This window comes from Ochlerotatus camptorhynchus, unplaced genomic scaffold, assembly GCF_037179485.1.
Source record: "Ochlerotatus camptorhynchus isolate MF236.1 unplaced genomic scaffold, CSIRO-AGI_Acam_v1.1 ptg000003l, whole genome shotgun sequence".
Lineage (NCBI taxonomy): Eukaryota > Metazoa > Arthropoda > Insecta > Diptera > Culicidae > Ochlerotatus > Ochlerotatus camptorhynchus.
In genome coordinates, this window is record NW_027040495.1 from 113,245 (window position 1) to 250,684 (window position 137,440).

Genomic DNA, 137,440 nt, shown 5'->3' on the forward strand with positions numbered 1-137,440 from the left:
AGTTTTGCGGTATATTTTACAAAGTTTTTCTAGCGATTTTTTTATATGAACCACTTTGTTCGTACACACACTTGTTAAACAAATGCGAATGCAAGCTTTGAACGAAAGCCGTCGTCAAATGTCATAACCACAAACTTTAGCTAGGGTGCTGAACGACTTTGTTTTCTTTATAAATATTCAGCAGAGATATTTTTACAATTTCATATAGGCTGGGTAAGCCAGTAGTGGAGGAACTAAGCAAATTTATTGATTAAAAAATAAATAAACGATGTACATACAATTTGTATGCGTAAATCTATAGCTTTCAATCTCTATTTTGCTAGAAAAATATTACATCGTAATTAAAGTATATACTTATATTATTTCGAAAATTTGTCCTCCATTAATAGGAACACTGTTCACAACTACCACTGATAACTTTAGTTCCTATAATAGTGGAACGCATTGGTTTCTTATAGGTTGTACTATTATAGGAACACTACAGCAACTTTAGGTGCAAAGAAGTCAGAATCTTAAGGAAAATCAATTGTTTTCCGCCATTTTTGGGCTCTATTTAAATACTATACAGAGTAAATTGTATCTTTCGGGGAACTAGTTCTATAGGGGAAATATTTTTCGAGAAAACGTGCCTTTCGGGGAACTGGTTCATTCGGCGAATAGTATTTCGGGGATAAAACTTTCGGGGAAAGTGTTTTCAGAGAATTAGTTTTCTTGGAAAAGTCGTATAATCGTTATACTGACATGCACTGCCGGTAAACGAAAGACAGCCCATGTGCATTTTTATCAATTTTGAGTAAGCATCATTATTCAGTTTATCTTTCAATATTTTTTTAGCTGTGCTATTGAAAAACGTGGTTTATTCCTCGGTTTATTCAAGAAAAAAGAAAAATACAATACCAAGTCAAATTGTCACACAGCGAAAAGTAACCGCAAGTCAATCCCCCAGCAGTAAGTCCCAAGGAGAGTAGCCAGGCGTTGGGCTAAGCCAGATATTCACAGCGATATCCAGCAGTAGCAAATTTCAAGAACTGCAGCTTGGGAGAACCAAAATGACGGAGGTCAGAAGGAAGATCGATGAACTCTATGTGTTTGTAAAGGATAAAAACAACGTGCACAAAGAGATCAAGCAACTTGTGACTGGAATCAAATCCGGCAGTCGCAGATCTGGAATTACACTTTAATGCAGAACTAGAATAAAATCGTTTGTCACGAGTAGGTTATATCGGTCTACAACTCTAGCGACAATATACAGTGAAAAGGAAGTGATACGCATAATGAGGGCCGTGATTGCCGTACAAATGAAATGGGAATCACTTAGTTGTGGCAACAAGTCTTCAAATTTTACATTTCCTTAAATTCCAGCAATTCGAGCAAATTTCCTCCCGATTAAAAAATGTTCGAATTTTAAGCCATGCTTGCAGCACAGTTCGACAGATGATGATATTAGCTTGTGCCTGAATTAACAGATTCAATGGAAGATGTATTTGCATTTGCATTAATTTTCTGATGTTACTCGTGGATTGTTCGATTATTTCAATATTTCTTTCAAACTTAATATTATTATACTAATAATAATTAACAGATTTAAGGCAGAGTTCATTAACAAAAAAAATTATAATCAGGTTTTGGTTGCAGCCACTAAAATGATTCAAACCAATTGTGTGCTTTTATTTGTATTATCGCCATTATATGATCACATCCATATTCAGAATTAACGCGATAGCACTTATGAAATGCGCCTCCTAATTATTCGTCTTTCCATGGGTCAATTAAACAATACTATGGGTAGAGCTCCAAACCGATAGGAAACGATGAGTCCCATGTGCACAGGACACGAAATGATCGTTACCGATCAACTTGACACACTCAAGTTATAGCTGCGATTTTTTCCCGGAAGTAGCGCAGCGTGTGAATGTCCAAAGTATTCACCAGCTCCAGTGTCCGTTCAGCTCTTTCTCTTAGGGGTTGTTCATAAACTACGTAGACAGTTTAGGGGGGGGGGGTTGACAATTATGCACGGCCCATACAAATTTAAACAATTTTGTATGGACAATTGTCTACGCAGGGGGACGGGGGTCAATAATCCAGTCAAACACAGACACATCGGTGACTGATGCTTACAAATACGATTGATTTCTATATTGCTAAAAAACATGCTTTTGAATTTAATTCAAAATACATATTTTAGTTTTAAACATGTTTTCAATTTACTTTGAATCATTCATATGTTTAGAGTATAAACAGATTTATTTTTGATTTGAATGAACAAAATTCGTATCCGTGGAGAAATAAATAATATTTGTACATGTAAATTTTGTTAATAATCTAAGAAAAAACTAATTTTCTTGTATTTTTGATAACTTTTCCCATTATTAAAAAACCGTGTCGAAAAAACTATATTTTCGGGCAGTAAACTCCCCCTTAACCATACATTTTGCGGTTAAATACAAAGAGGCAAAACGTGCTTAACATAATTTTCTATTGTAATTCTGTTTTCGTTCACATCCACTAAATTAAATCCGTTATTTCTTAGCTTGAACCAGTTAGCACAAACAAACATTCATTTCATTGTCGCATTCTTCGGCGCTATAACAGGGGCGTGATCCAGGGTATAGGTTTTTGCCCTGCCTACACCTCGGCAGTATTGAAATCCGACTACATTTCTAATCACGAACCAATCGTTGCATGTGATTTGGCACCAATCACCAACGTAGATTTCCTCGTAGGTCCCGGGAGATGTATGTTTATAGGGTCTATTCTGAAGTCATAACAGCGGTAGCGATACAATCTATCAGAGCTGACATTATCCCTAACGTAGCAAAAGGGCCTGTGAAATTTTTGTTTCACGGGCCAGTAACGAAAGGGTCTAACGGTACGCTGGGGGTAATTTAAGTACATTTCTCGCTGTACATTAATGGAGTTAATGTACTTAATTTATGCGACTTGTAATTAAAGCTGAAATTTGTACTTAAAAGTAATTAAATCAAAGAAATTCCGACGCTCGTAATTAAAGTAATTAATCATGTAGTTAACTGTAATTATTGTACTTAAAAAAGGCTTGCGTAGGAGTTAAAGGTTATTGCGTGCCCCTCGGTCGAGAAGGAGGAGAGAAGAAGAAGGAAGACAGGAAGAATAATGAGAAGCCTAGGCCTCGGAGGGAGAGAAGCAAGGGTGATTGTTGAGGCGAAGGACAAAACGTACTAAGCAGCACTCCACCGGAAAGTGAGAGAGGATCCGGAATTGAAACTATTAGGGAGAACGTGGTGAAAACCAGGCGAACCCAGAAAGGCGAGATGCTATTTGAGCTGAAAAGGGATCCTACGGTTAAGAGCGCAGCTTTTAAGGAGCTCGTTGAAAAATCTCTTGGCGGGACGGCGAACGTAAGAGCCTTATCCCAGGAGTCAGTGGTCGAGTGCAAGGATCTGGACGAGATCACAACGGAAGATGAGTTGAAAAGTGCGCTCAAGGTGCAATGCAACCTGGGAGACGTACCAATGGCAATTCGCTTGAGGAAGGCGTATGGTGGCACGCAGACGGCGTCGATACGACTTTCTTCGGAAGCAGCTAACGAGCTGCTGAAGACAGGCCGAATCAAGGTTGGGTGGTCAGTGTGTCCGTTGAAAACTTTTCCTCGGGTGTCTAAGAAAATGGAGAGATGCTACAAATGCATGGGCTTCGGTCACCAGGCGAAAAACTGCAAAGACCCTGACAGATCTGATCTGTGCAGGAAATGCGGAGAGAAGGGGCACGTTGCAAAAGACTGTACACAGCAACCGAGGTGCATGCTCTGCAAAAAGGAGGACGGAAATGGCCGTGTAACGGGAAGTTTCAGGTGCCCAGAGTTCAAGAAGGCGATGGTTGGCCAGCAATATAATGGAGGTAACTTAAATAAATCTCATTCATTGCAACACAGCACAGCAACTGTTGTGGCAGTCGACAACGGAAACAAAGTGCGACGTTGCAATACAAGTTATAGGCAGGTATCCCATTCAACAAGTGGTGGCGGACTCATACGAAGGTTTCGTGATCGCCAAAATCAATGGAATCTATGTATATAGTTGCTACTCACCCCCGAGATGGACAGTTGAGGTGGTTGAGCAGTTCCACCAGATGCTAGATGGGCTCACCGGAGAGCTCATTGGACGGAAACCAGTCATCATCGCAGGAGATTTCAGTGCTTGGGCACCCAGACAACCAGAATGCACGTATATTCAAAGTTGTTTTCGTGATATACAAACATATATACAAACAAACAATTCGTATAGAATGCAAAGAAATCGCTTATACGTACAAAAGTGGAGGCCATATACGTGCATATTTAATTTAATTTTAAACGAGTTGATTTAACATCATATACGATTTAATATGTAATAACAAATTCATTTTGAAAAGTCTTACGATGTAATCTGATTTAATTTGTGATACAGTACGACGAAAAAATGAGTCATCGCATATAAGTCGGAAATATGCATTCTATACGATTTAACTTAAACATAATGCGAAGTATGCCATTCTTAAATGCGATTTTGACTTAAACTGTAGCAATTTACGATACTGTCTGTACATTTTTATACGACTTCTGGTTGTATAGCAAGAGGGTATAGCCTGCTGGAAGCTCTGGCAAAGTTTAACGTCAGTCTGGCCAACTTAGGAACCATCAGCACCTTCCGCAAAGATGGTAGGGAATCCATTATTTACGTCACTTTCTGCAGTACGTCGCTAGTGGCAAATATGGACTGGAGAGTGTGCGGAGAGTACACCCATAGTGTCGATCAGGCGATCCGGTACAGTATTGGTGAACGGAACCGATGGAAATACGAAGGACAAAAGTAAGCAAGCGAAAGTGGAAGACGAAGGCATACAATAAGGATCTCTTCATTGAAACTCCTAGGGTTTTTTTTATTTTTTATTTAAGAGATTTTAAGCCTAAGGCTAGTTCATCTCTTTGAAGCTCTAAGGGTAGACAGCAGCGTCCCAGGTCTAAACGCAAACGAGTTGACCGAATCATTAGCAAGGGCATGTGACACAACTATGCCGAGAAAACTGGAACCAACGAAAAGACGGCGTCCAGCTTACTGGTGGAACTCCGTGCTAGTTGTCTTCTAGCCAAAAGGCACGTTCAGAGAGCAAGAACGGAAGCAGATAGAGAGGAGCACAGGGTGGTGTTGCGAGAGGCCAGGGCTGCACTAAAACGAAAGATAAAGCTGAGCAAGTCAAACAGTTTCAAGGAGCTGTGCCGCGATGAAGATGCCAACCCCTGGGGCAACGCATACCGAGTCGCGATGGCGAAGATCAGAGGTCCAACGATGCCGGTTGAAATGTGTCCCAACAAGCTGAAAGTCATCGTCGAGGGACTTTTCCCACAGCATGACCCAACGATCTGGCACCTACACCATATGGCGAGGAAGATGGAGACAACGTTGAACAAGTCTCCAACGAGGAACTCCTAGCATCAGCGAAAGGGTTGAAGGCGAATAAAGCTTCCGGCCCGGATGGAATTCCCAACGTGGCGTTAAAGGCGGCGATCCAGACGTTCCCGGACATGTTCAGGATAGTGCTGCAGAAATGTCTGGACGAGGATCAGTTCCCTGATAGGTGGACGGTACAAAAGCTTGTGCTGTTGCCAAAGCCCGGAAAACCGCCGGGGGGATCCTGCATCGTATAGGCCAATATGCTTGCTGGATACAGTCGGAAAGCTCTTGGAGAGGATCATCCTGAACAGGCTGACGAAATGCACGGAGAGTGAACACGGGTTGTCGGAGAGGCGGTTCGGATTCCGGAAAGGGAGATCGACGGTGGATGCAGTTCGGACAGTGATTGACAGAGCCGAGAAAGCTTCCAAACAGAAGCGGAGAGAAAATCGATACTGCACCGTGATTACGATTGATGCGAAGAATGCATTCAATAGCGCTAGCTGGGAGGCCATCGCCAAGGCGCTCCATAGAATGAGGGTTCCAGACTACCTCTGCAGGATTCTAAGTAGTTACATCCAGAACCGGGTCATGGTTTACGAGACAGACACGGGGCAGAAATCGCTTAGAATCACGGCGGGAGTTCCACAAGGCTCCATTCTAGGTCTCAAGCTGTGGAACGGAATGTACTATGGCGTGCTGACGCTCAAGCTGCTCAAAGGAGTTGAGATCGTTGGCTTTGCGGACGATGCCGTCTTGACGGTAACCGGTGAGACGCTGGAAGAAGTGGAAATGCTGGCGGCCGAGGCGATAGATACGATTGGTAACTGGATGCAAGGAGCTAAGCTGCAGATAGCCCACCACAAAACAGAAGTGATGTTGGTCAGTAGCTGCAAAGCAGTGCAGCGGGTAGAAATCACGGTTGGAGAGCACACCATTGTTTCGAAGCGCGTATCTGTTTTCCTTTATTTAACGTCGGTCTCTGTTCCGCAATCTAGTGCCAATCACCGACGGACATCGATTGCCATCCATTGACGGCAATCGAATGTGCAGGAAGGCAGCTTCCACACCTGCGTAGGATATCGCACCCATTCAACACACATGGGCCGGGACCAACGGCTTTACTTCCCTTCCGAAGGAAGACGTGACCAGAGATTTTTATGCCTCAGAAAAATCCCACCGACCTCGGCTGGGATTGAACCCAGACCTATTGGGGTGTTAGAAAGCAGTCACGCTTACCACTACACCACCGGCGCCGGCTCGAAGCGCGTATCGAAGTATCGACGACCGGCTAAACTTTAACAGCCACATCGAATATGCTTGCGAGAAGGCGGTGAAGGTCATGAACGCAATAGCCAGAATCATGCCGAACAATTCTGATCCAAGCAGCCGCAAGAGGCGTATTCTGGCTAGTGCGTCCTCATCGATACTAAGGTACGGAGGTCCAGCCTGGATTGAAGCGCTGAAAACGAAGCAGAACCAAAGGAAATTGAGCAGTACGTTCCGGTCCATGGCCATGCGAGTCGTGAGTGCATACAGAACCATTTCGATGGAGGCAGTATGCGTTATCGCCGGTATGATCCCAACCGGCATCACCTTGGCGGAGGACTACGAGTGCTATATGACGAGAGAAACCAGAGGAGTACGAAAAATGGTGAGAACGGTGTCGATGGCTGAGCGGCAGCAGGAGTGGGATGCAGCAGAGAACGGTAGATGGACACACAGGCTAATACCGATTCTTTCGAACTGGGTGAACAGGAAGCTTGGAGAAGTAAACTTCCACACTTGATGCAGTTCTTGTCTGGTCATGGCTGCTTCAGGAAGTACTTACATCGGTCCGGACACACAACGTCACCCTTCTGTCCGGAGTGTGGGAATGTGTAAGAATCACCAGCGCGGAGAACGTCGTCGAAGAAATGTGTCGAGAGGAGAGAACCTTTAACGCCGTCAGCAGAGCAGTAACGCAATCATATCAGCGCTGCAGCGAAAATGGCGAGAAGACCAGCTAGAAAGTATTAATAGAAGTGGTACATACATATTCTAGCAATGAACGAATACCACATGACCATGTCAATTAGTCAGAAACACTTCAAATTTAGGTAAGGCTTTCTCTAGGACGTTGATCGCGAATTTCTCGCGATGGAAAAAAATTAGCAACGAAATTCCTCCAAACAATTTTCGTCTTTTTTATTATCTATTGAATAAGCCAAAAAATCCGTGTGCACGAAAATACGTAATTTTATCATCAGAAAACGTGGCGTTTCCGTGTTGGGAAAGTGGTTTCCCTTATACAGTCGCCGAATATTGATACCGAGCACTGAACATGCCAGACGGTACCTATCTTTATGCCTTTTGATGCAAATTTTAAGCCCCTCCTATTAAGAGAATTATGCCAACCAAAAATCTTGTCGAATTCTCTTAATAGAAGGGACTTAAAATTTGCATCAAAAAGCATAAACTTAGGTACCGTCCGGTATGCTCAGTTTCTGTGATTGATGTGTTTTCCCTAATACATTTTTCTTTTCCGCACCGCTATCATCTCCAACAACATCGAGAAAAAAACCACAGCATTGTTCTAAAGGGTGTCCACGATGAAATTGCTACACTATGAAATTGCTCTAACTTTTTAACCGTTGGGTAGAATTTAATGAAAATTTGGGTGGATTTAGTTCATAGTGCATTATTTACATCCTGCAACTTTTAAAGTCCTGTGATCAAAACTCGCGGAAATGGAGTCGAAAGAACAGCTCGTGCGTGATAAAATCTTGCGCATTCATCACGAGAACAAGGATCTCTCGCATCGTTCCATCGCTAAAACGTTGGGAATCGTGAATTCCACGGTGTCGCGAGTGATTAAGCGGTTCGAGGAACGGTTGACCACCGATCGGAAGCCCAGAAGTGAAGGAAAAAGTATTCCGTACAACACCAAAAATCACAACCGCGTAGTTGGGGCCTTCAACCGAAATCCGAAAGCCTCCGTTAGGGATGTGGCTAAGAAGCTGCACCTAAGCCGAAGTTTTGTCCAGAAGGCCAAAACTAAGGCTGGGCTTCGAACATTCAAGGTACAAAAGGCCCCTAGTCGCGACGAGAAGCAGAACAAGTCCGCCAAAACCCGTGCCAGGAAGTTGTACCTCAACATGCTGACGAAAGTTGAATCCTGCATCATGGACGACGAAACATATGTGAAGGCCGACTTCAAACAGATCCCCGGCAACCTGTTTTTCACGGCCAAGGATAAGTTCAGCGTTCCGGACCATGTCCGCACTCAGAAGATGTCCAAATTTGCGAAGAAATTCCTGGTTTGGCAAGCCATCTGCACGTGCGGGAAGCGGAGTGCACCTTTCGTGACCCAGGACACGATGAACGGACAGGTGTACATAAAAGAGTGCCTCCAGAAGCGGCTGCTTCCTCTTCTGAAGGCCCACAACGTCCCAACAATCTTCTGGCTGGATTTGGCCTCATGCCACTACTCCAAGGACGTGCTGAAGTGGTATGCGGACAATAAGGTCAATTTCGTGCCGAAAATGTTCAACCCTCCCAACACTCCGGAGCTCCGCCCCATCGAGAAGTACTGGGCGATTATGAAGCAGCACCTTCTTAAACGACCTAAGGTAGTGAAGACAGTCGAGGAACTGAAGAAAGTATGGGTTTACATGCAAAAAACGGTTGATTCACAGGTTGTGCAGAATCTTATGGCCGGGGTTAAGGCCAAGGTGCGGGCATTTGCGTATGGACTGTAAATAAAATACGAGTAAAATGGTAAAATGAAGTTTAATAGTTATTTCTCAATCCCTGAAAATTTGATGGCAATCGGATGAAAACTCGAATTTTGCGAATCAATTTTGTGTGTGGCAATTTCATCGTGGACACCCTTTAAGCAGGCTTCCAAGTATCCAACCCATCGGTTCTTTTTAGGACCACAAATGACTGATAAAAGAGTTAACTAAAGAGTTCAAGTAAGAGCTTGTACCTATCCAAGACATATCGTCCAGGACACCGACAGAGCACCTCAAAAACAGAACTCTCAAATTGCTTCCGAATTTCAATCTATCGAACTTTTTCACTGATAACGAGTTAAGAAATAAATTTAATGTTTACTGTACTTTTGCTGCGACATCAAAACTACCTTTCGTGATCCTACGTCAAATCTACGGCCGTGTATTGCATAAAGAGTTAAAAAAAACTCCCTTTTTCCCTAAAATGCTACGACATTTATGTATGATCTTGCAGTAGGCGACGACTATCAGCTTACCTAAATATTTAGTAATGAAAAGCCAAAAACCTCTTATCAAATTAGCAGTTTTATTTATTGTAGCACTTTTATGAAGTCTTGAACATAAAATAAATATGAAAAGTACAACAAGATTACCATTCACTAAAATCCGAATTATTTCCATAATTCTCTAAGCAACATTGAAATTAATCGTGTCGGTAATAAATACACTCATTCTGAATCTGACATTCAATTTTGTCTAACACAGTCGGCAAGACTTTTTTTTTCTTTAACTAAGACATTGCACATGCGAAGTACCATTACAAATTATTCCGTTGATTTTAAAAACGCACATTTTTTTATAATTAGAAAATCTATGTACAAGGGCTTGTTTTGTGTGCAATTATAGAAAACGGTAAAAAATAACTGTCATAGGGGATCTGAATACATCTTATGAGGCGAATCTGAAACCTCCCCTCCATAACAGTTTCAGTGGAAAATGTTGCATTGCTCTAGACATTAATCTTTCAATTAACTACGTATTAGCTAGCGGTCGAAACCTTTTTGATCTGGATCACTTTTATACCGAGATGTTGATTGACGTGCACCTATAAAAAGATAAGCTTTGTAAAAACGGTTTCGAAAATCGATCTCCAGACAAATGTATAATACCTTCAAATCTGAAGCACTGTAAAACGATTTGTCACAGTGAGGACATTTGTGCGGCTTTTGTTTTCTATGTCGTTGCACATGGATGTTCAGTTGATAATTCGAACTAAACCGTTTGTCACACAGCGTACATGCAAAATTTTTCTGTAAGATAGATTGCGTAAATAACGAATTCGTAGTTTGGAATAACATAAAATCACTATTAAGGGGAAGTTCACCGCTCCGAAAAAAATAATTACGTTTTGATTTTTCTAAAAATATTGAAAAAAAAGGTATCAAAAATCTAAAATAAATACATTTTTTTTTTCTTATTTTTCAAAGAAAATTCACGTGCAAAAACATTTTTTATAAGTCATTATGGCATAAAGTTGGACTAAAAAAACCACAAAATATGATTTTTTTTTTCATGATAAGATAGAAAAAATATTTTTACATGTAATTTTTGACAAAAATCCAAGGAAGAAATTGATTTTCTTGGATTTTTGATAATTTTTCCCAACATTTTTAGAAAAATAAAAAGTACAGAAAATATTTCTTTTTTTATTTTCGGGCCGGTAAGTTTCCCCTTAAGGTATTAGGTACCTCAAAATGTGTTTGTCTATGTCGATAAAGAATTGACTTTGATTTGAACTCTTTGTGGCATATGGAACAGGTGGGCAGTTTGTCTTCTTTCTGAAAGAATTGGATTCAACATGAATTGATTGCGAAGCATTAAAATACATACGCCCAATCGCCTACCTCATGTGTTTTCATGTGCATTCGTAACATCCCGGGACCTCGGAAGCTTTTATGACATATGTCACATTCGGGTTGTTTCTTGCAATTAGCCTAAAACATAACATATGAAAAATGTCCATTAACCGGAACTGAATCCGAATCTTACCTTTAACCAATTTGAGTGAGACGACATATGCGTCTGTAACCACTTGGGTTGGCTGAATTCCTTACGGCACAAATTACACACATATCGACCTGGACTAGGGCAGGATGTTTGATAAGTCATAAACTCAGCTAAAAATAATCAACACGGTTGAACATACAATCTAAAGCAAGATAATCCATCGGATTTTGTCTTACCAAGTTGCTTTTCTTCATCATCCGATTCACAATCCGTTATACAATATTCCTCATCGACCTCTGTTTGCTCAAGTTGTTCCTCTTCTTCCTCTTCGTCATCCGGTTGGTCTTCTTCTAGGTATTCTTCATTGTCTATTTGGCTATCGTCATGCTCACCAGAATCCGAATCCTGGCCATCTTTTAAATGAGATTCTTCTGATTCATCTTCCTGCTGTTCTTCATGGTGTTGCTCGTGCTGCTCCTGTTGATGTTGATGGTGTTGTTGTTGATGATGATGGTGATGATGATGCTGTTGTTGTTGTTGCTGTTGAATAGCGTGTTGTGCAAGATGATGTTGTAACGTTGCGGTTGGCGCTGCCACCATTAATGGGACGGATTGAACGGGATTCACTGAGATAACTTCAAAGAGAAAAGTTTAAATAGAGCTGCATTGCCATATAAAATTTCACTGGGGTCATACCATTATTTTCATCATAATACTGTTGCTGCTCTGTCATTTCCGGTTGAACAATGATTTCACACCGGTCATCGGCAGTTCGCTGAATTTGTAGGATTTGGGGGTGTGGTGCTCCATGAGTGATCATCTGTATCGTATTGTTTGGCCCTTGAATAAATTGTCCTATTTGTGCAGCGTGATATTGTGGAGCATGAATGATTTGTTGTCCAGTTGCTGTCGTCAGTAAGTGGCCAGCATTAATTATGTGTGCCCCTGTATTCAATAACTGTGCGTTAGTCAGTATCATCGTGGGAGTAGGATTTTCGGCAATCGTAGGTATATCAGCTCGTTGAATATGAATCTCTTGAATTTGAGGAGCCTAAAACAAACAAAAGTGAGAAATCGATGCGGACAATACTAACAAAATTACGCTTTAGTTAACATACAGGTTGAATTTGCTGAATCTTTTGGGATGCAATTGATGGTGGCCTTTGAACGTCGAGGGTAAGTTCCTTGGGCATCTGTTCTTCCGTTACAATAGTTATACCTTTTATATACTGCCGCAGAGCAGTATCCGATTTCTCTACACGAGTTTTAAAGGCATGGCATCGACTAACCTGATGGATGCATTGGATGCAGATTTTGTCCGGCCAGCCGTCCAGTTGCTCAATCTAAAAAAAAAATCTAAGATTAATCCATAGAAACTAAATATTCTGACATGCCTGTATCTTGGCTATTTCCATCAACATTTCAGCCACCATTTCTCCGAAAAGAGGACGCATTTCCTTCTTGATTGCTAAACATATTCGGCAAATCTTATCCAGTTCCAAATTTTTCAGAGAACCCAACTCCATATCGATGATCCGTTTTTGCAAAGCTATTTGCCGCACAATAAATCGATCAGTGTTCGCTATTAATAGCTCAATATACGGCACTATTCAAACTACACACTTGAACTTCACAAAATTTAGAAATTATCGTTTGCTTTTGCATTAATTTTACGGTTTTCCTAGATGTAAACAAGTTTTACGCAAAACAATCAACACTAATAATATGGCGTCCACGAAGTGCCAAACTGTATCGCTACTAAATCCCAAATCTCAATGCGGTAATCAGAAATCGACAGGAGAAACATACCGCGACTTTCTTTGTATTTTATACGTACAGAACGGAAACGTCAAATTTCTTTATTAACTTCCAATGTTACACTGAAAGGATATTATTTAGTTTAAAAATCTTCCAGATATTGATAAATCTGTAATGAAATTTAATGTATTTATTATGGTTATTCTATGAATTCATTCAAATCTTTCGCATATAGAAAAAAATTATTGTTTTTTATCCATCTGAAATATTTTTTGTGTAAAAGTCACAATAAAGTTGACAGCTTGATTAATCCAGAGTCGATGTTATAATAACATCGACATTGCGGATTAATGATTAACGTCAGAAAAAGGAATTGAACTGCAACGTCGAAATAACTGCTAATCGCTGTTTTAATGAAAACATATCAAGCTGAACATTGCATTAGGTCCTAAGTAACATTGACAGATTCTCTTCGTCGACTTTTTCCTTGCATCCCCAAGACCATGAAAAGACATTCCCAGGTATTTTCAGCACACAGATCGATACAAGAAGCTTTTATCTAGCATCTAATACGAATTATTAACGTTAGGTTATTAAGTTATTTTATATTATTAAGTTCGACAGTGAGCATGCATAAGGGCGAATACGCGATGATCGATTCTCTTCATCGATTTTCTCTTTGCATTGCTACACACGGTAACCAGCGTTAACACATAAATGAGTAAAAAAATACACATTTTTTATATTTATATGCAGCTGTCAAAAAATGTGTAAATTTGGAGATCCTAAAAAATGTGTATTTTTATACTCATTAATGGGTAAAAAAAAACTTCAAACTTTGCTGCATCCTACTTTGTTGACGCACGCCATTTGCTAAATTTCAGTGAAGAACAGCAGGAAAATTGAGGAACTACGGTCCAAACTGGACAGTGCGCAACGATGGACATGCTAAAGGGTAGGTAATTTATACTTTTTTCATAGCTTTTAGTTTTAGTTTAGTTTATATACTTCATATACTGATTTTTGTTTTTCTTCCCTTGATTTATCCCGTGCTGAGCATCAATGCTACCGACGCCAGGGAGGAATCTCCCATACCTGGACCCTACCTATCGACCCATCAACTCATGAACCGGAGACCAATGGCTTCACTTCCCTTCCGAAGGAAGGTGTGATCCTCGGCGCGATCAGAGATGTTATGCGCCAGAACATCCCGGCAGCGTCGACTGGGATTGAGAGGAAATCACGAAGAAATCACGCTTACCAACACCTCCGGTGCCGCTACTTATTTTTGTTGATTACATTTCTGTTTTTAATAAAATATATACAATAATCGAGCAATCTTTATTTTACCATTGACACAAATAAGAAAATTCCGAAGTTAATAAAAAACCATTATATTTAAGTTCTAGAAATGATTACTTTTTACACATTTTGCTGTAAAAACCGTTCTTGAAAAATGTGTAAAAAATACACTTCTTTTGACGTTTGCTGGGTTTACACATAAATGTGTAAACGCAGCTTACACATTTTATGAGTAAGCCTCTTTTTTCACGAAATGTGTGAAATTTTACACATTAATGTGTTTACGCTGGTTACCGTGCAGCTAAGCGAAACAATTTTCTAGAATTTGTTCAATGCAGAGTAGTAACAGGTTGTATTGGCTATCAACAGCAACAGCACCGAGAAACGTTAAATCTAGCGAGTTATTAACAAAAGAGAAAATCGACGAAGAGAATCGATCATCGCGTATAGGCACAGAGAACAGACATGGAGGCTCGAACAAAATTTCTCTAAAAACTTGTGTAAAGATTCCTATTCGACTTAAGCGCCACTAACGGCGACTTCCCCACTTAAAAACCCACTTTGACAACATGATGGCGCTGGCGTTGCACAAATTACACTAGACACTAAGTGCTAATAGCGCCAAGTGGCAATTTTCAACAGAAAATGTATCGATACTAGCGCCAAATTGGTCGAAAGTGGAAAATTTATAGAGAAAATCAGGAGATGCTAACACCACGTAACGGCGACGTTCCCACTTATTTTACACAAGTTTCTGACCGAGCTTGAACGTCTGTTCTCTGTGGTATAGGCCCTTATGCATGCTCACTGTCGAGTTATTAACGAAAGAGAAAGTCGAGGAAGAGAATCGATCAATGTTACTTAGGACCTAATGCAATGTTCAACTTGATATCTAGATAAACATTTCATAAAGTCCTATCTGCATTGATCGATTTTCTTCATCGACTTTCTCTTTCATCAGCTGCAAAACCTTTCCCTGTTGTATTGCGTATTTCACACCAAATTGGAGCGCGTTTTCACTTATTAAAAGTGTGATAAAATCGCAAGTTTACGTCTAACCGTCTTGGTGTCTTGGGTGCACTTATTCTTTATGATGCAAGCAATAAGTGCTCCGAAGACATCAAAACGATTTGACAGAAACGTGCACTTTTAACACACTTTTTGCATTTTTGGGACAGTCCAGTTTCAGATGCAATCAGCAATATTGCAAGCTGATTATTTTTATGTGTATATATATATATATTATATAGGGGAAATGACGGCTTCGGCATGACAGACTATTTTCGGCAACCCAAATTGAAACACTATTTTCACTGGATTTTCTTACGAAAACACTTCGCTGAATGCATGCAAACGATTCTTTATGCTTTCAGCTTCAATTTGACTATATTTTTACCACTGAGAAAAAGCAATCTAGCAAGGTTTTCTTGAAATGCAACACACGCGCACTACAAATTGTAGCTGATTTCGAATTGCCGATAATAGAACAGCAGATTTACATGCAGTTCAAATGGAACGGTTGCCGAAGAAAAACTGGTTGCCGACAATACTCGCCCTCACTAGAGAAGTTGAGCTTTGTAAAAGCGTTTCAAAACAGTTTTTGACAATTCTTTCGACTGAAATTGTTAGAGCAGCTGGCAGCAAAAGATTGTAAACAAACCAATACTGCATATGTGTGCGTTCCTTAGAGAAAAAGGCTATAGAAAGAAGGTCGCTGCTTAGGTTGCCGAGAATACGTAAATTCCCCTATATGTATATATATATATATATATATATATATATATATATATATATATACGAGGGGAAATTCACTGCTCTCGAAAATGAATTGAAAATACGTGAATGAAAAAAATACACAAAAATTCATCATGACTCGTCATTACTCAAAAAAAATGCAAAAAATACAAAATTCGGAAAAAAAATACACAAATATTCGACGAATAATAAAAATACACGATAATTCGTCATTTGCACGAAAAATTCGAAATTTGTACAATCAAAATGCTGAATTCGGACAAAATGCGTAAATTTATTATATTATATTTTAATTCGCGCTCGAATCACAATACAATGCATTAATGAGTAGGATTTCACCCATTTTTAAGAAAAGTGCATTAAATAAAAAAACATTAATGAGTAGACCCAAAAATAAGTAACGAATGCGTAACAGCCTTGGTAACAGATGCTTATTAATGCGTAATGAGCGAGGTAAGGGGCTGTTCATGAACTACGGTGGGGGGGGGGGGAGGGGAGTTGGCAATTATCCACGGCCCATACAAATTTTTAAAATTCTGTATGGACAATTGTCTACGTAAGGGGGTGGGGGGGGGGGGGTCTCATAAATCCCAAAAATCTGTCTACGTAGTTAATGAACTGTCTCTAATGAGTTTCTTTCTTTTCTTTAAATTGGGTGAAATTCTACTCATCAGTGGGTATTTTAAAGTTAGCGTGTGCTGTGCACTTGTCAAACAAAACGTCAACATTGTGAGTTTGATCCGTTTGATTCTCGGTTCGAGCTGGGGGGGACGTGCTGTCAAATCAGCCTACTGATCGTCTTGTATGAAACTGGTTCCAAACGTAAACAAATGCTGTAGGTTTCTTATGGATTGTTTACGTTTGGAACCAGTTATGCGAGGTAGGCGACGATTGTTCGTATTTCACAGCTACCTCCCCCCTTGGGTTCGAGTGGTAAACATAAACACTGCAATGACAGAATACACTTATATCTGATTTTCAATACATTAATGCATAAAAATACACTTTCATTTTTCTAATACACAGAAAATTACATATATTCCAAAAGTGCAAAATAATACATTATTACCCAAAATACACGTTTATTCGATAAAAAATACTTCAATACGTTCATCAATACGTTGGCTTGAATCGAAAATACAGTACTGAATCGCCCCTCGTATATATATATATATATATATATATATATATATATATATATATATATATATATATATATTATGTATTCGTTATCTGCATTAAAAATGGAACCGACATCCAAATTTTCATCAATTTTGGTACGCTGGAACTTTTTTTAAATAAATATCATTACATTAGCAAAAAATTACCATCTTAGCGCCCCTTGGTAGGACTTTGTATGGGAGCTAGCTGTCAACGAATAGATCTAGTGTCAATGATCAAAAATTTAAATCTTGATTTTAAATCGAGATGAATGTCTACGGGATTTATAAAAATATCGTTGTGCTCAAAAAAACAAAGTTCTATCAGATGATGTATAAAAATTGGTATATTTTTCGAAGCTAAACAACCCAATTGCAATTGAATTAAAAAAAAACCGTTCTGAGGCATAAAATCTCTGATCACGCCTTCCTTTGGTCCTCGGTTCATGAGTTGATGGGTTGATAGAAGGTCTAGGTGTGGGAGCTGCCTTTCTGGTGTCGGGAGCAAGTACGGAAAACAAGATCAACGAAAAAAAAATCAAGAAAAAAAAAGAAAAATTACTTCTACTAAATTTACCGTAGATCTATAGAATTGATTGAATTCTGCAGAAATAATTATCCATACGAAAAATACACAGAAGCTAAGACTTTTTTTTAGGGATTTGTTTTGTTTGTTTAGTTTGCTTTTTCATTTGCTGGAAACAAGTTTTTAAACGAGGTAATGCATCACTAATTAGTGCCCTATCTACCACTGCGCATCACTTTAATATGTGTACAGCAAAAATATAATATGTATCAATCAATGAAATTCATGGTGAAGTCGAGGGGGGCGACTCTATCTACGATGCAAAACTGTGCAAAACACACTTCACCTTATTGAGTCCGAACCATGATTACCTCGGCAGTAGTCATACACAATTAACTTCAAAATAATCTTTCCAGTATTAAATTTTATTCTTTTTGAAAATTGATCAATCAGTGGCATTGGAATCGGTTTCTGTTTCTAGCAAAGCGGTACACCACAACTCGAGCCACCACTAATTTCAACAAATGTCAGGTGTCATAGCAACCAACGAAATAAGCTCAGTGCGCCTGAATGATCAGCGAGCAAGGATTCCGCAAGTGTGACGTCTGGCTCGAACAAACATGCATTCTGATCCTGACAATTGAAACTGCTTATGGATCAACGCCACAAAATTGCGTCTGGAAATGTTGAAAGCTGCAATAAGTAAGAATAGATTTGAAAACCCTCACCGTGAGTAAATAAAACAGTTTTTGTTGTATTTCTGCAGAAAAAACGAGCTTATTTCAACGGAAAAGGTAGGTTGTGAATCGGCTAACAAGCTGCTGATTCAGCCACGCTTGCGGCAGGAAGAAAATTCTCCGATGTACAACCCAATTGAAAAGCATACCAGGACGTTTATGCTAAAAAACGTAAGAAACTCGACTTCCTTAAGAAGCAAATCAGTCCGTAGAAAGAAAATCTTTGAAGGATTCCAAGGCCACTGCACCGACGCTTTCGGAAACCGGGTGGACGAAATGATCTCAATAGTGGGTGTCCGCAGCATCAGCTGACGAGATCAAAATCTTTCGGATAAATCAGACGGATGACAATACCAGAGCTGCTTAGTCCGGAACCAGATAACGGAATCCAGTTTTGATGTAAATAACATACACAGACAAACAGACATAACACATTGAATATGTCTCACTGTAAAACATATCCGCCATCTGCTGAGTACACTGTGGTGGGTAGTACCAACAATCAATACGAAACTAACGATTTTAAATTGGCTCATCACTTTAGTAGCCTATTGGTCCCAAGCAAACGATTAACGTACCCTATTCTAGTTGAAATTCTATTACTACACTATGTTTGTTTTGATTCGCTATGAAAGTTTGACAGATAACATCAGGGGTGTGTGGATTCATGCAGAACATGCAGGGGTGAGTGAAATAGCTTGGGTCTGCTTGGGACCGTTGTTCTGGTACTGAGTGAGCCAAAAATAATAATGATTTTCTTCGGGACCCAGTGGTCTTAGAGTTACCTCTATGGTAGTACGCTGAACAGATGGCGGTAGTGTGAAAACGTCAAACGGAAGGGAATTGACTATGCGCGCCACAGGTGGCGGTACTACCAACTAAAATACTTTTAAATTGACCCATAAATGCTTGTTCGATGAACATCTTGCGAGTGTTATGTCTGTTGTAACATATATTTAGTAATAAATCATTTGAATAGTAATAATATTCAATGTAATACAAATTAAGTCTTAAAATGAAAATTATACTGTAAAAATTAAAATACTTGTTTTTAAATAGAAAATATATATTTTTACGATCCGAAATACCATGCATACGCCAATCGATAGGATATTACACTACGAACCTGCTGAAATAAATATTTTCCCATTTCTTCTGTAATTAAACTATTGAAAATGTACAAATGATAATTTTATCACTGTTTTCATGAAATAAGCCTTTTTCCCAAACCCAGTCATCATAAACGAATACCACTTGGTTGCACATCATTCAGCTTGAACATGAAAAGATATAAATCAGCGCTGCTCTCCTGCCTCTGCTCATTCCCGCTTCGGACGGCGTGGCACTAGGTCCTGCAGCAAGCAGGACTAAGTCAGCGGCTAAAGGTGGATCACGGCGTGTCCACCGCAATGAGGAATGAGACATGAAAAAACGTGCATGTAAAACCCCATGCCCCTCCCCCCTTAATAATAATCCGAAAAAGACATGGACTTTGACGATCATTTTTTTCCGGGAAATAAATATTAAGCAAACCACAATTATGTACCTATAAACAATTAATTTTTTACATGCAGAGCCAACATTTTCAAAAAACAATTGCTTAACAGGAGACATACACTCGACGGATTACCAACAACTGACTGTAAAACATATCTGGTACCTCTATATATGCAATTATATTAACATGTTCTACATGTATTTTACATGTTCTGCACAAAAGAAACTTTCTGCTCCGCCTCATTCATAAGGTTTGGTTGCACATCGTTCTGCTTGAACCTGAAAAGATATAAAACAGCGCTGCTGTCGTGCTTTTGGTCATTGTCGCCTCGGACACTTGGCACACTTGGTCCTGCAGCAAGCAGAACCGAGTCAGTGGCTAAAGGTGGATCACGGCGTGAAACGAGGAATGCGACACAATGAGAAAAGCAATGTTTGGAAACCTACCACCCCCCCCCCCCCCCTCAATAATGACTCGAAAAAGACATGGACTTTGACGATCACTTTTTTCCGGGAAATACATCTTTAACAATCCACAATTATTAATAAAATCAGAAGTTTTTCCCTTAATTTTTTCCCACACAAAAACTTACAAATTTGAGAAAAAATTGCTTGAAAGACATATTCGATGATATTAAGTTGGTGAATTACACACCACTGACTCTAAAAGTAGTAGTAGTAGTAAAATTTCGTTTATTTCTGTTGATTATGGTGTATACATTGATTTTACATTTCAATTGATTAGCCTATCTGGCTCTTCATCTTTGTTCATTGGATATTCTAATTTAGTATTTGCGTATTTCATCTAGTTGACAGAATACCCCTTGGGGGGTGTGTTCTGTTTTAATTGAAAAATTTGATAACCTACCTAACTACGAGTCTAACTTAACTAACGTGCCAGATCACGTATGATCTGAAGATCTGATCTCAGACAGGTGTATCTGAACCTTTCCAAGGAGACCGTTCGTCGCTCTTCGAGAGGCTGAAGGTCAGCCAGGCGGTGAACCTCAAAATTTCGGGTCCTGGACTGTTTAGGATCATTCTAAGGATCTTGTTCTGGAGTTTTTATGTGTTCCACACATGAATTGTTGCAACGTGATCAACAAATCAATATCTATGTGTCGGCCACATACTTAATATATGTACATATAAAAACCATGCGTGACCACACATACTATTCATTTGCGTATAAATTTCATGTGTACTTCTGAGTGGATTCTGTTTATGTGTGGTCAAATGAAAATCATGTGGAATTTCACATTAATATATTTGTCAAGAAAAATGTTTAAATTGTTTTGAGTGAACCATTACCGAAACATTGAAAAACTTGAAAATTTTAAGATAAAGTATAATAGTCAAAAATGCATGAAAAACATCAATTTTGTGTGGTTCTACGTCATACTACGGTCGTGTCTAAGACCCAACCCTTTAATTTTTTTTTTAATTTTATTAACTATAATTTTTTGTCTGTAACTACACTCAAAAAGTTATCACATATCTAATAAATGAAAACCATAAGAATTCCACATAGCTTTCAGGTGATCACATAGTTAAAAATCCCACCACAAAATCACATAAATATTATGAGGCCAATGAAATTGATATGAAAAATCATATAAAATTAACGTGATCGCATAAATGCTATGTGAAATTCAGATGAATTCCATTAATTTTGTTTATGGATAAAAATCCTAGTGACACGCAATAACCTTAAACTCCAACGCAGGCTACGGCTCTAATTAAATTAATTCTATTAACTAACTAGATTAATTTTACAATGTAGAACATTAACTACTTTTTGACTCCATAAATTACAGTTGAAATTTCGTAATTAAAGTACAAAGTACACAGCAAAAAAAATGTAATATCGATTAATGCAATTCAAGCTGATGGACACAGCAAAAAAAAATGTAATATCGATCAATGTAATTCAAGCTGATGTATGAAATAATGATGTAATAGCAAAAAACAGATACAATATTACATCAATGGATGTAATTTTGTTCGCAAAATTGATGTACATCGTACAACGATATATTACACAACCGATGGATTGACCCGGTTGCAGCAGTTTCGATGTAATATTCAACAACGTTTTTCTGTGTATGAAATAATGATGTAATAGCAAAAAGCAGATACAATATTACATCAATGGATGTAATTTTGTTCGCAAAATCGATGTACATCGTACAACGTTATATTACACAACCGATGGATTGACCTGGTTGCAGCAGTTTGGATATAATATTCAACAACTTTTTTTTTCTGTGTACTACTTCAAACGCATTAATTACTTTGAGTACTTTTGATTTTCGTTTTTTACTTCAACGCACCGGTTCTTTGTTTTTATATATTATCTGAAAGAGCTTCGTTTTCTGAGCACAGCGATATTTTTTTCGAACTCACACACTTTCATCTCGATTTTTAAATCAAGATTTAAAGCAAAATAATAACTTCACTGTTTGACACTAACCTGGCAAACTGACAGCTCGCTCCCATACAAAGTGACACCGAGGGGTGCTAATAAAGTGATTTTTGCCAATGTAATCATTCTTATTTAAAATAGTTCCAGTGTACCAAAATTGATGAAATTTTGAGGTTGGGTTCCATTTTTAATGCAGATTACGAATATGCATTTACCTCAATACCCTTAAAGAACCCAATTGGGCCGTATGAATAAAAAGAGTTTACTTTACTTTCCCGTGCTTTTCTTACGGGAAAAGTAAAGTAAACGCTTTTATTCATACGACTTATTGTGTTCCCCTCGTGAAAATCATTTGCGTTTCCAATGAAAGCTACATGAAAACTATTTTCGGTGTATGGTTCCACTATTCAGTCTTTCGACCTCAAAAAAGGATCCCTTTTTATTTATTCGATTTTGATCAAGCGAGACCAGCGAGACTGATATGGGATTGGCTTTGACACTGGGTGTACAAATAGAAGTCTTCACGGTAAGAAAAAATTCCCAAAAGTAAGGTCTTTTCACTCATCTCGGCACTATATTGCAGGAACCCAAAAGTAGGTAAAGCGGGTCAAAGTAGTTTCATTTACTTGTGTGCAATTCGTATGGAATTTTTCACTAGCTTTCTACTCAAAAGTAAGTTAGTTGTACCCAAAAGTAGATAAATAATATAATTATATAGTCAAAAGTAGGTAAAAGTGAACTGGCCGTTGAGACTTTTTCTTACCGTGTTCTGTTTACACAGTGTTGCGACGCGCCAAAATAAAATTTAATTATATTTTGGCGCGTCGCGATTTTTATTTGCAATTGCATCCGTTGCAGATTGATATGGTGATTGCGCCTGTCAAGTTTTTTTAAATGTTATTGCGATAATTTAGTTTAAGATTTTTGGTACATAGGTTACACACAGACTGAATCGAACTTCCCGTATTAAATGGATAAGAAAAACGTGCTGAAACGTAATTTTGGAAATCTGGCTGATTCGGACGTGGAAAATATAGGCGATGAAGTTCCAACCTCGCAACCGATCTCCAAAAAAGTGCGATGCTTAAATGAACAAAATACAGATGAGGATAACGGCAAGAAAATCAACGGAATGAGTGGACTACCAGACGACTTGAATTGTTTTTTCGATGACGACGATAATTTTAATATTAACTTGGATGCGCTGAATGATGCAGAGGTAAATAATCTAGAATTAAGTTAAATCCGAAAGAATTCTAATAATAAAATGAACCCATTTAATAGCAATTAACTCTAGATCTAACAAGCTGGAAACGGTGCAGGATTGTTTCTGTGCAGAAAGATATTCGTACGGTCACATTAGTTGTACAACAAAAAACAAGTAACATGAAAGCGAAATGTGTTCTGGAACCACCTTGGTTGTCGCTTCAGCTGAAGGAAGGCGATGTAGTTTCAGTGAAAGGCGCTTTTGATAGAAGCAATCATTTGTACAGGATCAGCAATGAAGATGGAATGATTGTTACGGACCCAGACTATTTGGTATCAGGCACGTCCGTTGTTGGGGCACTCTACTGTCAGAGACGTGGAGTTCTGCAGGATCGATTTCGGGGCGTGGATGCGGACAATAGAATTGTAATCTTCATTGAGTTATTTGATTCAATTAGGTGTGACATGTCTCTTTGAACCAAACTGTTTCTAGATGACTATTGGAACGATCGTGCACGAATTGCTACAGAGAATACTAAGGAACAAGCTAATGGATATGGCTGATATTGTTGCTGCAGGACGGGAACTTCTCAACTCTAAGCATATGGCCCAAATGTTGTATGCATGTAAAATGAGTCGGGTAGAAGCTGCAAAAGAAGTTGAACAATTTTATCCGAGAATCTACGATTTTATCAAAAACCATGTGCACCATTCCAGCAAGGTAAATGACAATTACATTTACTGTCGCAGTCACCCGATAATTGCTGCCCTATTTTCAGAAATTTACTCCTACAAAGACGGATATACAAATTCTCGCGATAAATGACATTGAGGAGAACATTTGGTGTCATCAGTTGGGACTTAAGGGGAAAATCGATGTGACAGTTGAGGCGAAATGTGGAAGCGATCAACAAAAGCAGTTAATGCCCCTTGAATTGAAAACAGGTCGTGCCAGTTTCTCAGCGGAACACAAGGGACAGGTCGTTCTATATGAAATGATGATGAACACGATTGGTCATCACGTTGACAAAGGTATCTTGCTTTATCTTCGTGACGGAAAATTTTCCACAGTGTCCGCCAATCGCAACATGAAACGTGACTTGATCATGCTACGAAACGAAGTTGCATACTATTTATCACGGGGGCTACCAAATACTGACAGTTCAAAGTTTAATCTGGCTAGGGATATTTTGCAGCTACCGGAGCCACTGAATAATCAGCATATCTGTTCGCGATGTCCATTCAGCGTAATCTGTACGGCCTATTTGAAACACGAGAAACGAGATTTTCCAGATAGCCACTCCATCAAACTTATTGCTGAAGAATCATTGAATCATTTGAACGATAGACATATCGATTATTTTATCCGATGGGCTGGACTGATTTTTCTTGAAGATGAAGAAGCTAGGAAGGGTTAGCTAGGAAACGCATTCTTAAAGTTTGAAACTGGACAACTGATCTATGTTTTCAGGTTTCCACATAAAACACCTATGGACCAAGAGCCCAGAGATAAGACATAAAATTGGACGTGCAGCTATTAATTTGCGATTGTCTGGTCGTGTCTTCAAGGCGGAAGACGAGTATTTCCATACATTTACATTTGATAGCAATCTGAACGACTCCCAGTGTATGACTCAATTACCAGGTAAAGGTTTATAACAATAAAATATATTTATTTCTAGGCAGTATGTACTTTGATAGAATCATATCTTTTCAGCTAACGAATACATGTCTGCATTTTTCGAGATAAAGGAATATTTAATCTGTAGTACTTCAAAACGAATAGCAGTAGCCGCTGGCCGTGTGGTAGGCATAGGCAAGCGAGAAGTTACTTTGAGCTTAGAACGAGATCTTAGCCAACATTACGCTCAAGAGATGTTCCATTTGGACAAGTACGAGTCGCAAACGTTGATGACCTTCAATTTGACGAACGTTGGGGTCCTGCTTGATAACACGGAACGTTCGGACAGCTTACGACGCATTATCATTGACCGTGAAAAGCCAACATTTACCCGGACCGTACCGGCTGCGATATCTGCTGAAGCAAAGCAGATTCTACAGAACCTCAACAAACACCAAAAAATAGCGGTACTCACTGCCGTTGGAACCAAGAGCTACTGTTTGTTCAAAGGTCTCCCAGGGACGGGGAAAACTCAAACCGTAATAGCGTTGATTCGACTACTGGTAGCTATGAAAAAATCCATCCTGATTACGAGCAATACCCATTCTGCCGTGGACAACGTACTGCGACGGTTGCTGCCATACAACATTAAATTTATGCGATTAGGTTCCACATCGCGTATCGATCCTGTGCTGAAAGATTTCAGCGAGGCTAGCTTGATAGAGAATTGTTCGACCCCGGAAGAACTCGCAGCGGTGTACAGTTCATATGTAAGTGGTAGAATGTATTTTACCTATTGATCGGACCAAGTATTGCGGATCTCTGAATTGGTCTTCTCTCAACTTACCGCTAAACTGCCACTGGAAGCATAACTGTCCCATGTGTATATTAAACTTCATAGCACATGGGACAATTATGCGTCCACGGGTAGTAAACCTCCTTTCGCCTTTCATGAATGTTAAGGTCATTAATACAAGGTGATGATGATGATGATGGTCCCACCTCTTACCTCTACAGAGGTTTGAGCTGGACGATTTATCTCTAAGATAATTAAATATGACAATTTAACCAGGTTTGCAAACAAAGACATCCACCTCTTAGTTCGCCTTTTTGTCCGCCTAAAATATTCATAAATATTACAAGCAATCAAGAGTTAATGAACAATCAACAAAGCATCCTATTACACTAGCAACCACGCAATCTGATGCTATCATAATTTTCAGCAATGTCAGGAATGCTCACGAACCCCCAACATTTGCCAGAAAACTTACTAACTCAAGGTATCTTCCAAATAAGCTTCAAAATTGCATTTTTTTTTATCAAATGTTAAATTCAGTCCTCTATATCCGTAATACGCGCGCGAGGCCCAAACCTTTGTAGACTACTTTTTTTTAAATTAATCTACTATTAAATCAAACATTAAAAATCCATCATCACCATCGTGGCGAACAGAAATAGTTTTTGCAGTGCTACAATAATTATTAAAAAAAGTCGTTATGACAGCTATCCATATAAAATAATAATCTGCGAAAATCGAGTTATTTTTAATGATTTTTCTCGATTATGCGATTGTTAGTAGCTATCAAGCCGTGCTAAAGAATGGTATCAAAACCCGATTTGTTTACGTTTTGGACATAGGCCCATTTCAAATGTTACTCTAGACTTCTTTCGTTGATTTCTCGGAATTCAAGACACGCCTACACAAACCAACATAACCATCGGGTAGAGATTATAGAGATTCGCGGAAGCGGCCATCTTGAGCCAATCGAGCAGCCTGAACTGTCAAAATGTGAGTCAAACGAGCATTCTGATTAGAAAATGTTCAGAGGTTTCTTATTGGGTTGAAAAGTATTGTAATCGGGGTGAAATAAGTTCAAACAAAACAGCATACAGTAAACTGCGTATGTTAACATAAGAAAGCAAACACACTTATTTGTTGCGGGTGGGCGGGCTTAATTTCATGCTTTATAGTGGAGTGTTGGAGACGGAGAATAGCGCCATGGGTATTATGGGGCGATGGGGATTACTAAGCTTACCCTCTTTGATGAACCACTGCATGAGAGAACCAAACATCTAGTCTAGCAGTGATAGTATCACACTTGTTACTCCTTTGTCTGAAAGCCGCGTTGTAGTACGCTGACGTATAGGCACGCTTACGCAAATCACTCTTATTTTATTTATATTTACACAGCTAGATTTATTTGGATTTGCAAGGAAATTAAACTATGGAAATATTTCAGAAAGTGCCCAACAGTGCTCCTTTTATTTGCGTGACAAGCTTTTATTGTTGTTTTAATTGAAGTATTACTCAGGGAACAATGTTAAACATGTTAAGTGTTTGAACTATGGCTCGGAATTTCCACTGTGGCGTGCTTGTGACATACCCATACGTATATTTTTGGTGCGACATAGTGGAAGCATGTGAGCATAGTTGGCGCATATACCCTATATAATGTAAAAATCAGCTAGGAAACTAACTTCAAAGTGAAGCATTTTAGTCACTTGAAGGTATCACCTGGGTCGAACGTTGCTGGCTCATGTCGCGATAGAATGGCGCAATGAGAAAACCAAAGATCTAGTCTAGCAGTGATAGTATCACACTTGTTACTCCTTTGTTTGAGAGCCGCGTTGTAGTACGCTTACGGGTTCTATAACATTCCCCAGAAAACCATTCCCCAGAATGCACCATTCCCCAAAAAGCATTGCCCAGAATGAACCATTCCCCAGAAAAGTATGACATGTATAAGATCGACTATTTTTGTTTATTGTAGTCACTCCTGGAATCTTCTTTCGCGTATATAAAAAGAATAGAAAAACTTCTTAATGGATCAAGGCGTTTTCCTTTCTTTGAAAATAAAAGAAAATGAAATAATTAATTCTTTGGATATACAATAAAGAAGAGAATATTCCCTTCTTTTAATATATGAAAGAGAACATAATTAATTCGTTAAATATATGATAAAGAAGGGAATATTCCCTTCTTTGAAAATGTAGCAAAAGAAAAAAATTAATTCTTTGGATATACAATAAAGAAGGGAATATTCCCTTCTTTGAATATATAAAAGAGAACATCATTAATTCGTTAAATATATAACAAATATGGAAATATTCTGTTCTTTGAAAATTTAAGAAAAGGAAATCATTAATTCTTTGGATATATGATAAAGAATGGAATATTCCCTACTTTAAATATGAAAATAATAATAAAAAGAAGGGAATATTCCCTCCCCTTGGCTAGTTTTTGCACCTTGCTGTTGGTGGGCGGGCTTAATTTCATGATTTTATAGTGGAGTGTTGGAGACGGTATGTTTATGGTCGGCGTTGCTGGCTCATGCCGCGATAGAATGGCGACATGGGCAGGCGATGGGGATTACTAAGCTTCCCCTCTCTGATAAACCGCTGCATGAGAGAACCAAAGATCTAGTATAGCAGTGATAGTATCACACTTGTTACTCCTTTTATTGAGAGCCGCGTCGTAGTACGCTTACGTATAGGCACTGACGTTGGGTGTGATACTGGCGGGTTTTGCCGCAAATCACTCTTATTTTATTTATTTTTTACGCAGATAGATTTATTTGGGTTTGCAAGGGAATTATACTATTGAAATATTTCAGAAAGTGCCCAACAGTGCTCCTTCTATTTGCGTGACAAGCTTTCATTGTTGTTTTCATTGAAGTATTACTCAGAAAACAATTTTAAACATCATTTTTGTACATGGTATTGTAACTAATCTTATATGTGCTTCATTTTGATTTGGGATAAGTGTTTAAACTATGGCTCGGGATAAGTGTTTAAACTATGGCTCGGGAAAATATACAATTTAAAATTAGCTAGGAAACTAACTTCAAAGTGAAGCATTTTAGTCACTTGAAGGTGTCATCTGGGACGAACAAAGATATAAGATAAGATATGTAAATGCCAGAAGTACTTGAAACACGTTAAATTGTAGTTTAAAAGCATGGGTTATGTAGGTAGATTAGAGATTTCAGTTATTTATTAAATAAACTTCAATTATAGAATTCAGAAAGTTATTTAACATAAGAGATAAGACGCGGGGAGTCCGCTTAGGGAGGCGACTAGCCTATGAAGTTGTATAATAAATCTTCCTATTTAGTGTATTTGTTAATTACAGACAATGTCAATAGCGAAAGTCATATCTTCAACCAGGCGCTTACGAACAAGTGAAATTTTAGGAAAGATGTGTTAAATATGTTGATAGGTTTGAAATAAGAATTAGGATTGTTGTGCTTTAGTTTTCGGTAAGGTATGATGTGTCAACAAAGCCCTTTTGAGCAAATTTTCAAACATTAAATTGATTGAGTGATTTATTGAAAGACATTGCGTTGCGAAAATTGACAAGTCATACATCTAACATAGTAGTAGTAGCAGGGTCGCATAATCTTATCACAATTGCTGCAAATAGTGCTTGAGGGGCCAGCAGGGCTGAATACGGATCAAAACTAACATAACTACTAACACTAAAATGATCCCGGAACTAACACTTATCCATTGCACTTTTAGTTATTTATTAGTTTTATTTTTCTACTAAGTCATCTATGCTTCTTTCTATTGTTTGGATCAAGTACAACTATTACTAATCTACCTTTATGTATGTTTTACTCCCTTTTAACCCATTATCTTTATGAATGGCGAATCATATGATGTGAGACACGTACAAGCTGGAACTCAAAGAATTACTTCGAACAGGATGTCAAACAAATTCAGGACCAATCCAAATGAGACCAGAAACCAACAAGGCATCGGGGAGTTATATTTTCTGGGAGAGGTATTTGATAAATAATCAAAAAGTGGTAAGTTAAAATCAGAGCCAAGGATCATGAGAGGTAATTGTCAATAATTCATTAATTAGTAGAAATCTCGATAACTTTTTCAAGGGAGCTTATTGGCTTTTGTAGGTGGTGCGTTTGGTCGTTGATTTGGCTTAACTGGTGGCTCGCCCACGCGGGCTGGCACTATCATCAGATAGGGGAAATTTTTCTCTACCTGCTGGTGGTGTTGATAAGCGTGTGCGGGCTGCCGGTTGCGCCGGATCGACGATCGGATGCATTGTTTGCAGGAGCTGGTGCTTCCCTTTGAAAAAGTAATCGAGAAATAAAATAGACACAAGTTGACACAATAAACAAGACAAGTGGGGGTTAATACACAAGACAAAATGACAAAATAAGTGACGACAGAAGACAAGACTGGGACGAAAATCAACCTTTTAAAAAAACAAGAATGCGCAATTATATTATCAAAACTATTTGGATCAGCACAAAAACAACAGTGACCAAACGGGCACCATAGCCTAGGAACGTCTGTGTGTTGATTTAAAATAGAGGCTCATAAAGGGTGTCCACGATGAAATTGCCACATACAAAATTGATTCGCAAAATTCGAGTTTTCATCCGATTGCCATCAAATTTTCAGGGATTGACAAATAACTATTAAACTTCATTTTACCATTTTACTCGTATTTTATTTACAGTCCATACGCAAATGCCCGCACCTTGGCCTTAACCCCGGCCATAAGATTCTGCACAACCTGTGAATCAACCGTTTTTTGCATGTAAACCCATACTTTCTTCAGTTCCTCGACTGTCTTCACTACCTTAGGTCGTTTAAGAAGGTGCTGCTTCATAATCGCCCAGTACTTCTCGATGGCCTTCTGGACAAAACTTCGGCTTAGGTGCAGCTTCTTAGCCACATCCCTAACGGAGGCGTTCGGATTTCGGTTGAAGGCCCCAACTACGCGGTTGTGATTTTTGGTGTTGTACGGAATACTTTTTCCTTCACTTCTGGGCTTCCGATCGGTGGTCAACCGTTCCTCGAACCGCTTAATCACTCGCGACACCGTGGAATTCGCGATTCCCAACGTTTTAGCGATGGAACGATGCGAGAGATCCTTGTTCTCGTGATGAATGCGCAAGATTTTATCACGCACGAGCTGTTCTTTCGACTCCATTTCCGCGAGTTTTGATCACAGGACTTTAAAACTTGCAGGATGTAAATAATGCACTATGAACTAAATCCACCCAAATTTTCATTAAATTCTACCCAACGGTTAAAAAGTTAGAGCAATTTCATAGTGTGGCAATTGCATCGTGGACACCCTTTAGAAGCAAAATTTATCAATAAAAGGGGTCCAGTGTAGAGTTTTAGCAAGTTGCTGCCACTGGATCACTACAAAAAAAAAAAAAAATAAAAAAAAAGAAGGGAATATTCCCTTCTTTGAAAATATATCAAAAGGAAATAATTAATTCTTTGGATCTACGATAAAGAAGGGAATATTCTCTTCTTTGAATATATAAAAGAAAACATCATTAATTCGCTAAATATATGATAAAGGAGGGAATATTCCCTTCTTTGAAAATATAAGAAAAGAAAATAATTAATTCTTTGGATAAACGATAAAGAAGGGAATATTCCCTTCTTGAATATATAAAAGAGAAAATAATTAATTCTTTGGATGTATGATAAAGAAGGGAATATTCCCTTCTTTTAATATATAATGAAAATATATAATCAATAGCTTTTCGCAAGGGATTCGGGGTAATGACCATTTGGGATAATAACGAGTGGAATATCACAATTTTATCACCAATCGATCAGAAATATGTCTACGCATCAAGTGCAATTCCGACTGATGATTTTCAACAACAAACTATTGAAAAGGTGGTAATAACATAGAGGTAACTCTAAGACTAGAAGGTCCCGAAGAAACGTGCTCACCTTTTTGGCTCTGGTACTTTTTTCGGTCCCAAGCTAATCGATTCACCCCTCGAAACATAGGAAAATCCACTAACCCCTCATTTTATCTGTCAAACTTTCATAGGGAATCATATAACAAACATAGTGTAGTACTAGAATTTCGACTAGAATGGGGCACGTTAATCGTTTGCTTGGGACCAATAGGCTAGTCGAGTAGTGAGCCAATTTAAAATCGTTAGTTTCGTATTGATTGTTGGTAATAATGTCAAGCATTGTCCAATGCTCGGTCCAATGTACAAATAAAAAGTGATAATGTTATCACTGTTTTCATGAAATAAACGGTCTTCCTAAACCCAGTCGTCATAATCGAGTACCACTTGATTGCACATCATTCTGCTTTAACCGAGGCTTAAACCTGAAAAGATTTAAAAGAGCGCTGCTGTCTAGCTTCACGAAACAAATGGTGCGTAAACGTGCCAATGAGACAGCAGCGGGCCCTTCAAAGAAGGTGCTAATTAAGCCCAGCGCGTCGCAGGATGACGCCAGAAAACGGGTACTGCAAGCCAACCAGTATGCAGTACTCCTGGAAGAAAATGGCAATGGTGCCGCCGTTGCCATTGGTAGAAGAGAGCGGATTTTCCCCGCTTTTTACGCTGGTGAAGGATGTTGCCAAGCTGTGTGCCGAACTGGCAAAACACAAGCTGCTGCCTCGCTTCAAGCTTGGCAGCATTGGTACCAAAATCATGTGCTCCAGCCTGGAGGAGTACAAACAAATAGGATGTTTCCTGATGGACAACAACGTGGACTTCTTCACGCATGATCTGCCATCGAGCAAGTCACTGAAGGTGGTTTTGCGTGGATTACCGTCGTTCGAGGCGGCTGTGGTGAAATCCGAGCTGGAGCGGCTTGGGCTCAAGCCTGAGGCAGTGTACCTGATGAACCGGCGTTCCAACTACAACACCAGCTTCCGTGATCAGTTGTTCCTGGTGCACTTCACGAAGGAATCCACCAGTCTTGCGGCTCTGAGATCCAAAATCCGAGGCCTGTTTCAGGTCATCATCAGTTGGGAGCATTACAAACCCCAACATCTTGATGTAACGCAGTGTATGAACTGCCTCTCCTATGGCCATGGCACCAAAAACTGCCATATGAAGACCAACTGCGGCAAGTGTGTTGGAACTCACTCAACTGCGTCCTGTGGGAGGGGGAGTGGCCATCGCTGCGAGACGGAACATCAGCTGCCGGCTACTGCCAAGCTTCCAGCTGAAAACTATCGAAGCCATCGGAGTTCAGGTGAGCACATCGCTTGGTCCAATCACCATCATCGCGGTCTACTGCCCCAAGCAAACCAACATTAGGGCATCATCAAGCTAACACGACGGCGACACAATTTCATCATCATGTGATGAACTAGCCTACGGCTAAAAATCACAAAAATAAAGAAAAAAAAAAAAAAAACAATTTCATCATCGCTAGCGACCTGAACGCCAAGCATCAAGCCTGGGGCAATAGTCGGCGAAACCAGAACGGCACAATCTTGTACAACAGGAAACCCACTACAACATACTGTGTCGGGACACTCCCACCCGGTTGAGTCGATCCGGAGCTCATGCCACCTTCGACATCTTCATCATCATCTTCTACCCAAAAAGCAACAACGACTGGTCGTGCAAAGGAGGAAAAGGTCTTGGTAAAGGAGGCGCCAAGCGTCATCGCAAGGTTCTTCGTGATAACCGCCATCCATCGTTTTGCTCGCCGTGGCGGTGTCAAATGTACCTCCGGTCTGATCTACGAGAAAACACGAGGTGTGCTGAAGGTGTTCCTGGGAAATGTGAACCGTGATGCTGTCACCTACTCTGAACCCGCCAAGCGTAAGCGGCCATGGATGTCGTCTACGCTTTGTACGGTTTCGGAGGTTAAATCATCACCAACTATGCCAACAAAACGACCCTTTTCGTCGACTTTCTCTTTGTATTCCTACGGCCATGTAAAGACATTACCATGTATTTTCAGCACACATATCGATAAAAGAAGCTTTTATCTAGCATCTAGAAACGGTTATGTGCTCAAGTTATTAACGAAAGAGAAAGTCGACGAACAGAATCGATCGATGTTACTTAGGACCTAATGCAATGTTCAGCTTGAAATGTCTTCATATTTATTTTGTTTACAGTTGACAATGTATATTTTGATGCCCTGGAAAGAATTCAATTAATAATTTAAATGTGTACTTATACCAACCCATGATTTTTTTTACCGAATTTCTTATATCTTCTTTTTCTTCTTCTTCGCATTTCAAGTTTATTGCATATCGCATATTAGCTTATTGCGTGCTCTCAACTTAGTGTTCTAGATGCACTTCCACAGTTATTAATTGAGAGCTTTCGATCGAGCTTTCGATGCCTGTACCATTTTTGCATTGGTATAATTGTGTGGCAAGTCCAATCATACTTCTATGCCCAGGGAAGTCGAGAAATTTTCCAACCCGAAAAATTCCTATACCGGACCGGGAATTGAACCCAGCCACCTCCAGTATGGTCTTGCTTTGTAGCTGCGCCTTTACCGACTGAGCTAAGGGAGGCCCCAAGGCGAGGCGAATTTCTTATATGTATCCCCTTAAGGGAAGGTCCATTAATTACATTCATAAAATAAATCACATAACCAGTGGAAAATATCCATGTGAATTTCGCATAACTTTTATGTGATCCCATAATTGGAAACTGCACCACTAAATCACATGAACGTTATGTGTACAATGAAATCTATATGATTACTTACTTATACATTCTGATGTTATGTGATATTGAGATAAAAATCATAATTTTTGTTTTTAGAAAAATATTTGTGCGCTAATAGAAACTAAGTGAAAACTTTTTTCAGTGTATGTCACGTCACCGTCTTCAACCAGAGGTTGCACTTGTTGCACAGACTGAATATTTAACACTAGACAAGGGACAACACACCACACCCAGTAGACAAGTAGGGAAATTTTCAGGTTGCCAAAATTTGCACCGGCTGGAGCGGGAATCGAACTCTCACTTCGTGGCACTCACAATACACCTAAACAACACGCCGCACGGCCACGAAGCCCGAAAAATATGGATGGAACTCTACTCAGAATTAGCTTGAAGTTCTTCTTTTGATTTCACAAGGAATTCGCCTCACACTTCACTGTGGACTATTTTCAGAATTACCTTAAAAATTCCAATAATGTCCAACGTTGATGGCCTTTAATAATTAAAGTAGAAAATTTTGATTTTTATTTTTTTATTAGATGGTAAATCAATTGCAGTGATATTTTTAAAGCACCCCAGCAGGCCTGGGATCAATACCAGTCGGCGTCGCCGGGATGTTCTGAGGCATAACATCTCTGATCATGGTCCCCGGTTCATGAGTTGATGGGTCGATAGGTAGGGTCCAGGTGCGGGAGCTGCCTTCCTTTCGTCGGTAGCATTGGTGCTCAGCACGGAAAACAAGATCGACGGAAAACAAATCAAGGAAAAAATATTTTTAAAGCAACTGATTAAAAAATTTGGGAAAATCTGGAACATGTTCAAAAAATCTGAAAATATACATGGTCTGTCTGTGTATCTGGCAAGACGACTAAAAATCTGGAAAATCCGGATAAATCTGGAATACTGGCAACGCTGAACCCTACCTATCGCCCCATCAACTCATGGACCGGGGACCGACGGCTTTACTTCCCTTCCGAAGGAAGGCGTGATCAGAGATGTTATGCCTAGGGGGGCGCCCTTCCAGATATAAGTGCGTGATATTTAAAATACATCGTAGTAACACAAGTCAATTATGCGTTTGGTAAGATTCTTTAGTTCAAAAGTTAGGGGCTGTTCATTAACTACGTAGACAGTTTTTTGGGAATCTTGACACCCCCCCCCCCCCCCTTCCCACTGCGTAGACAATTGCCATACAATTTTTTTTTAAATTTGTATGGTCCGTGGATAATAGTCAACCCCCCCCCCCCTACATTGTCTACGTGGTTTATGAACAGCCCCTTTATTCTCATTCGCTCCAAACGAATCAATTTTTATCTTTTTCCGATAGGTCGAAGTGAATTCAATGTCGATTCAATGGCGTTTTAATAAGTTATAGTACGTTCAGACTACAGAGTTATAACATGTTATAGCGCTATCTTGATGGTGGTCTCTGTGTTGCAATTATTTGACAACCGTTATAACATGTTATAACTCTATAGTCTGAACAAGGCATTAGGCCGAATTTAGAATCCACAGGCCGAGTTTGGGGTAAAAAAGCAGTGTTATTTTTAGCACCCTGCGCTTTGGTCAGATAGCTTAGGGTAGATAGGGGCAATATGGTCCCCCTAAGAAAAACACATGAACAACATTCATAAATGTAAGATAGCTGTGATCATGTTCATGCTTTCGAATATGTTTGATAATATACAATGTTCAAAATATGGATAAAACATGATAGACTCAACAAATTATTATGTTTGAAAAATTTCAGCTTTTGCTCCGATCAACAACGATACGGGGCAATATGAGCACCCTAGTAAAAGTTAACGTTTTTACAGATTTTGACTAGAAAATAACATTAAGGAATCATGTGAAATAGAAACATAAATTCTTTTAGCAACAGTTACGTGTATTGCTCGCTGTAGAACCAGCGGATCAGTACAATGTAATATAGTGAATGCAATGCTTGTTTTCTTGACTGCATATCTTATAATATTCTAGAGATTTTGAGCTAATGCTACATTACCATTATTATCTTAGACATGTAATTGAATTTTGATACGGTTTTCATGCAGATGCATATTAGAAGCATTTTCAACAAGGTTGTAAAAAAATTAGATTGGGTTAATAGGTATTATGCCCAAACGAACGGTGGCCCATCTCGCCCCGTATGGTCTTCTTGCCCCCATCCCCCCTATAGGGCGTCGATGTGCCAATTTGGTCGTGGCACATTTCGAGTATGAGAGGGTGATTGCAGTTTGCTCAAAAGTGCCTGAGTGGAATGCAAGTGTTTTCGATGGTTACCCGTAGTTGTTACAGTGTTACACCCATATTCTCGTTTATGTCTGGGCGTATTTGCCATACAAAAACATTTTTATTTGATTTTGAGTGGTGTATGGGTTTCGGGCGTGGACGGGCATATGGGTGTTAATATTAAGTTTACGTTAGGATAACGTTGAAAAATTGAGAAATGTATCGCTTCAGTTTGAGAAGCACTTCACTTCGCAACCGATGAACCATTCTGACGGCCCACATAACCGTGCAAGTGCCTTGTGTTGGCAGTGTTTATAAAGTACAATCAGTTAAAACTGTATTTTTGAGCTTTATCTCCTATACATTTTTAGGTGTTTCTTAGTAGATTATCATGTTGGTGTACGCTGATTCAAAGAGTAAATTGTATTAACATTGAGCTGTCCATAGTTGGGCATTGTTGAACTTGTAGTACTTGCACAACATTTCATGTGAGTACCAAAGTAACCATATATCAAAGTAACCATATGGTCAGTTGGGTATTCAGATGAAAATATGACTTTTAAAAAATAAAGCCTGGTTGTATCTCTTTTTCGTTTGCATGTAACACTGTTTGATATTACTAACCGCACTGAGCCTTCATTCCGGGTGGTTAACGAACCTGAAGAAGAAGATGACCACGAGCCCCTTCTCGGAACGAGTGTTTTGTTAGTGGACCTGGTCTGCGATTCAAGGTTGGATTCCGTGATGATGGGTATCACGTAAAATTTAAAATAGGTAGCATCATCTTTATCGAAATGTTTCACCATAAGTGTACCTCGCAGAACTTTTTTAACCCCCATGGGTAAAGATGCTGTGTTGCTCACTCCTTTCCCCTTCCTTGGTGAATTATGGATGGTGTGAATACATACTGACCCCCTTTTACATCATAAAATGAAAGCAATATTTCAACAATTAGTTACTCTTCATCAAATCTTACGGTACGAACGGAAAGGTAAATACATGTAGAAGTTATCTGCAGCGAAAACATTCAAAAAAAAATCCGGTCGAAATAGAGGTAAAGCGCGGGTTGTGATTAGTAGGCCCAAAATTGGATCTAAGATCTTCTACGAGAGGTTCCTAATAATTATGTCCTTAGCTTTCTGCACCAAATTAAATAAGTCTGGGGTTTAATTAACCAACATTAATCAATTAACGGTATACCTACTGATTTGAAATAAATGTTGCACATGAAAGCTGATAAAATATTTAAATATACTTGCAGCAAATTGTCGGTGTAACATGCCTCGGGGCTGCCCATTCGATGCTCGTTCAAAAAACTTTCGACTTTTGTATCGTGGACGAAGCGACCCAGGTATTCCAAAGTGCTGTAATCAGACCGTTGCTGTTTTCGGACAAGTTCGTTTTGATCGGTGACCCAGATCAGTTGCCTCCGGTTATAAAATCGCGTAAAGCCAAGTAAAATTAGTTCAAACTTTCCACTAAGTAGCTATACACAATATAACACAACTTCTATTGCAGAGATCTGGGGGCTGATGAGAGTTTGTTCTTCCGGTTAGATGTGGAACAATCTTGCTGTGTGCTGCCTACACAGTATCGCATGAATAGAATCATTACCAAGTTGGCCAACGATTTTTCCTACAAAGGGAAATTGCTGTGCGCAAACGAGGAAGTCGCCAATTCTGCGATGAAACTTTCACAGGCACAGAGTATGCAACAGAAGCATAAGCTGGAAAAGTGGCTTCTACGAACGACGGCGTCACAACTTGAGCTATCGGTTGTGCTAATTAACACGCTGAACACATTCAAAAGCAGCCTGTCATACAATACGAACAGGAAGCGTGAATACTCATATGTTGCAATGGATAGTAACCCAGAGGAAGATCCGAAGGCGATCTACGAAAACTATTGCGAAGCTGCCATCGTATTCTACACTATCATGGCGCTGGTTGAAGTGAGTTGGCATTACAATATTGTCAAAAGTTTCTACTTTTGATATAAAATCATAATTTGAAACATTGGCCATTTTAGTCCGGTATTGACGGTAGTTCAATTGGAGTGATAGCCCCATTCAGGGCACAAGTGGATCTTCTACGATATTATCTTGAACTGCTCAACAAACTGTATGAAAATCAGGACGAAACAAATACCGGCAAGAAGTTGGACATCGAAATCAACACCGTAGATCAATATCAGGGCAAAGACAAGGATGTAAGTTACATAAGAAGACTTTGTGAATACCTCACCTATTGATTTTCTTCATTCTAGATCATATTTTACTCCTGTACAAAATCGAGCAACCCCAATTTGGTCGGTACCGAGAATGCAACCGCAAGCGAATATGCAATTCTCGAAGATCACAGAAGACTGACGGTGGCGATAACAAGAGCTAAGAAGAAGTTGATAATCCTGGGTGATACTCAGTGTCTCGAAAGATACACTCCATTCCAGAATCTGTTCGAATGTATTCCATCTACGGGCAAGATTACTCTCCAGGACCATTCTTTCGGTTTCGAATGGAGTTGTGTTTTCAACACTCTAGATTCATTACATGACTGTGAGGAATAAGCCAATAAAGTTAAACGCAGATACTAGACTACTTTTATTTTGCTAATATCCCGTTTCTCAATCTGCCTTAGTTGCTTCTTGCGCATTCGTTTCAGCTTGGCCGGGTTCTTGATGATTTGAACAATTTCCGATTTTCGTTCATTTTCCAACCTTCGAAGTTTGTTCTCTTCGCGACGTTGCGCTTTCTCTATTTCTTGTTGTTTCCGTTCTTCCTTGATCGATCGCGAAAGTGCCTTGATGTTTTTGATTTCTTCACGATACGCGAAATGCTTCACTGGGGGCTTTCCTTTTACTGATTTTCGAACAACAGCAAATCTGAAGTGACATGACATAATAAATTAAAATAGTTGCTCAGGGGCTGTGAGTGATATACCATCAGTTACCTCTCTTTTTGAGTTTTCCAGATCCGTCCAGACTTGGGTTGACCTCTCGGTATGCTGTGTTCCGGTTTGGATGGCTTCTGATTTTTCTTTGATGTTACTTTGGAAGGTTTGCATTTTTCAGATTTATCATCACTGATGCCTCTTTTTTTGGATGCTACTTCTTCCGTCTTGCTATCGCTGCCTATTTTTGCTAAAATTTTGGAAATATCCGGCGCTTGATCCATTTTTTTATCGTCAGAAATCTCAAAACTACAATATCGCCCTCGCACTAAACAAAACACATGTGCATGTGCGTTCGCATCGATGCGCGTGTCAAACCGTCAAATAAACAGGATTCCGTTCTTGGAGTCGAACGAAAATTAAATCCCGCCGCTAAAAGTAGCGCAACAAAGTAGCACATTTGGAAGTTGGTAAAATCATCTATCTCTATTTTTCCAAATGTCAAATCATCAAAAATAGTTTTTTTTCAGAAGCTACGTCCAAAATGGCAGCCACACGAAGACTTCAAAAGGTAATTTCACAAAAATGATTAATATTTAAATATAATACGCCAAATAACTTGTTCTAAACTATACAGAACGATAGTTCTAAAGCTTTCCAATCAACTTATATTGAAAACTAGCATTTGTTTGTACCTATTCCCAACTAACTTGGTTTGGCTGGCCCTTGGATACTCTTTTCATATCTTCCAATTTCAATGTCTTGTCTACATAAAATATCACCTTGAACCATTGCAGGAACTGGCAGATATCCGTGCATCCGGGTTGAAGTCATTCAGAGACATAATCGTGGACGAAGGAAATCTATTGTTATGGTCTGGTCTGATCGTTCCGGTAAGTAACTCAGTGTTTTAGTAATGATTTGCTTCCATTCGCTTCTTCCAATTTTTTTTCCCTCAAGTGTATGTGAACAGTGGCGAAAACTGCTGTAATCAAAGAAGGCTCTAGTGGACACGAAGAAACTTGTGTTTCGCGAGTTTTAAAAGTCAGTAGTTATGAAACGCAAGTGGGTGACTCATTTTCGATGGGTTGATTACGGAAATGATAATTTTAATCCCATTACTTCAGGTGCACGTATAAGCTGAAGTGCCGGCACTACCATATCAGATGGTTGAAAGTTGAAGGTTAACCTATTTCAGTATACCAATGTCAGTGATGCACATAAATAGGTGCGTTTGTGTATGTTTTTGGGGTTTTCAGCCCAGGTGCTGTAGACGCACCAGCTTTCAAACATGTTTTGTTAAATAGTGCTTGCAAAAAATATTGCACGAGATTATTTCAACATTTCGCATAAGCAAAACTGCTTTTCAAACAGTATGAACATTATTCTTAAATTTTCTATGTAAAACTGTTGTAGGTGGTCTATACAATAATAACTAAGCTTTCCGTGAGATATTCTTCATCACAATATTGTATTTTGCAGCTGAAACTGGCCTCTTCAAAAATACAGGATTTCTAATAAAAGTGCGTATTGTCTTGGGTCTTCTGCGAACTTTTTCGCATATGAACCAAAGAATAAGTGCGCCAAACGATTTAACTTAAAGGTGCACTTTTAAGTCGTATCAATAAGGATAGATGGGGCAGGATGGCCCCCTAAGGTTGACATAATTTTTATAAGTAATAATTTCAATTAATATATTGATTAAAAATCTACCCTAGTTCTTTACCGGTAAGCTTACTGCTCCGAAAAAAAAACACGTTCCGATTTTTCTAAAATATATTTGAAAAAGATATCGAAATACTAAACAATTAATCCGTTTTTGTTTTCTTCTATTCTTAAGACAATTTACGTGTAAAAACATTTTTTCTAAGTAATCAAAAAATTAACTTGGTTTTGTTGAGTAACTTTGTTTACGAAGAGAATCTCTATATCTTTAACTGATAGAAAAAATAAGGTTCACATGTAAATTTTCTCAGGAATCTACGAGGAGGACGGACTCTATCTACGATGCAGGAAATATTGTGTTTTGCTGTGGCTAGCTGCGCGTACGCTGAGTAGATAGAAAGAAGATTTACACGATTTTGAAGATTTCCTACAAAAAGATGATGCGTGATGCAAGTAGATGCGAGAAATGAAAGAAGATTTATTCGTTAGTGTGAGATTTTTTGAGCATCTAGAATTGAGATTTAGATGTGTCGCCCCCCTCGGGAATCTAAGGAAAAAACCTGATTTTCTTTATACCTACCATTTTCCATTATTTTTAGAAAAAGACAAAACGTGTCTTTAATAAATAATGTTTGACCGGTAAACTTTCCATTAATTTCTGTATAGGACATGCGCATAGATTCAAGTCAATGTACCTCTTAAATTTTGGTTTCTTTAAAATAAAATAAAAAAGTAACATTTTTTTACAACGTTCTTACCCGGGGCAAGATGAGCACCCTTACGGGACAAGACGTGCACCTATATCAGAAGTTGTTTCTAAATGATACTAGCTGAACCCCGTGCGAGCGTTGTTGTCTGGTCCTTATAGACTTGGAAACTACTGAACCGATCGGCTTGAAAATTTGTATGCAGAGGTTTTTGGGGCCGGGAAAGGTTCTTATTATGGTTTGAGACCCCTCCCCCTCTGTAAAGGGGGGAGGCTCCCATACAAATTAAACATAAATTTTTGTTCATATGTTCGATATGGGTGCACGTCTTGTCCCGTAAGATTGCTTATCTTGCCCCAGGGTAAGAATGGTGTAGAAAAGTTTGGTTTTCAAAAGTGTTTGTGCCGATTTCAAATATTACGCCTGCTATTATTGGGGCCTCCCTTAGTTTGGCCTCCCACGGACTAGCGTTTTTTTCCTCTGTTTGGGACCTAACACCACAGCGACCAGTAATTTGATCTATTGTAGTATATCCCGTGTCCTTAGTTTAGTGCATGTCCTATTACTCCATCACTGTAGAGAAATGATGAAGTTTTCGATTTTTTTTACAGTTGTCATCCTTGCATTTATCGCAAGGATTCGAGTCTAATTGAAAAGTCCCGCTATTTATACCCTTCGGAGTGTTGAAGCACCCTCCAAAGGCGCGTCCCTTTGTCTGTCAAAAATGGATTCCTTAGCAACAAAATTAAACAATGACACCAATAATGGCCACTTGTGAGCGCTCGATGTACAACTGGTAAAATTTTAATCATTACTGAATAAAGACGGTTTTCTCAAAATATGTTAAATTGTATACACACCCGAATGATTTCAAATTATTGTCTTTTATTTTCGATATCATATAGGGTCATTTTCTTCACCTCTACTTTAACCCCAAACAAGGTTAATCCTTCGTCGGACTTTTGTTGCCTAAAAGAAGATTGATGGGGAAAAGCCTATTTGGCAAATAAGCGTGAAAACCCCATATCTTTTCGAAATACAAGGAACAATAAAAAATGACACAAAAACATATAAAACATAAAAGACATAAAAAAAAATCTCGTCCTACGGCATGGAGTTGTCCTTGGATCAGTCAAGTCGAGGCCGTCATCGCAGATTTGATCGGGAACAACAAAAAAGGAAACAGTTAACGAAATTCATCAAATTTACATTAAATGGACAGCTACTTACCGTCTTGCAACAATTTACTGATTGAAAGCAGTTGCATGTGTCGAACTGTTTCGTCACCTGTCCAGCAAACTACGTTGAATCCAGTGATGAAAGGTTTCCTCCACTGTGCAGTTGAAGTCGAAAAAATTCATTGAAACGTGCAGACATGAACCGTATTGGATCATGTAATCCGTAATTAGCTGCTCGGGGTTCGAGATGCAGGAAACTCCTCGATCGTAGAACTTGCACAGATTTCGAACGACAGCCGGGGAGTCGGGAGAGTCGATTTCGCTTATTAACAATTTGGCTGCAAAAACTTCCTGGTTAATGTCCGCCTACGTTCAAGAGTTTCAATACCCAGGAATAAGCAACGATCTTCTTGAGGTGGAAGGTTCGTTGGATTATTCCATGGAACGTGAACGAATTTTCTCTGAACATACTCGATCCTCGCTATCGAAACTGTTTCGTACGGACACTATACTACTACATCAAATTCCAAGATCGATCGCACTAGAGAACAATATAGAGCAGTCAGGCAGGTTCCCATCAGAGATCTTAAAGATGAATCCGAGTTGCCTGTTAGCTTTGGCTATGATATCCGCGTAATGTAGCTTGAATGTCAAAGCAGAATCAAGTGTAGTTCCTAGATCACGAACGTTGTCCACACGCTACAGAGGTTGGTTATCGATCGTATAATTGAATTTTTAGCTTGCGATGGAAAGTGATGATATTGCATTTTTTAACACTCAACGTGAGAAAAATTCTAGAGATTGCAACCACAAGCAATCAGTGAAGCATCGCACAATCACGTACATCTTGACATCGTCTGCATAGAAAGACCGGCAGCCAGTTGGAAGTATCAAACCGATTTCGTTAATGAATATCGAGAATAGCAGCGGTTCCAAATTGCTGCCTTTTGGGACGCCAGAGTTGTTTAAAAAATATTCCGATTGATCAGAGCTGATTTTCACACTAAGCTCTCGATTGGTAAGATACGATTCAAACGAACGAGTGGGTCCTTGAGAGACACCGAGCTTCTCGAGTTTGGCAAGTAGAATGACATGTTCAACCCAGTCGAAAGCAGCCTTCAGATCCGTGTATACGACGTCCACCTGTGCTCCTGTCTCAATATTCGGTAGGTATAGATAGGGACATGAAAGGACCGAACGTTTGGGATGGAAATCATGTTGGTCAGGAGAACTGTAGTTTCTACAGCTGGCAGATAAAGCGTCGTTGATGATTATCTCGATTACTTTGAGTAAGCACAAAGTGAAGTAATTCCTCGGTCATTCTCGAAATTTCGCTTATCTCCTTCCTTGGAAACATGAACGAAGATTTCCAACGAGAAGGAAATACACCTAGTTGTAATGAAATATTGATCAGCTTTGAAAGCGGAGAGAAAAGTTCTGTTGAGCATTTTTTGAGTATAGACGATGGAATGCTGTCAGGTCCAACAGCGTCCGAGAATTTCTAATCCTGGATGGCAGAATCGACGAGGTCCAATGTAACCGTGAAAACATCAAAGCTGAATGCGTCACTGGGTGTATCTCTGATCCCTTCAGCAACTTGGCTTAACCATGCCGTTGAGTCGTTGAAAACACTCTTGAAATGCTCGGCCAGGAGGTTACATTTTTCTAAAGAAGTGTTGGCTTAGATGAATCTCAACCGGTAGTCCATCCTTCTTCTTCTTTTCTTTATTTAACGTCTGTCTCGCAATCTAGTGCCAATCACCGACGGACATCGATTGCCATCCATTGACGGCAATCGAATCTGCAGGAAGGCAGCTTCCACACCTGCGTAGGATATCGCACCCATTCAACACAACAACATGGGCCGGGTCCAACGGCTTTACTTCCCTTCCGAAGGAAGACGTGACCAGAGATGTTTATGCCTCAGCAAAATCCCACCGACCTCGGCTGGGATTGAACCCAGACCCATTGGGGTGTTAGAAAGCAGTCACGCTTACCACTACACCACCGGCGCCGGCCCATCCTCTTTCCTTTTTGGCCTCACAAACGTCAATAATAACATAGGATTACGCCGGAGATTGGTCTGCATACGTCTTTAGTACTTCTTGTATAGAAAACGGTTGTACATTCAATAGCCATTACTTGCTAACGAAAATAATCACTTGGTGAATGAATTACGAAACTGGATGTATTTGCTCAGAACCTTCGATCTCACACGCTTCATGTTGGAATCGAGCATTAGACCATGCAGGTTTTGGAGCAGGCCTCCTCAAAGGCACACAATCCATTATTAATCGGCTCACAACTTCGTCGAAGTAGCTAACGGCTTCATCAATGGACGAACACAAGTCAAGCGATTGCCAATCTACCTGGGCCAATGAGTGATTCAATGCAATGCAGCCAGTTCTACGAAAGTCCAGGGTTTGTACGATGTATGCATAAAGAACAGGAGCTGATCGATTCATGAATGCTTCCAACGCTGGATGATCGGCTCTGAAACACAATGCATCCACATGCCAGAATTGAGCTCTCAAGGACTTTGTTTACTCCCTGACGATAATAGGTTAAGGTATTGCCGAAGCCAACTTTTCCCCTATCTACTTTTCGTTGAGTTAACTGAACATTCAACTGGAATTTACGTCAATATTCTATAATAAAAAGTAATGAAAAAGCTCCAAAAGAGCGATCTATCACTGGTTACAACCAATCGTCCCCAAATGGAACCAAAAAAAGGGTTGTTTTCGCTTGATGACGTCAAGTTTGCGTTTTTCCATATAACGATGATCCACCCTACTAACAAGCATAGGGGAAATGGATGTAATTTCGGTCTGAATGCCCCTAATTTGGGCGGAAACATAAATTCAGCAATCGACAAAATTTTCAGTAGCGACCAAAAATATCCATTAGTACCGTCCCAATGACGCGTTCATCTTGATTAAATTGATAAATAGCAGCATTTTTCCATAGGCCAACATTAGAGCTGCTGGAGATAGAACCATTACTTTTATTAATTTTTTTTATATGTTTGACTTTATGTAATCCAATCTAACCATCATTAAGGCCACGTGCCTGTCGTGATAAAGACAGCGAAACTAAAACAGGTATTATTGAAAAATAATGTAAATCGTATATTTCTTATCCTCAGGAAAATGCTCCTTACAACAAAGGTGCGTTCAGAATCGAGATAACGTTCCCCGCAGAATACCCATTCAAACCACCAAAAATTTGCTTCAAAACCAAAATCTACCACCCTAACATAGACGAGAAGGGTCAAGTGTGCTTGCCAATTATTAGCGCCGAAAACTGGAAACCAGCAACGAAGACTGATCAAGGTAGCCAAAGATGAAACTTTCTTGATGCATAATATTCAAATTAACACATGATCTACTTTCTGTTTGCAGTAATCCAAGCTCTCATAGCACTGGTTAATGACCCGGAACCGGAGCATCCACTCAGAGCAGACCTAGCGGAGGAATATTTGAAGGACCGTAAAAAGTTCACCAAAAACGCCGAAGAGTACACCCGGAAGCACAGTGAAAAGCGACCGGAATAAATTCTCAGCGTTCGAAAAGCAAATCCAAATCACAACACACACGCATGAGCTCGTTGTGTATACTTAAATTCATCTAGTATTTTCTTTCCTTTAAATTCCTTATTTAAAACAAAGGCGTAAAGCTGTATTGTTGCAAAGTCAACGAAAAAAAAAAAGATAATAAATGCAAATTGATGAAGTGCTTCTCTTTTATTTGATCAATTCGCAATTTTGCTTCTATCATTTACGCTGTGAGGGTGCATCAGATCATTACAGTCGTTCCTTTAGTTTTGCGCATTATGGAAATTGTTGAGCTTGGAAATAGCAACTTTTTTTTCTATCATTGAACTCGATTATTAACAAAAATAAAAGTAAAACATGCTTTAACAAACGAAGTGAAATAACTAAAGCAACATAAGTTATAAGAATTAATGTAATAACTTAAAACTCACACTGAAGTGAAGAGAAAGAAAATGTGTAATGCATTTAATTTAGATCTAAACAATATGTACTATGTAACACGTCTGTGACAGCAAAACTGCGTTCTAACTATAATTAGACAAAAGGAAATATGTTCAATAAAAGTAATGAACAAATGTTGAATCGATGGTGTTCTACATTGTACATAAAACTACATCAACGTTGACTAAATGACTGTTGTCCGTATAACAGCATCGAATCGATTTACTTCAATGTGAGCGCAAGTAGGTTTATCATCATGTTAACAGGTAAGTAACAATACGTTTGCAAGTTTTGTTTAACTACCGTAACCGTATTTTTAGCACAGCAGAAATGAGAGCAAACTAATGTTGCCTTCGATGACATCAATTTGATAACTGATTTTGCATTCATAATATTTAACCTAAGGCCTGGCGTATTACGAGAAATTTGAAATAACATTCGCGTCCTAGGGGCATCCCATTATTATTATTATTATTATCTCTATTTAGGAGATTTTCAGCCGCAGGCTGGTTCATCTCCGGGAGCCCCAGAAGGGGGCTTCCCTAATTACATAGTTGAGATTTTGGAGAACCCAGAAGGGGTTCTCCTAGAGGTTGGTGGAGCTCCAGAAGGGAGTCCCCTTAGTACAGAGTATTTTTAAACAGAGTTCATTATAGTTCCTGTCTTGGTTCTTAGCGTGGTTGGCGGATCATGGTGTGAATGGCGGTGGTCGTTGTCGATGGCAGTCAGGTAATCGTCATGTGATATCCAGGCTTACTCCAGTGGTGTCCATGTTCGAAGTGTAGTCATTTTGAATAGGTTGATTATATTTTATCGAACAGTCCAGCATCTTTTAGGAAAACTATTAGGGCTGCTTCCGTGGACGGGTCGTTAGAGAGGGCGTTACGTATGCTGTTCGGTATTCCATAGAGGAGCCGGATGTTATGAAAGCAGGGACAGTTAACAATCAGGTGTTCGACTGTCATAATCGTGTTGCAGGAGTCGCAAAACTTCCGAAAAGAGGCAGCACTACCCATGTTGTGGGTCACTCGGGTGTGTCCGGATCGAAGCCGGGATAAGACCTGTTGTTCCCATCGGCTCGTAATGTCATTCCATTTGGAGGTGTCGTCCTTTATTTTTCTCAGGAACGGTCCCCTTTTTGCGAACCACTCCCGGGCCCAGGCGTCTCGGAGGGATGCTTTCACCCATTTTTTTACGTCCTGACTGGGTACAACTGTGGTGGCCATCCGGCCGGAGCGACCTGTGGCAGCGAGATGATCTGCTTCACAGTTGCCCCGGATACCGCAATGGCCGGGTACCCAAACAAATGAGGTGTTTGGCGGCGCGGCCTTTTGGATCCCTTGTATCCAGGGGTGTCTGGATGTTGCTGAATTCAAGGCGTATAAAACGCTGGCGGAGTCTGTTAGGACACATATGGGTTTATTGGCGGGTGTCGTGGTGGCGAAGTGGATGGCCGCAGCCTCCGCCGAGAAGACGGAGCACTGATCGGGTAGTCGAAAGAAGTAGCTATTGGATACATCCGCTACTCCGAATCCAACCTTCCCCACGGCCTTAGAGCCGTCCGTGTAACGGTGTTGAAAATTTGGATATTTAGTTCTCAGCAGCTCCGCTACGTGGGCCTGCATGGCACGGGAGTTGTTACCTGCCTTGAAGCGCTTGGCAATTGAAAGGTCAACGCGTATGGTTGGTTCTGTCCATCCTCTGGCTCCGTTCCAGTGTACCCTGGACACGGGTGGGAGCTCCTGATGGACCAAGTTTCCGAGAACTCTGTTCCCCTCCCTGAGGAGAAAGACCTCGTGATTCCCGGTGGTCTTTTCCAGGTAGCTGGTCGTTCTGCAGCTCAGCGTTTCGGCGACTTGGTATTGAAACGGTAGTACACCGAGTTCGACGCATGCCGATTCAGCCGGTGTTGAAGGCAGAAGTCCTGCGACGATTCTGATTGCCTGGTTATACGTTGGGGCTAGTCGTGTGGTAAGAGAGTCGTTGGAAAGGCAGAACAGTTCGATCCCGTAGAATAATCGACTGTTTACAGTGGCTTTGGCCACTTTTAGTAGAATCTCTCTGTTACTGCTCCGGTGTGGTTTGGAAAGTGTCCGGAGGAGGTTTAGCCGCGTGCGGCAGTTGGCTTTGATTTCGTTGAAATGTGCGTCGAACCTCAGCTCCCGGTCCAAGCGTACACCGAGAACCTGGATGGTCTTCTTGTTGGGTATTGGAATATTGTTCGCAACGATGGCTGTTGGTAGCGGGCGATGACGGAAGTGGCATAGGTGGGAAACCACGCTCTTTTCTGCGGATAATTCAAAGCCGACCCTACTGGCCCATCTTGTGGTGGCTGATACAGCAGCTTGTAATTTCCTTCGCAGAGCCTTGAGGGTGCGTCCTAAAGCCAGCAGGACGATGTCGTCTGCATATACAAATATGTATATTCCTTTTGGTAGGATCCCAAAGACTCCATTCATGGCGACCAAGAAGATGGTGACCGCTAGGACGGATCCCTGTGGGACTCCAGTTTCTTCCGCCCGAGTTGAGGAGCGGTGGTTCCCGATCATCACCTGAAAGCTTCTACCGCAAAGGAAATTTTTTAAAAAGTGTAGAATGTGGCCACCCAGACCCCAGTCAGCCAACTGTTTGATGACTTGGGGGGTCCAGGCGCGGTTATACGCCTTAGCTAAATCCAGGGCCGCTATGTCGACATGGAGTTCTTCATCCATCGCCTCTTGGAGTACATCGCCCAGGCCAGTAAAGTACGTTCCGGTGCCGTGACCGGATCTGAACGCATGCTGTCGGTGATCGAGATGGTCGTTGTCCTCGAGAAAGCGAATTAGACGGCGATTGACCATCCGTTCCATGACTTTACTAATGCAGCAAGTCAGAGAGATCGGACGGAAGTTTTCTGGAGTAGAGGCCACTTGCCCCTGCTTTGGGATGGGGACTACCAGACTGTGGGACCATTCGTTTGGCAGGGTGTTCTCTATCCAGATTTTATTTATTAGGTCTAGCAGTTCGACTTTGGTGCTGGACGGGAGATGTTGCAGCATGGGGTATCCTATATCATCCGGACCGGCGGATTTCCCTTTGCTGCGGGATAGTGCAAGGGTTAGTTCATCGAACCGAAAGGGCGCGTTGATGGGCGTAGGTACAGAGTCCTCCGGAATGACAATGTTGCCAAGGCTCTGTGTGGATGCGTGGTTTTTTTGTATGAATTTCCTGTCATAGCGGTCAATGGCAGAGAGTGAGGCGAAATAGTCAGCCAATTCGTTGGCGATGGTGAGCGGGTCTCGTGTGAGGCCGCTTTGGAGGCGGAGGGCCATCCCCCTGGCCTTTCTTTTTCCGTTGAGGGCGTTGACCCGGCTCCACAACTCGGACGCCGTTTGGTTGGAGTTGATCCCCTCCAAAAATTCCTCCCAGCTACTTTTCTTGGCATCCCTGATGATTTGCCGGCACTCGTTTCGCTTGGAGCGGTAAAGCTCGGTGGCTCGTTCCTTGTCTGGGTGGTCTTTAGGGAGGCGCTTCGCAGCACGAAGAGCTTTCCTTCTGGCTTTGATTGCAGATTTCGCTTCGGGACACCACCAGTGCAGGGGTTTTCGGCCGGGGTTGGGGCTGGTCTTCGGGATGGCGATATTGGCGGCCTCAGTGATGATCCCCATGAATTCTTCCATGCTCGTCGCTGGGTGGTCAATGTATGCCTGCGTCACATTATCGTTGAAGAGTTTCCAGTCAGCTTGATCGTAAAGCCACCTGGGTCGCCTTGAGGTCTCTGGAGGATCATCCCCTAGCGAGATGATGATGGGGTAGTGGTCGCTCCCTGCTGGATCCTCGAGAGTTTTCCATAGGAGCCGCCCAGTAATCGCTGGACTAGCCGCGGAGATGTCGATCGTTGTTTCGTACTGGCCGCGAACGAAGGTGCTCGAGCCATCGTTGAGGGTCACTAGGTCGAGGGACTCTATGAGTTCCGCTATAGTAGAGCCACGGGGGTTTGCTTTGGGGCTCCCCCAGGAGGGGTGGTGCCCGTTGACGTCACCGAGGAGTAGAAGAGGGCCGTCGATTAAGGCTAAAGCTCGTTGGAGCTTGTTCAGTAGGTCTGGGATTTTCCCGTGAGGCAGGTAGATGTTAATGACTGATAATGGAAAAGGGGATTCGACTTTAGCTCCCACGATTGGGAGATCGGTGTTAAGGTTGATGGGAGTGAATGGGATGCCATCAGCGATCCCGACGGCGACCGAGTGGTAAATGTTGCTTTGGCTGCAATTGTTGATCCAATGGAATTTGCTCGCAAGTGTGCGATTCATCTGTCCTATGTTGGCTCTGTGGGTCTCCTGGAGGGCCAGGAACATGGGTGAGTTGTTCTGAACTAGAATTTCCAAGTCCCCGAGATTGTTAAAAAATCCGTTCATGTTCCATTGGATCGCTAAAGTGGTGCTGCGAGGTCTTCCAGGAACGCTAGGACTTTTGGTTGGAGAGGGCATTTGGGTATATCTGGTGGTGGAGTTGGAGCAAGTCGAGGTTGGAGAGCTGGGGGTAGATCCCAGCAAGGCTCCACCGGCCGAAGGTGTCAGGATTGAACCCACTGCCTGCAGAGTTGTATGAGCCACCGAAGCAGATGCAGGTCTAGGCGACAGACCGATGGTTGGAGAAAGGTATTCTCCAGTAATGTCCCGGGACGACTGTCCAGTAACTGACTTGATATGGCATCGTTTGAGGCCGGGCGTTTTGGTGTTTGTTAGTGATGAGCAGAAGGGAGTGGACCCCAGCAGAGCTCCACCGGCAGAAGGTGTCAAAACTGGCCCCGCAACCGGCAAAGTTGTCTGGGCCACCGATCCAAAGGCCGGACTCGACGAGGATCCAACGAATGGGTTGGGAACCCCTCCGATCTTGGCCTGCCATCGATCGTACTCGCGAGCATTTGATAGTGCGTGAACAGGAACAGCTCTCCTGTCACACAATTTACGCAATGGTGTTTGAGGTGTCCGGGACGTGACGTTGTCACTCGACCTGACGAAGCGAGGTTTCACGGCTTCCGCGTGGGGGAGAGTGAAGTTATCACGCGACCCACCGACTCTTTCCTCTTCCTTATCGTTCTCGTTAAGATATTCGTTCCTAGATCGTTGGGGGAATGTGATGTCATCACTCGACCCATTATTTCCACATTCTTTGTCGTCCTTATACGGCTTATCCTTCTTGAATTCCTCGTCGTCCTGATTCATTGTAGTTGGTTTCGATCCCTCGTTGTCCACAGGGGGATAGGAGTGTACTCCCTTTTCCGTCCCTCTTCCGGCAGCCATAGAGTGACGGGGGTTGTCCGTTGGTTCCGGTGGAGGAATGACTTCCGCACCTACGGGGCCTCGACTGCTCCGTGGCTTAACCGGGATGATGAAGTTTCGGTGTTCTTCGGAGTTTGCCAACAAGCGTCGGGGGGTGTCTACCAGTTCCGGTTGGTCCATAGCGTCCGCACTGATAGGGCCCCGACTACCCGAGGCCTTATCCGGTATGTTGGAGGTTGTTGTGATACTAGTGGATGTCATGGTATTGGTAGTTGAGCTAGATCCAGTCCGTTCTGCTTCTTGATTGGTTCCAGCCTCAGTAGAGGATGGATTTGATGTACGGTGCATTTTGATGGATAGGTTGTGGAAATTCGATTACGCTGGGTCAGATAAGACGGACTGGGCTGCTGAGGTCTAGTTTTCCATTGGGGTAGGGTTGCCCTCCACGGACATCCCCTCGTCTTCCGAGGAAATCAGCCCGTCGACGACAATCTCTTCTCCGGAGGGGGAGCCCTCGGGATCGATTTCGGTATCAGAAATGTATGCTGGCATGTGATAATTTTTTGATCGTTTAGAGTCTACTGCGTCGCTTGTCGGCTTAGTTTGCTTCTTCTTCGTTCCAGTGAGTTTTTCTGGTTGCTGATGCTGAGGTTGGGTTTGTTGTTGTTGCTGCTCCTGTTTTTTATTTTCTCTTACTCCAAATGGTTTCGGGCATTTTGACTGTGACTTGGTTTGTGTGATGAGTTCTTTGTACTGCTGGTTCACTAGGCGGAGATTAGCGACCTCCTTATCTTTGTTGGTAACGGTGGCCTCGAGGAACTTAACTCTGACGAGTAAATCCTCAATGGTCCCGTGTTTACGTACGGTGTCCAATCGGTTTACCGGTTTCATGGCTGATTCCAGGGCTTGGATACGCTCGTCTTTACGCAGTACTTCCGTTTGCAGGTCCAGAATCATCTGTCGAAGTTCACCAATTTCCGTGGAGCTGGTGGTCGTAGGACTTTGTTTCAGCTTTTCCTCCAGTGCTGCAATTTTGCGATCCTTTTCCACCATTTGGCTGGAGAGATGGTCGAACTTTGCTGAGAGGTCTGCGAACGCTTGGTCTTTGCTCATGTTGGTGACTCCAGCAAAAGATTTTTCTCCGGTGGCCATCTCAAATATCCTTTTGGCTGCTGGGTATGGGATCCCCTTATCAACACGGATACGCTGTATTGCGTCTTCCGTTTTATACACCGGACAGTTCCGACTAGATATGGGATGGTCATTTGTGTTACACCTGGGGCAGAACGGGGTGGCAGAACAGCGTTCCCCCTGCTTCATGCTGTGCTTTTTAGCGCATTGACCACATGTCTGATCTGCTTGCTGGCATCGCTTGCTTGTGTGTCCGAATGCAAAACATTGGAAGCAGAGCATCGGTCCCGGGTAATAGGGCCGGGTTCTACATCTTAGATACCCAACGTCAACGTGCTCTGGAATGCGGGTCCCATCGATCGTCAGAATAACTGTGGCCGTGTTCTCTCTTTCGGTTCCCGTAGTTGATTTCCTAGTTATTCGGCGGATCTGTGTAACTTTCTGCTCCTTGAGATACGACAGAACATCGTCATCGGTAACCTTCGCCATGCTTGGGCAATTGATTACGCAACGGACGGAGTTGAGGTTGACATGCTTGGTGATCTTGATCTTGGTTCCATCGGTAAGCTGATCCATGGCGAGGAGGCGTTCCATTTGATTCTTTGAGCGGACCTTGAGCGCGTATGTTTTACCCCTGGCCTCGGGGATAGCACCATCGATTTTGCCATTTATCCACTTTTCGATGGAAGTGCGAATCAAGAAAGGATGCTCTGGCAGCTTTCCCGATTCGGTATCAGCAGATTCCATTCTTAATACCACAATTTCACCATGCAGCCCTTGTGGATCCATGTATGTTGGCAGCGTCGCACCCGTGTATGACCCGTCAATTTTATTACATGCCCCACCTCCACCGGGGTCTGGGAGGGGGGGGAAGTCCCACGCCAGCGACATGGCTGGGGGGAATCGGTGATGAAAATCGTTAATCGGAGCCGCTTGGTCCGCGATCACACTCGAGGGGAGATCAAACTACACTCGATCAATCGCGCCCTCGCCTGGCTCGGAGCTACTTAATTGTCTTTCTATCTACCACACCACCGAACGTAAGTTTATGATCGAAACCGACGACGACGAGACGAGTACAACCGTCAGTTCAAATCACGTAAAAGCTTCGACGGTAAGCTTGCATGCAAGAATTCTACCTAACACGGCGTGAGTCCACAGACAGCGATGGCTGTCGTCACTTTAGCGTCTATATGCGGTTTGTCCAGTAATAATAGTTCACTTTTTATTACAATTTCCCTCACCGGAATAGTTTTTCAGGGAGACCTCCACTGTGGGACGACTTCCTGTCAGCCCCCAAAACTGTTCAAATTCACTGAGGTGATAAATTTGCTACTAATCACTCGCGATCTCTCGAAAAAAATAATTGAGCCGAAACAACACGACCGATCGTAGCGTAGACGCAATGACATTTTTTGGGGGGCATCCCATTGTTAACTTTAGTTCCAATATTTATTAAATATTTTTAAATATCTCGTAATTATCGCTAAGTATTTTTAAGTATTTCAATTCTAGGTTTTATTTTCATCGTAGTAACGTTTGTGTTATGACCGGTTGCTAGTGCTATGTTTGTTGTTTTTTTTTTGCCGCATCAGTCCGATAATTTTAGTCGCGTGATCTGATCATTTTCTAGAGTATAAAATGAATTTATTTGAAATGAAGTGTGCATTCATTGTAAGGGCTACGTATTTCAAATCGATTGTGTACAGTCCCCTACAATTAAAGAACATTAAATGTTCTTAAATTGTGTTCATTAAATGTTCATTAAATTTTAATAACTGTACTACAGACAAACAGACATAACACATTGAATATTTCTCCTTGTAAAACATCGTCGCTAAAACATTACCGCCATCTGTTGAGTACACTGTGGTGGGCACTGCGCTGAACAGATGGCGGTAGTGTGTAAACGTCAAACGCAAGGGAATTGCCTATGCGCGCCACAGGTGGCGGTACTACCAACTACGATACTTTTATATTGTCCGTTAAATGCTTGTTCGATGAACTATTTGCGAGAGTTTGTCTGTTTGTCTGTGACTGTACAGTCAGTCTAGTGTGTTCATCATATGGAAGTGTTCCATATTTGTGGAAGAATGTATTGACGAGTGCACGGATGGATTTGAGTTCACTCACTCGACAAAAAGTGACACAACAGCGGGGCCCTGTTTACTAAAAATGAACACATATGTGTTCATTTTTAGTAAACAGGGCCCCGCTGTTGTGTCACTTTTTGTCGAGTGAGTGAACTCAAATCCATCCGTGCACTCGTCAATGTTGTTGTTGACTGTACTGCCGTTCTACGCATATCTGTCCCATGTAACTTTTGGGCGTTTTTTTTTTGTTCATAAAACAGTACTTTTTTATGTAGACTTTGGATTGAAAATATAAAAACATATCGTTTGTTTTGGGTTTGTATAAAAACAACATCAAGCCTAATTGTCCCATGTTGAAATTCTACGCATAAATGTCCTACACAGCTTTACTCGACTCAATTTATCATTAACGAATCGATTTGTGTACACAAATTATTGCAACAGGATTTATACAATCAAAAGAAACAGTATGAACCATTTTAGGAAGTGGCAGTTTTATTTAATGTTGATAAATATTAAGAAAAACGGGATTTCATATTAAAACGCCAGTTTATAATTTGAAACAATGCAATATTAAACCATTAAACACCACCACACTCCCCCTATATAGTGTCTACTAGAGAGGCACCCCTATTCTGTATTTCGTTTCGAACGAAATTCTCATACAAAAAAATATTTTTTTGTATGAGAATTTCGTTCGAAACGAAATACAGAATAGGGGTGAGGGTCTAGTATAAAAGAGAAGCGGATTCAAAACAAACTGCCTGGGTAGTTTCTAGCAACACTTTAAATGTAATCCAGATAGGCGCTGCTTGATTGACTCTGGCTTTGCTTTGACAGTTCGTTTAGCTCAAAACCAACTAGTCCGCTCCTCTCTTATACTAAATCCTCTCTAGTGTCTATGTGTTTCATGAAAAGTTCCTTATATAATATAATAACACGTAGTATAAAGGTCAACTCCGTACGGAAGAAATTTGCATGTGCATGTCAACTCTTCAAAAGTATTTCTTGAAATCATCGAAGCCCACGTTCATCTATCGTGTGACGTATTGATCTTTTGTCCACAGCATGTCAGCCTTAAATCTATGGTCGGACTCAAAATGATTCAGCACAATCTCCTTTAGGACTACGTTGATCTTGCTATAAGGAAGAGAAAAAGATGCTAAGAGGTTTATGTTCTAAATAGTGCATTCATCATTAGTTTCTTGAGATGCCATACTTTTAATGGTTTTATAGAAGTGTCAACAAATTTATTGTTGGTATAATTTAATGATGGAAAGCTATACAAACTATCCAGGATTTTCCAAAACTGCGGAGAACGCTCATGTAATCACAAGAGTAACACTGACAGTAACAGTTCCTACGCTCATGTAATCACAAGAGTAACACTGACAGTAACAGTTCCTAGTGGGACTAACATGCGTAGAATTTCCTAGTTCAGTGCCATTACATATTGTTCGTATAAAAATAGGCTTAACAGATTTCATTGAAGGTAATTTCTGTAGTTTTCACTAAAACATTTTGATTATGAAGTAATGAAATTGGGTTGTTAGCGGAATGCTTTAATAAAACAGCAAAAAAAGGTTATCTTCCATTTAATTCCACTTAATTAATTTTGGTATCCATGACAGATACGTATTTCGACTACAATGTGCAGTCTTCATCAGTGTCATTCCCACTAAAGAACTTATCAAAATCTAACCCCCTTAAGTACTCATCCCCTAGGTATAAAAGTCAAGATCACAGGTATATAAATGAAACTACAATGTGTTGAATCGGAACCTACCTAACTAATTAAAACCAAAGATTTAAGTAAGCTAAAGGAGAAAAATCTATTCAACTCTCTAATAAGGAAAATCCCAAAGGCTTGGTAGCCATCATAATGAAGTAATGAAATTGGGTTGTTAGCGGAATGCTTTAATAAAACAGCAAAAAAAGGTTATCTTCCATTTAATTCCACTTAATTAATTTTGGTATCCATGACAGATACGTATTTCGACTACAATGTGCAGTCTTCATCAGTGTCATTCCCACTAAAGAACTTATCAAAATCTAACCCCCTTAAGTACTCATCCCCTAGGTATAAAAGTCAAGATCACAGGTATATAAATGAAACTACAATGTGTTGAATCGGAACCTACCTAACTAATTAAAACCAAAGATTTAAGTAAGCTAAAGGAGAAAAATCTATTCAACTCTCTAATAAGGAAAATCCCAAAGGCTTGGTAGCCATCATAATGAAGTAATGAAATTGGGTTGTTAGCGGAATGCTTTAATAAAACAGCAAAAAAAGGTTATCTTCCATTTAATTCCACTTAATTAATTTTGGTATCCATGACAGATACGTATTTCGACTACAATGTGCAGTCTTCATCAGTGTCATTCCCACTAAAGAACTTATCAAAATCTAACCCCCTTAAGTACTCATCCCCTAGGTATAAAAGTCAAGATCACAGGTATATAAATGAAACTACAATGTGTTGAATCGGAACCTACCTAACTAATTAAAACCAAAGATTTAAGTAAGCTAAAGGAGAAAAATCTATTCAACTCTCTAATAAGGAAAATCCCAAAGGCTTGGTAGCCATCATAATGAAGTAATGAAATTGGGTTGTTAGCGGAATGCTTTAATAAAACAGCAAAAAAAGGTTATCTTCCATTTAATTCCACTTAATTAATTTTGGTATCCATGACAGATACGTATTTCGACTACAATGTGCAGTCTTCATCAGTGTCATTCCCACTAAAGAACTTATCAAAATCTAACCCCCTTAAGTACTCATCCCCTAGGTATAAAAGTCAAGATCACAGGTATATAAATGAAACTACAATGTGTTGAATCGGAACCTACCTAACTAATTAAAACCAAAGATTTAAGTAAGCTAAAGGAGAAAAATCTATTCAACTCTCTAATAAGGAAAATCCCAAAGGCTTGGTAGCCATCATAATGAAGTAATGAAATTGGGTTGTTAGCGGAATGCTTTAATAAAACAGCAAAAAAAGGTTATCTTCCATTTAATTCCACTTAATTAATTTTGGTATCCATGACAGATACGTATTTCGACTACAATGTGCAGTCTTCATCAGTGTCATTCCCACTAAAGAACTTATCAAAATCTAACCCCCTTAAGTACTCATCCCCTAGGTATAAAAGTCAAGATCACAGGTATATAAATGAAACTACAATGTGTTGAATCGGAACCTACCTAACTAATTAAAACCAAAGATTTAAGTAAGCTAAAGGAGAAAAATCTATTCAACTCTCTAATAAGGAAAATCCCAAAGGCTTGGTAGCCATCATAATGAAGTAATGAAATTGGGTTGTTAGCGGAATGCTTTAATAAAACAGCAAAAAAAGGGTTATCTTCCATTTAATTCCACTTAATTAATTTTGGTATCCATGACAGATACGTATTTCGACTACAATGTGCAGTCTTCATCAGTGTCATTCCCACTAAAGAACTTATCAAAATCTAACCCCCTTAAGTACTCATCCCCTAGGTATAAAAGTCAAGATCACAGGTATATAAATGAAACTACAATGTGTTGAATCGGAACCTACCTAACTAATTAAAACCAAAGATTTAAGTAAGCTAAAGGAGAAAAATCTATTCAACTCTCTAATAAGGAAAATCCCAAAGGCTTGGTAGCCATCATAATGAAGTAATGAAATTGGGTTGTTAGCGGAATGCTTTAATAAAACAGCAAAAAAAGGTTATCTTCCATTTAATTCCACTTAATTAATTTTGGTATCCATGACAGATACGTATTTCGACTACAATGTGCAGTCTTCATCAGTGTCATTCCCACTAAAGAACTTATCAAAATCTAACCCCCTTAAGTACTCATCCCCTAGGTATAAAAGTCAAGATCACAGGTATATAAATGAAACTACAATGTGTTGAATCGGAACCTACCTAACTAATTAAAACCAAAGATTTAAGTAAGCTAAAGGAGAAAAATCTATTCAACTCTCTAATAAGGAAAATCCCAAAGGCTTGGTAGCCATCATAATGAAGTAATGAAATTGGGTTGTTAGCGGAATGCTTTAATAAAACAGCAAAAAAAGGTTATCTTCCATTTAATTCCACTTAATTAATTTTGGTATCCATGACAGATACGTATTTCGACTACAATGTGCAGTCTTCATCAGTGTCATTCCCACTAAAGAACTTATCAAAATCTAACCCCCTTAAGTACTCATCCCCTAGGTATAAAAGTCAAGATCACAGGTATATAAATGAAACTACAATGTGTTGAATCGGAACCTACCTAACTAATTAAAACCAAAGATTTAAGTAAGCTAAAGGAGAAAAATCTATTCAACTCTCTAATAAGGAAAATCCCAAAGGCTTGGTAGCCATCATAATGAAGTAATGAAATTGGGTTGTTAGCGGAATGCTTTAATAAAACAGCAAAAAAAGGTTATCTTCCATTTAATTCCACTTAATTAATTTTGGTATCCATGACAGATACGTATTTCGACTACAATGTGCAGTCTTCATCAGTGCACATTGTAGTCGAAATACGTATCTGTCATGGATACCAAAATTAATTAAGTGGAATTAAATGGAAGATAACCTTTTTTTGCTGTTTTATTTTGATTATGTTGAAATGTGAACAATGCGTTAACTTATTTTAACGTATATTTCTTCCAATGAGCAGAAATGATTCGAAACATTATTCGCGATTTTCTCAGAAGCAACTTTTGAAACATGGGACTGATATGCGTGTAACGGCAGTGTATGTATTATGAAATAAAAGCTGAACACAATGAAACTGTTTATTCTCATGACTACTAAAAATTTAACAGACTAATAATACCGAACCATCGAATCTATAAATAACAATAATTTGAAAATTACAATATGGTTTTTTAAACGATAAAATTAAAAATGGAAAATGGAGCATTTTTGTAAGGTTATCGTTTAGCCCATTAACCCATTTAATAAGCCATGCCCCCAATATCGACACATTTTTATAATCTGTGACGTAAAATCATTGTAACTATCCACTAGAAGCTAGTTCAAGTCTCTAAGGGAGCATCCATTAAGTACGTCACGCTCTTAGGGGGAGGGGGATTTACAAATATGTGACAAACAATGCATTAGGTATTGGAACAACGTGACGAATGAGAAGGGGGGTACATTTTCTCTAATTTTTGCGAGAAGTACTAGTACCAACAATCAATACAAAACTAACGATTTTAAATTGATTCACTACTTGACTAGCCTATTTGTCCCAAGCAAATCGATTAACGTACCCAAATCTAGTGTAAATTCCAGTACTACAGTATGTTTGTTTTGATTCGCGATGAAAGTTTGACAGATAAAATGAGAGGTTAGTGGATTTTCATATGTTTCGAGGGGTGAATCGATTAGCTTGGGACCGAAACTAGTACCAGAGCTGAGCCAAAAAGTTGAGCTCTTTTCTTCGGGACCTTCTGGTCTTAGAGTTACCTCTATGCTAGTACTGCATGCTTTCCAACTCTATTGGTTTCTTTAGGGTAAAATAATAGATTTTCTCCAAACTAAACCATGTGGACCATAATGTCCACATGGGAATGTTCAAAGTAAGCGTCTGTAAGAAAAATATCAGGTGAATTGAATGTTATGATAGTCAATTTAATAACCGTTTTAAGTTTTGTTCTGAACCGATTTTTCGATTTGAACTTGTCCAACTTGGCGACTTTTATGAGCTTCAAGTAGAAGGGCATCGTATGGGAGGAAATCCATGGGAATGTTGTTCATTTCTGCAGCCAAAAATGCTACCGAAGCTATGAGACTCGGCTCTCCGGATGCCACAGGTTCCGAATCAGCTCCGTAGTCATTTTCACAGGATCAAGATCCTAGTGGATTAAAACCTCGATGAAAACCTCCGTGAAAACTATACTTATAACACAGACAAACAGACATAACAGATTGAATATTTCTCGCTGTAAAACATCGTCGCTGAAACATTAGCGCCATCTGTTGAGCACACTGTGGTGGGTAGTACGCTGAACAGATGGCGGTAGTGTGTAAACGTCAAATGCAAGGAAAATGACTATGCGCGCCGCAGGTGGCGGTACTACCAACTACGATACTTTTAAATTGACCGTTAAATGCTTATTCGATGAACAACTTGAGAGTGTTATGTCTGTTTGTCTGTGCTTATAACACGATAGTCATTTCCAGATCTGTATTTTGAACGAGCAATAATCGAAATGTTCCAATGGCCATCAGTATAGCTTCCTCTTGAGACTGGATCAACGAGTCACCCGAGGGGGACGACTCTATCTACGATGCAGGAAATATTGTGTTTTGCTGTGGCTAGCTGCGCGTACGCTGAGTAGATAGAAAGAAGATTTATCACGATTTTGAAGATTTCCTGCAAAAAAATGATGCGCGATGCAAGTAGATGCGAGAAATGAAAGAAGATTTTTCGAAGATTTATTCGCTAGTGTGAGTATTGAGCATCTAAAATTGAGATTTACATGTGTCGCCCCTCTCGGAGGGGCGTTGACGAGGTAGTGAGAGTTTTCGGAATTATGAGAAGCTTGACAAAAAGGGTTAATTTAGGCTTTAATTTAATGGTTTTATTGATCCAAATCTGGCCGCTGTCGATGTCAAGCTACCGATCCTCGTGGCTATCGGCGGCTGTAGCAACAATCAATACGAAACTAACGATTTTAAATTGGCTCACCACTTTAGTAGCCTATTGGTCCCAAGCAAACGATTAACGTACCCTATTCTAGTTGAAATTCTATTACTACACTATGTTTGTTTTGATTCGCTATGAAAGTTTGACAGATAACATCAGGGGTGTGTGGATTCATGCAGAACATGCAGGGGTGAGTGAAATAGCTTGGGACTGCTTGGGACCGTTGTTCTGGTACTGAGTGAGCCAAAAATAATAATGATTTTCTTCGGGACCCAGTGGTCTTAGAGTTACCTCTATGGCTGTAGTGTGGACTGATCCCAGATCCTGGGAGCTGTCTCAAAGGTTGAAATCTCGGTCTCCGAAAGACACAATATGACCGCTCTTCACACACTACCTTGCAAAAGTGCACTCTGTCAGGGACGAAACTTTCAAGAGGCCATCATGCCATCGCTTGACGACCGGGCGCACGGTCGCGGTGATACGGTGTGTGGGATTCTTACCGCACTAAAACCTCCTTGGACGCCTTGCCCTTTTTCCCCCGGAACCACTTGTCGTATTACGTATTACCATAGAGGTAACTCTAAGACCACTGGGTCCCGAAGAAAATCATTATTATTTTTGGCTCACTCAGTACCAGAACAACGGTCCCAAGCAGTCCCAAGCTATTTCACTCACCCCTGCATGTTCTGCATGAATCCACACACCCCTGATGTTAACTGTCAAACTTTCATAGCGAATCAAAACAAACATAGTGTAGTAATAGAATTTCAACTAGAATAGGGTACGTTAATCGTTTGCTTGGGACCAATAGGCTACTAAAGTGGTGAGCCAATTTAAAATCGTTAGTTTCGTATTGATTGTTGTTACTACATTCTAGTTGGTCTTCTCGCCATTTTCGCTGCAGAGCTGACATGATCTGCGTTACTGCTCTGCTGACGGCGTTAAAGGAGCCCTCATCTCGATACATTTCTTCGACGACGTCCCTCTCGCACAGCATCAAATCTAGGACATTCGAAGACCACGTGCTCTGATGATTCTTCCACATTCCCACACTCCGGACAGAAGGGTGACGTTGTGTGTCCGAACCGATGTAAGTACTTCCTGAAGCAGCCATAACCAGACAAGAACTGCGTCAAGTGGAAGTTGACTTCTCCATGCTTCCTGTTCACCCAGGTCGAAAGAATCGATATTAGCCTGTGTGTCCATCTACCGTTCTCTGCTGCATCCCACTCCTGCTGCCACTTAGGCATCGACACCGTTCTCACAATTTTTCGTACTCTTCTGGACGTACTAACACGTGTAGCATTATGCCACGTGTGAAAATGTAGTCCATAGGTCATCAATAGTGTCCAAAGGCTACATTAGTTCCGTTTTCGTGAGATGTCCAGTTTTGCCTGTTATTGATAGGAGATATATGGTTTCGTCATGTAAGAGCGTCATCCACATCATCGTTAGTATTGTTTTTCAACATAGGTAATCGTCGATTTTGTTGTGATTCCGATTTGTGAAGTCGTCTCTCAATGTAGATAGTACTCGTGAGTGTTCATGTACGTCTTCATCAGAAAGGATGAATTTTATTGCATCTTATCATCAACGTCATCTCAACAGTCCGGTGGGGTCATCGCTGATGAAGATGGGATGCTGAAAAAGAGAGAGAGAAAAATATATAATTATTGTTACCGATATTTTCAGTCCAAATTGAAAAGGTACCGATAGGCTTTTGTTAGTGCACAAACAAAAGCCAAAGATATATAAACAGACTAGTGCCTCTCAGTAGCAGAGTTGGGAATGAGTTAGGGTCGAGGTAGAGAAACATTCACCTACGGGAATCGATCTAGATAGAGCTAGAATTAGGGCGTAACAGCCTTTGTAAATAATGACTTCTCTCGATGAGCTCTATCTAGAGATTCCGACTTACTTGAATACATAATTAGATGACATGATATACCGAAATAAGATTGTTGCTTGGGTTATTCCTTCAAACCAGGCGGCCTACTGGCGAATAAACCTAGAAAGAAACTGTTTCGTCAGCCTAACATAGTAAGGCACGGAAATAAATTCACTCATCTTTTAAATCGAGATTATCACCAACTATATCAATAGCAAACGTGAAAATCTCACAGCTTCACTGTATCCACTATGCATCAGTAATACAATACGCGGGCGATCAAAGACGTAGGTAAACTGAATCGTCTTCTGCTATAGTAAACCCGAGAACCCGAAAACCGATAACCCGAATAAAATCGTAAACGGCTTAAAAAAGAAGTAGTAGATCCTGATAAGTGATAACACACTCACATGTTTTTTTTTTTCCTTTGGTTTGTTTTTTCCGTCGATCTTGTTTTCCGTGCTGAGCACCGATGCTACCGACGTGCCAGGAAGGCAGCTCCCACATCTGGACCCTACCTATCGACCCATCAACTCATGAACCGGGGACCAACAGCTTTACTTCCCATCCGAAGGAAGGCGTGATCAGAGATGTTATGCCTCAGAACATCCCGGCGGCGTCGACTGGGATTGAACCCAGGCCTGCTGGGGTGAGAGGTAATCACGCTTACCACTACACCACCGGCGCCGTTAACACACTCACATGTACACTAAACAAAATCACTCCTGGCATATTATGGCAAATTTTAATTGAAATTTAGCTTTTAGTTGCTCATGATTTTAATGTGTTAATGTAATGGTCTAAAACAACTAATGTAAATTTAAATGCTGCGCGAAATTGTAATTATTTAAACGCTGATTAGGGCTCATGCATTAATTATGTCACGCTAAATCGAGAATAAATTTACACACCCCCTATCGTGACGTTTTTCCTATACCTAATGCATTGCTTGTCACAAAATCTTAGAACCCCAACCCCCAACCCCCCTAGAGCGTGACATAATATATACATCAACCCTTATTTGAAAACTTTACCGGTAAATATCTAATTGTTTGTACTGAGTGTTAGTTAGTTTCTAAGTGAATTAAATGTTAACTTTTAGTTAATAATTTATTTCGCCGAAGTGCGGGATAGAGTAACCGACCGTTTTTTTTCCTCTGTTCGGGACCTAACACTACTGCGACCAGTAAATTTATCTATTGTAATATATCCCGTGTCCTTAGTTTAGTGCATGTCGTATTAAAGGGTGATACGGTCAAAATTTGGTCAATATCAACTTGACGTATTTCTTTCAATTTTGCATTTAAAAAACCTGAACACCCCTCATTTTGAAGGTGTGTGTGTGTAGAATGTTGCTCCTATTTTGATTTTGGAATTCACTCTTCAGTTGTCAAAATGCCGTCCAAGCAAGAAGAGCAGCGTATCAAAATTTTGCTCGCGCATCGCGAAAATCCGAGCTACTCGCACGCAAAGTTGGCAAAATCGCTAAAAGTTGCCAAATCAACCGTTACAAATGTAATTAAAGTGTTTGGGGAACGTTTGTCGACAGCCAGGAAGTCTGGATCGGGGGGAAATCGAAAACCGGAAGCCGCTGAGACGACAAAGAGAGTTGCCGGTAGTTTCAAGCGAAACCCTAACCTCTCTCTCCGAGATGCCGCAAATAAGCTGGGTGTATCGTCTACAACCGTGCATCGAGCCAAAAAACGAGCCGGACTATCGACTTACAAGAAGGTAGTGACTCCAAATCGCGATGATAAACAAAATACGACGGCCAAAGCGCGATCCCGGAGGCTGTTCACGACGATGCTGACGAAGTTTGACTGCGTGGTAATGGACGACGAAACCTACGTCAAAGCCGACTACAAGCAGCTTCCGGGACAGGAGTTTTATACGGCAAAAGGAAGGGGAAAGGTAGCAGATGTTTTCAAGCACATGAAACTGTCAAAGTTCGCAAAGAAATATCTGGTTTGGCAAGCCATCTGTACCTGTGGCTTGAAAAGCAGCATTTTCATAGCTTCCGGGACTGTCAACCAAGAAATTTACGTGAAAGAGTGTTTGAATAAACGTCTGCTGCCTTTCCTGAAGAAACACGGTTGTTCCGTACTGTTTTGGCTGGATTTGGCATCTTGCCATTACGGTAAAAAGGCCATGGAGTGGTACGCAGCCAACAACGTGTAGGTGGTTCCCAAGGACAAGAACCCTCCCAACACGCCAGAGCTCCGCCCAATTGAGAAATACTGGGCTATTGTCAAGCGGAACCTAAAGAAGACCAAAAAAACTGCTAAGGGCGAGCAGCAGTTCAAGGCAAACTGGCTTTCTGCGGCGAAGAAGGTGGACAAGGTGGCTGTACAAAATCTGATGGCAGGGGTCAAGCGTAAGGCCCGGCAATTCGGATTTGGAAAAACGGAAGCCTAACTGAATATTTTTCCTGAATTGTATACTAATTGAACTTGAAAAAGAAATTTAATTTGATTTTTTAAATAAACGATTTCACCGATTTACACGCGTTTTCCCTTGACCAAATTTTGACCGTATCACCCTTTACTCCATTACTATTGAGAAATGATGAAGTACATATTCGATTTTTTTTACAGTTGCCACTCTTGCATTTATCGCAAGGATCCGGATCCGATTCTAATTGAAAGGTCCCGCTTTTTATACCCTGAAATACCCGCCCCTTTGTCAGTCAAAATTGGATTCCTTAGCAACAAAATTAAGGAACGACACCGATAGTGACCATGCATCAGAACCCTAGTCTTAACCACTTCAAACTAGGAAACAACGAATAGAAGATTAAGAATCACATAGATGAAGACTAACTAACTCATTTTTTCCTTGTTTCAAGATCATCCTCGGTACAGGCAACCCGAGGACTTATCACTATCAACAAGGCATAAAAAGTAACAAGGACTAAGGTGTGTTCCTTTCATTACTGAAAAATCCTGTTCCCCAAATTTGAAGTAGTCAAGACTAGGAATCGGTGGTAGATCTTACAACCCGTAACGTACCACGAAAAGGTGATCTACCCGACTGTTACAAATTGTTAGTATTTTTTAAACCGTGCTTTTATATTGTGTAAGTCACATCTCTAGAGTTAAGTGGTGTTGGATTAAAATAAGAATTAGTATTAGTTACCTCTATGGTATTAGGATCAGTAAAATGTTAGCAAAAATTTACGAATTTTCACAGGCAGCAACAAAGAAGTTACAAAGGGGTTGAAAAGAATAAGGAGGAGCGCCATTGCTCATAAAGTTACAGGCGTTCGTGTGCACAAGAGCCAAATTATAAAGTGTCCTCCAAAATGTAAAGTGAGTGGTATCCAGCTAAAAAGAGAGAGAGAGAGGACCACGGATTCGTCAGGTACGCTAATGACCTATCCTACGCTTTGAATCTAACTAAATTTAGCTCACTACTAATCACTAGAAGATTAGTACCTCTAATACCTCCCATTACCCTCACAGGACCTTTTGTATACTGTTAATTAAGCTGAAAGTCGCCATTTTGTCTGGTCAGAAGCTCGACCAGGTGCATACGATCCGGCGTAGTAGACCTCGGTTTGCAACGTCTAACCGCAAAGGACCATTTCCAACCTCAGGGCCAGCCGCTCGTTAAGGAGGTTTTCAAGCTCGGGGTTGAAACCCATAACCGTTTAGGAGCAATCCCCTCTTGACACGGTCACTCCGGTCCGAGAGGACGCCTGAAAAGCTAACACAGCCACACACGATCGACAAACTCCTCCAAACCATCGTGCGGTTAAATGACCATTCGTCATCGTTTCGAGAACCATCAGCCACTATTCGTCAGCAGCAGCTGCAGCGAGTGCTCGCAGGGTGTCGCCAGATCGTCGGCATAAGCAGCAAGGAGCAGTGGTACTCGGTAAAAAAAAGTACCCAAAAGTAAGTTCTTTTCACTCATCTCGGCACTATAGTGCAGGAACCCAAAAGTAGGTAAAGCGGGTCAAAGTAGTTTTCATTTACTTGTGTGCAATTCGTATGGAATTTTCCACTAGCTTTCTACCCAAAAGTGGGTTAGTTGTACCCAAAAGTAGGTAAACATGATTATACGCAACGTTGGGTTCCCACACTTTACTACCCCTGTTGGGTGGTTTTGCTCCTCCGTTTTTGACAACATTAGAAGGAGAAAAGGAGACAAACTAATCAAAAGTAGGTAAAAGTGAACTGGCCGTTGGGTACTTTCTTCTAACCGTGTACGTACCGGAGAAAAAAAAAATACAATCACCCACAAGCAGAACAATAAACTGCAATAGGACAATTAGTTTAATAAAAACCCTTGTTTATCGTCAAAGTAATTCTTTCAATGCACACTACACAGTATCTCTAGTCAGGTGACCGTACGCTGCCCATATTGTCCACGAAGCTCCTCGTGATTACCAAGTAGTAAGCCGATCTTGAGACCCAGCTCGAAGGGTCTCTTGCTACTGAACTTGCCGGGACAAACGAACAGTTACAAAGGTTTCCTTCAATCGTATCATTAACGGTATATGTCTGTGGTATATGTATAATAGCATTCACCATAAAATTCTACATTCTAGTGGAAATGAGATAAAGTTTATAAGGTTTGCCTCACTTAGCTCCAGGTCCACTTTTCGCAGTATAACATATCTTAAAACTATATCAGTTTCTAAATTATATGGATTGTTCCTTTTTGGTATACATAGAAAATGCAAATATTGTTCAAATGATGAATCTACGCATTTATATTTGTAGACATTCAAACAATATATAAAAAACATATTCGCAGAAGTCGAGCATAATCAATTCGTCATGTTTGTTTTTCGTTATTGCAATCTCACACCACCGCCTCCAGGACATTCACCTTGAGATAATACGGCCAAACCTGTAAACCAGAAATTTATTTTAGCTGCGTTTCACCGAACAATGCATCGCATAAATGGAGATCTTACTCTTCTTATTATCGCAGTTGTAGTTCTCCATAACGCAAACGTTACCGAAGCTGATTGGTTTATCCTTGCTATCCTTGGCTCCAGCACAAACCGGTGTATAATCAAAAGAGCACGCCTTGGTACATTTACTGGTTGGTTTTTCTTTAGCTGGACCTGCCTGAACCGCAACAATAGCCAGCAGTACTATTTAAGGTAGAAAATTCGTTTTTATGACACTTCATCATAAAATTTTAAATTATTTAAATTACCTGCTGAGAGGGCAATCAACAGACGCATGTTGACTTTGATATTTCCGCGATGGAGAGCTTGAAAAGAAACACGACCAGTTGAGAAGAACATCAGCACAACACTGTAAACTCAGATGAATGTGCGAGAGAATGATCGTTAAATTAGAGATCAACAGTACCGTGCAAGACACGATTACCGGAAAAGTAACAGATTTTCCTTAAATAAAAAAAAAACAACAGGTAACTACTATAATACAAATATTAATTTATTTCACTTGCTGAAAGCATTCAAGTAAGAAGACAGCAACACAAAACCAATGTGACTGAAGTAGGTGCAGTTATTGTATATATTTGAGTAATGTCCCGATCTCAAAGAAAATTTTCAATATATTGAAAGCCAAACTAAGTTGTATGGATTTACGTTTCAAATTTGTTTTATATAGTTGATTTTAATTAACCAAAACCTCTCCACTTTAAACATGAATAACACCATAATAAAACAATATTAGCAATGCAAATTAAATCAATGAGTTTTTTTTCTAGTCGGGGTTCCTGTACCGGTTGCGTTAAATCCAAGGTTAAATGCATGATAGTGGTTGAGTGCCATGCCACTTTTCGTACTCAATTTTGCTTCGCCATAAAATTAAAAATTCTACGGTCCAGTGCGTGAAATTGATCATTCAACAGCCCAGTGTATTTTTCACATCAATCTTAATTTGATTAACAGAACAGTTGATGAGTAGGTAAAAGTTTGCGAAAGCGGTTTGTTGATTTTAATGCATGAATCATGTAACCCTAACCAAGTTTTTGTCGAGAGCAAATTATTATTTCAAATATCATCGTGACTTGTTGACTTAATTTAGCACAATTTAAGGCTAGTCGTCATCTTCAATCGCCCAGAAAACCAGAATGCACAAACAAATCGTATAGAATGCAAACACATGTCTTATACGTTCAAAAGTGGAGGCCATATAGGGAAGCGCTCCTATAGTTGCGGTACGTTAGAAGCGTTAGGTTCCTATACTACCCATAATCGCATGTCAGTCCCATCTTTGCTTGATTTCCTATCCATATGGGACTGATATGCGATTATGTTTCAATACACAACTATATGAACCTAACGCTTCTAACGTACCGCAACTATAGGAGCGTTTACCCTACCGGCACATTTTTTTAAACGAGTTGATTTGATATCATATACGATTTATACTGTAATAAAAAATCAATTTGAAAAGTCTTATGACCTAATCCGATTTAATTTGTGATACAATACGTAAATTTGCACTTTAACATATTGCGATGAATGGCATTATTATATGCGATTTTCGACTTAAACTGTTGAAATTTACGATACTTTCTGTAAATTGTTATACGTCTTCTAGAAGCACTTAAAATACACGACAGGAAGAGGTTCTAGGGAAGACAATGTTAGCTACGGTGACGAAATCGAGGTGGTTTGTCGTGTATTTGGGCTCATTGCTCGAGCAAAGTCGGTTACCACAATGAAAGCAACTCGACATCACAGACTGTGTCGATATTAAAGTTAGCAGTTCGTATCATAATGAAAACACATCTTGATTTTATTTGTCGTGAAATAAGTCTGATTACATATTGTGCTTTCAGTCTTTTAAATGTAAGCAGCTTAACTTCTACTGTGAACGTGTTGTTGGATCTTACGATTATTGTTTAATTGTGTTTGTTGTACACATTTCAGGTCATTCGTGACTACTCCGGAGTATGATTTGAACTCAAGTCTTTCAGCGTGAGAAGCATGAATGCTAACTGCATTATAACACACCATCGACTGGAAATGCTCTCGCAAACGTGGGGCTTTAGGTAGTGATGAAAACGTCGCTAGAACTATTCCACAGCCGCAGTCAGTTTATGAGCAACAAGAGGGACGCACATTTTTGCCTGTGGACTTGGAGACATACTTCAAGTCCCCGCGTACATCGTACGGGCTAGGCAAAAATGTGCGTCTATCTTGAAAACTGTCGCTTTAATGGCCCTTCGCTCATTTTCAACTTCTATTCAATTTTCATACTGCCGTACTCTAACGGAACTATCCACCTACCCTCTTCTAAAGATCATTCTCTAGCTAATAAATCATCACACTAAAGCTTCATGTTAGCATTTCCAACCAACTCAGATACCTACTGCCCGACTAGATCGTTAGAGTATTGCTAGAGAGGCACCATAGCGCTCCCAGCGGTCCCTCCCATGAAGTAATGCCTTCGGGCGGTTCCGGGGAGGTCAAGGGCCAAGCGCACAGGGTAAGGTTTAGTGGGTCGGGAGTGAAATTCTCCCATCCCCACACCCTGAGTTCCTTCTCAGGTGTCTGTGAGCAGATTCCCCCGTGTATAAAAAAAAAAACACCACAAAATTCGGGCGGTTACGTTGGGCTGGGCACGTCGTAAGAATGTTGGAAGACGAACCGGTGAACATTGTTCTTGATAGCGACCCGACTGGAGTAATAGAAAAAAAAAAAGACACGCAGCGGGCAAGATGGAGCGATCAGGGGCCACAGTGCGCAACTTGAAACGAAAAACTTTTTCATACAAGCGTTCGTACAAAAAGTCTTTCGTTTCGAGATTCGCAATGTGACCCCAGGTGAAAGGCGACCGAGATGACGTGGCTTGCAACATGCAGCGATGGATATAGTGGAATGGAGACGACTTCTTCTTACATCAGAAGACACCACGTCTTTATCCTGAATATAGTAGTAGTAGTGATATATTTTCTAAATTTACATTTTTCCCATACACAAGTGGGAGAGTGGACACACTCCATACCCAGTTTTTATTTTGGATATATTATTGCGCAGGCTCGCAGAAAAATATATTTTTAAGCTTATAAATACTCAAAAGGCTCCAAAATTATGTATAAATTCCCAAAACTAGTTTTTTTTTTCTGAAAGATGCCTAATAACACCCCCAATTGGGGGAGACTTTTTTTTATTATAGTCACTTTAACACTCTTGGGTCATTCGTGACTTGTCCGGGGGTGAGATTTGAACTCGTGACTTTGGCGTGAGAGGTATGGATGTTAACCACTACGCCGGGGTCGCCCCCTAGGGGGGAGACTTGATCCCCTTTGATGACGTACATTTTTTGTAAAAAATAGTGGACTCAGGCTTTTTTTCTACATCTCTACATTTTATATATATGAGCATGAGCATTGACCATCCGAGGATGCAACTCCGTTATTGCAAGATCAGCTGTAATTACACCGAGAATTAATAGACGATGCTTGGGACTATCTCTCAATGTGTAAATACTGGTAACTAATACTAGGCAATACCAGCGCCGGCCACGTCCGAATGCTGGTTAAGAAAGGAATGGCCAGGAATATGTTGTTGTAATACTCGCTTTAATGTAAGTCGAGAACACCTCTGCACTTCCACGAGAAATCACTGGAATGTTGCATAAAAGGGTTAGGATTGCAGTAGAATTCGTTTTGGTGAACGACATGCTGAATTGATGTCCTAGCGATGTAATAGCGCGAAGGAGCTTGGGTTTGAACCCACGGTCTTCTGCTCAGTAAGCAAAATCGGTCGCCACTAGACCACCGAGCTCGTTATACCACGAAACAATTTCGATCAAGTTCCCATTCAACTTGTTGTTACTGGTTGATTCCAGCGGCGACCAACGACGACAACAAATGTTTTAACTTTTACCTTGTTTTGTTTTCAATCGATCTTATTTAATGCACCCACACCTATACCCTATATATCGACTCATCAACTCATGGACCGGGGGACCAACGGCTGTACTTCTCTTCCGAAGGAAGGCGTGATAATAAATTTTATGCCTCAGAAAATCCCGACGGCGCCGACTGGGATTGACTGGGATTTGGAGTAAGATTTTATATGCAATTCCGATATATCAGCCGTAACATTTGTAAACGGCACAAAAACTTTTGTAAACCAAAGTTGTAAGGCCCTTTACATGCGAACCGAACTACGCCCACGCAAACCAATACAACTATAGGAAAGGGGAAAATTTTCCCCACCCGATGATGTTGTTGGTTTACGTGTGCGTACTTGGGTTCGCGTGTAAAGGGCCTTACAACTTTTGTTTACAAAAGCTTTTGTGCCGTTATCAAATGTTACGCCTGATATTACTTCTTTTACGTACCCGTCCCTCCAAATTTTATAACCCTTTTTATCATATCATGACAGTAAGCCGATTTTAAGTCCAACTCTATAATGTGAAGGAGCTTGGGATTGAACCTTTGATTTTCTGCTCAGTAAGCAAAATCGGTCGGCACAAGGCTACCGAGTTCCTTATTTAACAACACAATTTACGACCAAGTTCATCTTGCTGTTACTAAATTTCGATCCTGTCGGCGACTTCCCCGACGATAAAAAAAAAACTACTCTTGAGAAGGATTTGTTATAGATTTCAGAGACAGACGTCCAAGTTAGATCAGAAACTTGTGTAAAGTTAAGTGGAAACGTCGCCGTTACGTACCGCTAGCATCTTCTGATTTCCTCTTTAAATTTATCACTTTCGACCAATTGGGCGCTAGTATCGATAAATTATCTGTTGAAAATTGCCACTTGGCGCTACCAGCACTTAGTGTCTAGTGTAAGTTTTGCAACGCCAGCGCCATCATGTTGTCAAAGATGATTTTTAAGTGGGGAAGTCGCCGTTAGTGGCACTTAAGTCAAATAGGAATCTTTACACAAGTTTTTAGACAAATTTTGTTCGAGCCTCAATGTCTGTTCTCTGTGACTAAACTCTGTAATGTGAAGGAGCTTGAGATAGAACCCAAAATTTTCTGCTCAGTAAGCAAAATCGGTCGCCTCTAAGCCACCAAGTTCCTTATTTCACAAAACAATACTATCATAGAGGTAACTCTAAGACCACTGGGTCCCGAAGAAAATCATTATTATTTTTGGCTCACTCAGTACCAGAACAACGGTCCCAAGCAGTCCCAAGCTATTTCACTCACCCCTGCATGTTCTGCATGAATCCACACACCCCTTATGTTATCTGTCAAACTTTCATAGCGAATCAAAACAAACATAGTGTAGTAATAGAATTTCAACTAGAATAGGGTACGTTAATCGTTTGCTTGGGACCAATAGGCTAGTCAAGTAGTGAGACAATTTAAAATCGTTAGTTTCGTATTGATTGTTGGTACTCTCATTTTCTCTCTCCTCCCGGTGTTGGCCTACCTATTTGTTTCTCCAGGTTAGATAAACACTATATGGCCAGCCGTGACTAAAGCCCTCTGGTTAAAGTATGGACGACAACACAAAACTGAAAAAGCTGTTCCAATCCTCGGTTGATATGAAGGTCAAAGTCTTGCCGAACGTTGAGCTGTTGAAAGATCTGTAAAAAATTACCGAAGTCGGTAATAATTTTTTAGTGTGTACGTGTAAACTTCCTTTTTCTATTGAAACAATTAGTGATGTGATATCAGCCACGGAAGGCATAAGCAATCACCCATATTCCCGTTTTCGTTCAAAACGTTTTTCGATTAAAAATAAAATAAAAATACGTGTTGAACGAAAACATGAGTGAATAATACTTCATTCGAAATTTTTATTCAATAAAGTGTATAAATATACATCGATATTGTTATAATGTGTTTAATTGATGTTGATATTCAATCTCTACATACTAAACATGTTTCGCATTCTTCAAATCAGTTTCCATAACAATGTATATTTCCTTCACTTCAACAAAAGACTTTCTAACAATTATTTCTCTCAGCGAATACCGACCCACCAGAGGCACGCAGACTCCAGTTTGACGTTAGCTTTTGTTTATTTTATTTTTAGAACTTGATTCTTTGTTCCGCTTTTCTGATTTACCCGATTTAATGGTAGGTAGGTATGTTATGTTAGCTTTGCAGCCTCCATCGACTTATTATTATGCCAATGGCTCATCAACCAAATTCACCCTTCTGCGACCTATCGTCTTCTAGCTTCAATCATAGTACACACATCAGGCAGTTTATTTGCGCATATCCGTATTCTCGCTTTGTAATCTAATTTATAGTTTCGTAAAGAAATACTAACTACTGAGGCGGTTTCATTCAAACGCGAGATGTTTCCCTCGATAATATAATAAACATAGTTTACTGTGTATATTTCACAAAGAGTCGACCAGAGTACGACCTGTGCTTCTGGATGACCAAAGAGACACTACCAATACGGAGCATTTTGTGGGGAAGGAAGGAAAACGTTTGATCTAACAAATTTATTCACTAAATACGTGTGTGTGTGTGTGTGTTAGTACTATCGGTGTTTTGCATTTAAGTATATCTGAGTGTTTGTTGTATACACTTAACTGGTTTATCGTTATAAATAGTATCTGTTACACATAATAAATCTGTTTTATTCCAAATTCCTTATAAACGGGGGTGTACTCGAAGAACCACAAATAGAATTAAAATCAGACGAACAAAATCACTCAACCTAATAGCTACATTTAGTTTGGTATTGAATTTATAATTTTTACACAATTGTTTCAAACGGTGTGCGGCTAAACTTAAGCAGCTTTCCTTACATCAGAAACGAATATCATATCTTAATTAACTATGGGAACTAAAGCATTTAAAAATATTCATCAACTTCGAAAAACTTGACCTATGGGTTAAACTAAGACTTCCTTCGAATAAATTATGTGGATGCATTGAACGGCATGATTCACAAGATATCATCTCCGCAATAATTAAATAAATTATAATAATTATTAATTTCTTACTATTGTACTGTTATCGTTCCGCTTCAATAATCGTATGATGGTGGAACATAATCAACACCCTAAATAACCCTCGAAATAACCTAAAATTGCATAATCACGGAGCTGTGTCACGTGCCGTATGATTTTGTTGCTTTCTCTAAATCAGTCATTTGCTGCTAGCTATCAAAAATAAGCACTAAACTCAATTTCACAACATTTCCGTAATATATGCGATAAACTCCAGTTTAAAATTTATAAATAATTCGGGAACAAAATGGCAGTTTATTTCGGTACATTACTATTTACTTTGTTACTGTCTGTTTAACGAACCCTCTAACGGGTCGGTTCTAGATTATATTAAATCATTAATCATTTGCATATAATCTACTTACTCTTAATCTATTGTTGCATACAAGTTAGGCTTTGCGGTGTCGGGGTGTGTCCTGTGATACTGAGATATGTTGAAAATAATGCAAACACAACAGTTACTGTCAATAATAACAAATCATCAATAAATTGACAGGAAGAAAATATTTATAACACGACACAAATTGACAGAACCAAAGCATTAAAACTGTGGTGGATGCACTGGAGACGATACCTCCTCATGCCTTTCCCAACTCAATTCCCCTAATTCTAATCCAATCCCAAACATCCCTTTTCTATCCTTACGTATCCCTCACATTTTCCTACACCGAAAAAAGTTTTCATATAGTTTCCATTGGGAACGCACATGATATTTTTCCAATAACAAAATTAATGATTCGTACCTGAAATTCACATAAAATTCATATGATCACATGAATTCTATGTGATAAATCACATAAATTTCTTTGGACACATAAGGTTCATGTGATTTTGTAGTGCGATTCCCAATTATGAGATCACATGAAAGTTGTGTGGAATTCTAATGGATATTTTCCATTGGAAATGTGATTTATTTTTTGAGTGTAGCTTTACACGGCCGATGAGAGTAACTTAAAATTGAATTGGATTCGACCGAAGACATCATATCAAGAAGACTGGAAACTTTTCCAGAATCCAAGCGACAGATATAGTAGCGCTGCACTTGAGCGAAGGTGGAAGCAACGCATAGAAAAATGAGTAAATACACAAACCTTTCTTCTGAGGATGTAATCCTTGCTATCAAGTTCGTTCGCAGCATTCACCTTTGAACGGCAGATGACACGATTGTACCAACCGGTGAACACTCGTGTTTATTTCAGTAACCATGGAGACGTAATTTGTGATTAGCCCCGGTCCCTTTCATATTGTATCATTATTTATGAACGGCCTTATATTTGAAATGACGTTTCACATTCATCTAGTGATGTCCGATTTTCATTCGAATAATCGTTTAATCGATTTACGAACCGAAAAGTAGACTATTTATAATCGGTTAGATCATACCGATATAAGCTCTAACATCTCCACAGGATCATCACCGATCGTTTCAAACATGTGCTGCACTCTCATTCGTGGAAAAATGGCAGCACAGCGAGCAAAAAATCAATTAGTTGTTAATCGAGTAATTAAAAAATGGGAAATCTCTGATTTTGGTGTGATTGTTTTGATAAAAATGAGCGCAAAATTTCATATCTTCCGAGGGGGCAGCAAAACCACAAAATTACCTTGAATACGGGGGGTTCTCATTGGATGAAAGGGACCTTGAAAGAAGACACTAAAATAGAAAGTTTTTCTTCCGACAGTTTCATCTTAGGCTCTGAACCATTTGGTGGATTTTTTTAACTTTTGGTTAAAATTTGACAGATGGAAAGTTATTGATTAACCCTGCTATCCGAGCATGGTTATTTCTGACAGACAAGAAGTTAAATTTTGACAACCGTGGGTCGATTACCGGTCGATCGATAGCACGGGGATTTTCGAACATAGAAAATAACTTTCGAAATGTCACTTTTAACCACGAGTTAAATTTAACTCGGCAAATGGTTCACAGCCTTAGTATTCATCTTTGATTGTACCTGCCTCATTGCGGTCGTACGAGAAAATGGAAGAGTTGCCAGTTTTCTTGATAAGATGTCTTCGATTCGACTCAAAATTCTAAAAAATTGGGGTGAGTGGTGAGTAAAATTTTCCTCGTTCTCGACTCGAAAATTAGACAAATCGATGAACATTTTCTCAGTGTATGAGTATACAGTAACCCCATAGAGGTAACTCTAAGACCAGAAGGTCCCGAAGATACGTGCTCAACTTTTTGGCTCAGCTCTGGTACTATCTTCGGTCCCAAGCTAATCGATGCACCCCTCGAAACATAAGAAAATCCATGAACCCCTCATTTTATCTGTCAAACTTTCATAGCAAATCGAAACAAACATAGTGTAGTACTAGAATTTCGACTAGAATGGGGAACGTTAATCGTTTGCTTGGGACCAATAGGCTAGTCAAATAGTGAACCAATTTAAAATCGTTTGTTTCGAATTGATTGTTGGTAACCCCCGAGGGGGGCGACACATCTAAATCTCAAGTCTAGATGCTCAACAAATCTCACACTAGCGAATCAATCTTCGAAATTTTTTCGAAAAATCTTCTTTCATTTCTCGCATCTACTTGCATCGCGCATCATCTTTTTGCAGGAAATCTGCAGAATCATCGTCAATCTTCTTTCTATCTACTCAGCGTGCGCGCAGCTAGCCACACCATACACAATCTTTTCTGCATCGTAGATAGAGTCGTCCCCCTCGGTAACCCCTGCTGTCCACCCACCGCTGTTTCTCGACTGTCCTTCAACCAATTGCGCTGATTTTTTATATGTGATTAGTGTCATCCATACCTACATAAAATTAGCTCAATTGGTCAAGGACAGCCGATAAATAGCAGTGAGTGGACATAAACTGAGTAAAATGTTCATCAATTTTCTTCTTATTTAAGCCAACTTGTGAGGAAACACGAGGAAATTTTATTCATTCACTTTACCCCCCACTTTTTGCAATTTCGAGTCGAATCCAATTCAATTTTGTAATACTGACATCGGCCGTGTAAAGCAAAAAAAATGTGAGTGATACGTAAGGATAGGAAAGGGATGTTGGCGATTGGAATGTAACCCCACTTTTGGCAATATTGAATCGAATCCGGCTCAACTTAGAGCTACTCTCATCGGCCGTTTATCAGTTCCATGGATATTGAGAAAATTGCAATCGAAAGTACATTTCGTAAACATTGGAAATATCCAAGTAGGGTCCATGACAGCTTCGGCATTACCTTTACCCTTCTTTACCTACTATCGTCAATTCGTCAGGGAGGTAAGGTAATTAAAGTCCTTGCCCGAGCAAATCGATATTAAAGTTTACAGTTCCTATCATAATGAAAACTAACATTGATTTCAACTGTCGCGACAGAAGTCTGATATCATATTGTGCTTTCATTATGCAGCCAAGACTTTTTATATGAAAGCAACTTAACTTGAAGTTCTGCTGCTAACGTCTTGTTCAAAATTTAATTTAAGTTCATCTGTCGTTGAATCCCCGGGGTGAGATTTGAGCTCAAGTCTTTCAGCGTGAGAAGCATGAATGCTAAGCATTTACGCCAGGCTCGTATTCAGTTAAACATTATGAATGCAGAATTAGTAATCAAATTGATTTCATTGAAAGCAGGATTAGTTTTCCGTTTGATTCAACAGTGTAACATTTTGCTCTCATTTTTGCTGTGTTAACCGTTAAGTCAACCAGAGATCAACTGGAGCGGAGATGAACTAGCCATAGGCTAAAAATCTCCTTAATAAAGAATTAAAAAAAAAAGATCAACTGGAGTATTCAAAATAAGTTACATCATAACAGCAAATTTTGATTTCAATTTGATCTTCAGCTTTGTTCGTGTGAGCGCTCATTTTTTGCATGAGGATACATCATGTTTCCATCCATTGGACAAAATTGAGCGCTCAAGGACATTTTTTATACTTCTGAGCTAATAGATAAAGGTATTGCCGACATTTCCCCTAAAATGATTCAAGATAAAATCAGTATTTATGAAGCTGGTATGTTTTGATATATCAGCGTAAAATATACAGCTCAAAAAGTAACGGGATAAGACGGCCACTCTAAGCTTAACGTCAAATTTAAACAAACAAACAAAAATAAATCGCGTCTGAAGTAACATAAGAACACTTTGAAAAAAAAAAAAAAAAATCCACGATACATTAAGTGAACCTCGAAGTAAACATTGATTTTTAGAGAACTTTCCCTAGTTACATTGATTTTAAAGAAATTTTCTTTTGAATTGATAATGTTTTATCACGAACCAAAAAAAAGTACGCAATGCGAGATAAGGTTGGCCAGCCCCTAGGGGTAAGACGGTCACATGGTATATCACCTGATACTGGTTATACAGAAGGCTATCGTCTTCGGCAAAATTGTACAGTGGGTCAATGCTGATTGGTTAATGAACAGTAGTTCAGAATTTTCTCACTATACGGCGCCAATGTGCATTACCTTTATAAAATATATCTTGAGATCTTGACTTTATAGAAAGTTTCCGTCTTTCCCAAAGTTGTTCAGCCATCCAAGGTAATAAAAAAATCTAGAAGTTGGTGTCTTCGGAAAATTTGTTCAGGGGTTTTCCCGGTGTATCCAAGATGAGTTTCCCGGTACAAAAAAAAATAAAATTTTGTAGAGGGAGTTATAAAAACTCCGTTTTCGGAATATGTCCTTTTCTAATGCAGATCAATGGTCACTAGTTTGCTACAATTATTAATTTCATTTTATGTCGGTCATCATTTTTTTTTTCAAGCTTTATCTGTTTCAATAATCCAAAGGGTGACCGTCTGCCACCGTTGTTCCTGTAACTGTAACTTGATCTCAGTATGATTACATTTTGGGTTGAGACTTATAGACTAAATTCATGAGTTTTACAGGTTTTTTCAGGACTTCAACGAAAAATTTCCAGGTTTTTGAAGAAACATAAAAAACGTGAATTATTTCAAATGGGCATAAGAATTCCCTAGGATCTCTTCTTTGAGTTTTTTAAAGATGATTGCAGGAATAATCTTGAAAATCTCTACAATATTCATTTGAAATTTACCTCAAAACTTCGTTGAAAAATTATTTTAAAAGATTCCTCAAATCTTCTTTGAAATACTCCTATGAGTACACACTTAGAAAAAATAATGTAAATTTAGGTGCTCTGAGACTGCATATACGAGCGTTAATTTTGACATAACATTGAGTCATATCAGACGCAAAATTCAGCACTATCAAACGTACTTTTCGTCAAGTAACGAACTTTTCAGTCTCGGAGCACTTAATTTAACATGACATGTTTGTTTACGTTTCATTTATCATTTTAAAGGATTATTCCGTCACAAGTAAAATTAGTTATTTCTAAGTGTGTGCTGTTCGAATCAATCCAAAATGTTCATTGAAAGTGATTTGTGATTTGTGAAAGTGATTTGTCTCTGGAAAAATGTACTGTATAACACATTTAAATCAAAATGATTATCATTAGAATTGGCACTGTTTTCATCCATTGAATTTGAATAGTTTTGCTTTTTTTGGGGGCGACCCCGGTGTAGTGGTTAACATCCATACCTCTCACGCCAAAGTCACGAGTTCAAATCTCACGCCCGGACAAGTCACGAATGACCCAAGAGTGTTAAAGTGACTGTAATAAAAAAAAAAAAAATGCTTTTGGAAGCAAATGTCAAAAAAGCACATACAGAACATTACTCGCAAGTCAACAAAAATTAATTAAGATCAAGAAAGCGATAATTCTCCATTTCCACCCGAAATAATTTGCATTCTAGAGCGCGAGTATTACGAAATTGTTGCTGTATTCAATGATAGTGTATTATTCAGATAAGTTCTATTACAAAACATTGTCAAACTTATCAAACCTTGTAATGTTGTTCAGTATCATTTGGACACATGTGATCTGGATAGTAATATGATATATGTTTTATGGTCATATTCTAAATAACATATAACAAGGCTTGCAGTACGAACAAGTCGATATATTATTTAAATCCATATTCAGCAAACATGAAATCCAAGGATAAATTAGTTAAATTTAAAGTGATAGATTTTTAATATCAGTATGCCTAAAAATTTCGAGTTCAAAGCACAGAACATCAACAATGATGTGCAATACAATCTAAAATAAAGTGATTTGCTGTTGATTTCATCGTGCTTCGATATGATCTCTTCCAAGGGATTTGCACATCGATTTACAATGTTTGGCAAGCAGTGCAAATTCAACAGCTAATCACTTTACATTAACATGATGTTTTTTTCCGTGTAGCAATCGTGTGGAAGTATCATTGAATTATCTCATAGCGTGGCCTGGAAATAAGAATGTTTTGTATATAATATCCTTATGTACTAGGTAGTGTAACGTCACATTTGCTGTTGTATTGAAATAAAGGAAGAAAAGAGATGGACAGTTTTGGCGTGGTGACATGTACTGGACTGAATTTTACCACTACATTTAGAAAATGATGATCAAAGAATATTTCAAAAAGTAGACGAAAACAAATTATTCACTCTTTGTAGAACCTTAATTTAATTGAAGTCTCGGTTCTTAAAGTTTATTCTACGTTCGTACCAAGTTCCGATCGGGAGAACGAGAACGGCCATATATTATGTATGGCTAAACACCTTTAGGGGGTGGGGGTGGTGGAGGTTTCTAATATTGATCAACAATATACTATGTCATTTATGGATGACCCCTTACTTGCTTTACATGATGGGATCAGCTGACTTGAAGATCAAGAACTTTTTTCACAAAGTTCTTTATTTTATCACACAAAGCGTCAAGGACATTGGGCTTTATCTTCTGGATTGCAAAGAATTTCTCGAACACCTATTGCCTCAAGTCACTGTACTATTCCCTGGTGCGATTCATTCTGAAATACTGAAAGAGTTGAGTCCGTGCAACGACGTTTTCTTCGATTCGCAAAAAGGAAGCTACCTTGGAGAGACCCGTGTTACTTTCCTAGCTATGAAATTCGCTGCCTGTTGATCGATATGGAGCCTCTTCGAAGTAGAAGAGATCTTCAATGGCCTTGGCTCGTCACGGACACATTACTGGGTAGAATCGATTGCAACGCAATCTTGGAGCAATTTAACATCAACGTCCAAGCCCGAGCGCTGCGTGACTACGTACGTTATGCTAGGTGGGCTGCGCCGATTGTACAATCAAGTCTCTTCGTTATTTGATTTCCACCTGCCACGAAAGATGCTACGGAGACTTTTCTCTTCATTTGTTTTTGGCTATGTAAACCATGAATAATTGAACGCATCAATGTTTAATTTATGATTTTTAATTTGTGACCTACACTTTTAATTTTAAGTTAATCCATCAAAATAAATACAATATGAAAGTACCTATGTGCCAATTGAATAAATCCACTGCCTATCCTTCTTATGGTAGCATAGGCAAAAAATGAAGTAATGCAATTGGGTTGTTAGCGGAATGCTTCAATAAAACAGCAAAAAAGTTATCTTCCATTTAATTCCTCTTAATTAATTTTGGTACCTATATATGCCAGATACGTATTTCGACTACAATGTGCAGTCTTCATCAGTGTCATTCGCAATAAAGAACTTATCAAATGAATGAAATTGATGACTGGCATAGTGAACATGTGGGGCATAGTGAGCATCCCGTGCACCAGCTTGGACTTCCGGCCGTTCGGAACAAATTGGTTGGTAGTATGATCAATATCGTAATGATATTGAACCTACTACCAGTTGATTTGTTTCATGCAGCTGGAGATTCAGAGCCAAACTGCGGGATGCTCACTATGCCCCTCCTCCCCCTAGGTACCAACATTGATAAAGAGAATCACTTGCTGTTTTATTTAAGCATTCCGCTAACAAGCCAATTTCATTACATCAACCTGTTTGCTTATTCGATACGAATTTTCTACGTTTGTCCCCTGGTAGAGCAAGATAAGTCGCGGGGCAAGATGGGCCAGTTATTATATTAGATTTATTAATGTATTTGTTTGTCAATATCAACAGATTCAATGCAACACCCCAATAATTGTTTGCTTTTTCAAACCAGCACTGGGGCTGCATTAAGGTTGATGTTGACGAATAAACAAATTAAGAAATCAAGTAGATTGCCCTGTGTCCCATCTTACCCCTCCTTACCCTACATCGTCGTTAGTTGCTAGAATAATTATCTTCAGGAGATGACCTTAGGCGCTCATTTTTTGACGAAGATACATTATGAGGACAAGAACTTTATTTCACCCCTTGACGAAAAAAGCCCATTTTCCCATTTTCAAACGAAACGGATTTTCCACGCACAAACTAAGACTGTGTTCCATTTGGTTTACATGAGCGTGTAGATAATCTAACAAGATTGGATCTTTTGCAATGCTTTTTAGAATAGGTAATACCTGTTAGGTATAGAAGACGAAGAAATGAAACACTCTTCTTGAACAAGACATTTTAACTATTGACGATCAAACGATAACATAAAGCGCCGCTTGTGACAAATAGGAGAGCTATTAAAATGATGATGGCTTCATAATTTTGCACGGCGAGGTATGGGAGAATAAGTTTAACTTGATTTTATTTTATATTTATTTCTTTTTTTTGGTTGGTTGGGTTGGTTGGAATCAATAGATCTAAACGAAAACTAAGAAAAAAAAAAAACAATTACGCCTCTCGAGTGCCTTTTAGGTTTCTTCCTGCTAGTAGCAATAAAAAAATTAACAATTTTTTTTTCTGATAGCAAATGCTTCTTAAGTGTTCTCTCCTATACCTCGCCGTGCAAAATTTTGAAACCATCGTAATTTTTCTATTTCTCCTAGCGCTATCGTTAGATTGCCAATTGGATAGGCAAGAGTTTTGAAGTTTTCATCGTCAAAGCCAATGTTGATTGTTATCGGTTTCCTCGACCACAATTTAAGCAGCAATTAAACATCAATGATAATTTTAGTAAATTGTTCCAACTAAATGCAGAAATAAAATGAAAAAAAAAAACGGTAATTTGCAGCACCATACACTCACTAATGCAATAAATAAAAATAGGATCTTTGTGTTTGCATTTCAACAATCTTGTCTCTTTAGTAGGAAGTAAACTGTATGTTAATCAGTTATCGTTATAGCATTACTTTTTTCTTTTTTTTCTTACCGGTTTTACTACACAGTGCACAGCATATAAACTATAAGAAAATAGTAAATAAACAATACATAACTAGTTGTGTTCCTGATACGCTGCCGTTTTGTTTGGTGTGTTAGTTTACTCTGGCCACAAGATATGTGGTGAAAAATTGTAGTGTAGGTATTTTGTTCACTCCGGTACGGTACAAGAGAGTATCTCTTGATATTTGATGATTACCACTGCAAGATGTAGACTATTGTTTTCATGCTAAAATTGGGAATTGAAAATGAACATCAAAATGCTTGTACTCCGCTGTTTCCTGCTCCCTCCAGCACAAACAATATGGCGGTACTTGGCTGTGAAACGCTTGCTCCGTGCTGTAGCCGAAGTGATGTAAAAGCATCATCATTAGGACAGCGCGCAAATTTTGGTTGCATTAAATTTAATAAACTTTGTTTTTGATTTCCGTGCAATGAAATCATCTCTAGAACGCTAGCCAAGGGTAGTGCTGTAATGCTTCCTTAGAACGGTCTCCATAGTCATATGTGACTTCCACTCCCTCGAAAATGTCTTCTTTGGCTATTAGCACCAGATGAGGCCGATTGTTAAGAGTCACTGTCTTGGTCATAAGATTTCCGTTGCGCGAGTGGTTTACTAACCGTCCCAGCTTTCCGCTTTCGGCTGTCGCGTCGATGCTGAAATAGAAAAATGTCGTTAGAAGAAAGTAACTATTAAATAAAGTTGTACTTCTATGCCCCAACACACTTACCAATGCTGTACATTTTTGTGTTTAAAATAGTACATATAACAGCCAGTACTATCATCTTCAGCGTATATCTGTTCGCGTTCCTTAGCTTCGGCAACGGCGATAAGATCTCCTACATATTCGACCACGAATTCACCTTTCATGAAGGGTCTTGTAGTTAATATTCCACGTCCTTTACCCTCGAAGTGAGCGATCTGAAGTAGGGTTAGTTAGCACAAATTTAGTATTAAAAATGATCTTGAACACTGCAAACAACCTGTAAGACCCTACCTTCAATCCCGTTTCACGTTCTTCACGAATAGCTTTTTCAATATCTCGTTCACGCTCCCATTGGACTTCTTTTTTGGTTTTCCTTACGCTCCTCCTTACTTGGAAGAAATCGGTAAGCTTCTTGTTGGTCCCAGCTTCGCCGTGTTTAGCAGCATTTGTCGGCACGGCCGTAGGAACCTCACACTGTTTACTACTTTGGTTATTGTTGTTGGTGTTTTGCTGCGCAGTTGGATTGACAGAATCGTTCAAAACCGGTTTCTTCTTGTCCAACTCTGGTTTTAGTAGCGCTCCTGTACTGGAAGTTGTCACGTTTGGTAAATTGTTGACACCGGTAGAGTTTATTACTTCTGTTTCCTCCAGTGCATTTTCTGATTCTTTCGTGTGAAGTCTGGTGTAAACAAATATCTAATTAAACTTTTATCTTTTATTTTTACCTTGGACCCACATGTCTTTCGTGTTACTTCAGTGATCGGAAAAAAAAATCAAAAATTCAAGTTTACATGAATTCTTGAGAATTCAGCTGCGCATCAATTGGAAACAATTAAAATACTATTAATTATAAACAAAAACTTGTTTCAATGGGTTCGATCATTTAGTATGAAATGGAACATCTTTTGTTTTAGCACTTTTATCAAAACAGTATTTTTGCATCTCAAAACAATGAAAAACCTTATGGGAAGGAAAGGGTAAAAGAATGCAGTGCTTTGTATTTTGGCGTTATTCATTGTTAATAGTGTTGTTTTATCATTAGTGGATGATAAACCTAACAAGACATTATTGAGCGTACTATCAATTAACGTTTGAGCCGTTTTTGAGTTTTAAGTTGGTTATTTTTTGGCATTGTGAGTGTGTGTGCCTGAAAATGTATGAGAATCTTAAGCGTGAAATTTGTTTGCCAGATTCGTATACGAGTTTATTGTCTCAGGGAGGCTCAATTAATAAGATTTTCCGAACACTGGTTACGTGTTACTATTAGTGGTTGGTTAAATACACGTTGTACTATATGCTATTTTAGCACTACAAAGCATAAAAGCCTTCTTTTAATGGGGGTGTTCATAAATCACGTAGATACTTTAGAGGGTTGGGAGGGTAGGTGAACGGATTGGCAAATGTCTACGGACCATACAATTTCCGAATAATTTGTATGGATGATCGTCTACGCGAGGGGATGGGGGGGAGGGGTGTTTATGAACAGCTCCAATGTAGACTAATAGATGTGCAACTCTGGGTTCATAGCAAACGGTGTGCTTACCTTCGTTTTGATTTGACATTTCTTCTCGTAGTACGTTTGCTCTGGATGTTCAAATGTGCCAGTGCCGTTGAAGGACTAGCAACGATGGGATTCTTCACAGGAGACGGACACAAAATGCGATGCGGAGTAGCTGGTTTCCGCCGTTTCCGATCGGCTGAAGCCACTAGATCGAGTGCACCGGAAGATAGGATAAATACTCCGCTGTCGCCGCTATCACATGAATTACTGTCCTGGCTTAGGAACGTTGTCGAATCTATTTCCGTAACCTGTGTTGGCTTTGAGAGATCAAGTGCATACTCTGATGGTTCCATTTTAATTGAAATTGAAGCCGCTGCACTACCCCACATCGGATCACATTTTGGCGGTGAAAATTTAGTTTGCATTTCAGTTGAAAGGAAAGAGTTTTTAATGATCATTCGAGATTTGTCCGTGGGCGTTTTGTCAAAGTTCAAACTAAGCACTGGCTCCTGAAGGAAAATGTTGCTCGCTGGATTGCTCTGAATCATGTTGAAACCAATAGTTGTCATAACTGGAGGATTACCACTTCCACTGGCAACATTTTCAAACGAATCACACGTGTTTTCGTCCGTGAGATCGATGAAGGTCTGTATTGTTTCAGTAGCTTTATTGTCATTGGCTATCGGTGCTGAAGGTTTGCCAGTCGTCAAATATTTAGCAATTCCATTCAATTTGGATCGACCTCCACGTAAAACCATTGGCGCTGCTGAATCCACTGTTGCACTTGTTTTGGCCTGGCTATTGTCATTATTTATATGATTGTTTGTAAAGTTAGAAATGTTGTTGTCGTATTTGAAATCTTTGCGTTTAGGACTCGCCGTGTCGTCGATAGCAGTGGATCCAGAAAGTAATTGACCGACTGTATTGGTCTGACGTGTCCGGCGTCCTGGAGACAAAAATAAAAGCAATACATTGAGTTAAGAAGGTTTGTTTAATATAAATATTTTTCTGTAATTAAATCTTGTAGGTAGCATAGGAAAAAACAGGTTTAAACGAACTAGTTTATTGGAGTATTGACAGTTTGATTGAGTAATTGCTAGTACAAAAATGAATAAAATTTATGCATTTATGAGTAACAGATATTGGTGTAAAAAAAATACACACGTTTTAGCCGAATATGTATACTTTATAGTCTAAATTCAAAATTTCCCAGCAGCTTGCTACAAATATTGGACGGTAATTTGATTTGTTTAAATTAATTTATTTATGATTATATGTAGCATTTTTTCTAGTTTTATAATTAAAACTTTGCAAAAAGATATTAATATTTTGACGGAAATAAAAAATCTCATAAACATTTCTACCTACCAAGTAGTCAATAATTTGCAATTTTATGAGTAGATATAAGTATCAATTTAAACACGTGAAATTTATATCTGCCCGATGAAATTGCATAATATTGACTGCTTCTACATATAAGTTCCATTATTCTCATTCAAAATTCACGTAAAAATTACGTAAAAAACATTTCAAACGAAACGGAATATCACGTAAAAGTTACCAGTTTTCCAGTAGTATTCACCGCGATTTCACGTAAGCAGTACGTGAAAATCAGGTCTTATTTACCTGAATAATTACGTAGAAAATCGAAGCTGAGTTTTGATCGGCTACGTGCAATTCCGGTAAAAGTTGCGTGAAAAATAGGGTGGACGAAAACCACCTACACGAAACGAAAATCAATTATTTTAGTCATGTTTTTCACTTATACATTTTAGCCAAAACCTAAACCTTATACATTCCATAAGACATACCACATAGGTCATATAAGAATGCATTAAAGGTATGTGTGACCACTTATACATTTCATTTGACACATGATCTTCATTAACTTTTTGCAAGGCGTCTGCTTATTACTTGACTTATACATTTTATGAATAATGCCAAAAGGTATAAGGAGATTTCTATCCGTGTATGTTTTCACGTAAATCGGACGTGACGATCTTTCAGAGTGTAGTGGTGCAAAATGCGCAATAAGGATAAACAGAACTACGGCGTTCTAAAGCGCAACCAACAAAGCTGATTCATCGTCAGCGTCAGTGTAAAATTTGATTCTGATCAACCCTAATAATCAAATACCATGATACCCCTAACACGTCGTTAAACTCTCTTTTATGGTTATTTTTATTAGGGTACATATAGTTCAAGAGCAAATTTTCATTATTTCGAAAGTAACATTCGCACCGATCTGAGAAAAATAAAGTTTTGTATTGGTGACCGAAAAGTTATTCCTATTTCCAATTTAACACATATAATCTCATAGTGATAGCAATGTTTATCATAATAAGTATGGTTTTAATCATACAAAGCAGATCGCTAGCTTTCATGCTTAAAATTACTAGTTTATTATACGTTATTATACGTCGTTTGGTGGCCCCCTAATGTTACTTAAGTCAAAGTGTATTTACCAGGATATTCGGGAGAATTATCAATCACGTCCCCTTAGGTGCAGCCCATTCATCATTTTAGGACCACCGAAATCATCTTAGCAACAAACAGTTTTATTTATTCACTTTAATAATGAGAAATCGAAACGCCGAACGTACACTTTTCACTGGTTTCTCTGCGCTGTTACTTAAGGCAAACGGCATCTCCATAGAAATCGGGTGACTTAAGTAACATCGAAAAATATTTTGATCAGAAGGTACACGGACAGAAAATTGTTTGCATTTAACCAAAAAAACTTTAGTTGTATTTAAACAAACAATTCCGGTTGAAATTATATTGCATTTTGTTGTTTCAATAAAACTTATTCATATAAATTCAAAACAGGATTCTTTTTGTTTTAATAAGTCACTTTTCAACTGCAACTAGTTGGAGGCGAACCAGCCCAAGGCTGAAAGCCTCCCTAATAAAGATAAATAATAATAATAATAACTGCAACTATGGTAAAAACAACAATATTCTTTTATTAAGTCAACAATAATAAGTTTTAATTTAGCATTTATTTGTTGTGTACACTACCCGGTGCAACGCATGAATGCAAAAATAACTACCGGCCATTCCTCGTTTTCACCAGGGCAAAAATGTAAACAATAACACAAAACTGAATTCAGCTCTTCACGCGTTTCACAATATTTAATTGTTTTCAATTGTGAATTTCGAGAACTAAGTGTAAAATTTCCAAAAATATTGATATTTGAGGTAAATAAGTATGCTGCAGTTGCTAAATATAAACAGCTTTTCTTTTTTCTTTGATTTGTTTTTCCGTCGATCTTGTTTTCCGTACTAATGCTACCGACGCAAGACAGGCAGCTCCCACACCTGGACCCTACTTATCGACCTATCAACTTATGAACTAAGGACCAACGGCTTTACTTCCCTTCTGAAGGATGGCGAGATCAGTGATTTAATGCCTCAGATAGTCGATCTTGAAAATCCTGAAATTCAATTGCAATTCTGTTTGTTGCAACAAAAAAAAAAAACATAAAATGCGTGAATTGTCAGACTTATAAAATAAATATGATTGAATCAACGAGAAATCTCTTTTAAAAAACAAACATATTTTGTTGTTGACCCAGCTGCCAAATTTGACAGCTTACGTCAAAACCATGATAGCTCTTGTAAATTCGAAAAGATTTTCTTTTTGATTTAACAATCCATGGATTTTAAGGGACAAAAATACTGCATTGTTGAAACAATAATAATTTCTTTTTGCAGCCTAAACAAAATGAAATTCTTATTGATTTTACGTCAAATATTATTACGTTTAAAATATTTTTTTCTGCGTGTAATTACGTCAAAAAGCAATTTGACTGGTACATAAAATTAAAAATGGGATGTGATCCTCTATTCGGACAGTATATCAAGAACAAACTTTCATTATGTCGTAAGTAACATTCGCACCGATCCGAGAAAAATAAAGTTTTGTTTTGATGACCGAAAAGTTATTCCTATTTCCAATTAAACAAATATAATCTCATAGTGATAGCAATGTTTAACATATTAAGCCGGGGTTAAATCAAACAAATGCAAATCGCTAGCTTTCATGCTAAAAAATACTGGTTTTTGAGTCAAAAGTTATTATACGTCGTTTGGTGGCCCCTATTGTTACTTAAGTCAAAGTGTATTTACCAGGATATTCGGGAGAATTATCAATTACGTCTCCTTACTTGCAGCCCATTTATCATTTTAGGACCACCGAAATCATCTTAGCAACAAACAGTTTTATTTATTCACTTTAATAATGAGAAATCGAAACGCCGAACGTACACTTTTCACTGGTTTCTCTGCGCTGTTACTTAAGGCAAACGGCATCTCCATAGAAATCGGGTGACTTAAGTAACATCGAAAACTATTTTGATCGGAAGGTGATTACGTCGAAAAGCAATTTGACTGGTAAATAATTTTAAAAATGGGATGTGATCCTATATTCAGACAGTATGTAGTGTAATAGCAGGAGCATCGATTGACACTGATAGCTCGACTTTGTTTACCTTTGTTACATTCGACGTAATGAAAATTTGCTCTTGATATAGTGTAATAGCAATGAATAGCAATAATAGCGACGTAATGAAAATTTGCTCTTGAGTTGTTCTAATGTGTCAAATTCATAATTCAGCCATTTTGGATTTTTGTATGGGACAGCGACCGAGTTTGTTTACAATTTGCTCTAAAACAGCACTTTTCCCCCTGTATCACCATGTATATACCCACTAAAGAGCCTAAATTTATAAAGAGGCGACATGTCAAAATTGGAACAATCGATAGTGTGTCAACCCGCATAAACGCGAACCATCACATGACCTTACCGATAATGGTTATAAATTGTTTATAATCCCTGCTAAACTTCAACTGAAATGGTTATGGAACTTTACATGAACGTTTGTGTGATAAAGTTTTAACCTTATCTATTATGGTTTTTTGGAAGCGGACCTTACAAATAATGGGTTGTTAAGAACCATTATCATTCCAAATTCTTGTTTTCTCCATACATTATCGGAAAGAGAACTATATTAGAACGTTTTTACTTATGGTTTGAGAACATTAATGGTTATGGTTATGGTAGTCAGTAAGGTCCATTAATGGTTTTGTATTATCGCTCAACTTTACGTGAAATATATCGTGAATTGGTAATCAGTAATTTACAGGCAACCAATTCGCGATATATTCCACATAAAGTTGATCGATGTTACAAAACCATTCATGGACCTTACTGGTTACCATAACCATTACCATTAATGTTCTCAAACCATAAGTTAAAAGGTTTTAGTATAGTTTTCTTTCCGAAAATGTATGGAGAAAACAAGAATTTTGAATGGTAATGGTTCTTAACAACCCATTATTTGTAAGGTCCACTTCCAAAAAACTATAATACTTAAGGTTAAAACTTTATCATTAAACGTTCATGTAAAGTTCCATAACCATTTCAGTTGAAGTTTAGCAGGGATTATAAACAATTTATAACCATTTTAGGTAAGGTCAATTTATGGTTCGCGCTTATGCGGGAAAGTCATAGGAAAAGTCATTCCAATCGAGCAGAAGACCTGTCAAATGGATAAGATGTCGTCTCTTTATAAATTCAGGCTCTTTAATACCCACCATGATCGGTGGAAAAGCAACTTGACATGCGTTGCATCTGTCATTCGACGGACGAACCCCTTCATCAACGCTGACGGTGACACAGTATTGATGAATTTAAGCAAAGGTAAAACTGACCATGCGACACCTAGTTTTCATATTTGCAATTATAAAACTGATGATGTACTTAAAAAATATTCCATACGATTTGACAGGTAGCAAAACGTCATTATCATTTTTCACATCATTTCCATCTGCTGGTCGACCGTCACATAAATTCATCATTGGGTTCTTTATTTTAAAAAAATATATCGGTTTTTATATATCATCTGAAAGAGCTTCCACACACTTTCATCTCGATTTTTAAATCAAGATTTAAAGCTAAATAATAACTTCACTGTTTGACACTAAACTGACAAACTGACAGCTCGCTCCCATACAAAGTGACACCGAGGAGCGCTAATAAGGTGATTTTTGCTAATGTAATCGTACTTATTTAAAATAGTTCCAGTGTACCAAAATTGATAAAACATTTTGGGTTTGGATTCAATTTTTAATGCAGATTACGATTATGCATTATGCATGCACCTCAATACCTTTAAAGAATCTAATTGTGGGTCGAGCTTTACACCGACACCGTACGAGGGCCGACGATGCCGTGCACATAAAAAATGTTACTAAGGGTCCCGCAAAGAGAAAATCTTAAGGCCGGCGCACAATAGATACGTTTTCGGGTTTTTTGTGATTGATTTTTCATCAGTGTTAGCGGCAAACAATTTTTTGCGTTAGCATCGATAAATTTTTTGCGTTAACATCGAATGGCTTTGATTCAGGAATGAAAACAAAATGCATATCGGTAACGAAGCGTCGAGAGAAAATAGGCCATATCACCAACAATTAATACGAAACTAACGATTTTAAATTGGCTCACTACTTGACTAGTCTATTGGTCCCAAGCAAACGATTAACGTATCCCATTCAAGTCGAAATTCCAGTACTACACTATGTTTGTTTTGATTCGCTATAAAAATTTGACAGATAAAATGAGGGGTTAGTGGATTTTCCTATGTTTCGAGGTGTGAATCGATTAGCTTGGGACCGAAGAGAGTACCAGAGCTGAGCCAAAAAGTTAGCACGTTTCTTCGGGACCTTCTAGTCTTAGAGTTACCTCTATGATATCACCAAATCATTTAACCTAACACTTTTGACAGGTAGTGGCGCCTTTTTTACGGTTTGGACTTAGTCTTTTTATATCTCGAATGGAGTGAACATAATATGTTTGGATAACAATGCTGCTCAATTCTTCATCCTGGATCAAGAGTGATCTCATTCACGGAATACCCGATGATGTTAAACAGAGATCCGAAGAGAAAATAAGTGCGATCAATGCAATAGATGCATAGTCCATTAAGACAAACGAGGTGGACCTTCCATCAACGGTTACTACCAGCCATGTAATTCAGTACTTACTTAACCACCTATCACCATTTTGCGAAAACCCAGTCAATGACAGGAAGCGTCTAAAAGCCTACAAACAATTTGAATCAGTATATGTTATTTCCATGGAATGAATTCTTGTTAGTGCTGTTTGTTGTCCGAGGTTCCCTAATAAATAAATACCATAAACGAATGAAAACCCAAATGGAAAACTAATCATGCTTTCATTTAAATTCAATCAAATCAATTTGATCAATTTCGTATTCTCTCTCTTTATACCGAGCTATATGCGTCAACCAGGCAAATAGTGATTTAGTTAACTTCTAAATTAGTTAGTTTAGATTTTTTCCTGAGTGTACCCACCATAGACACCTCTGCTGTTCGAAGTATGGAATGTTGTGATAACGGGACGTCATCAACATTTTTGCTCCAAGTATCCTTCACTGTGGTTTTTGACACTAACTGGAGGGCATATGTTGTTCCATTTTCCTCTGTTCCTGGGAGAAGAAAAGAGAGGGCTGAAAATCTGAACCTCCAGTTAGTGTCAAAAAGTAAAGTTCGACAATGACCATGCATAAGGGCGACAACACGATGACTCGCTAGATTTAACGTTTCTCGGTGCGTTTGCTGTTGCTTTTGATAGCCAATACAACCTGTTACAAGTTGTAACTTACAACTCTGTATTGAACAAATTCTAGAAAATTGTTTCGCTTAGCTGTAGCATTGCAAAGAGAAAATTGATGAAGAGAATCGATCATCGCGAATACGCCCTTATGCACGCTCACTGCCGTGTTAAGGATACATTAAATCAAGCTGAACATTGCATTAGGTCCTAAGTAACATTGATCGATTCTCTTCATCGACTTTCTCTTTCGTTAATAATAATAACAACTTTACACGGCGATGCACCCTTTAGTGTGCGTGCGTTTAACGTCACTAATCTATGCATTGAAACAAATCGGCATGTACTGTTTTATCGTTTATCGGATCCATCTTATAATATAGAAGGTTTGTTCATTCTTTGTGATGATTCATAGACTCAAATGAATTATCAATTATAAACTGCGACTGCGATATGGAATGCTTTCTATCGTAATTTCACATACTTAGTGCATGACATTCCTTTGCTTTAAAAGTGGTTAGCGATGGGTAAGATTAGAAGGGGTATACACTTAAAAAAGTTTTCACTTTTTTTATCAGGAACGCACATAGTATGTTTCCAATAACAAAAATAATGATTTTGATCTGAATATCACATAGCATAAGATAGATATAGATTTTATTGGACACATAACGTTCATGTGGTATTTCCAATTATGGAATCACATGAAAGTTATCTGAAATTCACATGGATATTTTCTATAACCAGTAATTTATTTTATGAGTGTACACTAGACCCTCTCTAGGTAAGATTTATATGAATATTGTCCGATATATTTTATAGTGCAGAACTGTTGACATAAGCGGCACCGGTGATGTAGTGGTAAGCTTGATTACCACTCACCCCAGCAGGCCTGGGTTCAATCCCAGTCGACACCGCCGGGATGTTCTGAGGCATAGCATCTCTGATCAGTAAAGCCTTTGGTACGCGGCTAGGGGCACGCAATATTTCAATAGTATAATACCCTTGCGAACCCAAATAAATCTACCTGTGTAAAAAAGAGTAATTTGCGGCAAAACCTGCCAGTATCGCACCTAACGTCAGTGCCTATACGTAAGCGTACTACAACGCGGCTCTCAAACAAAGGAGTACCAAGTGTGATACTATCACTGCTAGACTAGATCTTTGGTTTTCTCATGCAGTGGTTCATCAGAGAGGGGAAGCTGGTGATGAGTACCGTTCCACCGCTCATCGTATAGGTTCGGATTCTTGCACATGTTAACAGGTTTATTTCCGAAGATATCCGGTAACCTGAAACGGGAAACATTTTTTAAATAACGTAACCTCAAATCAAACCTCGGTTTACTTGTGAATTTCTTACCTCTACGACATAATGAATCTTCCGTCCACTGCACTATTTCACAGTGTTCACTGGCCTGGTAATACAATCACAGGTGTGTAGAGTAGTTTTTTTTTTATCGTAAACTTGAATGATAATTTACTTCACTTCTTATGCACTTAAACAATCAAACTAATTCAATGTATGTGACACGATTCTATAACATTCCCCCGAAAACCATTCCTCAGAAAAGCATTTCCCAGAATGAACCATTCCCCGGAAAAGTATGCCATGTATTAGATTATAGTCACTCCTGGAATCTTCTTTCGCGTATATAAAAAGAAGAGAAATCTTCTTAATGGGTCAAGAGGTTAGGAGACCTTAATGGATCAAGGGGTTTTCCCTTCTTTGAAAATATAAGAAAAGAAAATAATTAATTCTTCTGATGTATGAAAAAGAAGGTAATATTCCCTTCTTTTAATATATAAGGAAAATATATAATCAATAGCTTTTCGCAAGGGATTCGGGATAATGACCATTTGGGATAATAACGTGTGGAATAATGTTATAAAATTATAAATGATTATATGATTTGAGTAGTAGCTATACTGAAGATCCGAGAGATGTCGCCCCTTCAGTGGTAGGAAAATCATTTTTGCAGTATGGAGAATATCAGAAAATCCTCAGAAAATGACTAAACATGTTTTTGCAGAAGGACACAAATAAACGAGTGTTTACCTTATCACCATAGTAATGTACACACTTAAACAGAGATCCTGAGTTCGGTAAAAAAAATTACCGTTTTAGTTCGGTAATACTAAACATTACAGATGTTTCGGTATTTTCTCGCTCTATTGTTGAAAACGGTAAAAAAAATTACCGGCAGATCTGTAAACCAGCTTCATCACTGACTTCGGTGAAATATTTTACTGAAGTTTCGGTAAACAACCCGTTCAATTACCGAGTTCGGTAGTTTTCACAGCGAGAAACGTCAATCGAGCCAAGACCAGCGAATCCAAACACATAAAGCAACAAACGATACAGACAAAACGGTTGCTACGACTACCATGACAAACTCGCTCTGTAACAAAGCTCGATCCGAGTGGTAGAAGGATAATGATATATTGCTTGCCTGCTTTGTTGCAATATACACGTATGAGGACATAGCTTGATATGAATCGGGAAAAGACATAACAAAAAAATTCCCATTAACACACGTGTATCATCTTCGGCTTTACTTCGTGAAGCAGCTTGCCAACAATTTGCTCGTTTCCTTCTACCGCCCCGAATGAGTTGTGTCGCACGGGCTGCTTGTCATGAAAAAGAACGGTGAAGATTATATCATTATTGCTTTCCACTTCTGACATAGCGTTATTATTCGGTTCGTTGATCGCTTGTTATTTGTCATTTGGAGATATTTTTGATTCCTTGGCCAAGACTGATGAGTAGTATTGAACAATCTTCTATCAGGTGTTGTAAAATGGATACAGGTAAGACGTATAGTATAATAAAAATTAGTTGCTTTATTTTTTTTTTGTTTTAGCCCGAAGATGATTTTCCGCAGGATAGTGGAAGCATTCCACTGTTGGTAGTGCGAGGAAATTTCCCTGACGTGACGGATGGATGTGCAGTATGCTGGGGTACCATTGCTATTCCCATTGGCGACTATCTAAAATCAGCATTTGGGATCTTCATTCAATGCTTCCCTGTTTTCGATGTACCACTGAGTCCTTTTGACAACTTTTTTTGTTCATCGGTTGAGCAGTTTTCAACATCAACACATTGACCACAACTGGAGCCAAATTTTTGCATGGATTGCAATAACTGCCAGCGCTACGTGTAAGTTTTGAGCTATTCGATTTACATAAAACATGTCCGTAAGAATGAAATAAAATAATGACTAAGGAAAAATGTATTTAATTTAAATAATTGATAAAATCAAGAAAACACCTTCAAACAATATTAAAGTGAATTGGGTTCTTTAATTTTGAAAAATATGTTGGTTTTCATACATCATCTGAAAGGGCGTCTTTTTCTGAGCACAATGATATTTTTTTCGATCCCATTTACTTCCATCTCAATTTTTAAATCAAGATTAAAAGCAAAATAATCACTTCACTGTTTGACACTAAACTAACAAACTGACAGCTCGTTCCCATACGAAGTACCATCGAGGGGCGCTAAGATGTTGATTTTTGATTATGTAATCACACTTATTTAAATTAGTTCCAGTGCTCCAAAATTGATGAAATTTTGGATTTCGATTCTATTTGTAATGCAGATTACGAATATGCAATTACCGTAATACCCCTAAAGAACCCAATTAAATTTGAGCCGGTAAACTTTTTTAAAAATTACAGATCTGTCGGTAATTTTCATTTTCCATATCGACTCCAAAATTACAGTTCTCCGGAAAACTGAATTACAAATCAAGCTTGTTTTTTCGGTAAACGTTACCGATCATTCGGTAAATTTGACAGCTAGTTTTGCTGATTCAGTTTACAGATTTTTCGGTAATGTTCTCGATTACCGAACACATTACCGACCGTTCAGCTGTTGAGAATTCGGTAAATGAATTACCGAAGTCGGTAATTTTTTCTAAGTGTGTACTCGTGCAATTTTTGTGCATTTCCAAATGTTTTCCTACCATTCGCATACATTCGAAAGTGAATGGCCCTCTGGATGTGGATGATGTCAAAAACAACAAAACATGATTAATTGGTAGTTCAACGTTCCATGCACCAATTTTTTAATCCATCACGAGAAATTATTCAACTCAGGTCGAACAATTATTCGATAAGGTTTAACAGTTTCCGACTGGTTGAATTGGATTGCATAATAGACCATTTAACTTTTTAAATGATGAACGAAGTGTTGCAGGTTGTTATTTTCTAAAGAGTTATAAAATGGTTTGGAATTGATGAATACATAGTTCCATAAAAGTCAACGTAGTGTATCATCAGTAGTAAAGTGAAACTAATCAGAGAGTTTTATCATGAAAAATATTTTAAATCAAATGTGTATATTAAGCTGTTCTGTAATATAACACTGAAATATAATATCAAATGGCCAAAAAAAAAAGTAATAAATTACTAATTTCATCATCTTTTCTGGGGAATGGTACATTCTGGGGAATGCTTTTGTGAGGAATGGTACATTCTGGGGAATACTTTTCTGGGGAATGTTGCATTCTTATGTCGTTTTCGTTTTTGCGGTGTAGCTACATCGGTGCTACACTGCCGTACACCGAAATATTTTAGGGTGTAGATATAGGATGCACCTTTGTTTACAAACAAATGATGTTGAGCTGTCAAAGACTCGTGCTTATTCCTGCTTACACTACACCGGTGCTACACCGCAAAAACGAAAACTACATTAGGAATGGAATTCTGGGGAATGTTATAGAATCATGTGACACATCGCGAACACCCATTTTTTATGGAAGATGTTTTCAAAAGTGAATAAAAAGTACCCACTTTTATTTTTCTGAAAATACCCATTTTTGACAGCTTGGAACAAATTCAAAAAAGAGTAAAAGGTACTAATTTAATGGGTACTTTCGAATTAGCGTGTAAGTATATTTCGATTTTATACCACAGGCAAACAGACATAACACTCGCAAGTTGTTCATCGAACAAGCATTTAACGGTCAATTTATAAGTATCGTAGTTGGTAGTACCGCCATCTGTGGCGCGCATAGTCAATTCCCTTGCGTTTGACGTTTACACGCTACCGCCATCTGTTCAGCGTACTACCCATCACAGTGTACTCAACAGATGGCGGTAATGTTTTAGCGACGATGTTTTACATTGAGAAATATTCAATGTGTTATGTCTGTTTGTCATTTTTATCAAGCTTCCCGTGCTCGGTAATGGCGGCCTGTTTGTATGAATAAATGTATCCTTAACTGTGCTATCTGGAGGTTCGGATTTTGACCCCTCCCTTTCCCTCTCCCATGAACAGAAGAAAATGGAACAACATACGCCCTCCAGTTAGTGTCAAAAAGCACAGTGAAGGATACATTTATTCATACAAACAGGCCGCCATTACCGAGCATGGAAAGCTGGATACTAAGTTTGCATTCTCTCACTTTATACCGACCTTTACGTCTGTACGTAGAGTTGCGATTTAGCGTAACTTTTATACTATTTAAATTTCAATATTTTTTTAGTGTACACCTTTTTAATAGAAACTAAGCGATCGATTCAACCTCTGTTGGTGAATATAGAAAGTCAAAAAGAGTGTTGTGAGCAGACAATTTTGCCGTGAACATTGGAAGCGGAACACTTTTTCACTATTCCTGATAAATTGATTCATCTGAGATGCTCTAAAACTTTATCTATATTTGAAAAATTTAATTCTGTATAATTTTTGCAAAGATTCCGCTAGTGTTCAGGAATATTTTTGTTGAGAAAAATGCAAAATTCCAATAGTGCCTCGAGTACAGGCCAGTGACAAGGCCTATACCAACAGCAGCGTTTGACAGTAGGCAGCATGTCTCGGGCTCAAATCCTTTATTTTGCTGTGCTGTTGCCTACGCGCCTGCCACTGGGCTGCTTGAGTACGATTTATTCATATCTGCCAAAAGTAGGGCTACCCAAAATTGAATAAACAAAGTTGGAGCTGACAAGATGGCCAATGAACAAATTCGTTCGGATTCAGGTAGATGTTGTCCATACTCGTCCTCTTGTCAGACCCAGCTTTGTTTACTCATTTTTAGGTAGCCCTACTTTTGACGGACCTCTTACTCAAATTTGGGTTGTTTGCAAATAGCGAGTAGTGCGCTGTAATCGCACAATGATGCGCTATACAGCGCACTACTTCCGACACCATTTTCAACAAACAGTTAGTGGGTTATTCCGGTTTTCAACTGTACCCTAGGGGCATCCCACTCTAAACTTTGTATTTCTATCGAATATTGGGAATATTTATAAATACTTAAGAAATATCTAGCGATGGTTTGTTTGCTCCATTGCACACTGGTTGAAATCGTCGTTTTTGCGCGCTTAATTAATAACATCTTTATTTTGATATTTAGGGCTATGGTGTCTTCTGAGAAGTTTATCAGTAAATGTATGCGCTTCTTTTGGGCTTTTCAGCACAAGGATTAATCCCCCTTAAAGTGAGATAGAAAATTTGTTTTTTTTTTGGTGTCTTCACAAAAGTTTGAGGAATCATGTTTTTGAATAACTTTGTCCAGACACCTAAACCGTAACTTGCTCACTTCTGGAGATATGTTACGTTATTTGTCGACAATCCCTTAAAAGTGGTTTTTTCATCATAATTCGACTTTGAGATGTTGAATAAATGTATCCTAAAAAGTTATAGACAACGCTAAAATACAAAACTTTGCCGAATATAGCAACCCTGTAGTTTTTCGAATTAAAAAGTTATTAAGGTTTTTCTTGTTTTTTTTTGTCATTTTTTATGTACTTGTAACTCAATGTGGTGCAAAATGGTGCAAGTTGTCAACCATGCATGTGAAACTACAAGTAATTTACTTTAAGATGATGGCAAAACTCTAAGACTGTAAGGTATGTTTAGTGTAAAAGCAATTAATCATATTATAGTCAATCTCAACCACGTACCCAGTGTTACTTCATTTTTTTTTAATATGTGTAAGTGAGATCATGCCTACATGTATAATATTGATATGGTTGTCGTGGTGACAGTGTTCGTTTGTGTATCTAGTGGTTTAGTTTTCAAGCTTGAATTATTGACCACACACAAATGGCTTCCACAGGTACGTTTTTTTTTAACTTTACTGCATTTTTTGTGAAAGTTATGTGATAAAACATTTTTGAATAAATTTTTATTCCTTTAGTTGAAATAGAAAAACGACATCTGTTTTCAATATGGAAAGCAGCAGAAAGATATTTACCAATCAAAAATCACAGCGTGTTCAAAGAGGTGCTCAAATATTATTTGATTGATTTCGACATTATGCCGGAAGTTGCTGTGGAGGTTGCAAAGTACACAAAAGTTACTTGTGATGCTTTTCAAAAACTGTGGCTTAAATATAACCGTTCAGCATGCAAGGTGTTGCATAGCCATGTTGAATTTTTCCATAAACCGTTTAAGCTTCCTGCAAGTATCCTGAACATGCTTCCTTCATCATCAACAAGTGCCCAAATCGGTCGTAAACCAATTCCTTTCGACAAATGCAGTGAATCAACAAAGAGAAGAAAAACAGCGGCCATTCGTGAAAATCATCCAGTGGAAAACTTGTGTTTGCAACGCAAATAAAGCTTCACGAATCAGGAAAAAAACATGCTGCTGACATTCTTAAAGAGGCTACGCAGACAAGTCCATCGCGGGCAAGAAGGATTGCTAAATCATGGGAAAAATCATCAAATCATCCATTGTATGAGTACAGTGATGCTAAAGCTTTGGCATTATTAATAGATGCAAAGTTATCTAAGGCACAGTACATAAAAATTCAATCGGGAGCGAAAGATCTAAACGCAAATATATATCCACCATATAATCGCATCCTAGAAGCCAAAAAAAGATGCTATCCCGATGAGGACTATATAGCAGTCAGTGACACGTGTGTGGAAGTCAAATTGCAACAATTGTTGGACCATACATAGGAACGAATCATTGATGCTAATGAGGAAAATTTGGACAACTATTCAGATGAGGAGCTTCTAGACATCAAATTGACGGTTAAGTGGGGGATGGATGGCAGCTCTGGAAATCCGAAGTACAACCAAAGATTTGAAAATGACGATGGTTCAAAAAGTGAAGCGAACATATTCATCACCTCACTAGTTTTTGTATTTTTTTTTTGTAATGCCGGCCGATAAGAATACAAATGATTTCTGAAACTACTGAACTTGCTGTTCTAGAGAAAAAACTATATTGAACAACAAATTGAGAAGCTATTGCCAACTAAAATCATGAAATACGGACGTGACATGCGTATTCAGTATTGCATGTTACTAACTATGGTAGACGGGAAGATATGTTCTGCGCTAACAGGCACAAAATCGTCACAAAGGTGTTTTATTTGCTTAGCGAAACCGACCGATATGAACGACATTAATAGAGTTCGACAACTAAAAGAAGCTGAGTCAGCATTCCAGTACGGATTATTGCCACTGCACGCGTGGATAAGATTTTTTGAATATTTTATCCATGTCGCATATAAACTTGAAACGAAGAAATGGCAGTCACGGGGCGAAGATAAGCAGAAAATGCTAGAACGTAAAAAGAAAATTCAGAAGCGATTGAAGGTGGAAATGGGGATGAATGTAGATCAACCACGACCTGGTGGATCCAAAACATCCAATAACGGAAACCTTGCTCGTAATTTTTTTGCAAATGCTGAAAAGGTAGCGGAGATCACTGGACTCGATCATATAACCATCCAACGCTGTGGTTCTATTCTTCAATCCATAGGATCAGGTTATGAAATCGATACAGTAACGTTTGACAAATATTGCATTGAGACAGCACGCTTATTAGTCACCTTATACCCGTGGTATTATTTACCAGTAAACGTTCATAAAGTCCTTGTTCATGGGTCTTCCATAATCAACCATTTTATGGAAAAGGTAGATAAATACAAACATTTTATGTATGTGCATTTTATTACCAATGTTTATCCGACAAACAGGTAACGTGAATTCAACACTCGAAAAGTTTCGAGACTAGCCACGAATCGAGATCTCATCAATATGCTTCTTGTGTCATCTGATCCTTTGATCACAAGCATTCGTGGATGGCCAAAAAATTGGAAAAATCGTTTTCAGAGGACGCAAAAAGTCTTCTGAAGAATTTTCATCATGACAGCAAGAATGACAACGAGGATGATAACGAGAATGACAGCGAGAATGATAGATAGATTGCGAAATATTTGAATCCAGGAGTTTTTGATTGTCAACAGAATAGAAGAAAACGAAAAATTATGAAATGTGCGTACGTATTTTTTACCAAAAATGATTGAATGCACTTACACTAAACATACCTTACAGTCGCTTACAGTCTTAGAGTTTTGCCATCACCTTAAAGTAAATTACTTGTAGTTTTACATGCATGGTTGATAACTTACACCATTTTCAAGTACATAAAAAATGGCCAAAAAAACAAGAAAAACCTTAATAACTTTTTAATTTGAAAAACTACAGGGTTGCTATATTCGACAAAGTTTTGTATTTTAGCGTTGTCTATAACTTTTTAGAACATCTCAAAGTCAAAAAAGTTATAATAAAAAAGTTATGATTAAAAAACCACTTTTTAGAACATGTCAAAGTCGAAAAAGTTATAATAAAAAAGTTATGATTAAAAAACCACTTTTAAGGGGTTGTCGACAAATAACGTAACATATCTCCAAAAGTGAGCAAGTTACGGTTTAGGTGTCTTCGACAAAGTTATTCAAAAGCATCATTCCTCGAACTTTTGTGAAGACACCAACCCTGTATATTGTAAAATTGAAAAAATAAATTTTCTATCTCACTTTAAGGGGGACTAATCCTTGTGCTGAAAAGCCCAAAAGAAGCGCATACATTTACTGGTAAACTTCTTAGAAGACACCATAGCCCTAAATATCAAAATAAAGATGTTATTAAAACGACGATTTCAACCACTGTGCATTGCTATATAGTCTATAGACAAATTTCAATTGTTTATTTATCTGACGTGTGGATTCAAATCTTATCTGATTTTGAGTACATTTAACATTTTTTTATATTGTTACCGAACGGTAACAGTTTTTTGTTGCGTATAATTTTGAGACGATAGGAAAAGAAACTGTGTTCAGTTTGCTCAGAAAGTTAACGGTCAATTTGTAGTCGATAGCCAATCATCTATACGTTTCGTGGTGGGTGGCGATTGGACTCCCATAATGAAGAGGGACACGATAGAACACCGGAAGATGGAAAGGGAGTTGCTGGGTGGTGGATGAGCTACGATGAAGAGGCGAGAAGATCAGTGAGTCTGGAGCTGTGGAACAGAGTGGATCTGGTGAAGATTGGATAGGATTCAGAGACGTGAGTCACGTTGTTAGAGTGCAAGGTAGTGTGTGAAGAGTGGTGATACTGTGTCTTTCGGAGACCGAGATTTCAACCTCTGGGACAGCTAACGTCCGTGGTCTCCCAGGATCTGGGATCAGTCCACACTACAGCCGCCGATAGCCACGAGGATCGGTAGCTTGACATCGACAGCGGCCGGTTTCTCTATTGCAGCAGCGTAAGTGTTTCACCTCCCGCCCACCATTGGATCAATAAAACCATTAAATTAAAGCCTAAATTGACCCTTTTTGTCAAGCTTCTCATAATTCCGAAAACTCTCCCTACCTCATCAACGCCCGGAGACCCGGGAGCAAAAGAGGCCTTTGGTGCCCACCCCAACAACTGCCGACTGGCTTAGACCAACAGTCAGGGATGCAGACACGTCCCCTTCAGGAACGGCACAGAAGCTCCCGGTGTCAAACAGTTGTGAGTTTCAATATTAATAGAATTAACTACACGCCACTGACCGTATCGTACGTGACTCGTTGATCCAGTCTTAAGAGGAAGCTATACTGATGGCCATTGGAACATTTCGACTATTTATCGTTTAAATGTATCGTTCAAAATACAGATCTGGAAATGACTATCGTGTTATAAAGTATAGTTTTCACCGAGATTTTAATCCACTAGGATCTTGATCCTGTGAAAATGACTACGGACATTAAATGATGTCGATGATGATGGGAGCTGAATCGGAACTTGTGGCATCCGGAGAGCCCAGTCTCATAGCATAGCTTCCGTACCATTTTAGGCTACAGAAATGAACAACATTCCCATAGATTTTCCCCCATACGATGCCCTTCTACTTGAAGCTCATAAAGGTCGCCAAGTTGGACAAGTTAAAATCGAAAAATCGGTTTGAACAAAACTTAAAACGGTTATTAAATTGACTATCATAACATTCAAGTCACCTGATATTTTACTTACAGACGCTTACTTTGAACATTCCTATGTGTACATTATGGTCCTACAGGTTTAGTTTGAAGAAAACCGATTATTTTACCCTAAAGAAACCAATACAATTGGAACCATTGAGTGAGTTGATCACGCCTTCCTTCGGAAGGGAAGTAAAGCCTTTGGTCCCCGGTTCATGAGTTGATGGGTCGATAGGTAGAGTCCAGGTGTGGGAGCTGCCTTCCTGGCGTCGGTAGCATTGGTGCTCAGCACGGAAAACAAGATCGACGGAAAACAAATCAAGGAAAGAACCATTGAGGTGTAGAGCATGCATTAAGTACTCCTCGCGAAAGTGTACCCTCTTCTCATTCGTCACGTTGTATCAATACCTAATGCATTGCTTGTCACATATTTGCAAATCCCCCTCCCCCCTAAGAGCGGGACGTACTTAATGGAAGTTGTTGAATATTACATCCAAACAGCTGCACAGAGGTCATTCCGCCGGTTGGGTAATATTACGTTGTACGATGTACATCGATTTTGCGAACATAATTGCATCCATTGATGTAATATTGTATCTTCTTTTTGCTATTACATCATTATTTCATACATCAGCTTGAATTACGTTGATCGATATTACATTTTTTTTTTGTGCTGTGTAGCTTCTAGTGAATAGTTACAATGATTTATGTACAGATTATAAAAATGTGGCGATATTGGGAGCATTCTTATTAAATGGGTTAATGGGCTAAACGATAACCTTACAAAAATGCTCCATTTTCCATTTTTCGTTGTATCGTTTTAAAAATCATATTGTAATTTTCTAATTATTTTTATTTATAGATTCGGTGGTTCGGTAAAGTATGATTAGTCTGTTAAATTTTAAGTAGTCATGAGAATAAACAGTTTCATTGTGTTCAGCTTTTATTTCATAATACATACAGTCAACAACAACATACATTCTTCGACAAATATGGAACAGTTCCATATGATGAAAACACTAGGCTGACTGTACAGTTATTAAATGCTCTTTAATTGTAGGGGAGTGGGATGCCCCCAGGCTGTACCGATAATATATATGTATAAAAATGAATTTCTGTCTGCCTGTGTGACCCTTATAGGCTCGGAAACTGCTGAACCGATCAGCTCATTCGCTGCCAGACTGTTGAGCAGTTCAGTCGATTTGAATTCTCTCTAGTTTCGTTCGTTCGTTCGCAAGTCGAATTAGCTCCGCGTTGTGTAGTGACGCTCTCGCTGACCCAGCCATGGGTAAGAAATCGCGCGGTAACGCGAGTGCCGGTTTACCGGGAAAACAGACTCTCCCAGGAGACGGCGCGACCACCGAGCCAGCCCAGAAGAAGCAGAAGAAAACCCCATTGCCCATCCCGACAGGCGTTGCGGACCCGCAGCCGGGGCCTCCCGGAACTAAACGACCCAGACCTGAAGACAGCAGCGCCACCGCATCAGCAGCAAAAAAGCTGCTGAGCAACAATCCGTTCTCGGCCCTGCAGAACGGAGCCCAGCCGCAGTCGGACCCTGAGACGGTGCCGAAAAAAGTTAAGTTGCCACCCTTCTATGTGAAGGGCTTCCCTCCCGGGCTATGGGAGCAGCTGGATTTCTACATTAAGCAGGGCCTTCGCTGCACCATTCAACGGTGCACGGAAGGCTACAAACTGATGGTCCCGGCCGAAAAACACTTCAACGCAGTTCAGGCCCTCTTGGACAGGATGAAGCTGGAGTACTTCTCCCACGACATCGAGGCCACCAAGCCGCTGAAAGTGGTGCTGCGCGGGCTCCACGACATGGACACCACCACCTTAATGGACGCGATTAAGGCGAACGGCCTCAAGCCGGTCGAAGTCCACAAGATGACCCGCAGCAAGGTCATCAAGTATCGTGACCAGCTCTACCTGGTCCATCTGGAGAAGAACTCCACAACCGTGAAGGATCTCCAGACGACACGCACACTGTTCCACATCGTAGTGAAGTGGGAGCGGTATAAGCCGACCCACCGTGGCGTCACTCAGTGCTCGAACTGCCTATTGTTCGGGCACGGCACCAGGAATTGCCGCATGGCCAGCCGCTGCATCAAATGCGGCAAAAACCACAAGATCGACAACTGCGACAGCATCGAGGAAGCCACTCCCACATGCGCCAACTGCGGTGCCGCCCACAAGGCCACGAGTAAGGCCTGTCCGAAGCGGGCCGAATACGCCGAGATCCGGAAGAAAGCCTCGTCCAACAGCCAGCCCGGTCGCAAGAAGGTTCCAGAAAACAACGCGCAGAACTTTCCTCCGTTATCACCGGTCCAATCACGGCTAATTCCAGTGTTGCCGCCGCTCCCGCTCAACCAACAGTTGGCTGCTGCCCAGTTGGCTGCCGCTGCAGTACCCGGTCAAGCCTCCGGGCCATCGACGGATCCCCCTGCTCCGGGATTGGCCGGTACAACCGGTGAAGCTACAGACGATTCTCCGCTGTCAACGGATGAGATCGTCACACTGTTGGCCCAGGCCATCATCATCAAGCGCACCTGCGCAACAAGAACACAACAGCTCCAAGCTATCATCTCCTTCGTCGCTAATTATGGACCGTGAACCCATAAAGATTGCCAACTGGAACGCTCGCTCCGTAGGGGCGAAAAACATTGAGCTTGCAGACTTCCTCCGCAAGCACGACATCGACGTGGGCCTTCTCACCGAGACCCACCTCAAGACCGGTGACAGCTTCTGGCTGCCCGACCACAGCATTGTCCGGCTTGATCGCACCAGCTCCAGGGGGGGCGGTGTCGCGGTCATCATCAAGAAAGGCATCAAGTACTGCACCCTACCCCACTACCGCACTTCCATCATCGAGGCCGTCGGCGTTGAGGTGGAAACATCGACCGGAAACGTCCGGTTCATCGTTGTCTACTGCCCCCGGCAATGTACCGTTAGCAATGGTACAGCACAGCAGTTCAAGAACGACCTTGCCATCATAACCCGCACCAATGCCCGCTTCGTAATCGGAGGGGACCTGAACGCCCGGCACGAGGCCTGGCGGAACTACCAGCAGAACCAGAACGGCCGCCTGCTATTCGACCATTCCCAGCATGGTCTCTATTCCGTCTGGTTTCCGGACGAACCAACCTTCACATCACCGACGGGCAACCCATCGACGCTGGACCTGTTCTTGGCAAACACCAGATTAGCCAAGCCGGTTGCCGTCAACGACCTGAGTTCGAACCACCAACCGGTGCTGACCGAGCTGGGCTACAACGTGGCCCCTGCACCGTGCCAGCGGAAGGACTACCATCGAGTCAACTGGGTCCAGTTTCGACGCGTGGTCGACCGCCACATCGACGACAACCCACCGCTCGACACAGTGGAGGACATCGACCGGGCCCTGGAGGGTCTCCATCAAGCCATATCCATGGCTGACGAAGAGTGCGTTCGACGAGTTCCTGTGAGGGGTAAGTTTCAAGCAATTGATTCCCACACCAAACTCTTGATTCGGCTCAGAAATGTTCGTAGACGCCAGTTTCAGCGGACTGGGGATCTGCAGTGTAAATGCGAAATGGTCGATCTGAATCGGCAGATCGCTTCCAGAATGATCTCAATCCGGAACGAGAGTTTCGGGCGGCTCGTTCAGAACCTGGACGACCGTTCCAGACCATTCTGGAAGGTTGCCAAGGTGCTGAAGTCTCACCCCAAGCCCATTCCACCACTTAGAGTCAATGACGAACGGCTTATCACCAACGAAGAGAAGGCCAATGCAATTGGGGAGCACATTGCCCAGTCGCATTTGCTTGGCTCTACAATCCCAAGTCCACTCGAGAACCAGGTTGTGCAGTGCGTCCAGACGTTAGATACCTCCCCTTGTGCCGTACCTCCAGAAGAACGGATTATAGAGGAACAAATTTGCTCAGCGCTGAAATATAGTAAAAACATGAAGGCTCCCGGGTTTGACGGAATATTCAACCTAGCGTTGAAAAATCTCAGCCCGAGGGTCCACTCGCTGCTGGCTGCCATCCTCAACAGATGCTTGGAGCTGCACTACTTTCCAAGCATCTGGAAGGTGGCAAAAATCATCCCGATCCGCAAACCTGGGAAAGACCCTTCACTACCGTCAAGCTACAGACCGATTAGCCTGCTCTCAGCGCTGAGCAAGCTGTTCGAAAAATTGATCCTCAGCCGACTAAACAAGTTTGTGGAGGAACATGACATTCTTCTTCCGGAACAGTTCGGGTTCCGCAAGGGGCATTCCACCAATCATCAGCTAGTGCGGGTGATGAATAACATCCGAAGTAACAAAGCTGTATCCAAGTCCACAGCCATGGCCTTGTTAGACGTCGAAAAGGCGTTTGACAATGTCTGGCACGACGGACTTATATACAAGCTTTGTAACTCCAACTTTCCACCATACCTTGTGAAAATCACCCGTAACTATCTCCAGCAAAGGTCGTTCAGGGTGTCGTTGAATAGTTCCCTTTCGGGACAATTTCCGATCCCAGCAGGTGTTCCGCAAGGGAGTCTGCTGGGACCACTGCTTTACAGCATCTACACGTCGGACATCCCTCCTCTAGGAGACGGTTGCGTGTTCTTTCTGTTCGCAGATGACACCGCGATAGCCGTCAAGGGTAGGATGCCTCGTGAAATTACGAACAAGCTCCAACGATGCCTTGACACCTTTACTGATTATGCCACCACGTGGAAAATCAAAATCAACGCCTCGAAAACCCAAGCGATCATGTTCCTTCACAGACAATCACCAAAACTTAAACCGTCTCCCTCCTGTACCGTAATAATGGATGGTACAAGGGTCGAGTGGTCCACTGATGTTACTTATCTCGGGATGTTGTTCGATGAGAAGCTCCTGTTCCGCTCGCACATAGAGAAAACCCTAGTTAAGTGCTCCGCCTTGGTTAGGTGTTTGTATCCGCTCATTTGCCGCAGATCCCGCCTCTCAAGGCAAAACAAACTGGCTGTTTACAAACAGATCATAGCCCCCGCAATCTTCTATGCCGCCCCGGTGTGAGAATCGTGCGCTCAGACCCACAGGAACAAAATCCAGGTTGCACAGAATAGAGTGTTGAGGATGATCCTAGATCGTCCATTCGACACAAGAATAGCAGACCTCCATCAAGAGGCAGAAATTCCCAAAGTAGATTCCAAAATTGATGATATGACAACCAAATTTATTCAAAAATGCAATCTTTCTGAACATGCTTTAATAAGCAATTTGTACATAGTAGGTTAAGTGTATATAGTAGAGTAGGTTAGTTTTAAGTAGTTTCTCTTCAAATTCTAAAAACAAAACAAACCAATCCCACCAAGGTGGTCGACCGTGTACTAAGTCTAGGACTAATTCTGTAAAACAAATTTTGAATTTTGCCCATACCTAAAGATGAAGAAAGCAATTAAATCACTTAGTAAAAAAAAAATTATATGGTAATCGTCCAAGTTAAACTGAAATAAAGATCATTTAAACTAAACTAAACTGAACCGATCAGAGTGAAAAATTTAATGCAGGCTTCGATGGTTCGAGATCCTTCCCTCTCTGTAAGGGGGTGGGTGGGGAGGGGGGGGGGGGGTGCTGCCATACAATTTAGTTGCAAGCGTAGCAACGCTCGCACGGGGTTCAGCTAGTATTTAATAAACCATAATATTTTCACGCGCAACGCAACGCTTCGCTTTTCGCATCAGCATGGCAGCGGCCTTATAATTTTAATACTTTGTTTGGACAACGCAGTGCTTCCTAGCGTGTAAAAAGATAGAAATACAAATTTACTCAGTCACTGGGTAAGATTGAACGCTTTGATTTGATGCACTACTCATGCTACTTATTTTAATCATCCTTGTTTTTTTCAGCGCTTTTCCCGTTTTGCAATGTGTGAGTGATATGTAGCACAATTTTCTACATCGTCCATATTTTCGACTTAGCGCCAAGTTAAGATTAAACCAGAAATAAAAATGAAGTAGACTACAAATTTGATAGTAAATCATTTTAGCTATTTACAAATATTAGATTCTCAAAGTAGAGTTTCAGCCAATCATTGTTTTGAATTACAATACAAGCAACTTTCTTTTTTTACTCGCACGAGATATTGAAAATACATTATTCTCATAATTCAATCATAACCAAACAAAATGCCTAATAGCAAAAATATGTTCTACATATATCCCGAATAAGGAGTGTGAAAGCATCCGGATTGCTACTTACCTTTAACCATGATTTCCGGATCTGATCTAATCATAAATTTGTCCAGCTAGAATAAAATTTAACTTGATTATTCCGCTTTTCCTTCACTATGCAAAAGCCACCATTTAGTACGTTCTTTTGCTTTGTACAGCGATTTGCACAGACACAAGCTCTGGTGGCAACTAGCGAGATACTCACACTGACGAACTCAACGAACAAGTGTACAATAAGTCAGACGGAGAGCCTCCACGAAAAAAAAATATACGCTTTGCTTTTTTTCGACTTGCCTTGTCGCGCCTGCCTATTATTTTTCAAGTCTCAAAATGATCCGCCTAGAAGCGAATTTTCACATTCCACTTATTTCTATTTTTCCTCGACATCTTGATGCACAGTAAAGATACACTTTTATAAGGCGTTATTTTTCCAAAAATAAAAATTCTATACAGAATTAACTTTTCTTACTCTGCCTCCATACTTTCACACAGACAGACTGACTACCAATGAACCAATGAAAAATGAAATTCGTTGTGTTCGTTCGTCGCGGTTGCATTTTCATTCAATTGGCGTTGACGGCACTGTCGAAAAATTTGCTCTTCCAGCAAATGTAGACAGTTTCTTATGGGAATTTTCGATGGAGTGAAAGGATAGTACGAAGTCCGCCATGTTTCACGCACAGTCTGACGTTTGCTTATGGATTTTCTCATAGGAGTAAAGAGCTACAGAGTCGCCGTCAACGCCAATTTAGTCAAACTGTCTGCAAGCTGTCAGCCATGCTGTCACTTTCAAGCGGTTATCAAAACCGTCCAGATACACTGTAACTGGAAATTACCCATTAATGGGTACAATTTCATCCATTTTGAAATAAAGTAGGTTAACAAATTTAATGTGTAAAAATACCTATTTGTGAGTAACTAATACCCATGAATGTGTAATTTTTACCCATTGGTGGGTAAACATTACTCATTAATGGGTAATTTTTTACCAATTTAATGGGTTAACCTACTTTACTTCAAAATGGGTGGAATTGTACTCTTTAATGGGTACTATAATGTTAGAGTGCGCTATTCTAAATCAATCCATACATACTGCAACTGCCATGTACCCATTAATGGGTAAAAAAGGACCCATTTTTGATGACTATATGAGGCTGTCAAATAATGGGTGAAGTTCAATTTCAAATAATGGGTACTCTTTTACCCATTTCTCAGATCACTTCGGGAAAGAATAATGAGTACTTTTTTTACTCATTAATGGGTGAAAAGCAACTTAGATAATATCTTCCAATCCTCGCTTCAGTCGCAAAGTGTCTTGACGATGTCGAATGGAAATTGCTCGTTTGAAAAGTAGGTATTTCTTATTTTATTTCTTTCTGCCCACATCTAAAAAGTAATCTGAAACTTGCAGGGACAGAACTAGCCGCATCAGCAAGGAGATTTCAGGAGAGCTTTGCGAGCACGATGGAAAGATGGATGGAAAATGGTGAAATAAAGATATAAATATAAATAACGTTTTGTGTTCTTAACTATTCATTGTGGCTCTTTCAATGACGAGTTCAATGATCCATAAATCATACAAATTCTAAAAGAAAAATCCTGGCTTAAGGATTTCAAAAGTGGGTACTTTGTACCCATTTTATGAAGCCAATTATTATTTAAAAATGGGTAAAAAAAAGTACCCCATGATTTGACGTACAAGCTCTTTACCCATAAAAGACGTTTTACCCATTAAATAAGTTTATCTACTTTACTACGAAATGGGCACTTTTTCACCCACTAATGGGTACTTTCCAGTTACAGTGATGGCTGCAATTGGGTTTTTAACACGGTAACCAGCGTAAACACATAAATGAGTAAAAAAAAATACACATTTTTTAAACTTATATGCAGCTGTCAAAAAATGTGTAAATTTGGAGATCCTAAAATGTGTAAAAAAATACACAATTTAAGAATGTAGTACCAGTCAAAAAATGTGTATTTTTATACTCATTAATGGGTAAAAAACACTTCAAACTTTGCTGCATCCTACTTTATTGACGCACGCCATTTGCTAAATTTCAGTGAAGAACAGCAGGAAAATTGAGGAACTACGGTCACAGAGAACAGACATGGAGGCTCGAACAAAATTTCTCTAATAACTTGTGTAAAGATTCCTATTTGACTTAAGCGCCACTAACGTCGACTTCCTCACTTAAAAACCCTCTTTGACAACATGATGGCGCTAGCGTTGCACAAATTACACTAGACACTAAGTGCTAGTAGCGCCAAGCACAGAGAACAGACGTTCAAGTTCGGTCAAAAACTTGTGTAAAATAAGTGGGAACGTCGCCGTTACGTGGTGTTAGCATCTCCTGATTTCCTCTATAAATTTTCCACTTTCGACCAATTTGGCGCTAGTATCGATAAATTTTCTGTTGAAAATTTCCACTTGGCGCACAGAGAACAGACATGGAGGCTCGAACAAAATTTCTCTAAAAACTTGTGTAAAGATTCCTATTTGACTTAAGCACTACTAACGGCGACTTCCCCACTTAAAAACCCTCTTTGACAACATGATGGCGCTGTCGTTGCAAAACTTACACTAGACACTAAGTGCTGGTAGCGCCAAGTGGCAATTTTCAACAGATAATTTATCGATACTAGCGCCAAATTGGTCGAAAGTGGAAATTTTATAGAGAAAATCAGGAGATGCTAACACCACGTAACGGCGACGTTCCCACTTATTTTACACAAGTTTCTGACCGAACTTGAACGTCTGTTCTCTGTGGTAATACTACATTGAGGCTCGAACAAAATTTGTCTAAAAACTTGTGTAAAGATTCCTATTTGACTTAAGCGCCACTAACGGCGACTTCTCCACTTAAAAACCCTCTTTGACAACATGATGGCGCTGTCGTTGCAAAACTTACACTAGACACTAAGTGCTGGTAGCGCCAAGTGGCAATTTTCAACAGATAATTTATCGATACTAGCGCCCAATTGGTCGAGAGTGATAAATTTAAAGGGGAAATCAGAAGATGCTAGCGGTACGTAACGGCGACGTTTCCACTTAACTTTACACAAGTTTCTGATCGAACTTGGACGTCTGTTCTCTGTGGTAGAATATAGCCTCGAATATACTCTCCAATGTGGTATATTTTGCTCGATATTTTGTTCCACTCAGATTTGTAAAAAATTAATCATGTTTTGTTGTTTTTAACATCATCCACATCCAGAGGGCCAGTTACTTTGAATGTATGGGAATGGTAGGAAACCATTTCGAAATGCATGAAAATTTTCAGTTTTTATTCATTATCGTCTTTATGGGCAGTTTTAGATGCATGAAAATTGCACGAGTACATTACTATGGTGATAAGGTAAACACTCGTTTATTTGTTTCCTTCTGTCAAAGCATATTAAGTCACAAATCGTGGATTTTCTGATATTCTCCATACTGCAAAAATGATTTTCCTACCACTGAAGGGGCGACATCTCTCGGATCTTCAGAATAGCTACTACTCATATCATATAATTAATTGAGTCTTCAAACACTTCCAATGAATAGCGATACTACCGATACGGTTAAAAAAGATTCATTTTACCGTGATGCTGAAGCAGACGACAGTCGCTCAAATTAAAAGCACTGAGAACATACGTTGAGGCTCGAACTAAATTTGTCTAAAAACTTGTGTAAAGATTCCTATTTGACTTAAGCACTACTACCCACATGAATTAATTATATGATTTGAGTAGTAGCTATACTGAAGATCCGAGAGATGTCACCCCTTCAGTGGTAGGAAAGTCATTTTTGCAGTATGGAGAATATCAGAAAATCCACGATTTGTGACTAAACATGCTTTCACAGAAGGAAACAAATAAACGAGTGTTTACCTTATCACCATAGTAATGTACTCGTGCAATTTTTGTGCATCTAAAACTGCCCATAAAGTGGATAATGAATAAAAACTGAAAATTTCCATGCATTTTCAAATGGTTTCCTACCATTCCCATACATTCGAAGTGACTGGCCCTCTGGATGTGGATGATGTCAAAAACAACAAAACATGATTAATTGCCGGCGAAAAAGTGACGTCATTTGACATTGAGCGACTTGAAAACTGATCGTTCGCCCTTTGTCCGGGATGCGGACGAAAGGCGACTCGCCCCGCTAGAGTAATTTCATCCGCCGGGCGACCAAATGGCGCTCCGGGATCCGGACGAAAGGCGACTCGCCCCGCTAGAGTAATTTCATGCGCCGGGCTACCAAATGGCGGATGGAACATAGCCATTTTTTTGTGATTTTTTTTGCGTTTTTTAGCGGTGGCTGATTACGTGGGAAGCCATTTTTTTTATCTCGTGCGTGTTTAGTACACGTATTTTTTATCTGGCCGCGAAATTAACTTCGGATGGTTCTCTCGGGAGTTTATCGGCACGATTAACGGAAGAAACAAGCCGGCAAATGGAATTAGAATAGGTAAATATGGTAAATATACTGCATGCAAAAAAATAAGCAATGTTGATAATTTTTGTTGACATTTTTTTCAGCCTGATCCAGTACAATTCAAAATTAACGGAGGTGGAGCAGGAATTAGCTCTCGATGGAAAGCTGAATGAGGGTAAATATTATACTTATTGTGAACATGAAGTGTTTTTTAAGTGATCACTGTGAAATAACTTTTCAAAATGTTTGTTTTAGAGGACACCCGGCAGGATTTCAGCACTTCTACCTGCATACGTGTTGGAAATAGGGAACCGAAGCCAGATCTCGGATCTCAATAAGGACAATGAAGCTAGATCCGAACATCATTACTGTTCCATCCATTGTTTATAGTGATGTGAATGAACTGAGTATGTAAGTTTCTTTTTGTGAGGAAGGGAGAGCGATTGGGAAATTGAAGCAGGAAGATAGGGAGTTCTTGCATGTTCTTCGGAACTTGGAAGTTCTTGGGAACTTCTTGGAAGTTCTTGGGATCTTCTTGGAAGTTATTGGGATCTTCTTGGAAGTTATTGGGATCTTCTTGGAAGTATTTGGGAAGTTCTTGGGAACTTCTTGGCAGTTCTTGGGATCTTCTTGTAAGTTCTTGGGATCTTCTTGGAAGTTATTGGGATCTCCTTGGAAGTTATTGGGATCTCCTTGGAAGTTATTGGGATCTCCTTGGGATATTCTTGGAAGTTATTGGGATCTTCTTCGAAGTTCTTGGGAACTTCTTGGAAGTTCTTGGGAACTTCTTGGAAGTTCTTGGGATCTTCTTGGAAGTTCTTGGGATCTTCTTGGAAGTTATTGGGATCTCCTTGGGGTCTTCTTGGAAGTTATTGGGAACTTCTTGGAAGTTATTGGGAACTTCTTGGAAGTTATTGGGAACTTCTTGGAAGTATTTGGGAAGTTCTTGGGAGCTTCTTGGAAGTTTTTGGGATCTTCTTGTAAGTTCTTGGGATCTTCTTGGAAGTTATAGGGATCTCCTTGGAAGTTATTGGGATCTCCTTGGAAGTTATTGGGATCTCCTTGGGATATTCTTGGAAGTTATTGGGATCTTCTTCGAAGTTCTTGGGAACTTCTTGGAAGTTCTTGGGATCTTCTTGGAAGTTCTTGGGATCTTCTTGGAAGTTATTGGGATCTCCTTGGGGTCTTCTTGGAAGTTCTTGGGATCTTCTTGGAAGTTATTGGGATCTTCTTGGAAGTATTTGGAAAGTTCTTGGGAACTTCTTGGAAGTTTTTGGGATCTTCTTGTAAGTTCTTGGGATCTTCTTGGAAGTTGTTGGGATCTCCTTGGAAGTTATTGGGATCTCCTTGGGATATTCTTGGAAGTTATTGGGATCTTCTTGGAAGTTCTTGGGAAGTTCTTGGGATCTTCTTGGAAGTTCTTGGGGTCTTCTTGGAAGTTCTTGGGATCTTCTTGGAAGTTATTGGGATCTTCTTGGAAGTTATTGGGATCTCCTTGGGATCTTCTTGGAAGTTCTTTGGATCTCCTTGGAAGTTCTTGGGATCTTCTTGGAAATTCTTGGGATCTTCTTGGAAGTTATTGGGATCTTCTTGGAAGTTATTGGGATCTCCTTGGGATCTTCTTGGAAGTTCTTGGGATCTCCTTGGAAGTTCTTGGGATCTTCTTGGAAGTTCTTGGGATCTTCTTGGAAGTATTTGAGAAGTTCTTGAGAAGTTCTTGGGAACTTTTTGGAAGTTCTTGGGAACTTCTTGGAAGTTCTTGGGATCTTCTTGTAAGTTCTTGGGATCTTCTTGGAAGTTATTGGGATCTCCTTGGAAATTATTGGGATCTCCTTGGGATATTCTTGAAAGTTATTGGGATCTTGGAAGTTCTTGGGATCTCCTTGGAAGTTCTTGGGATCTTCTTGGAAGCTCTTGGGATCTTCTTGGAAGTATTTGGGAAGTTCTTGGGAACTTCTTGGAAGTTCTTGGGATCTTCTTGGAAGTTCTTGGAATCTTCTTGGAAGTTCTTAGGAACTTCTTGGAAGTTCTTGGGAACTTCTTGGAAGTTCTTGGGAACTTCTTGGAAGTTCTTATTAACATCTTGTAATTATAATAATAAAAATTAAACATTGTTTTATATGTTCCACACATGATTTTTTGCAATGTGATCAACAAATGATATCTATGTGTCGGACACATACCCAATGTGTGTACACATAAAAGCGATGTGTAGTCACACATACTATTCATTTGACTCATAAATTTCATGTGCAACTCTGTGTGAATTCTGTTTATGTGTGGCCACATGAAAATCTTGTGGAATTTTACGTATAAATTCGTCGATAAGAATGTGTAGAATTTATTATGTGTACCAATTTTAGGCTAAATATGGTTAATATGGTAATCTGCACCTAAAATTGTTAGTTGGGAAGTTTAGTTTAAGTCTAGTTATGTTGATGTTAAATTTTGGATAATGTTTGGTTGAATTTAAGGTGAGTTAAACTTAAAGTTAAGTTAAGTTAATAAAATAAAGTTAAGTTTAATATATCTTAAAGATATGATGGTGTGTACGGCAAAAGTTAATTTTCAATAATGTGAAGGTAAAGAGAAGTTAAATATTGATTAATGTTATTTTTAAGTTTTCTTAAAGTACAGTGAAAGTTAGGTAAAATATATTTCCAGAGAACTTTATGGAAGTTTTTTTTTAAGTTCTTGCCACTTCTTGCAACTTTTTGAAAGATCTCATAATTTCATGGACCTCCTTGAAACTTCTTGATACTTGTTGGAAGTTCTTGTTAAGTTAAAATTGAGGAAAAATTTTCAAAAATTTAAATTATTTTTAGTTAAAGTTAATCGTTTTTGTTAAATTGTAAGTTAAAATTTAGTTAAAGTTAGTGAAAATTTAGTTGAAGTTTTTAAATTTAAGTTAATGGTGCATTAAAGTAAAGTAAAAGTTATGTTAAAGTTAAGTTAATGTTAAGGAAAGTTATGTTAGTGTTACTTTAAATTAATTAGATGAGTTTAGTTAATTTTTTGTAAAATTTTTGTTCAAGTTATGTTAAAGATAAGTTATGTAAATGAACTAAAGTTTAGTCAAATTAAGCTAATGTGTACTAAAAAATAAAATCAAGATAAAATTTATGCAAATGCAGGTTTAGTTAAAGTTAAGTTAAAGCCATATTGAAGTTCTTTCAATGTTAAGCTAAGTTAAAGTAAAGTTAAAGTAAAGTTAAAGTAAAGTTAAAGTAAAGTTAAAGTAAAGTTAAAGTAAAGTTAAAGAAAAGTTAAAGTAAAGTTAAAGTAAAGTTAAAGTAAAGTTAAAGTAAAGTTAAAGTAAAGTTAAAGTAAAGTTAAAGTAAAGTTAAAGTTAATTTAAAGTTAAGTTTAAGTTAAGTTTAATTAAGTTTAAGTTAAGTTTAAGTTAAGTTCAAGTTAAGTTAAAGCTAAGTTAAAGATAAAGTTAGGATCAAATTTTGACAAATTTAAGTTAAAGTTAAGTGAAGATTTAGTTTAAGTTAAGTCAACACTAATTCAAAGTTACGATAAATTAATGAGTTGGAGTTTAAAAAACATAATAAAGTTTAGTTAAAGCTAAACTCAAGTTATGTTAATATTAAATCAAATTTAAGTTAGACATTATTTAAATTTTAGTGAAGGTTAAGTAAAAATATGTTAAAAGTTAATTAAACTTAAGCTAAGTATGTGTTGAAGTTAAGTAAGACATGTTGAAGCTAAAGTTGAGGTTAATTTAAAGTTTGGTTAAAGTTAAGATAGTTATGTTAAACTTAAACTAAAGCTATGTTTAAATTTTCATACAATTTGTTGACACTAAAGTTAGAGTTAAGTCAAATTGCAGCACATGTTACAAATAAGTGAAGTTGAACATATTACAAGGAAACTTGAGGGATCCTTTCAGAGCACATCAGGAATACTTCAGCTCTTGGAAGTTATTGAAATCTCTTGGAACATCTTGAATTTTATTTAAATTTTTGGAAGTTCATGGAGCTTCTTTAAACTTCTTTAGATTTCACTTGGATGTTCTTGTTAAGTTAAGATTAGGTTTAAATTTTGTTAAATTTAAGTTACTGTTAAGTTGAAATTAAAGTTATGTTAATTTAACAAGTTAATGTTTAATTAAAGGTAAGTTGAAATTTAGCTACATAAAATCGAGCTGAGTTATAATTAAGTCAAAGTTAAGTTAAAATTTAGTGAAAGTTAAGATTAAATTAAGTTAAAATTAAGTAAAAGGTAAGTTAAAAATATGTTAAAGTTAAGTTAAATTAATGTTAAAGTTATGTTAAAGATAAGTTAATGTTCAGTGTCATTTAAATTAAAGTAAATGTTTATTTAAGGTGTATTTAGTTAAAGTTTAATTGAAGATAAGCTAAAGTTTAACTAAAGATATTTTGAAGTTATGTTTAAATTTCATTAGTTATGATAAAGTCAAGTTGAAGTTATGTGAAAGTTATTTCCAGGCAACTTCAGAGAAACTTCATGCTTTGAACATCTTGGAAGTTATGTTCGGTTAAAATCAAGTCAAAGTTAAGTTAAAATTGATTAACATAACTAACGTTTAGTAAATGTTAAGTGAAAGCTAAAATAAACTTAAATTAAGTAAACAGTTAAATCTTAGTTTTGTTAGAAGTTATATTTATGTTACGTAATACTCAAATCTGAGTTAGGCTGGACTTAAAGAAAAGAAGTTCCCAGCCTTCCAAGAACAACATAGAAGTTCCTGGGAACTAACTTAACTTTAACAGAACTATAACATAGTTTTTATATATCTTTAGCTAACAATTTTAACTTAAACTTTCACATAACTTGAACTGAAAATTATCATAAATTTAACTTGGCTTAAATTTAACTTTATTATAGCTCTAATTTAACTTTAACATATCATTAGCTAAACTTTAAATAAACCAATAACTAATAATACATCAAATTTACTTTTTTTTACTTAGCTTCAACTAAAACTGAACTTCAACTTAAAATTATCATTACTTTTAATTAGCTTTATCATACCTTTCACTTCACTTTAACTAAATTTTGAATTAATTTTTATCGTAACGTTCACTATTCAGTATTAATCCCGATTCCAAAAATAACAATTTTGATGGGTGTTTGAAAGTTTTCCCAAATTTTCTGAAACTGAAAGCCATCATATTGGATTTCAAAATGGTGTCAGATATCAATTTGTGCCTTCTATTCGGGGTGACAAAAATATCCATAGTGATGGGACAGTATTTTATTTTTTTTCTGAAACTGGAAGCCGCCATTTTTATTTCAAAATGGAGTCGGACATCGATTTACGGCCTCAAAACGTCACCCTGATTCCAAAAATATCCATATTGATGGGAGTTCGGCAGTATTTTCCACTTTTTATAAAACAGAAGCCGCCATCTTTGATTTTGATTTTTGGCCTCTATTCGTAACCCAAATTCCAAAAGTACCCATATTTATGGACTTTTGAAATTATTTTTCTGAAACTGGAAGCCGCCACATTTGATTTCAAAATGGCATCGAATATCGATTTTCTCTAGACGACAACCTGATTCCAAAAATTCCCATATTGATTGATATTTGATAGTAATTCCCACTTTTTCTGAAACCTCAAGCCACCTTTTTTAGGCTCTCGGAATTCAAAATGGCGTCGGATACCTATTTCCAATCTCTAGACGTCACCCGATCCCAAAAATATCCATTTTATAGATAATTGACAGTAATCCCAATTTTTCTTAAACCAGAAGCCGCCATCTTTGATTTCAAAATCTCATCGGATATTGATTAGCGGCCTCTAGTCATTAACCCAATTCTAAAAATACCCATATATATGGATATTTGACAGTATTTCCCACTTTTTTCTGAAACAGGAATCTTCCACCTTGGATTTCAAAATAGCGTCGGATATCGATTTCCTATCTCTACACGTCACCCCGATTCCAAAAATACTTATATCGATGAGTATATGACAATATATCCCATTTTTTCTGAAACCGGAAGAGGCCATATTTGATTTAAAAATGGCGTCGGATATCGATTTCCAGTTGATTATAGATTGTAGATTGTAGTAGAGTTGGAAACTTGATCATGTAAACACTACGCATCATTGTCTGGTAGTTCGTTAAAAAATGCTACAACAATCGTCAAGCTCGCTGTAACGTCACCTAGTGCCTCGTCATCCACGAATTGGCGCCTATATCAGTAGTCTAATAACTCTTAGCGCGCTGATGGCATGGTTCCAATGCCGCATAGAGAGTTGCTACAATGATATTAGGTTAGCTAAGGTCAGTTAACTGACTGGTGGGGAACGGGAGCTTTAGCAATGACTATTATGTATGCATTTCTAAAACGTTATCTAACAACAATGGTGTATACTGTTTACAAAATCATGTTTGTAATTCTTATGTGTGGTATGGTTGAAAACATTTGAAAAATTTAGATTCAAATTTTTTGCACATTAGAAAACATCCGAAAACAATAAGTTCTTAGTACAATTGAAAACACCCGAAAATCGTTTTCTTTTAATGTCTTGTACATTTGACAACATCAGTAAGCATCTACATTTGAAAACACATGAAGAACGTTAAATTTTAACGTTTTGTATATCTAAAACTATCTCAAAAACGTTTGGTTCTGATGACAAACGTTTAAAATTCTCCACGTCAGAACAACATTTGAATAGCAAAATTTTATTTCACGTTACCTTGTATAAATACATCTAAATCGCAATGTTGTTCAATGTTTAATGCCAGAAATATATTTTATTTCTATGCTGATGTAGACATCAAACGTTAGGCTAATGTAAATTTGTATTCGGGTTCCACCGGGACACCCGGAATATGTCTGGATGTGGCCAAAGTGGTTCTTGGAACTAGATTTGAGTTCCATTGAACCAGAAATTGAATTCTCATGTATTTTGATGTGTCGCATGATGAGTTTGATCCTAATCAGATGTTGGTGTCTTCCCCCGGGATACCCGGAATATGTCCGGGTGTGGCCACTTTGGTTCTAGGAACTAAATTTGAGTTATATTGAACCAGAAATTGAATTCTCATGTAATTTGATGTGTCGCATGATGGGTTGGACCCTAATCAGATGTTAGCCTCTTCCCCCGGGACACCCGGAATATTTCCGGATGTGGCCAAAGTTGTTCTTGGAACTTTATTTGAGTTCCATTGAACCAGTTGTTGAATTTTTATGTAATTCGATGTGTTGCATTATGGGTTTGACCCTAATCATATGTTAGGCTCTTCCCCCGGGACACCCGGAATATGTACGGATGTGCCCAAAGTGGTTCTAGGAACTAGATTTGAGTTCCATTGAACCAGAAATTAAATTTTCATGTATTTTGATGTGTCGCATGATTGGTTTGATCCTAATCAGATGTTGGCCTCGTCCCCCGGGATACCCGGAATATGTCCGGATGTGGCCAAAATGGTTCTTGGAACTAGATTTGAGTTCCATTGAACCAGAAATTGAATTCTGATGTATTTTGATGTGTCGCATGATGGGTTTGATTAGATCAGATGTTGGCCTCTTCCCCCGGGATACCCGGAATATGTCCGGATGTGGCCAAAGTGGTTCTTAGAACTAGATTTGAGTTCCATTGAACCAGTCGTTGAATTCTCATGTAATTTGATGTGTCGCATGATGGGTTTGACCCTACTCAGAGGTTGGCCTCTACCACCGGGACACCCGGAATATGTCCGGATATGGCCACTTTGGTTCTAGGAACTAGATTTGAGTTTCATTGAACCAGAAATTGAATTCACATATATTTTGATGTGTCGCATGATGGGTTTGAACCTAATCAGATGTTGGCCTCTTCCCCCGGGACACCCGGAATATGTCCGGATGTGGCCAAAGTGGTTCTAGAAACTAAATTTGAGTTCCATTGAACCAGTCGTTGAATTCTCATGTAATTTGATGTGTCGCATGATGGGTTTGACCCTAATCAAATGTTGGCCTCTTCCCCCGGGATACCCGGAATGTGTCCGGATGAGGGTAAAGTGGTTCTTGGAACTAAATTTGAGTTCCATTGAACCATAAATTGAATTCTCATGTAATTTGATGTGTTGCATGATGCGGTTGACTTAGCTTGTAAGATATTATTGTTAGGTTAAGATCTATTTAATAAAAAAAAAACATATGTTAGTTATAAGAAAATGAAAAATAAAATTTATTGATGAAGTCATGTTTATGCTTCAACTGTTTTCATTTTTATTAATTTAAAACCCATTGAAAAAGAAAATGGTGGTGAACAATCGGGAGCGCGCCGGGGCGCCTGGGGGCGGACAAAATGGCCGAAACGATCAGTTTTTTGACAGGTATCGTTTTCGCCTCAGGCGCCCAAATGTTGCAAATATGGTCGCCCCCGGCGCGCCGGCGACCAAATTTGCACCAAGCGGCGCCGCGAAGTTCGAGTCGCCCAAGTCCGCCCCGTCCGCCGAGCGGTCCGGGGGCGAGCCGTGGGCGACTAGCCCGCTGTATGTGGGTAACGGCGACTTCCCAACTTAAAAATCCTCTTTGACAACATGATGGCGCTAGCGTTGCAAAACTTACACTAGACACTAAGTTCTGGTAGCGCCAAGTGGCAATTTTCAACAGATAATTTATCGATACTTGCGCCAAATGGGTCGAAAGTGATAAATTTATAGAGGAAATCAGAAGATACTAGCGCTACGTAACGGCGACGTTTCCACTTTACTTTACACAAGTTTCTGGCCGAACTTGAACGTCTGTTCTCTGTGGTAAAGGAGGAATCCCGCAGGAAACAACAGCAGCAGGGGAATGGTCAGTTGGAGGCATTTGTCAGTATGTTGGTTTTGCAGCTTAATTTGAAAGACGAATGAGAGCGTCGATATGGATTTATAAATATATATAATAGTGATTTAAAATTTTAATTTTGATATTCAGTACAATAAAAAAATTGACAAATGATATTTTAATGTTGAAAATGCTTTTATTTAAATGATTTTTTTATATATTTAAAACAAAGTAGCACATAAGTCAATATAAGAAGCTTTTATGTTGAAAGTTTCGTTTGAATATACACACTTAATCTAGCTCGGTAAAATCTCCAACAGCCGATTACCTCGGCATTTATTTTTGCTGATATATCTGCAAAATATCTGTTTGTTAGCTGATATCTGTGCAAAATGATATTTGTTAGCTGAGTCTCGGCAATTGTTTTACTGAATCTCAGCAAAATAAATTGCAGAACTACTCGGCTGTTGGAATCTCGGCGAAAAAATTTAAGTGTGTAAAAAATACACTATTAAATTTAACACTGTCAAGCTCTTGACTTGAAAGTTCTACAATTTATTTTGAAATTTTCAACTTTTAAAAGTAGGGGACATGCAACTTTTGAACTGACAATAGGCTGACTTTTGATTTGAACGCTTACGACTTTCTACCAAAAAGAACCAATGCAAACTTTTAATTTTACCCATGGACTAAGAGTGAACACTAGACACTCAGTGCTGGTTGCGCTGAGTGGCAATTTTCAACCGAAAGTTTATCAATATATCGACTAGAGATCAAAAGTGGCAAATTTATACATGAAATCAGGAAATGCTAGCGCTACGTACCGGTGATATATTCACTGTTGAAGTTGGGTGATTTTTCTGTGATAAATTGATAAATAAAAATGCTACGAGATGTCGCTCTCATTGTCCTGGAGATGTGAATCGGTGCATCGACGCGGTTTTCATGACTGTCAATGTCAAATTTCGTTTCTTCAAAAGAATTCGCAAGTACATCAGACATCAATATTACGTGGCGTTGTATTTGACAAAGTTTAATTTCTTAAATTAATAATTAGAATATAGTCGAAATGAACAAGTTAAATTCTTGTGTTTTCCTTATTGTATTGATAAATTGTCTGAACTTCAGTCATGGCTATTTCATAACCGTAGATGCCCATTCGGAAGAATGTTTTTTCGATAGAGCAGAATCTGGCACCAAACTGGGTAGGTTTATATAGTGCAAGATTGTCCTCGAAAAAGCTTCAAAAAATGTTATGTTCCTTTATCTATAGGATTGATGTTTGAGACTGTCGAAGGGGGTTTCCTGGATATAGAAGTCCGTATCGTTGGCCCAGATCAAAAAGTAATATACCAAGGTGAAAAGGAATCATCCGGAAAATATACTTTCTCCGCCTACGAAACCGGCATATATCACTACTGCTTCAGCAATAAGATGTCGACGTTAACTCCAAAAGTAAGCTTACGGCATCAAAATTGGAAACAAGTTAATTTTAATTCCTTTAGGTGGTAATGTTTTCAATGGAAATCGGAGATGCACCAAAGGGAACCATTGGAGCAGTGAATGAAGGTGAAGCCGGACACACAAAACTAGAGGATATGATCAAGGAGTTATCTGGAACTCTAACTAGTATCAAGCACGAACAAGACTACATGCACGTAAGACCTACCAACACAGGCTATCTTTAGGATAACGAGATTTCACATCTAACGTCATATATTTTAGGTTCGTGATCGAATCCACCGCTCGATTAACGAAAGCACAAACTCGCGGGTCGTGATGTGGTCCGTATTTGAAGCCCTCGTGTTAGTAGTAATGACAGTTGGTCAAGTGTACTACCTGAAACGCTTCTTCGAGGTGAAGCGCGTGGTTTAAGATTCACTACTGCATCAAATTTCTGTTTCGGTCCGATTGTGGTGAGATATGATCATTGTAAGTTAGTTTTATTTTTTGTCTTATGAATATCAAAATGATGTCATCCTTCCGGTGTTATTCGTTCTCATTTTGAACATTTTATTTACAACTACATTGTAAGTATGTCATCGAAATCAATGCCGAAACATCCTTGCTTCTTCTGTCGTTTACCAGTTCTAGATTGTTGGAGATAGTGCTGCTTCCATGTGAGAGGCCGAGATCAATCCCAAAGGTAGCGCGAGCACCTATGAATCCCTCCTGGTATTGCCCCACGAATTATCTTGCAAATGGTGACAGGCGGCGGTTTAGAATTTGTGGGCGGCGCTCAGCAGTGTGATCGTGCGATTGTTAGTTGTCGCCCTTTTTGTAGATTGAACATACGACACCTTCCATCCACTCCTCCGATAGTATCTCCTCCTTCTAAATCTTATCAAGTAACCAGTGCAGCGCTCTAGCCAGTGCTCCGTATTTTAATAGCTCACTTGAAAGTTGGTCAACACCAGCTATTTTGTTATACCGGCCTACCAATCTTTTTGTCGTAATACCTTTGTTTTCTGCTGCATCACCGTTGAGGTGCTCGTCATAGTTCTGCTTCCACCTCTCAATCACCTGAACTCGTTGCGTGAACTATTTAATTTCTCGTAGAACTTCCATGTGTCGTTTAAGCGGTGACGCTGTTCCATCGCCTCGAGATCTCGGTCTTCCTACGGGCGCTTCTTGCTTCGAAAAACCTATTTTTGTCTGTTTCGGTATCGCTCTATATTCAATTTCGTGTGGTGCTACAGCATCCCCGCCTGAATTCGCCGTCAAACCAGTAATTTCTTAGGTCCGGGGTCGCAGTGCCTAGCGCCGTTGCAGCAGTACTACCTATGGCGGAATGGACGAGCCTCCAGCCATATTCAAGAGTAAGTGCGCGAAGCTGCTCTTACGTGGGTATTGCAGCTTTCAGCTGCTGCGTGTAATCCTGGGTAACTTCGGCGTCCCGTAATTGGTCAATGTTGGGTCGTGGCGTTCGACTTCGATGGGTGTTATACACCGTCGAGAGTTTTGAGAGCATGCATACTGCAACTAAGTACTGTTCCGAATTCATGAGGTACTCAGGACCACGTTGGCCAGAGAAGCAAAACTTGAACCTACATCCTCACGTGACTCATCGAACTACATGGAACATTGGTTACCATATTAAGTACTCAGGACCACACTGGTCATAACGGGTGTTCAATAAAAAAAAACTACAAGGGACAGCCCATTGGGGTTGTACGCAATGATGACGTAGGACTTCGTGGTATGATATAATAAATATTTTTGTTAACTGCAGCAGGCACTTGTGTTTTGTGTAGGAATAGGAATTTTAGCGGGGTTCTCTCTGTTTATACTCTTTAGTATGACTATGATTGCCCTGAAAAGAACCTTTTGATATGAATTTTAGTTGGGACATGTTCAGAAAATTAACTCTTTTGGAAAATGCTGGTGACCCTGAAAAGGACCGATGGTAGTACCTCGGGTAGTACAGGCTTTGGAAGAAGATGATGACGTGTAGGCAGCTGCGTATTCAGTGACGGCATCACGGATCACATTTTCTCGGCACACCTCGGGTTTCCTCGTACATCAGACCGGAGATGAGCTTGACACCACCACGTCGAGCCAGACGACAAATGGCAGGCCCTGCATGTTATCACACGATGACACTTGACGTATCTTTTACCAAATCCTTTACCACCCTTTTCACGGCCAGTCATGCCTTCTGCACAGAAAAAAATTCTGAATTTTATTGCTGATTGCATCTGAAACTGGACTGCCCCAAAAATGCAAAAAGTGTGATAAAAGTGCACCTTTGCGTCAAATCGTTTTGGTGTCTTCGGAGCACTTATTGCTTGCATAATGGGATACGTTAATCGTTTGCCTGGGACCAATAGGCTAGTCGAGTAGTGAGCCAATTTAAAATCGTTAGTTTCGTATTGATTGTTGGTTATATCACAGACAAACAGACGTAACTCTTCATTGTGTATCTTCGTGCACGCATTTAACGGTTGATTTGAATATTATGAGTTCCGCGAACTACTCGCCGCAGCGCTGGCATCGGATCACTTTGAAGTTTTTTTTTATACATTCTATAGAACTTTAATGCAATATTGTTTGCGAGTTGGCGAACAAGCTTGTTTTCCGCGAGAAGCCCGAGAGATGTCGTTACTGAGGTTCTATGTTTTGAGATACTATGTTTTCAAGGATAACTTTTTCAAAGAGTTACGTCTGTTTGTCTGTGGTTATATCATGTCGATATAAGCATTAACATCCCTAATAAAATTGTTATGGTTATTTGGTTAACGACGTATTCCGGGTATCATCTAAACCATTTGTGGAATAGTTCTATTATTTGGGTTATTGTTCGCAGTTCGCGGAACTGATAATATTCAAATCAACCGTTAAATGCGTGAACGAAGATACACAATGAAGAGTTACGTCGGTTTGTCTGTGGTAGTAGCATAGAGGTATGTAACTCTAAGACAAGTAGGTCCCGAAGAAACGTGCTCAACTTTTTGGCTCACCTCTGGTACTATCTTCGGTCCCAAGCTAATCGATGGACCCCTCGAAACATACGAAAAACCAATAACCCCTCATTTTATCTGTCAAACTTTCATAGCGAATCAAAACAAACATTGCATAGTACTAGAATTTCGACTAGAATGGGGTACGTTCATAGAGGTAACTCTAAGACCACTGGGTCTCGAAGAAAATCATTATTATTTTTGGCTCACTCAGTACCAGAACAACGGTCCCAAGCAGTCCCAAGCTATTTCGCTCACCCCTGCATGTTCTGCATGAATCCACACACCCCTGATGTTATCTGTCAAACTTTCATAGCGAATCAAAACAAACATAGTGTAGTAATAGAATTTCAACTAGAATAGGGTACGTTAATCGTTTGCTAGGAACCAATAGGCTACTAAAGTGGTGAGCCAATTTAGTATCGTTAGTTTCGTATTGATTGTTGGTACGTTAATCGTTTGCTTGGGACCAATAGGCTAGTCAAGTAGTGAGCCAATTTAAAATCGTTAGTTTCGTATTGATTAGTGAGCAGTTTCACTAATACATGCGTTTTACTGGTTGAAAATAAAAAAAACAAACCACTGTCAAGTCGAACACTTTGACAGCTGATTTCGTGGTTGAAAATAATAAACAAATCGATTTTACACGGCTACACTACCTAGGTTGTATTAGTGAGATCTTGCGTCGAGAAGTCAATACATTCTTATGTGTTTCTTAGTATATTATCATGTTGGTGTACGTGGATTCAAAGAGTAAATGGTATTAACATTGAGCTGTCCATAGTTGGACGTTGTTGAACTTGTGGTACTTACACAACATTTCTTTCTTGGTTCACCATAAGTGTACCTCGCAGAACTTTTTTAACCCCCATGGGATGGATCGCTCTCTTGGAACTTTTTCGTAACCTTTAAATATAGAATGCCAACGTTAAATCCAATTGAATTTTTGGTTAACCCATGGTAAAATAGATAGTTTAGTGTTATGAATCTCCCTATCAAAACTCAAAATATCCGCACACTCAAAAAATACTACACGCCATCATCATGTGTCTCACACTTAATTTTGCGCTTATTGTGAAACACATCCATTTCATGTGTGACTCTTATGCTATGAATCATGCCTGAACACTATGGATTTGAATTGTGACACACTTGGATTCTATGTGCCTCATATGGTTATATCAATAGCTTTGCACATCATAGTTCAATATTCTACTTTGTCGACTTCTACTTTACCGACTCTAAAATGAATCGAAAAATACATAAACAAAACTTCCAGAGGCCAGAGCTTTCACATATATTTTGACGTAGGACTACGTCTTTGATTTCTATATGGGGGTACACTCTGTGAAAACCGAAAATGGAACATGTAACAAATTAAGAAAGATTTTGAACGTTAATAACTCAGCTGCCCCTTTTCCAATTTCAATCATTTTATCACCAATCGATCAGAAATATGGCTACGCATCGATAACAATGATTCCAATGTTAATTTTCAACAAGAAACTATTGAAAAACTGGTAAATGTCCAGCGTTGTCCAACAGCGTCGAATTAACTAACAAATCCACCACTTACCTACATGCATATGCTGCTTCCCCAGCACAGTCGTCAGAGAGTAGTAAGTAGACGAAACAAGTCGAAGTGGCATTCGCCTCCGATCCTCGGGCGCGTGCGTATAGGGAGGATGGAATTGCGTAATATTTTGCACACTCATCGCTATACTCAGAACCACACGCTCCCAACGACCACACCACTGTGTGGTGGTGTTCGATCGTCGAAATTAGTAGCAGCAGTAGTAGCAGTAGCAGTGCTTTCGACGTGTGGCGTTGAAAATTGTTCTCCAGTAACAACGAAAGGCTGCCTGCAAGCAGCGAGCTGCAGATCCCAGCAACCATCAAAAGAGGAAGAAGCTGCACTACTATGCTATGGATCGGAATCAGTAGCTCTTCGTGAGTCGCTGCGGGTCAGTCATCTATGCCAAGCGTGTCACCCTCGCTCCAAACGACATTCAGCTCGACAGCCTCATCCGTGTTGAACACCCAGCTCAGAATTACTCAACCATCACTACAAAACGGTCCCTTTCAGGGCCGCCAAAAATTTGTTAAAGAGTATTATTTGGACATTGGTCAAGGTCATCAGTTCCCGCAAGCAGCTAGCTATAAAGGCTCAACCTGGCTATAGAAGGTTTGGAATTGTAGGCCTGAATATATTGGTGCAATTAGTTTTTCATCGGCTTTTATTCCGCACGATTCGTTTCTTTCGTTTAATCAATCACCCTTGTAGTGACGTCGAAAAGATTGTTTCAATCGGCGCTTACATATGAAATTTAGTGTGGATTATAGAATTTTATGTATGTTACCAAAATTTATGAATGGTTTGCCACTAAATGTTGCGATAATTTATTGATTATTGAATTATCACACTGTATACTATGAAAAAGCAGCCTGTTTGTGAGTTTTTGTCTGTTTTCAAGTAAGGAGTTATCATAAAAAACAAATCGCCAGCTTGTATTTCCCGGCGACTTTACAGATAAATAAAATCAAACAAAATCATCATGCAGAACTAACTAGGATTTGTTTTACTTCATATTTCACAAATTTGCTTTCGAGTGTTAAGACATCGTCTCCCGCAAAGTTTACATTTTTCCCTCTACAATCACATACATCAAGGCTAGATAGATCTCCACAGGATTTATAGAATCCACGCAATTTCAAAAAACCAAAATGCACAGCTCTACGAAAAGAGGTCAGGTTTCGACCAATTGCAGATAGATTTTAATTCTAAACAAACCAAACGATTGGTAATTTATCTATCAATCTGCTAAAATGAACACTTAGTTAATTTTCAATAGGTCACTATTGAAAAATACCAAATGTCCAACTGTTGCAATGGTGATCAAAATTATCACCGAATGTCTGAAAACAGCGCATTCCCTAACACAGACTTAAAAATCGAATTCGATGCGGTCCCACTGAATGGTGCTCATTCAATCACCGTAAGTGGTGGTGTCCAGTCCAGCAGCAGCAGTAGAAGCAGCAGCAGCAGCAGGAGGAGTGCTTTCAAGAACAACAACAACGAAAGGCTGCCTGCAAGCAGCGAGCTGCAGAGCTCATATGAGCAACCATAGAGAAGGAGGAAGAAGTCCCACCACTACTAGGCTAGGATCAGTAGCTCGTCGTACTCAGCTCAGCATTACTCAACCATCACTACAAAACGGTCCTTTTCAGGACCAACATACATTTGTTAAGAGTATTATTTGGACATTTGTCAAGGTCATCAGTTCCCGCAAGCAGCTTGCTATCAAGGCTCAACCTGGTATCTATAGAAGGTGTGGAATTGTAGGCCCGAATGTATTGGTGAGATTAATCATCGTCCGACCATTTTCCAGAACACGCTGGTAGGAAGTGTTAAAAATCCATATAGAATTTGAGAGAAGTGGGAATAATTCGCTTTGGGTGTATATTCAGTCCACAGAAAGCCAATAAAATCAAATTTGTGAGAAAATTAGCTCTCACGAGTTCAATCCCTCGAAGTCCCTCCTTTTAACATATTCTGCACAAACGATACTTTCCACCCCGCCCCATTCATATAATTCGGAAGGAAATCCTGTGAGGGATGAATTGAATACACTTTAATACAAAAATGCACAAAACTTAAAAATTCACAAATAACAAAACAATTCAAAATACACCTTTTAAAGTCGGGTAGATGAATCGAAAATACTCAAGTTGACAGTCCCTTGGATTCTCTTAATCAACTTTCTCTTTGAAATAAATACTACACATTTGATACGCTTACAAATAAAAAACGGAAAGTTAAGTTAAGATAATTGATGATTGATCAATTAAAAGAACTAAATGTTCACATTTGCTCCGTCCACTAGAGGTCCTACGTCAAGCTGCCGTTCGTGTCCCTAGGCACAGACCCGTCTACTTTTTAATGCATGGGTCTGATTTGGGATTCGATCATGTACTGTTGGGGTGTGCTGCTGCTGGAGTCTTCGTTCGATCTCACTGTGCCACGGTTGTTCTCATATATGAGGCGGGTTGATAGGATAAAGTCACAACTCTTGTTTTCGATGTTTACCTTTCTGAGCAAGCAATTCACATCGTATTGAAATGCAAAACACTTTAAATCCATCTGTTTGGAACAGTAGTGTGATTCAATGTGCAATACACTTGAATAGATATTGAAAGATTTTCAACATTTCAAAGTTTGAAACACTAGAAATTAACGTGTACAACACATTGAACCAAGGTGAAATACACTTAAAGTAAATGTGATTGTACATTTAAAAAAATAAGTGTTTAAACACTTCAATCAAACGTGTGGAATTTTTCGAGTGTAGAGTCGCACTCTGTGTTTTCACTGAAGGTACACTTGAGAGCGCTCTCGAGTGTACACTCAAAATAATGTTCACGTTAATGCTACACGAAACGAAAATCAATTATTTTATTCATGTGTTTCACTTATACATTTTTGCCAAACATCAGCCTTATACATTCCATAAGACAAACCACATAGGTCCTATAAGAATGCATAAAAGGTATGTGTGACACATGATTTTCATTAACTTTTTGCAAGGCGTCTGCTTATTAGTTGACTTATACATTTTATGAATAATCAAAAATAGAAATTTGCCAAAAGGTATAAGGAGATTTCTATCCGTGTACGTGAAAACATACGTAGATTTTTTCCATCGCACTTTTCACGTAAGAGTTACGTGATTCTCATGTAGATGCACTCATTTCGTCAAGCTTCAACGTCACATAAGCATCACGTATAACTTACGTGATTTTGCAAATGAATGTTATGGTGGTTTTAAGTACCATTGTTATTGACGATATTTATAATTTTTTTTTTATTTATTGTTATGATGAATTTTCACAATATATCAGAATAATGCCCTTTTATTCAATAAAAAAAAGCCACAATGAAATCCGATGAAACACTAATAATTCCAATCAGGTGCAGGGTGATAACATAGAGGTTGGTGATAATACAAGTTATTTTTCCGCGGGGAACTGCTGGGTTGCTTGAGACCTACCTGTAAAAATAATAAAATAATAAAGTGAGTTTTGACAATGGGAAAAAATAACCTGTATCTTATACTTACATCTTGCAATTAATTTATCAAAATAACGAAAACATCTCTGTATCTAACCGCCATGTTGTGCACCATGCTGAGTGTCGCGCTCTTTTTTTTCAGAAGTGGAAACCATGTAAGGTTTACGTGAAACGCACATAGAAATTGTCTATGTGGAAATCACGTAAATTTCATTGGATGCGTTAGAGTAATGGCCCTTCGCTCATTTTCAACTTCTATTCAATTTTCATACTGCCATACTCTAACGGAACTATCCACCTACCCTCTTCTAAAGATCATTCTCTAGCTAATAAATCATCACACTAAAGCTTCATGTTAGCATTTCCAACCAACTCTGAAAATCGTTAACTTCGCGTATGAAGTAACATAAAAAACACTTTGAATGTAACAACTCAAGGCGGGAGTAGCCGTCAACAATGCTGATGATGGTACAGCACGCAACAATCACCCTACTGCTTTCTCTCTGAGATGATCACGTTGGTCATGACGAGAGGAACAACACAATAGTTGGGTAAAGAAGAACTGCATTATAACACACCATCGACTGGAAATGCTCTCGCAACGTGGGGTTTTAGGTAGTGATGAAAACGTCGCTAGAACTATTCCACAGCCGCAGTCAGTTTATGAGCAAAAAGAGGGACGCACATTTTTGCCTGTGGACTTGGAGACATACTTCAAGTCCCCGCGTACATCGTACGGGTTAGGCAAAAATGTGCGTCTATCTTGAAAAACTGACGCATTAATGGCCCTTCGCTCATTTTCAACTTCTATTCAATTTTCATACTGCCGTACTCTAACGGAACTATCCACCTACCCTCTTCTAAAGATCATTCTCTAGCTAATATATCATCACACTAAAGCTTCATGTTAGCATTTCCAACCAACTCTGATTTAACAGAAGTTTTCTTTAATATTCAAGTGGTATCACATATATGCTATGTGAGTCACGTAAAGCTGATAGAATAGGGAAACGAGACATCTTATGTGATTTTTCACGTAACTTCGACTTGTCGATTATTTTGAGTGTACTAGCAAAAAGTACATCATGAAAAAGTCCCAAAAGAGCGATCCATCACTGCCCATGGGTAAAGATGCTGTGTTGCTCACTCCTCTCCCCTTCCCTAGTGCATCATGGATGGTGTGAATATTCACATCGGTGACATGACCCCCTTGTTCATCATAATGAAAATGAAATGAAAATGATTGTGGACGTTTAACGTTTTCTGCATGTCGCTTAATTAGATATTACAAGACTCGTTTGCGAGCCTAGCATTCCCAAAAGTAAGATTTAAGGTTTTCATTGCAATTACATATTATTGGACCGTACTTCTTACTTCAAGAACAACATGTGAAAAGGGCATGCACGCTTTTTGTAAACAAACCTTCTAATGCTCTTTTCTCGACACCCATATGACACCAACGCAAACCATCAACATCACCGGGTAGGGGAAACTTTCCCTTTCCCGATAATAGTGATGGTTTGCGTGGGCGACCCTCGGTTGACGAGAAAAGGGCCTTCAAAGGTTTGTTTACAAAATGCTAGTCCCCCTAATTCTGCGAGTCACGTGACTCTCTGTCACCGGTGAGGTGACAATGGTCACCTCGTGTGAGGTGACTCTCCGTGCAAATCAAATGGAGAGTCACCTCACACGAGGTGACTATTGTCACCTCACCGGTGAGAGAGAGTCACGTGACTCGCAGAATAGGGGGGAGTATGTCCTTTTCACATGTGGCTCCTGACGAGTATACATATATGTATACAGCATCCATGACAATTTTTCGGTCTGTAACATAATAGAAATTATGTTTGAAAGTAAATAAACAGTTTCTAAAGAGCCAATCCATCACATCAGCTGTTCAAACTCACCCCGCAGAGTAACACATAACAGAACGACTTTTACAGTAAATTCAGATTTGTTTTTTTTTTTTTGGTCGAGTAGTATTTACCATTCAATATTAAAAACAGGCCCCCCTATTCTGCGAGTCACGTGACTCTCTCTCACCGGTGAGGTGACAATGGTCACCTCGTGTGAGGTGACTCTCCATTTGATTTGCATGGAGAGTCACCTCACACGAGGTGACAATTGTCACCTCACCGGTGAGAGAAAGTCACGTGACTCGCAGAATAAGGGGGAGGGATATAATCGATATTTTGAAGATGTATTCTTTTATTTTTGTTTTCGTTCGAACCATATTATCCATACAAAAAAAAAGTTTTTTGACATGCACACAACGAATATGGGTGATTATCTCGCATCAACT

The 137,440-nt window shown here is 39.3% G+C and overlaps 8 protein-coding genes and 1 long non-coding RNA gene across 13 annotated transcripts; 3 read left to right on the top strand and 6 right to left on the bottom strand.

Moving 5' to 3' along the window:
• Positions 1–9,701: 9,701 nt before the first annotated feature.
• Positions 9,702–12,864, bottom strand: LOC135708911 (chorion transcription factor Cf2). Of its 2 annotated transcripts, none has more exons than XM_065231181.1 (9): positions 12,529–12,864; positions 12,253–12,477; positions 11,831–12,185; positions 11,371–11,760; positions 11,177–11,304; positions 11,032–11,121; positions 10,876–10,965; positions 10,297–10,437; positions 9,702–10,232 (listed from the first exon to the last, which is right to left on the bottom strand). In XM_065231181.1, exons 1-9 carry the CDS (start codon positions 12,658–12,660, stop codon positions 10,167–10,169), a joined length of 1,617 nt encoding a protein of 538 aa, XP_065087253.1. In that variant the 5' UTR covers positions 12,661–12,864; the 3' UTR covers positions 9,702–10,166. The 2 variants fall into 2 exon arrangements, with proteins under 2 accessions (XP_065087253.1, XP_065087196.1); XM_065231124.1 differs by having other exon boundaries at positions 11,371–11,769.
• Positions 12,865–22,947: 10,083 nt separating this feature from the next.
• On the top strand, positions 22,948–39,364 carry Dna2 (DNA replication helicase/nuclease 2). Of its 3 annotated transcripts, none has more exons than XM_065233784.1 (11): positions 22,948–22,966; positions 23,230–23,513; positions 23,579–23,926; positions 23,994–24,221; positions 24,280–24,913; positions 24,972–25,145; positions 25,218–25,891; positions 38,061–38,254; positions 38,318–38,750; positions 38,828–39,007; positions 39,065–39,364. In XM_065233784.1, exons 2-11 carry the CDS (start codon positions 23,265–23,267, stop codon positions 39,362–39,364), a joined length of 3,414 nt encoding a protein of 1,137 aa, XP_065089856.1. In that variant the 5' UTR covers positions 22,948–22,966; positions 23,230–23,264. The 3 variants fall into 3 exon arrangements, with proteins under 3 accessions (XP_065089856.1, XP_065089919.1, XP_065089791.1); XM_065233847.1 differs by lacking the exon at positions 22,948–22,966 and adding an exon at positions 23,143–23,161; XM_065233719.1 differs by lacking the exon at positions 22,948–22,966 and having other exon boundaries at positions 23,143–23,513.
• Positions 39,357–40,048, bottom strand: LOC135712314 (coiled-coil domain-containing protein 86). The gene is made up of 2 exons (XM_065235317.1): positions 39,748–40,048; positions 39,357–39,679 (listed from the first exon to the last, which is right to left on the bottom strand). The coding sequence occupies exons 1-2, from the start codon at positions 39,969–39,971 to the stop codon at positions 39,388–39,390; spliced, it is 516 nt and encodes a 171-aa protein (XP_065091389.1). The 5' UTR covers positions 39,972–40,048; the 3' UTR covers positions 39,357–39,387.
• Positions 40,049–40,182: 134 nt separating this feature from the next.
• Positions 40,183–47,372, top strand: LOC135709926 (ubiquitin-conjugating enzyme E2 L3-like). Its single transcript, XM_065232408.1, has 4 exons — positions 40,183–40,258; positions 40,485–40,580; positions 46,383–46,569; positions 46,639–47,372. The coding sequence occupies exons 1-4, from the start codon at positions 40,232–40,234 to the stop codon at positions 46,788–46,790; spliced, it is 462 nt and encodes a 153-aa protein (XP_065088480.1). The 5' UTR covers positions 40,183–40,231; the 3' UTR covers positions 46,791–47,372.
• Positions 47,373–48,034: 662 nt separating this feature from the next.
• Positions 48,035–52,840, bottom strand: LOC135712853 (uncharacterized). The gene has a single exon (XM_065235959.1). The coding sequence runs from the start codon at positions 52,838–52,840 to the stop codon at positions 48,035–48,037; it is 4,806 nt and encodes a 1,601-aa protein (XP_065092031.1).
• Positions 52,841–68,995: 16,155 nt separating this feature from the next.
• Positions 68,996–69,533, bottom strand: LOC135709059 (turripeptide Pal9.2-like). The gene is made up of 3 exons (XM_065231284.1): positions 69,419–69,533; positions 69,171–69,353; positions 68,996–69,103 (listed from the first exon to the last, which is right to left on the bottom strand). The coding sequence occupies exons 1-3, from the start codon at positions 69,507–69,509 to the stop codon at positions 69,045–69,047; spliced, it is 333 nt and encodes a 110-aa protein (XP_065087356.1). The 5' UTR covers positions 69,510–69,533; the 3' UTR covers positions 68,996–69,044.
• Positions 69,534–74,935: 5,402 nt separating this feature from the next.
• LOC135712789 (uncharacterized) lies at positions 74,936–78,135 on the bottom strand. The gene is made up of 2 exons (XR_010518682.1): positions 78,054–78,135; positions 74,936–77,810 (listed from the first exon to the last, which is right to left on the bottom strand). It is a non-coding gene; the product is annotated as an uncharacterized LOC135712789 (long non-coding RNA).
• Positions 78,136–83,462: 5,327 nt separating this feature from the next.
• On the bottom strand, positions 83,463–112,926 carry LOC135711856 (histone-lysine N-methyltransferase Set8-like). Of its 2 annotated transcripts, XM_065234865.1 has the most exons (6): positions 112,645–112,926; positions 112,468–112,513; positions 87,450–88,353; positions 86,198–86,585; positions 85,931–86,121; positions 83,463–85,856 (listed from the first exon to the last, which is right to left on the bottom strand). In XM_065234865.1, the coding sequence occupies exons 2-6, from the start codon at positions 112,499–112,501 to the stop codon at positions 85,646–85,648; spliced, it is 1,728 nt and encodes a 575-aa protein (XP_065090937.1). In that variant the 5' UTR covers positions 112,502–112,513; positions 112,645–112,926; the 3' UTR covers positions 83,463–85,645. The 2 variants fall into 2 exon arrangements, with proteins under 2 accessions (XP_065090937.1, XP_065090999.1); XM_065234927.1 differs by lacking the exon at positions 112,645–112,926 and having other exon boundaries at positions 112,468–112,623.
• Positions 112,927–126,601: 13,675 nt separating this feature from the next.
• On the top strand, positions 126,602–127,579 carry CHOp24. The gene is made up of 4 exons (XM_065231397.1): positions 126,602–126,815; positions 126,884–127,065; positions 127,116–127,268; positions 127,336–127,579. Exons 1-4 carry the CDS (start codon positions 126,680–126,682, stop codon positions 127,483–127,485), a joined length of 621 nt encoding a protein of 206 aa, XP_065087469.1. The 5' UTR covers positions 126,602–126,679; the 3' UTR covers positions 127,486–127,579.
• The last annotated feature ends 9,861 nt before the right edge of the window (positions 127,580–137,440 follow it).

Bases quoted from the DNA above. Each gene is read 5' to 3' on its own strand.
- LOC135709059 (XM_065231284.1), bottom strand. From the start codon at position 69,509: ATGTTCTTCTCAACTGGTCGTGTTTCTTTTCAAGCTCTCCATCGCGGA. The intron at 69,354-69,418 runs GTAATTTAAATA...TACCTTAAATAG, and splicing joins GTTGATTGCCCTCTCAGCAG to TACTGCTGGCTATTGTTGCG. The intron at 69,104-69,170 runs GTAAGATCTCCA...TCTGGTTTACAG, and splicing joins CAACTGCGATAATAAGAAGA to GTTTGGCCGTATTATCTCAA.
- Dna2 (XM_065233784.1), top strand. From the start codon at position 23,265: ATGGATAAGAAAAACGTGCTGAAACGTAATTTTGGAAATCTGGCTGAT. The intron at 23,514-23,578 runs GTAAATAATCTA...CCCATTTAATAG, and splicing joins ATGCGCTGAATGATGCAGAG to CAATTAACTCTAGATCTAAC. The intron at 24,222-24,279 runs GTAAATGACAAT...CCCTATTTTCAG, and splicing joins ATGTGCACCATTCCAGCAAG to AAATTTACTCCTACAAAGAC.
- LOC135709926 (XM_065232408.1), top strand. From the start codon at position 40,232: ATGGCAGCCACACGAAGACTTCAAAAG. The intron at 40,259-40,484 runs GTAATTTCACAA...GAACCATTGCAG, and splicing joins CCACACGAAGACTTCAAAAG to GAACTGGCAGATATCCGTGC. The intron at 40,581-46,382 runs GTAAGTAACTCA...TCTTATCCTCAG, and splicing joins GGTCTGGTCTGATCGTTCCG to GAAAATGCTCCTTACAACAA.
- LOC135712314 (XM_065235317.1), bottom strand. From the start codon at position 39,971: ATGGATCAAGCGCCGGATATTTCCAAAATTTTAGCAAAAATAGGCAGC. The intron at 39,680-39,747 runs GTAACTGATGGT...ATGTCACTTCAG, and splicing joins TGGAAAACTCAAAAAGAGAG to ATTTGCTGTTGTTCGAAAAT.
- LOC135708911 (XM_065231124.1), bottom strand. From the start codon at position 12,660: ATGGAGTTGGGTTCTCTGAAAAATTTGGAACTGGATAAGATTTGCCGA. The intron at 12,478-12,528 runs GCATGTCAGAAT...TTTTTTTTTTAG, and splicing joins TGGAAATAGCCAAGATACAG to ATTGAGCAACTGGACGGCTG. The intron at 11,770-11,830 runs GTATGACCCCAG...TTCTCTTTGAAG, and splicing joins GTATTATGATGAAAATAATG to TTATCTCAGTGAATCCCGTT.
- LOC135711856 (XM_065234865.1), bottom strand. From the start codon at position 112,501: ATGATTAGATCAGATCCGGAAATCATGGTTAAAG. The intron at 86,586-87,449 runs GTAAGCACACCG...TGTTTACACCAG, and splicing joins AATGTCAAATCAAAACGAAG to ACTTCACACGAAAGAATCAG. The intron at 86,122-86,197 runs GTAGGGTCTTAC...ACCCTACTTCAG, and splicing joins AACGTGAAACGGGATTGAAG to ATCGCTCACTTCGAGGGTAA.
- LOC135712853 (XM_065235959.1), bottom strand. From the start codon at position 52,840: ATGCACCGTACATCAAATCCATCCTCTACTGAGGCTGGAACCAATCAA.
- CHOp24 (XM_065231397.1), top strand. From the start codon at position 126,680: ATGAACAAGTTAAATTCTTGTGTTTTCCTTATTGTATTGATAAATTGT. The intron at 126,816-126,883 runs GTAGGTTTATAT...CTTTATCTATAG, and splicing joins AGAATCTGGCACCAAACTGG to GATTGATGTTTGAGACTGTC. The intron at 127,066-127,115 runs GTAAGCTTACGG...TAATTCCTTTAG, and splicing joins TGTCGACGTTAACTCCAAAA to GTGGTAATGTTTTCAATGGA.